Source organism: Neomonachus schauinslandi, chromosome 9, assembly GCF_002201575.2.
Source record: "Neomonachus schauinslandi chromosome 9, ASM220157v2, whole genome shotgun sequence".
NCBI lineage: Eukaryota > Metazoa > Chordata > Mammalia > Carnivora > Phocidae > Neomonachus > Neomonachus schauinslandi.
This window is the reverse complement of record NC_058411.1, coordinates 41,513,117-41,657,295: the sequence shown is the minus strand read 5'-3', so window position 1 is coordinate 41,657,295 and position 144,179 is coordinate 41,513,117. Positions and strand designations below refer to the sequence as shown.

At 36.6% G+C, this 144,179-nt stretch overlaps 2 protein-coding genes and 1 pseudogene across 3 annotated transcripts; 2 read left to right on the top strand and 1 right to left on the bottom strand.

The window, feature by feature from the left end:
* Nucleotides 1-52,744: 52,744 nt before the first annotated feature.
* EXOC5 (exocyst complex component 5) lies at nt 52,745-109,622 on the bottom strand. 2 transcript variants are annotated; one of them, XM_021701530.2, is made up of 18 exons: nt 109,368-109,622; nt 91,535-91,629; nt 90,776-90,923; nt 88,345-88,539; nt 84,544-84,608; nt 81,637-81,665; nt 80,312-80,421; nt 75,139-75,183; nt 74,891-75,031; nt 73,831-73,913; nt 72,587-72,796; nt 70,862-71,009; nt 63,533-63,641; nt 59,715-59,835; nt 58,642-58,728; nt 55,786-55,894; nt 55,388-55,603; nt 52,745-54,733 (listed from the first exon to the last, which is right to left on the bottom strand). In XM_021701530.2, exons 1-18 carry the CDS (start codon nt 109,392-109,394, stop codon nt 54,545-54,547), a joined length of 2,127 nt encoding a protein of 708 aa, XP_021557205.1. In that variant the 5' UTR covers nt 109,395-109,622; the 3' UTR covers nt 52,745-54,544. The 2 variants fall into 2 exon arrangements, with proteins under 2 accessions (XP_021557205.1, XP_021557206.1); XM_021701531.2 differs by lacking the exon at nt 75,139-75,183 and having other exon boundaries at nt 74,891-74,922; nt 80,383-80,421.
* A 30-nt stretch (nt 109,623-109,652) lies between these two features.
* AP5M1 (adaptor related protein complex 5 subunit mu 1) lies at nt 109,653-130,369 on the top strand. The gene is given in 9 exon segments (XM_021701532.1): nt 109,653-110,143; nt 114,315-114,678; nt 114,680-114,961; nt 120,765-120,992; nt 122,340-122,479; nt 123,360-123,445; nt 123,534-123,652; nt 126,679-126,775; nt 129,417-130,369. Coding segments are annotated over 9 exon segments (1,473 nt in total). The 5' UTR covers nt 109,653-110,069; the 3' UTR covers nt 129,500-130,369.
* A 9,094-nt stretch (nt 130,370-139,463) lies between these two features.
* On the top strand, nt 139,464-140,185 carry LOC110590706 (annotated as a pseudogene).
* The last annotated feature ends 3,994 nt before the right edge of the window (nt 140,186-144,179 follow it).

Below are 144,179 nucleotides of genomic sequence, written 5' to 3'. Positions count from 1 at the left end.
AGAATAAAGCGTTTCTAGTGTTTCTCTGCAGGGCAAATCTACTCTATATGAGACCCATACTGAGTGCCACAAAGATGTTGCCAAACGTCTAAATGAATTTTTCCCCTCCTCATTATTAATTGCTATACAGCATTGCTTTTAAAAAACCACCCCAGGCCCCAGTCGTGGGGAGGGACGAGCCCACGAAACAGCATTATTCTCCCAGCACATTCCAGTAATAGGGCCAAGTAGCAAAGGCATTTCTTTATTGTAAGGACCTCAGCAGTGCCGTAAAAGGCATCTTCCTGCTCTCCAATACTGCCATTAATATGTAAAAGCTTAAGCTTGCTAAAGGGATTATTGCACATCCTATCTGATGGTAAACTGGCATTGCAATGATTACATGTATCTTTTCGTCATTTTCTCGTAAAACATCTTAACTCTTGAACAGTATAACTGGCCTCTTACTAATGTTAATGATTAAATCAGCATAAATGTAATACACTGCTTTAAATGGAAGGCATGTTTGCAGTCTCCAGGGTTTTGAATGTATGCTTTACAGCATGGTCATTATATTCATCGTATATGTGTGTGCATGTGTGCACACAAACACATATGTACACACATATCTTGTGTGTAACAGATACATACTATGGGAACAGGAAGCACAAATTTCACAAGTGGGTCATCGAGTATGACAGTCAGTAGAGACACCCTTACTTCCAACCTTCATGGACCCATTTACTCTAGCTACTGGAGATCAAGTAGCATATACCAGCCGGTGGTTGGATACATCTACTACTCCCCAGAATACAGTGCTCCAACAGTACAAGAGATGGCGCCCAAGCCTTCGATAGGCTGTCCAACCATTTAAGCAGGCAGGCTACCACTGGGTGATAAAGTACTTGTAACCCTTTGGTCATGAGTCTATGAGTCACTGTTCTTTTTCTATTTTTATTTTTCTGTCAAAAAATGGGTTCCGTGGCCTGAGGCAATTCGTGGGAGCTACAGTGTTGATGGATCAGATGGTAATGCTAGAAGCACTGCAAACAGGCAAGTATGTGTTGTATCCGAAGTATGTGTTGACTCCAGTAAGATGAACTGCTGCCCCCTCCCAGGTGTCAGGGGTTAGATGTGGTTGAACGACCACCATGTGGCTTCTCTGAGGAATGGTGGCAGGCTGAAGGTTCAGCGTCCACCTCTGCAGCTAGTGGGTTGGACTTAGCAGTAGCAGACGCTAGCTCAGACTTAATGAGCGCGACTCACATGGTGTTGGGCCATGTACAGCCTCAATCCTTTCTACTATGATCACTACATCCATGGGTCATTCAGCAACCATCAGGATGGCTAAGGAGAAAGGCTGATTAATATCCACAGGATGGGTCAAACTCTTCACTTGTTTGTGAAGAGCCTCTTCTGTGGAGGTCCGTCACAAGAGACTCAAGGGTACACATGCTTTGTGGCACTCCTGCAGGCTTTCTACTTACGTCTTCCCCAGCCTTCCTTGTCGCCAGTCTCCCAGTTCTCTTCCTTCTAGACCCCCTCACCAATCAGTCAAACTATTTGCCACGACCCAGGAGCCCATGTACATACCATGTATATTCATCAAACCTCTTCTACCTCCACACGGAATGGACACAATGTACTTAGGAGGCCATACCTAGTACTCATCATCCCCTTCCTCCACTACCGATGTTCAATTTCTGCCGGTGTAGGTGGCTTGTCTGGTGGGAAAATCCAGACTCTCATCCCTAAGGGACGTGAGTCCCTGGTTATCATGGCCTTCTCAGGCCATAGTCCTGCACTTGTCCACTGATTGTTAAAACTGGACATGGAAGCACCAGAGACACACCAGTGGGTATACTGAACATCAACCATATTCTTCCCTGACCCCATTGTGCAGCAGCAGCCCTGCCTGCTCCTGGTAATTAACCATCTCATAGTGCCCTGCAAGTCAGACCTCCCTTGGCACCACTCCGAGCTTGTTGCTAGTTGTGGTAATTGTACGTACCTTGTTTCTGATGTATAAAGACTGCTAACTATAATCCCTCTTTGTTCTCAGAGAGCCTAGTTCTATAACAGCATCTCTGCCACCATCCCTGACCTAAGCTGGGGAAGAGGACAGCCACCAATAAGCTGCTCAGTGATGCTGGTGCCCCTTGCCTTCCCGCAGAATGGAGAATATATTTGGCTGGTAGCAGTTTTTAGATTTAAGTAGTATTTCCATCTTCGCATGCCCAGTTCTTTGTGCCTTTTGATCCTTTCCTCTACCACCTGCCATTGCCATGCCAGTTCTGGTACTTCTCCACTTAGTGTGGCCATCACTTTTTTCCAAGCTTCTAGAAGCATTCCCAGCACTATATCAGCACAGTCTCTGGGGTCCTTTGTGGTCTATTAAATCTTATTTCACAAGAGATTACTTCCATTTCAAACTCTCCCTTACTTAATTGTATGTTCTACTCTCCTGAGTCAGCAACTCCAGCAATCAGTCCCAAGCATACTACCTTGGCCATAACTCCTTCTGTGTTTCGTCTCTCCTCCTTACTCAGCCTCGCATATCCCCAGTCAGTCTATGCTGAGATTATTGGTCTGGTTATTAGGAGGGGAGGTGGAGTGCAGGGAGGGAGGTAAGAGGGAGATAGCATGGTCTTTCAAGGCACTTGCATGAGTCAAGTCTTCTGCATGTTCTCCAGTCAAGGGGTTCCACTGTATTCTGACAAGGAGGAAGACCCCCTTCTGTAGGCTTGCTAGCTTCAGGGAATTTGGGAGTTCCATTTTCAAACATAGATTCCTAGACAGCTCAATCCCAAATCACAGGGTCCACTCTGACCTTGGTGTGAAGTTCCACTACCTTTATGCTTAAGTCCTGACCCTGGTCCTCCATCTGTCTACACTTTGGCTGTAAGACATTAGGGTCTACTTAAATGTAAACAAGCTGGCCCTTGAGCTTCTGTGTTTTGCTTCAAATTGGTTATTAATCACTGGAGCCTGACCTTTTCCTCTCTTCACCTTATCAGTGGCTCCCAACAATAGCCACACAATTCTGTTGTCATAGAACCATTTCTCCCATGCCTCTTACACAATAGAGACACTGCACAAGACAGTGCGTCCCCTTCCACTGGTCTCCCATCCCAATTTACTGCCGGTGGAAGTTCCAACAATTGCACTGTGACCGCATGCTAGGGGCTAGCCATACTACCTACTACCGGTGACAGAGTTATTACTTGTTGGCTGGTGAGCATCCAGCTCCAGAATCTGCATATTTTAGAGTCTGGTTCCTAGGACACTTGTGGCACCAACGATCTTAGATTGGGTTCCCTGGAAACCCCAGGGAATGGGCATAACCTTGGGTGAGGCATTTCCCCAAATTAGACACATCTCTGAGCTGTTAGCCAACGAAATGGCCCGCGGCAGGACGCACAGGTCCTGGACAAGGGCCCTGGGTAGAGCACCACGGCATCCACTATGGACGGTTTAAAGTTTCCACCTGATCTCTGCTGTTTCCCAACCCCACCAACCCCACGTGATAGTAAGGGAGCCCATTTCCAAGGCAGTATACCCCTCACTGAACTCAGCGTGGCTATATAATACAGCCACTGCCAAGCTTATCAAGGATGTGAGTGCCTCCCTCACCAATGAATCTCTTATTGCTAAAATGAAGACAGTGTCAGTTAGGCTCTCTCAGGGAATATAGTCAGGTGACCGGTTGTGAATTTATACATCGTAAGTATATCTTAAAATTTGCACATCCTTGAGCCTTCTGACCCCTTCCTCTGTACCAAGGAACTTCTGCATCTCCACTTTGTTTCAGAAACCATTTTCAAATCCAGATGTTAAGGAATGATCCCAGCAAACTCTTAGACTAGCTTTACAAGTACTCGACATAGTATTAAATCCCAAGTCACAGGATAGAATACCTGTATCAATGAATTTAGTCTTCTATTACGCCCCCTCGTCTAAAACCCTCTAGATCTTTTCTACAAGTGTTCTCCCCTTTCCTGAGAGTACCTAAGAGCCAGATCTTACTATTCCTTTGCAGATCTTGTAGAAGCTGAGCTAATAGAAAATTTATCAAGCCAAGGAATCAGTCGTGGAAAACTGAGGCAAGAGCATGGTCACTGGAATTGGGAACAAAGTGGAGAGTTCGTGACAAGAGAAGGTAGAAGTGGGAACTGAAGTTAGCCAGATTTACCATTCAGGGGAGGAAACACCTAAAATATGTCACCACCTTGAGATGACCTTCTTTCAGTGCTCGCAAAAGCTCACTTCAGTGAATGTTCTCATTAGCCTCATCCACCGCCTCCCCCCCGCTGTGTCTTTTCAGCTATATCCCTGAGCAGAAGTCCATTTAGCGTAAATCAAATATGACATTAGAGCTGGTATAGCAGCAAGAATGATTTCAGATGCTTGGCTAGAGTTCCTTCATCTCCCCCAACTCAGAAGTGAATTGGTTTCCAAGTCAACAAATGGACTGAGCCTAGAGGTGGGTGGCTTAGGGACAGAGAGGCATTATATAGAATGCTTAAAGACCTGGCATGGGAAATAAGATAGAGCCTCCATTTACTTCTCAGCGACTCTACTTAGCACTTGGGTACTTTTGAAGTTATGGAGCTTGCTAAGTTTCAGTTACCCACTCATTTGTAAATTGGGGATGATAATAGCCATCTCAGTGTGTTTCAGTGAGGACTAAGTAAAATGTTACATGTGGAGTACTTAGAATCATGCCCAATGCATAACCAGTACTCGATAAGTGGCAGCAGTGGTAGCTATTGTTCTTACCATTAGGGATGAAGACAAAGGAGTTGGGGAGCAGAGAACCAAGCTGTTAATTATAAATACTGCCAAGAAAATGGTAATCTCTGGTCAGTGCAACAGGGGAACCCACAGGCCAATGCCTGGGGAGGTTGGGGAGAGTTATAAATGCCCTGGGGACCTGGGCGACCTCAACAGTCCCCTAGCAGATGACAGAGCATGGCAGCAGAGCGGTGTGCACAACATAACCACAAAGCAGATGTCAGGAGTCCCAGAAAGAACAACTTACATGCCATGAACACTGCTTTCTATAAATTTAAAAATATATGCAAAATTGGCAGGGAAGGGACAGGTGAGTTAGGTAGTTGCATACATGGTGGGATTGTAAATTGATATAATCCATTGGAAAGCAGTCGAGTAATCTATTAACAGTCATAAAATGCTCATGACCCAATAATCCACTTCTGAGAATGTAACCTAAGAAAATATTTCCAAATACGGAAAGATCTCTATATGTCAAAATTAATTCTGTCATATATCATATCGTTTATAGTAGCAAAACATCAGAAGAAAACTAAATGTTCAACATAAAGAAATAGTTATGTAAATATTCATACCAATTACATGAAATATTATGCATCCACTTAATATATGTATCAAGTATTTGTAATAACATTAAAATAAAATTTTCATGTTAAATAAAAAATAGAATATAAAATGGGTGTGTATATTATGAGGATGAGTATATAAAAAAGAAACAAAAGTTTTAGTAAGAAAAACTACTGAAAGGAAAGTCCACATGTCCTATGAACCTTCTCTCTAAGGCCACTAGATACATGGCTAACAAAAGGATGCAGGTGAAGATCTTGATGTCCTAAAATCGGAATGGGAAACAGGTCTCTCCTTTTGCCCCAACACCAAAGGCAGGGTAGTGGCTGCATACAGAACTGTCTTAGAAAGGATTCTAAAGCCCTGGGTCTGGCTCAACTAGAAAGAGGATCAAGATTGATTGATAATGTCTGCCATGGGCAAATTTGAGGACAGTGGTAGAAATTGTTCAGAATATTTGACATCCTTGGGTATGATTCCTCTTTCAGATAATAACTACAGCATAAGAAATTTGGGTTACCAAGTGAGGTTGTTGCGGAGGAGATTCCTCCACTGAGAAGACAGTAGAAGCATATGACCATTCAGGAGAGAAGGCTCATTCTAACCCTGAGAATCATGAATTGAAATATTTTAGGCCCTCATGGGGTTAGCGAGGGAGAAGTTTTGGTGGAACTCGGAGAATTAAGGAGGTTTCAGAGCCCCTCAAAAATCACAACAGCTTACGTGATAGACTTGGCCCACAGGCTATCCAAACAGAACACCATGATTCTGGATTCTTCACTTGGCCCATCATCCTAAAAAGTAGATAAAAGCAATTTCACACGACAGTTCTGAAGAAGCAATTTGCTTGTAAAGATCATGCCTGGAGTCTATCAAATTGCATGTGTATTTGTATATCAGGTTTCACTGCCTCCTGACCAGGCAGTAATCAGTGTGTACACTTGACCCAACCTGAGAGTCTCTGAATGTAAGATGGGGAGCCCTCCAGCATCCCTCAAATTACTCACATCATTGATATTCTCACCACTCTAGTCAGTATCAAGTTACTCAATTGAGTATAAATTTTTCCCTCTAAGTTCAGTCAAAGGTTAACTTCTTCAAAGGAAACTGTCAAAGCCTGACATCATGTTTGGTTTGCACTAAACATACAAACGTGCTCCCCTCACTAAGTCTTCGGGTCATGCTGGAAATCAACACACATTTGAGTTCTGAGCAAAAGCGGGCCTGTGGTAGTGTGCTTGGGAAGCGAGGCTCACCCCAGCAGGTAAAACACAACAAACAATGTGGCTTAAAATAATTAGTTCCCATGCTGAGCGATCCATACAGTGTTTTCCTACACCAGGTGCTTGAAGCTTTCTTTTAGATTTAAAAAAAAAAAAATGGACTGAAGGGCATTTAGTCTTGAGATACAGGTTGAAAAAGAAGGCTGGAGGGGCACCTGGGTGGCTCTGTTGGTTAAACGACTGCCTTTGGCTCAGGTCATGATCCTGGAGTCCCAGGATCGAGTCCCGCATCCGGCTCCCTGCTCGGCAGGGAGTCTGTTTCTCCCTCTGACCCTCCCCCCTCTCATGTGCTCTCTCTCTCATTCTCTCTCTGTCAAATAAATAAATAAAATCTTAAAAAAAAAAAAAAAGAAGGCTGGAATTTTCTGGCATATTATAAAGCCGAGCTGAGAAAAGCAAAAGCTGGCCTCTAGCTCTCAGACACACCAAAAGGCCGTATGAAGCCAAAAATTTTCTGTGAATAATTAAGTTTCACTCCATCTGGATGTCTTTTAGTGGTCTAACCATTTCAGCTGAAAATTTTCTTTTATTTCCCAGTGCTCTCCAGTTGAGAAAGCTTGTTGTGATCTTTGTTACTACAACCAGTGTTTGTTTTGGTACTAAGGACAAATAAAGTTTTGGCAAAAACTTCCCCAGGCCAGGAGCTCTTGGGGAATGTTAGCTTTTGCCCATTGAGCTTATTTGCCAGAAACATTTGGATGAACAGGACAGCCAAACCAGCCAGCAGTATTTTTGCCTCATGACTGATTTTAACCAAAAGCTGTCAGGACCAAACACACTCAGAATTAGAACATGAAGTGCAAATACACCTGGAGAATTGTAACGACCGAAATATACCTCAGGTTTCTAGAAGATACTTATTGTCAGGGCAATGATGTAAGTTAAATTTCAGGTTCCCCGTGAAAACAAAGTCTCAAGGCCCTTTTTGCTTTTACTGTTTACAAAGTAGGCATCTCTGATGGCAAGGAGTGCTGTTCCTTGATGCGTCCCAACCTAGGTCTATTTTATGACTATGTTGAGAATTGCTAGCTTCCAAACATGCTTATTATCCAGAAAAAGAATTAAACTAGGTCATGCTTAATTTAATAGAGTTTAGGAGTCCTGATGCCCATTCAGTTAATTAATATTGGAAAAAGAGTCCAAATATCAGCCATTTCTAAAAGCTCTTCAGCATGATGAACAGAGAAAGATAAGCATTTCATTAGTCCAGTGACCACTTGCATCTAGTTTTTTGACAGGTAAGCAATTCCAAATGCCATTACAAGGGCATTCTTGGAATATGGTTCCCAGCTGTCATAAATAGAAATGGCTCTCATGGCTTGTTTTTATTCTAATAACTTAATTCAAATAGATTCCTATTGAATTGACTGCATTTTCATATATGAAAATATTTAGCAACAATTACGCATCAGATAAATTTCTTGTACTGCCTTACTACTCAGAGGTTAAAGTATTTAGAATTTCACGTACTAAAACTTGCTCTTGTGGAACTCCTTCTATGATAACAGAAAATCTCAACGAACTTGGAGTAATGGAGCACATTTAAGCTCATACTCCATTCTAATCCATCTGATGCTTGGTTCTAGTTGATTGCCTCCCACAACAAGAGTTTCTAGTTTTAGAATGCTTCCACTCTGAGCAGCATGATACGCCCTTCTAAAAATAACCTATTCCATGTTGGAGAGTTGTAGCTTTAAAAAAATTTTTTTATGTACATTAAGAGTGCCTGGGTGGCTCAGTCGGTTAAGTGTCTGCCTTTGGCCCAGGTCATGATCCCAGGGTCCTGGGATCGAGTCCAACATCGGGCTCTCTGCTCAGCGGGGAGCCATGCTTCTCCCTCTCCCTCTGCCCCTCCATCATGGTCTCTCTCTCTCTCATGCTCTCTCTCTCCAATAAATAAATCAAATCTTTAAAATTTTTTCTTTTACATACATTAAATCCAAACCTTCTTCCTTATAATTTCCATCAATTCCTCTATGCACTGTCTTCTGGAATCACACTGAAATTCCCCTTTCCCAGGATGATCATCCACAGTATCTTTCCTCATAGTTTCTCTTTTCAAGACCCCCTACTCCCATACCTCTCTTTCAGTTCAAACCCCAGCTTCCCTACCCCCTTAGCTGGCTGACCTTGGTAGGAGAGCTGGTGTCATTTTAAGTAACAGATTGCTTATCAGTTTTTTCAAGTGGGAACCGTAATACCAACAACTTGCAGGATAGTCATTAAGGACTAAATAAAGTATCAAATGCAGTATATGCCCAATAAATGTTGATTTTCCCTTCCCATCTTCAAGTGAGTCACCCATAACCAAATGAGATGAGATACAGTGTTTGGGGTGCTGTCTTTCTATTCCCGTCACAGATCAATGCCTTCACTGAGGGCTGGTGTTTTCTGAGCTGTGTCACACTGATGACAATGTTGTGTGTTAGGGACCAACTGGTGTCCCTCCAAAGTTCATGTTAAAGTCCTCACCCCTAGTGTGACTATGTTTGTAGAGGTCACTAAGGATAAATGAGGTCATGGGGGCCCTGATGGGATAGGATTGGTATCTTTATGAGGAGAGGAAAAGAGAGTAGCTCTTTCTCTCTGTGCCTCAGAGAAAAGTGATGTGAGGCTGCAGCGAAAAGGTGGACATCTGCGAGCCGGCAAGAGAAGCCCCACCGGAAACTGAGTTGGCTGTTATCTTGATGGTGGACTTCTAGCCTCTAAAGCTGTGAGAAAAATAAATGTCGGTCATTGAAGCCACCCACTCTGAGGTGTTTTGTGATGGCAGCCTCAGCAGACTAATAGAGGTCATCTGTTGTCAATCCAAATGTCTACATTTTCCCCCTTCATATGAGGCTGTGAAGCCATGTCTACTTAACAAACCCGAAGCATCATGAGAGACAGAGAGATGGAGAGACTTGCTCTTTGTGAAGGCAAGTGCTCAACACCACCTTTTAAAGCTTCATGAATAACTCTTTCAGTCAAATGTAACAGAATCTTACCCAGTGTCTGTGTCAGCTTATCTGGTTATAGTTGGCAGAATGACACAATTATGAAAATTTGGAATCGTATTGGCTCATCTCTAGGCTTCTGAAACCTCTTTAACGCTTCCTCTTTTTTTTGTTTCTCTCAAGAATAATAATAATAGCAACCACTGCTAAGCATCATGTTAAGTGTTTTGGGTGGATTAACTGACTTAATCTTTTTGTGCCTCAGTTTTCTCACCTATAAAATGTGGATGATAATAATAATCCCTGTCTTATAAGGTTGCTATACAGATTAAGTCACTTAGCCAAAGTCACATAACTAATAAGTGGGAGAGGCCAGATGCCAGCTTGTTATAGGACCTTGAGCAAGTTACTTGACCTCTTTGTGCCTCAGTCTCCTTATCTATAAAATGAAGACAAGAACAGTACCTACCACATAGGGCAAGTACGAGGATTAAATTACTTAATACGTGTGAAGTGCTTAGAGTGTGCACTCTGACCTATAAATTGCCAAATTCGGGCCTGGCTCAAGGCCTAGGCTAGAACCATCAGCTACCTGAGGGCAGGGAACTTTTTGTCTTATTCACTGCTCTTTTCCCTGCTCCCGGTGTGTTACCTGACACGCAACAGTCATTCCCTGGATGTTTGTTCAATTAGTCAAAGGCAGGTACCAAGTAGTTAAAAGCTGTAGAAGAAAGGTTACAAATAGGAAAACAGAAACTGAGAAGGGGCTTGACATTCCTTTTATCTCCACCTAATATGCCTCCAGATTTCTCATTTCTTATGTTCTCTCTATGGGCCAAAGGGTGTTTCTGAGAAATCCCTCCCTCACTGGAGAAGGACAGTAAGTGGCCCAGCTGTGTACTCCATGCCTTCCCCAAAACTCCTTTCAATGTCCAACCACACTGCAGTCTTCCCTGTTGAGCTGCAAGTGCTGTGAGGACTGGGGTCTTACTCGTTCTGCTTACCCATGGGTCTCCAGGACTCTGCCCATAGAAGTTGCTCAATAAATAGTTGTGAAAGAAAGAAATGAGAGAAGGTGGGAGAGGCCAGGATGAGGAAGGAACCTAGAGAGAGAAGGGAAGGAGGGAAATAATACAGGGACTCTGGGAAGTTCTGTCCAGGAGGAAGTATGCTCTGGTGGGAAAAACAAGGCAAGGAATGATGTAAGAACAGAACAGTTGGTATGTAATTCATCTAGGCTGAGAGACTTGAATTATTGTAAACAGCTACCTGTTCTTTGATATTCACCTCAGTATCATGGGTTTAAGTTCATCATTGCCAATGTTTGATCTCCTTTTCAACCTGATAATGATCGTGTTCCCTGATTCTAGAGAGAGCCAAAAATGCACATGTAGCCTGAAGACTAATGATGCAACACGGTGTCAACTCTGCTCTCCAAGAGGAAAGCCCTAGAGGAGTGCAGAGGTGGAGAGGATGGTTATACACTCAGGAAGTCAAGAGAGTCTCCATGTAGGAGGATGGAAAAGACAGCCCGAGGATTGGCAATGACGGAGAGTGAACAAAGATGAGGACACAGGGACCTCAATGGTCAGCCTCCCAGAGGATAACACCCAAGGACAGCTTGATGATTATGAAAATGAGATAAGGACGTTAAGCATGGCTAACACTGGGCATTACTTTGAGCCAGAAATTGTGCTCAGTGCTTAATGATATATTAACTTCTATTGATATATACTATAACTATATGCAGGTATGTATGTGTATATGTACCTTTTACAAGAGGAGCTGTATCATGGAGGGTGAGCTAATTTGCCTACAATCACTCAGTGTATATGTGGCAGAACCAGGGTATGAGGATATGAGGATACGGACCAGGACCCAGTCTGGCAGACAAAGGAGTACAAATATTGTCCCAGAAGAGTGCAGACCCTGAAGCCAGTTATGTTACAGAATATAAAACTAGAAACTTTAAGGTCTCAGAGATTATACTGGGAAGGTGGGAGGACCAGGAAGAGTTGCTTCCAGAAAATAAGGATGAAGGAATGGATGAAAGGGATGAACGATTCTTGAGTGTCCGTCCATCTGACTTCTCACCCCATGTTCCTTCCACTAAATTCTGACACGGAGACAGAACTACTTGCTAGAAGCCCCCTCCTTCTTTCTAGGTTGGAGGAATTACTCAATTGTATACCCATTTGTCTAGAGAAAGAAAGTAACACAAAGGAAGTAGTGTACAGTTGAGGAGCCACCCAGAGGCGCTATCCTATCACCTTGCTCAGCAGTGACACACTGCCTCGAATGTGTGTCATGAGCAGTTGTTGGTTCTAGAGCACTCTTAATGAACATCCCAATGTTAGTCTCCATTTCAGCTTCAGCTTCCTGGGGAACCCCACCTTTGTTGCAGGATCTGATCAGATCATCTTTAGAGAAGAGATGATCCAGTGGCTCCTCCACCCATCCACCCCCATTATATCTCAGAAATATATCCGTGCATTTCTAAAGCATGTTCCAGAAGAAATATTTGAGAGCTGGGGGGAAACCTAATCGTTAGCTTATCTCAGAAATATATCTCGCTTCCCTTTATTTCCATATCTCTGGTTCTCGCACCTTTTCATCCTATTGCACTGTGAGTTGCTCAAGGGTAGGGCCATCTCTCATACATCTTGTACCAACAGTGTCCTGGAGAGATCATACGTGCTCAATACCAGACTTAATACCTGTCTCTTCTTTTCACTGCCATGAATCCCAAATGCGTTCATGTCTTATTCCTGCCACTGCCAAAAGTGTCTTGTAAATTACATGCTAAAGTGGTTTGGGGAGGAATTGTATGATAATCATTTATGTAAACCTTTAATCACTAGACCCAGACTTTCTATACCACTGGCTTAGAGATCTTGGGATAGCGATTAGGTGTAGTGGTGAATAGTGGCCCTAAACAGATAGGCCATCGTTAAAATTCCCAGAACCTGTGATTGTTACCTTATTTGGAAAAAGGATCTTTGCAGATAATAATAAAGTTAAATGTCTCGAGATGAGACCATCCTGGATTACCAGGGTGAGCCCTAAATCCAATGACAAGTGTCCTCATAAGAGACAAAAGGGAAGATATAGAGAGACAGAAGAGAAGGAGGTGATGTGATCACTCCCATGATGTGATCATGGGAGCAGAGTGATTCAGCTATAAGCCAAGGAATGCCTGGAGCCACACAAAGCTGGAAAAGGCAAGAGATGCAATCTCCTCATAATGTTTCAAGGAAGTGCTGCTCTTGATTTCAGACTCCTGGCCTCTGGAACTATGAGAGAATCAATTTCTGTTGCTGTATGCAACCAAGCTTTGTGGTAATTGGTTACAGCAGCCTAGAAAACTAATACATCGGGTCTGAAAAATGCCACAGGGTGTTGGGACTTGGAATCCTACTCTAGCAACGACCAGCCACCACTTCGCGTCTCCCCCTTTGCAGATGATGGCAGCCGCGTGTTCCTAGGTCACTGAGAACATACACTAAATCTGCCTCAGTGGCTGTAGGGCCCGTGGGCCAGCATTGGCCAACCCAGGGCCTGAAGACAGGCTGGAGCCCCCACACACTCCAGAAGAGGGAAAGAAAGCCTCATTTGGGTGACTTTCCTAACATTTGGAATTGATCATTCAACTGCTCAACAAAACCCCAAACCCAAACAAAAAAACTTCAAGAAAAGGCAGGACTATTTGGATAGTGGATCATAAGCCTTGTTGGAACAGAAAGGAATTTTTTAGCAATCACAGACCAACCTTTATTTTAGAGGAGAGAAGCGAGGCGGCAATGTCTTGGTGGCCCATGGCCTCGTATGGAGTCCGCAGTGTGACGTGGAGTTCAGGCGCCAGAAGTCTAGCCCGGCATTCTTCCACCGCATGGTACTCATGCAGACACTTGCAACAGCTCTCTGTTTGGTTGTCTTAACATTTCTAAATTACCGAACAGGATTGCTTATCCGTGTATTTCAAATGATCTATGCAAAGGTAAAATATCCATCTTAATTTCGGAACGAGCTGTGTTTGGGACAGATATTTAGAATTCCAAACCAGGTTGCATCCTGGCGACATTCAGCTAGATGGAAACAGAAGCAAACAAACAAAAGGAAGGCTTTGGAACTGACCTCCGAGCTGCAGGGGGGAAAATGTCTTTGAGGCAGTTAGCCCCAGCAAGGAAGGGCCGTGGTGAAGCAGCGTGTCTACACCCTACACATACATATTCAGACTCTTTGTCAAAAAAGCTCAGTGCTGGAGCATTTCAATTAACAAAGTGGGATGGTTTACCTGATAAAATGCTCCCTGTGTGAGTGTAATTACATATTTATACCCCACAGAGATTTTTTAATTTCTGTTTGGTTTGTTTGCCTTGAAAGTGTTTGTCACTGGAAGTGTTCTTGATGTGCAATTTTAAAGCAGTATTGACCAACTGTGTGGCTTGTTTTCATTTTAGATTCATTACAGTTTGAAGATGATGATTTTCCCCCTGTCTACACACAATATTGATACTTGCACAAGAAGACAATGCATCAAGGAAGAGGAAAAGCATTAAAGGAATACTGTCAAGTACCTGTCTTCTTGTTCTCTCCTAGTAATTCTCTTTTTTTAACCCACCCGAGGCTACTAATTGTATCTAGATGCTTGACAATATGTTTCTTTCTTTGCAAGTTTCCTTGTTTCTGTCTTCTGTTCATAAAGTTTTTCCTTCATCCCTCTCCACCATCCCCATCCATAGAGCAAATAAAGCTGAAAGAATGGAGTTCCTTTCTGTGGTTCTCTGCCCCTCCCTTTCCTTATGAATACACAGACACGTAGATATGGATTGCCAATTAATTGGGGTTGCTTTCATTCCATCACTAATCAGCAGAGCCCCTGCTATGTCCTGGGTACCCCTGGTAGGCTTTGGGTATACAGAGATAAGTCTTAGTCCCAGATCTCATGGATCTATGTGCTCACAGAGAAGCCAGGTGTGGAGAGAAGCAATTACAGCCTCGTATAGCAAGTGCTGTAACCAAGGTATGCACGAAATACAGTGGTGGCTTCGTGGACCTAGAAATTAATTCTGCCCAAGGCAGGCTTCATGGAGGAGGAGGTGGCTCTTAAGAGATCACCCCACAGACATGAGAGCTTACCAATTGCTCAGACCAGTGATAAAGCCCTGAAGAAGACCAACATGGTCCTTGAATTCATTCTCCTGGGAGGGAGCAGACATTAAGGAAGAGAACAAACAAAGAAGATAATTGCAGATTGTGATAAGTGCTGTGTAGGGAATAATGATGGAGACATAGGGAAGGAAGCTCCTTTACATGGGCTGGTAAGGGAAGGCCTCTTTGAGGCAGTGTTTGAGTTAAGACCTGAAGGAGGAAGGATGGCAAGGAGCTATTCACATGCAAATCCAAGGGAAGAGCAAGTACCAGGCCCAGGAAGAGGCTGGAACAAGCAAGAAGCATTGAGGAGGTAGGTCTTGTGGGTACAGCAAGGTGGACAAAGTGAGGGGCTTAGTTGGAACCAGGTCCCAGAGGGCCATCAAGCCCATGGTAAATGTTAGGATTTTATTCCCAGAAATAGAGATCAAAACCATGATGAGATATCACCTCACACTTATGAGAATGGCTATCACCAAAAAGACAAGGGATAACAAGTGTTGGCGAGGATGTGGAGGAAAGGGAACCCTTGTACGGGGTGGGTGGGAATGCAAATTGGTGCAGCCACTGTGGAAAAGACAGTACTTGGTACCACTGAATGCCCAGCACTGAAGCAGTATGGACCACTGAGTCCAAGACGCATGCCCCCAGTAGCTTTACTGCTTGTCAGCTGAACCTGGCATCCAACCCCACCCCCAAGCTGCAGGATTTTATTCCAGACATGTTCTGAGCGGCTGCTGGAACTCCCACGTTGGTCTGCTCGGTAGTTTCTTTCAGCTGCCTCCTTCCTATTTTCTTTGCCCTTTGTTTATTTCGAATGATTTTTATAATGATTCATAGCACTTCACTTGCCCTTTGGCTGCGATGCTGAACACGTGACTCAGATATTACGGCCAATTACACTATCTTTTGGACCTGACCATACTGACCGTATGAGACACAAAGCAGCACCAACTGGAATCTTTTTTTTTTTTTTTAAGATTTATTTATTTGAGAGAGAGAAAGAGAGCGAGTGGGGAGAGGGGCAGAGGGAGAGGGAAAGAGAGAATCTCTAGTGACTCCCTGCTGAGTGTGGAGCTCAACTCAGGACACGATCCCCATGATCCTGAGATCACGACCCAAACTGAAATTAAAAGTTAGACGCCCAACCGACTGAGCCACCCAGGCACCCCAGGACCAACTGGAAGCTTGCCTTAGGAACTGATGGGTGAGCCCTGAAAGAAATAAAGGCTCTCTTCCTTGTAGATCATGAAATGCAAAACTATGGAATTAAGGTTGCTAGTAGACTTCTTTTCCTCCACATGGTCAGAATTTCTGGGCAGCAGGAAAGAATGAGACCAAAAAACAAAAAGAAGAAGAAATGCACAAGTTAAGAGACAAGAGAGACCAGAACAGGACTCATCGTTGAGGTCCTAGATCCAGCAATGCCTACCTTCCAGGTAATATGAGCAGATTTTTTTGTGTAATCTAATTGAAGTTGGAATTATTTTTATTGCTACCAAAGAGTTGTTAATCAGCTGCTCTCCCTGGCTTCATCCTGCTCTGAGAATCTAGAACAGAAGCAGTTTGCTCATAGGCAGAGAGCATCAGTGGGAAATTTGGAGGTCAGGTTTCAACTGTAGCTGAGAGCCAGGGAGACAAACTCCACACAGAATTATGTCAATTCAGTTTTTGTATTAGGTCTCTGAATTTCTGGCATTCTATATTCACAGGATAGCCTCTTTCATCATATCCAGGAGAGCCACATGCAACAGTGCATCCAGGAGACTCCATTTGCTGGCTACTCAGAATATTTGGGCTCTGAGTCACTTCTTAGGATGTCACCATTAAATGCAAGAGTATCAACTGTTTTGAAATAGTTGTGCCAGCTCATAGTAGAGGCTCACTCTCTGGGAGCCACTATATTGAGATTCTGCCACTGACTCTCATTGCAATCTTGAATAAATTACCCTCCGCTGTATGCCCCTTATTCCCATAACTTTCCTAAACTGTTTTTTTTTTAAACTTTTAATTTCCCTTCAAATACAGTGAACATGCCATTTGATGTTCCAATAAGCTCACACTGGATACTATGGAGTCAAGTTGAAGATTTCCTCACTATTCATTGTTTACAGACATAAAAATAATCAACAGAATAAAAACATATGCCAAAGAGGAGAGAACTTTGCTTTGGGGTGTATTGTGAACCAGACAAGGGGTTCATCACATCTTTATACAATGGCCTCAAGATTTAGTTTGAATTTAGATGCTGAGGACTCCTATAGGGTAAGGCCCACTCATATATGAACACTGAAACACAATCTGCTATTTTCCTACTGGTATGCAGGCTATGATGTCATTTTAAATAGTGGTGTGTGAAGTTCAAATGCTTGAGATGTTTGCTGTATAAATCAATAATAATAATAATTGCATATTTATCCACTAGGCTACCTGGAATATAGTCATGTTATTTTACTCAGCATTCAAGGAAATGCAGGGTTTTCATTTTCTCTCTCTTTTTGGAAGGAAGCATACTGCTGAGACTATTAAGGAAAATGCAAATCTCCTGGCTGTTTGGGAAGGCTCCAAAAGAGTGAAAGTGAGCAGTTGTTACCAGCAGTGTTTGGTTGAAAATGTAAAATCTTTGTCTTTAAAAATGTTTGTTTAACTGAGGAGAGTTTACACAGCTTGTAGAGAATTATAGTGGAAGAAATTACATTTCGCTTCTACCATCATCAGTTTTCTCCACCTCCCAATTGTCCCCCATTGTAGTCTGCTCGGGCATTAGTGATGCTTCAAATGATCAAAGAAATGATCAGAAAGAAATAAAAATACACACAGAACAGTTCTTAGTAAGGTGGGAAAGAATGGATGTAGTTCAAAATGGGAATTTGCATCCCTCCACACACATTCAGATTAATTTCTTCTAAAATGAATTTGTCGATCAGATGTATATTCTGCTTTCTCCCTGCCCATGGCTAATGAACAAGCAGAGAACATTTAGAAAGTTCCTAAAACCACTGGCCCTTTGGCAAGTACAGAACTCTGGACCCTGTAAATGCTCAGTAAATATTTGTTCACTAAATTTTTAAAAGGGAATACTTACCTAAATTAGTGATCAATTAGTGATTAATAATCAATTAATGGATTTATTTAAGTTCTTTTTGGAAAAAAACTCTACTTGAAGCGGAGGTAAGGTAATGAATGTCTAGGTTTCTTTGTAACATTTTCCCCCCCAGACTTTCAGCCAACCCTAGATAGGGACACCACAAGTAGATGCCAATTAATAATGGGTGAGCCAGAATGTAACAGAATGGCCCCTCTGTTCTGAGTTCCTAGAGTCTAGTCATGATACTCTCATTAACACTCTCTTCCTCTCATATTAATATAGAAGCCATAAATCCCAGGAAAGTGTATCTACTCCTTATCGTACTGAGATGATAATATGTCCAAAGGAAAGATACAAAAATACCACAGCGGTCTGTCAAATTACAGTTTATAAGGCCTCTGTTGGTTCCTAAACCGGACCATGGGATTCATGTGGGGAAGTATTTTTAAAAAGCTCATGATTCATGTCTTCTGCCCATTTCTTGATTGGATTATTTGTTCTTTGGGTGATGAGTATAAGTTCTTTATAGATTTTGAATACTAGCCCTTTATCTGATATGTCATTTGCAAATATCTTCTCCCATTCTGTGGGTTGTCTTTTGGTTTTGTTGACTGTTTCTTTTGCTGTGCAAAAGCTTTTTATCTTGATGAAATCCCAAAAGTTCATTTTTGCCCTTGCTTCCTTTGCCCTTGGCGATGTTTCTAGGAAGAAGTTGCTGCAGCTGAGGTCGAAGAGGTTGCTGCCTGTGTTCTCCTTTAGGATTTTGATGGATTCCTGTCTCACATTGAGGTCTTTCAACCATTTGGAGTCTATGCACTACTGTGTATTTACCCCAAAGATACAAATGTAGGGATCCAAAGGGGTACGTGCACCCCGATGTTTATAGCAGCAATGTCCACAATAGCCAAACTGTGGAAAGAGCCAAGACGTCCATCGACAGAAGAATGGATAAAGAAGATGTGGTATATATAATGGAATATTATGCAGCCATCAAAAGGAATGAGATCTTGCCATTTGCAACGACGTGAATGGACCTGGAGGGTGTTATGCTGAGCGAAATAAGTCAGTCAGAGAAAGACATGTATCATATGACCTCACTGATATGAGGAATTTTTAATCTCAGGAAACAAACTGAGGGTTGCTGGACTGGGGGTGGGTGGGAGGGATGGGGTGGCTGGGTGATAGACATTGGGGAGTGCTATGGTGAGCACTGTGAATTGTGTAAGACTGATGAATCACAGACCTGTACCTCTGAAACAAGTAATACATTATATGTCTAAAAAAAAAGTAGGAAGGGAAAAATGAAGGGGGGGAAATCGGAGGGGGAGACAAACCATGAGAGACTATGGACTCTGAGAAACAAACTGAGGGTTCTAGAGGGGAGGGCGGTGGGGGGATGGGTTAGCCTGGTGATGGGTATTAAAGAGGGCACGTTGTGCATGGAGCACTGGGTGTTATGCACAAACAATGCATCATGGAACACTACATCAAAAACTAATGATGTGATGTATGGTGATTAACATAACAATAAATTTTTTTTTTTAAAAAAGCTCATGATTCTTGGGCCCACCCTAAAAAAAAAAAAATCTGAGTATGGGTGACAGCTGGGGATCTAATTTTTTTTAAAACTTCTTTTCTTGAGATCGGCCACATCTGGGATCTATTTCTTCACATTTCGACAGTGGGGTCCCTAAGAAGCATCCCAGCACAGGCAACATTTAGATGGGAGATACGGGTGTCTTCGAAGTATACATTTGTTTTCCTGTAAAGTAGATGCTTAGCCAACTGAGAGCCTGATGACAAGATTCTAGATTTCTTTTACTTGACATTGATGGCTCTGCAATGGCCGGGAAAACAACTGAGTTGTTTTGAAATAAGCACCTTTCTACTCTATCAAGGTCAAACCTTTTACTTGATGTACTTAACTAACCATGTAAAATATTACATCAGCAAGCCTACGAGGCACTTAGAGATATATTCACATTTGCATAATGTCCTCTGTAAGTTAGTCTTTGGTCCTTAAGGGTGTTTAGAATAACTGCATGCAAGAATATACTTAATCCAATCTCATTTTAGCTTTTGCTCTTTTAAGATTTCAAAATTAATAAATCCTCCTGATACTCCAAATTACCATGAGCTTTTATAAGCATAACTTTGTAACTTTAACCCATTTATGAACATACCCCACAGGCAAATGTACTAATGAATAAGAAATAACATTAGAAGTTTAAAAGATGGTCTCTTTATGAAGTAATGTAAGAAAATCCTGTTAGCTGGATCAAGTACAAAAGTGCGATTTCTTAAAAAATAGAAAATCCGTCACAAAATTACATGTAATTACAATAACCAAAGGATAGAAAGTAAGGATAGTTGAAGTACCATGCATTATTTAACTTAGTACATGTTATCGCTTGCTTGCATATGGATGAAAGCAGGAAGAAAGGAACTGACACACTCTCTGCCTGTGGCTACAGAAATCGTGGTATTTGCACCTGACTTCCCGGAATGTGAATTCTTGACCAAAGCTATCAACACACCTGACAGGTAGGCTGTGCTTCCAGCTTCTTCCGTCATTACCTGCCAGCCCCTCTCTGCCTTTACGCCCTTCTCGCTGCCTGCCTCCTTGTAAGGTTACACTACAGAGTAAAGCCCGGCCCAGGTGTCTCCTTCAGAACCAAAAGAAATGCAAAAATCAGCTTGATCAACAAAGGAGACTTCTCCATTGGCAGGGCAACAAAATTAGAAGCCACACATAGTCATGATAGGCTTGCTTACAAGTGAACTGTCAGCTTTCAAACCATCTTGTAGTGATTTTGTTCACTACAAAAATACCATAACTATATTGCCGAAAGGCCTATGACACATACCTCTAGTTTACTGATGAGGACATCCAGACACAGAGGGGACAAATCACTTCCCGATGTCACACAGTCAGTCCCTGCCCAAGCAGAAAATAGAATTTAGATTTGCCGAGATTCCAGTCTCCTATGGTTTACTGCAATGATATCCAAAAAGAGGATGAAGTGTTACCATAAAGAATTCAAAAGGAATATTGTGAAGAGCAAGAAATGATATTATTAGATATGCTAATTACAGAGCGGATATCCAGCCTGTGGACTTTCAAGGGGTTTTGTAAAAAAAAAAAAAAAAAAAAGTCTTGTGACAGAATAGAATATCTAGAGTATTATCTGTGGCTGAGATCGCCAGGAGCAGTCCAGCACCAGGAAAGATGGAGAAAGAGGGATCCGGGGGATGGGTCCAAACTGGAAAAGTGGAGGCTGACTTTTGCAGGCCATTCCTGGAACACTCTCTAACATTGCTGACAACCTTCCTGGAAAGCACTTTGGCAATCAAAAGGTTGTATCCTTTATGTTTAAGTAAAACTGAAACATGGATAAAAATGTATGTTGAAAAGGTAACTGCAGACTTGTTTATATGGTGAAAAATTAGGAATAGCTTAAATATCCAGCAACTGGAAAGTAGTTAAGTAAATGATGGTAATTTCATGGGATAAAACATTTAATGTCATGGGCAGGTGCTTTCTCTATAAAATTGAGTAGAAAAAAAACTGATTCAATAAGATGATCTCCAATGAACTACATTAAAATGTTAATAGTGATTTTATCTCTGAATGGTAGGGCTATGATGGGGTTTAGTTTCTTGCCATTTTTGGTAATTTCCAAATTCTCTAGAATAAGCATCTTACTTTTATAATCAGAAACACAATGAACTTTTAAAAATTGACACACTGCGTTCTTTTACTCTGTTGATGGAAAGATAGATTAGAACAGTTAATAAAACTAAATTCATTTTAAAAATTAAATATGAAGTTTAGCTTTATCTAAAAACTTTTGCTTTAAAGCACTGAAATTCACTATTTGTATTTTGCCTTTAACTTTAAAAATAAATTTAAATATTTTAGAAGAAAATAACTCTTGAAAATATATTGAGAAGTAATTTTAATTTTTCAAATTAATTTTAATTTTTCAATGTTTACTTCTGTTTTAATTCACATTTTTGCTAAAAATATACTCAAATTTCATACACGTAAATACAATTACATTTTATTTTCTAACTCTTTAGGTCACCCCTGTTGGTAGAATACAAATTGAGTGAAAATCTTGATTACAGCAACATATTTGGTGATTTTGCTAAAATGAAGTAAACAAAATAAATTTTACTAAATACGTACAAAACAACTTATGAAGTATGTATATTTTTAATTTGTCACTCATCTAAACATTGCCAGCCCATTAACAATACACCCAGCCATATGCAATTATAATTAAATTCAGTTGTCTTTGACATTTTGCCAACTCTCAGTCACATATACACCAAAGCTTTACTCATATTATTGTGTCATTATGAAGGTATTATTTGTCCAGGCAAAAGGGATCATATCTTATTCAATAATTTGTAGGCTCAAATTTTCATAACTTCTAAGTGTTTTAGACAGAGGGTATGTGGACCACTATTATTTTACTCTTGCCCTGGGTCCCTCAAATGACAGGAGCAATCTTGGATTCCAGACACATTAAAAAGGAAGATCTAAAATCAGATAAGGGGAACAAAGGAAATGGAGAAGGTAAGGATAACAAAGATTGTGAATCTGGTGGTCACATCAATGAAAAGAGGGAAGTTGGAGAGGGTAACTTGAATCCACCTGTCCTGTGAAAAAGCATGGTGAGCATGAGTAGTTGCAATCAGTCATAAACCTAAAGTCATAAACCGAGTAACTACAAATTCAGGATCAGTACTATCAGTCAGGAATAATGGGAGGATGACCTTGGCATCATCTCTGGGAGGACATGACTTGTATAGCAGTCTCTGATGGGCCATGACGCCATGACTGGAGTGAACAGACGCTCTGTTGAGTGGAATCAGATTCAGGTATGTCTACTATGGACAATTCCAGAGTGGTTCTCTAACTGAGATTTCAGCAACATTGGCATGGTTCCGAATTCCTGAATCACACCAGGGGTTTGCTTAGGAGCAAGTTTTATTAAACAAAATCTCTAGATCTTTTCTGTTAGTGTTCTCTGAAAATCACTTCCTTTGCTTTTACGCAGCCTATACATCTGGGGAGTGTCTTACATTATGTGGACTCAGTTGACCTCATCTTCATGTTCCTTACATTTTGTATGAAGGCTACATTTTTCTCTGAGGCTGCCTGACACTTTAGAAAAAGAGAAGTAACTGCTGTCTACCTGGCCTCAGGGCTATGACTTGACAGGTCACTTTTTCTTTCTCATCACATTCCCCACCCAGGTGGTCACAGCCAATGCCAATAGGGGCTGCACGCTGACTGTTTGCACTGCCTCAGTCCTGCTGGTCTGACTGACCTCAGTCTCCTCTGGCTTTGTCCTACATGAGGCAGGTTTTGACTATATCCATATGGTCCTTGCAGATTTGAGTGGAGAAAGAAGAGAATCTCAGCAAAAAACCAGGAGGAAGACAACCGTCACCCAAAGAGATAACTTAGCTTTGTTCCTTCCTTTCAGACCCTTCTCTCCCCATCTTACCCTCAACCACCACCATACAAATCTTTAGAAATCTCCCAGGGACAAAGTAATGCTTTCTGCTACTCTGACTCACACAGGGCAGTCTTCCAATATTTTTTAACATTTTAATAGACTGTCCTTTTTATTATATGAGGTTAAGATATAATATGCCCAGCCTTAATTCACACTCAATTTATGTTGTTTTGAAAATCCAGTTCAAGTCACTGAATCATTTCTGGGATAAGTTTTATTAATGTGAGCATTTTCAGTCTCCACCCCCACTCTCCCACCCATCCACACACACACCTATCCCACCCTCACCAGCTAAAAGATTGTTGTCCACTTCTTCCCACTCTTGCACCCTCTAAAGCATATTTTGGACTTTGCCAAACCAGTTTGGGCTCTTTGTGACACACAATTTGGTGAATGAATAGATGGAAAAAGGACTCAAAGGAAAGAAGAGAGTGGGGAAAGAATCTTGCTAGCAGGGCTGCTTCCCTTGCTTTCCTTTGTTGTAAAAAAAAAAAAATCTAGGGGATGGGAAAAGCTGAATTTTTTTTTTAAAGAAGCATGAATGGTTTCATTGGTCCACACAGTAAAGAACAGAGAAAACACTGCAGTATGAGGTGTCTAGAAATTATTTCTAGGGTAAACGTGGTAAGTGAGAGTCTCTAGAACTGCCACAGGGTACGGAAGGAGTGAGAAGGGGCAGGGAATTTTTGTCAGAGTGGAATATGAAATATACCTCCTAAACTGTTCTTTAAGTAATTGAAGTAAGAATTAGAATTCCTTTAATTTCTTGTGGTTGCTGGGCTTCTCAAGAATATAACTCCTCACAGAGATTGGGCTACTTCAGCTTTAGTTAATATTTAAGTCCCATAATTATATAAGCCTCTCGTTGGAAAGGTATTATCAACTCCTTTTCACATTCCACAGGGTTATGGCTCTCTAAATGGAAGGAAGAACAGGGGCAAAGGCACAGAAATATGTTTAGGCAACAATGAACATTCCAGTTGTTGTAGAGATGACTCCTCAACACCTCAGATGAACTTAACATTTCCCATTGACATGCTTTCCTTCTTTTTCCCTCTTAGGAATCTTTCAAAACCAGCTTCAGATGTTTATTTTCTTACTTTTCCAGGAAGAAAGACAGAATTTCAAAATAATGGCCTATTTCTACCTGAAAAATTTACTACAGGAGGACTTGCTATATTCCTTAGACTGGTAGTAGGTCTACAAATGTTATTTGTGGTAGGTCATTAGAGCTAAACATTACTTATTTTAGCAGTTTTCTGGTGTGTGTGTGTGTGTATGTTTCACAATAAAAAGACTAAAAATTATTAAAAGCATCTCTTTTGTACAAATACAGACTGTGAAAGCAGGGCCTCACGATCCTTCTGACCTCTATTTAAAAAAAAAACAAAACGCATTTCTTTCTGCTGTGCTGGTCACTAATAATTGAAACTCAAAATGCTGGAAAAAATGAGAGTACCTTTACTCCCTTTGATAATCTGAGAGTTGGGAAACCTCTCCTAAAATTGGAATATCTACATTTTCACATTCACTTTCTTACCAGTTGAGAATATCAGAAAAAGATTGACTCATTTTAAAACTATTCATCACATGTTTAAAATTTAGGAGGGGCGCCTGGGTGGCTCAGTTGGTTAGGCGACTGCCTTCGGCTCAGGTCATGATCCTGGAGTCCCGGGATCGAGTCCCGAATTGGGCTCCCTGCTCAGCGGGGAATCTGCTTCTCCCTCTGACCCTCCTCCCTCTCATGCTCTGTCTCTCATTCTCTCTCTCACAAATAAATAAAATCTTAAAAAAATAAAATAAAATAAAATTTAGGAAAATCTTGGAAACATTTTAGCAAATATTACCCAGCCCCATTTTTGTCACTTTACTATTGAAATGCATATATATTTAAACTTAATAAGGTGATCTAGATATTTGCTTATAACTCCACCATGTTTATTATCAAGAAGTGTGGATTTCCATCTGTCAGAGTTTGAAATCAAATTCCAAAACAGGGAGCCTAACTCTGAATAAGAACCCATGGAAATTATTAAGACCCATTTTCATGAGGATATAATCCAACTCTAGAAGCAGCCACAGTTTATGCCAGATTTGGGGATAAAATCCCTTTTGGTCTGTGAGGAGGGTTGAAATTTTAATCAACTATTTTCTAGCTCATAGAATCCCATATGGTGTTGGGTCATTTTGAACATGGGAATACTTCGACATTGTGTACCACTTTTGTTTCTTCCCTAAAGGAAAGCCACAACACCCTCTATCTGAAGAGCTGGGTGGAAGCTACTCCCAAGAGCCCGTTGATATCTGCTGGCAAAGCCACCCGAGCAAGTCATGCGTGAATAGTTTCCTTGCTAATGTTTTGGCATGTCATGATTATGCACTGCTAAGTCTTTGTCAGGAATAGACCTGTTGCCAATGTTTGTTGTTCATGCCTGTTGTTATTAATTTTCTCTCTTCCCCTCCCCTATAGCAATCATGCTCTGTTGTAAATGGTAAGAAGAACAAGCAAGAAAGCTGAATGTTGCTGTCCTTCCCATTGGCTGGCAAGAGCAAAAGGAGATGAGATGTAAGAGAAGGAGAAAGGAGTGTGTCAGTGTCAAAAAAGGAGGTTCATTGGTATGAATTCCTGAGTCTAAAGAGTTGTACTCTACTTTGGCCATTGAAATCACTGGGGATGATTTGAAAAGACTCATGTCTGGACTCCTCCCCCATAACTTAATGTGTCTGGAGATAGACCTAAGTATTAGGGTCATTTACTTATAAGTTCATGAAATGATGCTGATGTGAAGTCAAGGTTGAGAACCTCTGCTCTAGACTCAATGGGCCATCATTGTGAGGATCAGCTCTTTACTCATTTCTTATCTTCCATTCAGACTTGTTGAATTGTACCCTCTCAGTTATCATGGGACCATGTTACATTGGAGCCATCCAGGACCTGCAAGATCAGCTAGTCTTGCCCTCGCTTTTGAGGCAGCAATAAAGTGACAGAAAGAGCACTGGACCTAGGTCCCAGGGCTAGACTGTTCTGTTCATAGTTAAATGAACTATGACAAATCATAAACAAGTCATGGCATCTCTCTGGGTCTCCTTTTTCTAAGATACTGTACTTTGGGAAATTCAGTGACCATTATGAATATACCTAACTCAGTATCAGGCATATATGGTAATGCATAGTTTCTCAGTAAATACTTCTTTCTTTGTTTCAGTTTTTATATATAATAAGGGCACTGGATCCCAAAAGGATAAAGTAATTGCTCAGAGCTCTTTCTATTATATCTGAGGCCATTAGCAGTTTTCTTGTTTGGGTGTAGGTTTTTTACAGTTGGGTCAATTGTAACTCTATCCGCTGGTAACCTCTCATCCCCTTCCCCTAGCAACATACACGTATATTCATAAATGTGGTTCAAGAGGATCTACAATCCAGGAGCAAACAGATATGTTAATGCTGCCTCAGGATTTCTGGGGCTTGGACTGTTTACCAAATCTCAGCTCTGAAAATGTTCCACTTTGGAGACCCAGACAATCTATCTACATCTCCTCTGCTGTCTCCTCCGTCGACAAAATGGAAAAATTCCACCAGAGATTAATTCTTGTCTGCATGGCACTTTTTAAAAGATTAAAATGCACTACATAAAAAAAGTAAAGCATTAACCATAGGGAGGAAAAGGAAAATCACCAAGGGAAGAGGTAATAACAAGTGAATCAACCAGAAGGGAAGCCTTCGCTAAAAATGAGCTACACGATTGATATAAACTTAAATTTCCTGTCTTGATCCCTGGAGTATCTGTAGTTTGCCTGATTGAGACTTAACTAAAATCGAATTTCCAGGCAAAGCTGCTGTGTTTATATAATGTTTATATAATGCAGGCCCATTTTTTAAATTAGTAAAATTCAAGGTAACTTAATTTTTAAGTGAGCATGGGGGCACTTTTTATCTCTCTCTCTCTCTCCCTGTTTCTGTGTCCCTGTCTCTTTCTTTCTCTGTCATGTGTTGATCCTCCTATTCAAACATGTCACAATTGACGGTGTTTTAAGTTGTGCAATAGTGCAGCTAAATATCTACCTGTGAAAGAAGCTTTTTCCCTACTGACAAATGTGCTTAGGGGCCATCAAATATTTTGAAAACAGAGAATATCATCAAGTACAATATACACTTTTGTCTCTTACTACCACTCAAAGAGATTCCAAAGTTCCCCCAAATGTATCTTATTTGGTCAAATATGTGCTAAATCAGGTAAATGTTTTTTAGGAAACTGCAAAATCAGCTAGGAGATATTCTTTACTTGATTTTGTAAAGCTTATCTTTCCTGAAATGTCTTCACTATCACCTGGGACAACTACATTTCACATTTTCATCAAGGTGTAAGCCTAACTTCTTTCAAGAAATCCTTGTTGCTACAACCTACACTGGAATAACTCCTCTCCAAGTTTGTAAAATAAAAGAAAAACAACTTTTTTAAACATTAAAAGGCAAATTTGAATATGATAAAAGTAATGATTGGCTGCCATTGCCCACCTAGCATTGTCCTCAAAGGTGCTGAAGGGTGGGAAGACAGGCTGCTTGAAAGGGAAAAAGGAACTTATGCAGGTACCCCTATCAGGAAGCAGGGAAACCAAGGTTGGTCTCCATGTCCTCAATTTCCCTGGATCGAGCTAATGAGATGGGTGCCAACTATTTGGGAGATTCCTGGAATCACTACCTCTTTTCTGGAAGTCCCGTCAACCTCAAGGCCCAGAATCATTCCACATCTATCCAAGCTGGAGTGGACAACTGCCACCAGGTGGCACCAAACTGGGGCCAGGACCAGGGCGGATTTAGATGGCACAGACCCCTAGAAGTCCCAGATGGCTAGTTGGGCAACCTTACTCTGGTCATTTCATTAATTTTGCAATATGATGCCAGGTTTTAAGCAAGTGAATTTTTTGGACCATACATCTCATCTTTTGGACCATACATGGCTAGAGTTTTGCTCTACTTACTATTCTACTCAATTTTATGTAGTGTCACTATTGAGTTTTTATGTTCCACTCCCAGCCAAATTCCAAGTTCACTAAGAAGAGAAATCATGTTTTCCATAGTTCTTATGTACCTCACAGTTTCTGGTGTGGTATGGATGAAGGGTAAAGATTCAACAACTACCAGTTTTATTGCACCACTGAAGCTTTAGTACAGTATGAATTGTCTCAATATAGATTTCTTTAACTGCCTGGATAGAACTGTCTACCATAGATGCTCCAACCCCAAATACATCCCCACATGCTCAGGAGGCTCTGGCACTTGACTCTACAATCGGCCAGCCTTTCAGAACGCAAGCAGTTCATTCCTTTATCAGAGAGGTAAACAAAGGAGCAAAGCACCTTTCTTCAAAATATCTTTGTGATTCCATTGCTCAGTTATTAACACAACTTACTACTTTTTCTGATTTTCTAGTTTTGTACACAGCTACTTATAAAACCTCTATTTTTCCTATCTATGCTAAGTGATTGAGGAAATTAGAAAACACACACACACACACAGTGTGTCCTTCTCAGGAGGAGTCACCAGCACAAAAGTCTGGAATGTGCTTGGCTTTGCACCCATCACAGCAAGGCATTAGAAATATTGGATTTAGTGTTGTGCATCCACAGATATAAAATTAGGCCGACAGAAGTCTGGATCTGGGCCTCGCTCCATACTGCTAACTTGTAGAGCACTGGTGGCCAAAAGGGTTTGGAACGGTTGTCTCACTACAGATGCTGCCATTCATTTCTGTGGGAACAGGACCACTTACATCTAATTACAGTTTCTGCTTAAATTAACAGGACAGATATGACAGCAAAAACTTCTTCAGACTAACTGGTGGGGAGACCTTTAGCTGACACAGTTTATGAAGTAGTTGGCTTACAGCAAAGTAATGTCAATTTTTAAAAGTAATTTAGAATTCATATGATTCCATCCAGCAATTTGTGGCGGCCAGAGAAAAGTATGTGGGGTGGGGGGTGGGGGCAGCAGAGGAGGCATAGCCGGAGCATATGCTATTTTAGAAAGAAGAATAGATTATCTTACAGCATCAACAATTTTAGACAGATGAGGTTATTTTACACAGTACCATTACACAGCTCATAAGTGGTGGTGCTGATGTCTGAACGCTGACAGTTGAACTTCAGAACCCTTGTTTTTAACCTTGACTACCTCCAAGGATAGCTAAAGCCCTAAGTCATGCTGAAAATGCTACTAACAAAAAAATTACGGGAGATTTTGTGCTGGATTGGTGACAGTTTTACTAGCCTTCATTCTGGTCAGTCTACTTTATGCTGTGAGATCCAAGGTGAATTGTTCCTTCAGGACCCTACAAATCCCTAGAATGAGTCACTAAGTAAGCCCCCAAGTTCATTCACTGTAAAAACTGGCCTCCAACTAGCAAAGGGCCAGGCTGCCCTTGAGAGGAGATGTCCCAGCAGATGCCCAGGGTTCACAGAATTTGCCTCCAAACTGTCCTCTTCACTATTCTACACCACCTTTTAGTGTGCTAAACCTCTCCTATGCATCTACCTAACCTGCCAATTCCAGTCTTTGTCTTGATGACCTGGGGTGTGATTACCAATCCCTTTACCATCCCTTTGATCAAACAACTTGGCAAACAATCACTTTGGCAGGGGGCAGCGTTAGAGACACAGATATCCATGCTCGGCCCCCATGGACAGCTCTCATCTGGAATAGACCAACCCTGGAATCACTAACAGACATTTGGTGGATCTGGGATGATTGTTTCACTTGGAGTCCAGAGAAGGACCAAGGAGAGATCTAGTCTAATTCTTTGTGAAAGCAGCTACTAAAAATAAAGTTTGAAAAAGTTGTTGTAGGGTTTCACAGCATACTAGATATAAGTTTGAATATATTAGATACATAGATATAAGATATATGAATATATATATGCAAACACGCCCATATATATTTTCCTGAGAAATATACCTCACTTAAAAGTTGTATTTTAAAATAAAGCACTTAAATTAAGTTCTCTTAATTCCTGATGAGAGGACAAAAAGTTCTGGAGCCTTAATCATAAGAGTCAGAACCATAAATCTGCTTGCCTACAATTCGCTGATTTTTAAATATTTATCTGATATAATTTCCTACAGTTCAGAATAACAAATTTATTCCAAGAAGTTCCTAGATCAGAGGTCATCAAACCACAGTCCCTGGGCCAAAATCTAGCCCACTGTCTGTGTTTGTAAATAAACTTTTATTGGGACATAGTCATACTCATTTGTTTACAGACTGTCTACACTACTTTCTCACTAAAATGGCTGAACTGAATACCTGCAACAGAGATTGTATGACTCACTAAAGGAAAAATTCTGTTTCCTTTTCTACTCATAACACTCTGACACTAAATGTGTGGGTATTTTTCCCCATACCAACCAATCCTCCAACACTCCAGATACTACCTGGGTGTCCCACAATTCAATTCTGATACTAACTACCCAGATTAGTGCAGACCCCCAAGTTAGGGGCTTAGCCCCTCAAGACTTCCCCCACTTGAGATGCCAGTCACAAGTCTCAGATTATTACCTGTGCCTCTGACCAACAGGTTATAACCCCCTCAGGTTCAATAATTTGCTATAATGGCTCACAGAACTCAGAGAAACACTTAGGCTTTACTAGTTTATTATGAAGGATACAGGTGAACAGCCAGATGAAAACATATATAGAGCAAGGTCTGGAAGTGTCCCCAAGTAAAGGAGCATCTGTCCTCATGGAATTGGGGTACACTGCCCTCTCAGTATGTGCATGTGTTCACCCCAGAAGCTCTCCAACTCCTGTGGTTTAGAGCTTTTTATGGAGGTTGCATCATGTAGGCATGATGGATTATTAACTCAGTCTCCAGCCCCAGAGGATGGGGTGGTGGAGTCGCTGAAAGTTTCAAGCTTCTAAACATGGGCTGGTCTTTCTGGTGGTCAGCACCCACCCTGAAGCTATCTGGGGGGTCCCAGCCACTAGTCCTCTCATTAGCATACAAAAAGACCCTCTTACCACTCCAGGAATTCCGAAGGTCCTAGAAGCTCTTGTGTCAGGAACCTGAGTCAAAGGCCAAATATTAGAACAAAAGATGCTCCTAGCACCACATCACTCAGGAAATGACAAAGGTTTTAGGAGCTCTGTGCCAGAAACCTGCACAAAGATCAAATATAGTATTACACCACACATGTAATACCTGAGAAATTGACTATCTGGCCTTTTACAGGAAGTTTGCTGACCCTCTGTCCTAGATAAATAATATGGGAGAGCTTATATGAATAGCTTGCAACATAGATTTTATCATCAAAAAGGAGCCTTTTGGTATGTCTATGCTAAGACTAATAAAAACGCCACATCTGATGTCCAGAATTCAGGACAGACTGTTCCAAATAGCTGATTTTTTAATTCATATATTTCACAGTCAAATCATTGAAAAACTCAAACTTGAACTTAAACATCAAGACATTTTTGCCAGTTACTTTCTCCAGGGGGTACTCAAGTTATAAAATAAAATCATCGTTCTTTATTCACATAGTCTCAGACTAGCAAGAGTACATATTTGCCTGGTTGATTTAAATAATGAAGAATAACTGGAAAAGAGCAACTCAGAGGGTTAATATAAAATTTAGAGGTAAAGAGAAAAGAGTTGGAGAAAGAAATAGTGATAAAAATTTATTTCTCCATAGAGAAAAAAAATACCGCTTCCAACTAATTTAAATAATTATTCATTTAAATAACACTTGATTGTAATAATGAGATAGATCTGTAAGTTAGTGGTTTCTGCCCCTCCAAAATCTCTTCTAGCCACAGAAAATAATTCTAAAACATTCATAATGAACAAAGTGAAACATGCTTTTACCTGTGAACTTGAGGATGAAAAAGAGGGCTTCCCAAGACCATACTGTATTGATGTTGAAGAAAGCAGAGCCTGGGAAGTGAATGAAGCATGTGCTGGGCTCATGACTATGAATAAAACCATCTCCAAACCCTTGGGCACATGCATAAAAATTTGTCCTCTTTGAATCTGATTCTTATTTTGTTCATTCTACTACCTTTTCCAAAGGTGCTTCTGTTTTGTTGATGCAAGGCCATTGTTTAGATTACCCTTTTGGCTGAGGGAAAGGAGAATAAAGTTTGCAGCGTCTCTGCTATATAACTGACCTTGCTTTAAGTAGAGGTGAAAAAGGATTTGGGCTGGAAATCACAAGCAGTGATTTGGGGCTCATCTCCAATGCTCTCTCATGTGATCTCAGGCCATTTGCCTATTCTGTGCCTAGGTTCCTCATCCGAAAAATGTAGATCACGAAAGAGGCCCCAACCTACCAGAATGCAAAGCTGCAGGAATAAAATGAGGTAGAAGGTAGAGAATAATTCTCTAAAAGTTAAAGTTTTAATAAAAATTAGCCTTTTCTCCCAAAGGTATGTTAGGCATATTTTAAACTCAATTTATCAAACACAGATTGAATATTTTCTAACCTTGAGTGTGCTGATAGTCTTAATACAGAAAACCCTAATTAGTTTGGATGTACCAAGATTAGCAATTGACTTCTGTCTTCCTCCAGCCCTCATTCTCAAATTCTAACCTTCGGTGGGGAGGGTGTGAAGCTTTAGGGGAAAACACTGGGAAGCAGAGCAGCAGAGCATGGAGCCCCATAATCCCGTATCTTCCCAGCCCAATCTCCCACTATTAGACCAATGCAACAGAAGTAATTATCTGAGAGCTTTTTGGAACTGCTGTCATTGTCTTGTCAGTCCCAGACAGCCACAAGACCCAGAATTACCCCCACTGAAATATAAGCCAGGGTGAAAAATAGCCACAGGTGGTGCCAACCAAAGTTTGGAAAAGGATAGATTTGAATTGTTCATTTTCACCCAGTACCCAGAAGCTAGCTGAACACAACTGCCCTGGCCATTTACTTGTAATGCTGTCACTCATATTTCAGCCAATTTATTTTTTCGGCGCCCACTTGTCACATTACGATAAATAGTGATGACAAAAAAATCAACTTAAAATGGGGTGAAAGCCAAAGATCACTAGCTCTCTTCTGAAGTATTTGGTGGTGAGAAAATGAAAAAATCTAGCATATGGGCTTTACTGATAAAGCTTTGGTGAAGAGCTCATTGCTACCCAGTAGAATCCTGAGTTCATGACCAAATGAAGAGGGGCTCTTGTTTAGTAGGGGACCTTTCTCATTGAATCTTAGAGTTGAAGAGCAGTCGGAAACCACCTTTGAATTTTTAGTTACTTGACCGTCTCTTTCCCTTATCAATTAGAACTGCAAAACAACCTAGGGCTCAAGACCAAAAACAAGGCAAGGAAACTATTTTTCCCATGGCTTCCTAATGTGACTACTCAGATATTAATATCATAATGGCAATCATAGGCAAAACAAGAAAATATTCATTATTGGCATTTGGTAAAAAGTGCCATTTTACACTGATTTCCAGCACATTTTGAAAGCAGAAACTGACACAGAACCCACTTAGAGAGTATGACCAACAGTCTCAGATAGCCACTCCAGTGGGTAAAGAAAAAGTGATAGAAACGGAAATTTTAGCCTTCAGCACACTGGTACTATCCTCCTTCAGGCCACCAATATGCGTTATGATCAAAGGAAGGGCAATTTAAATTTGTTGGGCAGAATTTTTTTCCCCTAGCCTATGGGCAAGGCTGTTTTTTTTTTGCTTGACCCTCTCTAGTCCTAAAACTATTTATGGTCAGATATTACCAAACGTGTGAAGAGCCACAGAACAAAATTACGTTTCTTTTAACCAAGGGTAGGGGAAATAAGTTAATTTCATGCTATTTCTTGAGGTCAGATAACAAAATGCACATTTACCCAGGCAGAAAAATCATAGGCCTTTCTTCCCAAAATTGTTAGGGCTGAAAGTAAAAGCAGCTGAACCCAGGAAGTTGACGAATCGAAGATCTGAGAGTGCAGCAGCTGGATGCAGAGCCCAGTGGCAGCCAGTCGAGCTGCTTCCAGAGCACAGGGCCATTGATAATGGCTCTTTCACTGGGTGACTACCATGAGGGGACCTAAGAGAAGCCCCTCAAGATCATCACGTCTACTTCTAATGTACCCAGGAGAGAACACAGGTGTCACATCATCCTAGGTAGCTGATTTCTAGACCAGTGGTTCTCAAACTTCAGTGAGTATCAGAATCACTGGCAGGGTAGGAGGGGGGGAAGGGGGGTGGGAGGTGGGTTGCTTATTAAAACACAGACTTTAGGGGCGCCTGGGTGGCTCAGTTGGTTAAGCATCTGCCTTAGGGTCAGGTCATGATCCCAGGGTCCTGGGATTGAGCCCCGCATCGGGCTCCCTGCTCGGCGGGAAGCCTGCTTCTTCCTCTCCCACTCCCCCTGCTTGTGTTCCCTCTCTCGCTGCGTCTCTCTTTCTGTCAAATAAATAAATAAAATCTTTAAGAAAAAAAAAATCATCTCCAACTGATTCTATATTGCCGGGGTTGAGAACCACTATATATACATAAATGGAAAGGTTTATTATATAAGCCTTTCTGGAGATTTGTATTTTATATAATATTTTCAGGGAGGCCCTGAGATTAATGCAGAGTAGGAGGAGAATTAGAGGAAGAGGAGAAGACCCCTGTGTTGAAATCACTCCCTGTATCCCATGGTTGTCATCTCACTAGTGAGCTTTGTGGGACTTGTCGTTGGAGGGTCCTTCAAATGTGTATTTGGTTTAGTTTCGTTCTATCTTATGGCTTGCCTCTCAAGCACACCACCCTTTGACTGGTGTTCATGTTGCCTGGACTCAGAGCCCCTTCATTTATCTCTATTTTTCTTCCATGCTGTCAGATTATTTTCTTTTGTAGGCTTGATTCAAATACCTGCCCATGATTTCCAGCATTCGGCTAGAGTAAGGGGCCCCAGTTTATTTAACATGGTAAATGCTGCGGCAATGGTCCTCAGGTCTTTCTGTAAAGAGAAAAATGAAAGCTGGCTGTCACTTTCTGGACAAGTCTCATGGGGTGGCAATTTGGTAGAAAGCAGGTCTGTTTCTCAGCTTTGTGGGCTCTGAACCACAGTTTTATGATTGCACCTGAGAGTGATCAGGCCTTCAAAAGGTGGCTCATACTAATTTACCACACAAGTCATAATCCCAATGGACTCATTTTTTTAGATATTTCCAACCTTGTCTAAGGTTGGTAAATGGACTACTCCCATTGTCCAGGCTATGCCTTAGCTTAGAAAATTTAATTAAGGTCAAGGGCTTTATTAGTGAGAATAAAGGTAAAGCAAAAGTACACAATAAAGCAGTGCCTCCACAATGCACTTCCTGAGATTCCATCTGGAAATCCTAGAAAACATTTTAGCCATACCCACTGCCTCTTTTTCTCCTTGTCTTTGAAATAGAGACTTGCTTTCTGAAAGTCAAGACTTCGGGAGTGGCAGAAGGATCGGTACAAGAGGATACATCTGTTGAGGGATATTGCCAAAAAGAATTAGTCACTCAATGTCTGATATAGTCTCTCCAACCAGACCAGTGGTTCTCAGTCTTCTGCACATTAGAATCATTTGGGAGCTTTAAAAAATCCCGATACCTAAGCCATACTCTAGACCAATTAGATCAGTGTCTGTAGGGGTGGGAACCCAGGACATCAACATATATCAACATATTAGGGGTTCTAAATATACTATAGAAACGTGTCTCCAGTGAACTCAGGTTATTTTTTTTAAACTCCCCCAGAAAAGTCATGTTTGTGAACCACTGAACTAGGTTAAACCAGTTGCATATCCACAGTCAGATTCCCTTCTTCCTTAGACAAGGTTGGAAATAACCCCCTACTTCCCTTTTGTCTGCCATCCTGTTTAGGAGAGTTCAGGGTAAGGAAAGTTTATATTTATATGGCAGACACTGTAGAGGCCTTTACATATGTTGTCTCATAAGTTCTGAATGTAAACTGCACATTCTAATCCCCAGGGCTGAGATTCCTAAAAACGCATGTCAGCCATAGCCCTCCCCAGGTCTCCTTAAGCAGAAACTCTGAGATTGGGTGCTGGAAATCTGAAGATTTTTCAAACTCCCCAAATGAGCTGATTCAAAGCCAAGGTTGAGAGAATCACTGAGCCACATAGATCACCTAGATCTTTTGGTACTTGTCATAATATCAATCTTTATACAAAACAGATTATGGGGTGGCCCAACCAGAAAACCACCTGCGGTACCAATATATCAGAAGTGTCAAAAATACCACAGACTATATTGCCAGTGAACTCAGGTCTCTTACCTACTTACCTCCTAACATATAGGGCAAAATGCAACATGGTTCCATTTCTACTGAAGTAGATGATCTTCCAGAAGAAATTAAAAGGAAGAAAGGGAAAGGAAAGGAGAGGAGAGAAGAGAGGAGGGGAGGGTGGGGCAGGGCAGGGGAGAGGAAGGGAGGGTGGGGCAGGGCAGGGGAGAAGAGGGGAGGGGAGGGGAGAGGAGAGAGGAGACAAATGAAAAGAAAAAGGAATAGGAAAGAAAGCATTCTTGCCAGTATTGACCCACATCACTAAACAGATGTTGAACAAGTATTTTTTGACAGCCACAGTCCTCACATAGATCAATCCAGCCCTAATTTCATATCAGATTTTCACTGATGCTATTTGGGTTGGTTGTTTCCAGGTAGACCATATGATAAAATAACAAAGCCAATAATGCTGCCATTTATTGAGCATTTACTACACTTCTGGTGTTAAATCTTACTATAACAGGGAGAGCACCCATTCACTCATTTATTCATTCACTCAACAAGTATTGACTGCCTGTAGCAGAAAAAGGCAGTATCTGATAATGGTGAGCACACAGGCTTTGGGATGACACAGCTTGAACTTGAGTCCCTGCCCTGTGAGCTGCTGGTCCTATGCCTTTGGACAAGTGATTTACTCCTTCCAATCAGAGTTTCCTCCTATGTGCAATAAGGATAATGTCACCATAAACAAGCAACTCATTAAGATACTGAACACAATGTCTAACTCTTCAGTAAGAGTAATAAGCATCGGAGACTGTTATTATTGCTACTATGGGTATGAACTGCACTGCTAGTCTAAGAGCTAGACACCTTTATCTCATGAGCAAATTCACCCATCCATTTGTTTATTCATCTAGTTAGTAATTCAATCAGTCAACAAATCATTCTTTAATGCTGTGCTAGGCTGTGGGAGCTCACAGGAAAGGAAACAGACAATAAATAAATAGTGATGAGAGCTGCAGGGGAGGTGTGTGTGTGAAGGCTTCCTGGCAGTGTGGAGGGAGGGGCCGGCAACCTCGCGGAGGGCAGCAGGCATCAGTTTCATGGCTAAGGAGATATCAGAGCAGCTTCTCCTAGGAAATGTGCGGCTAGTGATGTGAGGGTGGGAGTTAGGGAGGTGAAGAGGATGCCAGGCAGAAGGAAAGCCATGTTGACAAGAGAGGTTTCTGGGATGATGGCCATTGATCACTGACCAGAAAGGAAGGTCCTTGACTTTTCCCTGGATTTGGCATTCTGAGAGGCTGGGATTTGATTTTTGAGCCTGTAGACTTACGTTTACCTACTATACTTCTCAGAAAATCCTCATTGAGATTGGATGAGTTACCTATGCAATTCTTATGAATAAATTGAGCAAAGCTGTAGGCAAGTTAATGTTTTCAGAAAATTTTTGCAATCACTCAATCATTTACTGGCAAGAAACCTCAAGACCAAGGGCAAAAAGGAAATTTGGGTTTAATAACTGTTTGCAGTGGATATTCCAATATGATTTTCATACAATTTTTCTATCACTTGGATTTATTTTATTAAGCCTTTAAATATCAAACACATGATTCTGCAGTAAAAACAGGCTTTTGAAATGTTAACAAAAAGAAGTATTATCAACATTCACTTATTAGGTTAGAATATATTCTAAACACAAAGGATCCCATCACTGGGGTTTCTATGGGAAGAAAGCTCTGCTGATGCAGCCATAAAACACAGACCAAACCTGTAGCACTTTGTGTCACTCAGCCCCACACCAGAGGCTGCAAGACACCCTTTCTGAATTCTGCACACTCCCAGCAGCCAGGATGTCTCCCGGGAAGTGTATTTTAGCCCTTAAATCTGGATCTTTGCAGCACAAGGAAAAAAAATGATGACTATACACGAGAGTGACGGTCTCTGAAAACCAGGATGGAAGGCAATATTTACTTTCTTTTTATACTTTTCTGTACTTTGCATTTTTTTTGGTAATGAATGGGTTTATTTCTTAACATTTTCCCCCAAGTCATAATTTAAAATACAGGTTTTGCCCTAAAACACAGGTAAAACACTAAATCAACTTGGGCTTCACATATAGTTCCCTCTCACTTCTTATGAGCTCATTTTGCTTTGTTTAAGGCAACTGTGACAGAGACATTAATGCTAGGACTTAAATGCCTTGATGAAAATTGCTCTGTTGTCACGGTTGTAAAATTCACCTAACTTTCATTCTTGTGCATTTTCTTTCCTTAGTTATATTTTGGTTTGGAGTTTATAATTTAATTAATTATATTTTAATAATGTGTGTTTATTTTTTTATTTTTTAAAGATTTTATTTATTTGCGAGAGAGAGAATGAGAGACAGAGAGCATGAGAGGCAGGAGGGTCAGAGGGAGAAGCAGACCCCCCGCCGAGCAGGGAGCCCGACGCGGGACTTGATCCCGGGACTCCAGGATCAGGACCTGAGCCGAAGGCAGTCGCTTAACCAACTGAGCCACCCAGGCGCCCCAATAATGTGTGCTTTAAAATCAATTTATTATCACAACTGATAAAACAATAGGAATTTAATAGAACATGGATACATTCCTTGCAAAGGCTTTGTTGGAAAATAGGAGCTGGAAGCTTGGAGGTAATTCCTAAAATTTCTCCCAAGAACTTACAGAAAATTGCACGAAGCCCATAATGACAACATTTTTACCGTTTGTAAATACCAATGGCTAATATTATAAGAATTGAATCGGGATTAATATAATCTTACAGACTGCTTCTTTTCTCAAGAAATTAAATTATAAGGGAAAAACGTCATCTCCTGGTCATAGTCTTACACAGCAAGAAACATTTTAATTGTAAATGTGCCTTTCAGAGCCTTTAAATTTCAAAAAGAGGAGGAGGAGGACGGATCCTGTGTGATTACTAATCTGTAAATAGAGTACCAGGCCAGAAATCAATTCTGAAATGCGGCATCAATTGCACATGCTTCCACTTGGTTTTAGTTGAATAAAAGCCCTACTAGATACGCAAATAACATCAAACTTGCCAGATTACAGAGAGGCCCCTCATACTCCAAATCATGATTGTCAATCATCACCCAGGATTAAGGGATATATTTTAAAAACCTAAAAGCTAGCGCTTCCTTTTAACTTCTGCCTACTGCGCGTTTTGGATTATCGCCCAGAAATAGTATTACTTGAAACAAGACTGCCTCCCTCCTACCATCTATGAGAAGTGCATTGTTACCATCTGCTGTTGTCTATTTGGAATAAAACTCAGCAAGGCACCAGCTTAATGTTCAGAGCCCTTCAGCAGAATATGCTGGTGTTTAGAATGCAGTTTCACATTTAAATGGAGCTGGTTTTCAGTTTAGTCAGTGTTTTCTCAATGTTGCAATCCTCCCCACCAGAAAGAAGCAAATTAGTCTAGGAACTAAGACGGCCACAACATATTTACATTGTAAAGTGGAAACTTTAAACCCTGCAGCGACCAGTGAAGCTTTACTTGTAAACTCTCCAGGTTTATTCAGGTGAATAATTTTCCCATTTTTGTATTTTCTCATTAGCATTACCTGCTGCAGACATTCATATTACTTTCACTATTAGAAAATACTCTTTTAAAAGGCATGTGTTCTTGATGAATAATACCCAAAAGATGTAATCATCAAAGCGTCTTAAATATATATATATATATATATATACACACATATATATATAATGTAATACATATATAAACATATATATTAGGGAATCTTTAAAAAAAGAGTTATAAGAGGTCTAAAAAAACCAACAGATTCTGTGAATTTGTATGAAACAGATGTGCAAATAATCTCTCTAAAGAAATACACAGTAAACTGATAACCATTTTCTTCAGTTAGAGGTGGGGAAAGACTGAGAGTCTGGAGTGGGAAAGACATTTACTTGTCTATATTATTTTGTGCTTTTTATTTTAACATGTAAATGTATTAAACATTTTTTATTAATAACCAAGAATGTGATTATTTTAAATGGTAAAAAAAGAAAAAAATACATATCCTGGTTCTTTAAATATAAAACAAAATCACATTTCAGGACTAATCTTATCAAAAAATAACCTTTTAATAAGATTATTAAAACAAAGTGTTAATTTATGAAAAGTTCAGCATTCTATTAAATTGCTAACAAAACACTGAATTACAACCCAACAGGTTGCTTCATTGAATTCATTCATCTACTCCTGGCAAGGACATGCCAAATTTGAACTTAATTAATATTCCTTCTCCTGGTTTCCATAGTTTCTTTTTAAACATGAGTACCAGCAGAAACTGGCAGTAACTTTACCCATATTCTCAATAATAACCCCCCCTGGCTGTCAATATGTATAAAAAGGAAAATTTTTTTATACCCAGAAGAGCCTCCATTTTCATGTCTTTTGTTTAAAAATATGCTGGTAACATTTCTTTCTCTCTCTTTCTCATTTTGTGCATGCAGTTTGACATACTTAACTCTTATCCTGCCTGTGGTTCACACAATGCTCAGCTGAAAAATAAATGCTAAGAGTGGTGTTGCCATTCTGGGTCCGAACAACAGCCTCCCATTCTACCTTCCCATAACTGCAAAATTGCAGCGGTCTATGAAACTGGGGCCTGACAATTAAGTGTTCTGGTAGAAATCACTAGATATGGCTTGAAATTTATCTGGGTGCAGAAGGTTCTTTTATTTCTATTCTAACACCTGAATGAAGATCTCCTTAGCCACTGTAAACAAAGAAATATGAATTGGTGAGAAACTATACCTATACAAATAAATGGCATATGGGTCCACTAAAGTGGGTCATTTGAGCACAGCTAATTCACCGTATTCCACACAATTTCTCTAAGGCTAGGTATTTTCCTATAGCCCCAAGTGGAAAGAAGCAGTCTCAGACCTAGTCTTGGACCTCCTCTCTCTGCCTCATCTTCTCTTGGATCCATGCTCGTCCTGGCTGGGCTGATTGCCTTCTGTGAATCAAAATGTCTCCAGCAGTATGCTGCCGGGCTGTTGCAGTCTGTCAAATACCTCTGGGTCCACTTAATTTTAGTCTAGACTGTCCACCTCTTTCTGCTAGGATGCTGTTATTTTTCAGATTTTGCTCTTATTTTTCATCTAGCTGCTCCATCTCCGTTTATTTGCATGCTCTACACTGCTGGTGAAGATACTTCTGCTGATTAAATGGGTCTGTTGTGGTTTACAATAAGATGTATAGCCTTATTGATCTGGGAGGAGTTCCATTTTCCCTGGTTTGCAAGAATCAAGCCTGGACCACACATCGCATCAGCCACTGTGGTCCCTGCTTGTGCTGCTTTTTGCATTCAGTCCTCATTGACCACTGGTGTCAACGATACATTTGTAGACTCCACCCAAGAGGCCATGGGGTTATTGACCTCTCTAGCTACATCTCTTTGGTCTTACTGACAACCATAGCTATCCCAACAAGTAACCACAGAGCAGTTTGTTCTCATGGCCAATACAGACCTTGTCTTGACCACTACTCTTTCAGACTCACTGATCTGTTTTCTCCTGAAAGGGATTATGCATCTAATTCCAATGAGTTTCAGAATAAACTTGCAAGCAAAGGACAGCTAGGAATACATGCCAATAAACATGTTTCTAGTTGTATGTTTCTCCAAAATTTTCTCCCTTCTTCTATGATTATAAGTAAAAGGACAAAACACTGGATTTTTTAAAGAGTTTATTTACTTAGTTAAGTAATCTCTACACCCAACATGGGGCTTGAACTCACAACCCCGAGATCAAGAGTTGCATACTCCCCCAACTGAGCCAGCCAGGTGCCCCCAAATGGTAGATTTTTAATATGAAAAAGATGTGCCTTGTATTGAAACTGCTGTTCTCCCAGAAGAGTCCTAGGAATAAGTTCAAATACAATTTAAATAAATTAAAAAAGAAATGTGCTGACCCTAAATAGAAAATACCTATATAATATCACAGGACATAAAACCAGATAGAAAAGCATACCATCCTCTTGAATGGAAAGAACTTAATATTTTAAAAATACCAATTCTCCCTAAATTAGTATGCCAATATACTGCAGTTTCAAGTAGAATCTCAACAGACATAAAAATTGTCCTCTGCTTATACACATACTCCGTTGTCCCATCAGACTTCATTTGAGAAGCATAAGTTCAAATATAAAATCAAAAATTTCAAGATGTCAGCAGAACATCAATCCAAGGGCATCCCTTCTGAGCATGGGCCATGTGCAACTGCAGATCACACACATACAAAGCTAACCCTGCCATCCTGACCTCCATATTTAAAATGGAAACTCTTCCCTGCCAAGTCTTCTTTTTCCCTATATCCTGATCTATTTTCTCCCCTAAAGCACTTATCACCTTCTAATGTATTTTAGAATTTACTTATTAATTATATTGATTGAAAAAAATTATATTGATTGGCTTCTGCTGCTAGAATGTAAGTTCAACAACAAATGGGGTTTTATTCACTGATACATCCCATGTGCCTAAAACAGTGCCTAGCGTATAGTAGGTGTTCAGTAAATATTTGACTTGAATGAATGATAAAATAAATCAAGTGCTAATAGGGCCTCTATCCTAGGCTAATAAAACTCTATGAGGTAGAGTTTTGTGGTGATTCCTCACTAGAAATGTGTTTTGTTAAACTTCTGAATTTTGGGCACCCTTCCACAAAAAGCAACGGAGACCCTGGGACTTCTCCACTCATACACTTGTATTGCTGCTCATTTGCAAATTTGTTAATTGGGTAAAAGTATCCTTAAAATGGGCCTTACGTGTCTTTACTGCCTGTCTTGGAATCTGGACCATGGACCAGGCTTTGGGTCTGGCCTAGCCCAACATTTAGGCAACATTATCAACTGGCCAATGAATTCTTACCCACTGGCTTAAGTAAGAAAGGAAAGGCTCACTCTCCCAACTCTTCATGTTAATTTAGGTATTTCCAACCTCTGCTCATGCTATGAAGGGCCATATTAATGTTCAATCTGCATATTGAAGTATGAAAAATATTAATTTAAGGGTAAGAACAAGTTTGAAAAGTTATACCAATCAAAATCCATGGCTTGATTATTAACAGAGTTGAACTCTGAGCAGGATTATTGGGATTTTTCACTTTTTCAGTGTTGTGATTCATTTGTTTTATAAATGATGTAGCTTTTGGGGGTTGCTGGATAGTTTGGATTCCTGGAGAAGATAAACCCATTATAATCTCAGGTGGATATACCCTTTGGGGGAAATTATCCAAGATAAACTCTTCACCAGTTGATCTTGAAGAAACATGTGAGGTCATCAGAAGTCTAAATCCAGATGTTATAATCTGAGTAGCTGATTTTCTCAGAAATATAACATGGTAGAGTTAAGAGTTATGGGCACCAATGTCTCACTGCTATGTTCAATTGTTGCTCTACCTTTCCCTACCTGGGTAAATTTGCACTGGGTTTCTCTATGCCTTGACTCTTTCATCTATAAAATGATGACAGTATTAGCAGCTATTCACAGAGTTTTTGTGTAGATTGGATGTAAAATCATTAAAATAACATCTGGCACAAAGTAAATGCTTCATGAGTGTTAGCTATCATCATTAGTTTTGTTTAATAGCTGAATGTGGTTGGTGTTGGCTGTGCTGGGCTCCTGAAACATTGGGAAAATGCTTTCCTATATGTAGATTTAGGTAGATGACTCTCAGTGCTCCTGCGTGGTGGTATTAAAATGAACTGACTTGGGCTTTGAGAAATCCACTCTACTGTAACTGACCTTCTAGACCCTCTCTCAATCATTTTAAAGCAGAAAAATGAAAGGGCCTTGGAATTAGGAGTGTGGGAGGGGGACAGAAAGAACTTCTCTGGGTCTGGATTTGGAGAATGAAAGTTCTTGGAGAGTTTTTTGATGGACATTAAATTGGCCTCAACATCTGGGAGCCTGATAGAAACTCCACAGGGTCCCTGATATTGAATTTGGGGCTCATGAACCTCAGAAAAATCACGGCCAATGGCAGAGTAAATCACTTTTGGAGCTGTTCTTTGGTTATCCCCCAAGCATGCAGTAAAGCTTTATTAACACTACAACTTTAGGTTTGGGGGGAATTGAAGGTGTTGTGTTGGAATCGTTAGAATTTCAGTATTTTTTAAAAATTGACCTTCTGTAGACCAAGCCAGGAAAGCAGCACACTACACTATACTTCTGGTTATACTACACTGTATATTTCTGTAATGTTTGGAGTATTTATAGTATACACACATTATTTTAGAAATGAGAATAGAGAAAAAATATATATACACAGGTCTTAACCACCTATATGAAGGAAATACTATGGTAAGCCTTATCTTTTGAAGTCAGATGATGTTAATTATAGAACATGTAAATGATCCAATCATAGGAAGTCATCTATATACTTCCCAATTTAAACTTTCTAAAGGACTGACTTCGATGGGGAGGGAGGGAGACAGGTGTCATTCCATTTGAGTCTACCCAATATATCTATACACTAAAATGCTAAGAAAACTTTTTTTTTGCCTAAAGTAAAAAACAAAAACTCAACGACTATACAATCATCAAATATTATTATTCAGATTTCAAAATCATTCCATGTTTCAAAGCCAATGGAATTTTTTTATTCTGCTACAACTTCCAGTATTTCTGAAAAAATAGATTAAAAAGTTTAAATTTTTTATATGACCTTAACCAAGTTCTCCTGGTGAAAGAATAGATGTTCTAGCACTCTTTGACTTTCCCTCTAAACCTATTTTTGCTAATGTATATGATATTATACATTATTGTGTAAACTGATAATGTTAACATTCACCAAGATACATAAGCTAAGAATCTTGGAATCATCTTTGATTCCTTCTCTTCCTTGCCCTCCACATGCAATAAGCAACAATAGATAGGTCCTATTGGTTTAATCTTCCAAGTGTTTCCTGAATTCATCACCTCCTCTTCATTCCTGTGCTACTCCCCTAGTTCAGGCCTTCACCTTCCAGGTTAAAGCAAGTAACCTCATTTCTGCTCTCTTCTCCCCTCTCATCCACGGCATACGTTCCTATCAGTCATCTTTTTAGAGCTGTTCATGTCATTTACCTGCTTATTCATCAATGGTTGGTTCTGTCATCTTCATGATAAAGCAACAATTAGCACAACATTTAAGATTCTTAATAAGCTAACCCTGACCCAAGTATTCCACCTTTACTTGCCTTTTTTTGATAGATTACACAGTGGGAACTTTATTCACAGTCTTCCCATTCAATGAATATACCAATGACTTGTGTGCTACACCCCTGAAAGTGTGAGCCACTTCTATCTGGAATGCCCCATCCCCTGAAATGTTCCTTGCCTTTTAAGGCTCAATTGAAATGTAACCTTCTTTTGGGGAATCTTTTTAGAGGTAATAAAACAAAGTGGTTAAACAACTGGCTCTGGGAGTTTATGGGTACAGTTTGAATTCTGACTCTATTACTTTTTAGATACATAACCTTGGTCAAGTTATCGAACTTCTCTGTGCCTCAGTTCCCTCATTTGTAACATGGGGATAATAATAGTATCTACCTTGCAGTGTGAGAATTAAGTGAAAGAACAAATGTACTTATTAGCAAGGTGCTTGCTTTTGTAGGTATTTAATAAATAGTAATTTGAGAAGCTTTAATTACCTCCTCACCCCCTACCAGCCCACAAATTTGAAAACAGTTCCTCTGAGCTTTTGTAGCACCTGGTTCCATGCTACTATTACCGTACTTATTACAGAGCACTATGATTGGTTGCATACATTCTCTCACTAGGCTAGACTCTTGAGGGAAGGATCTTTTTATCTTAATATCCTTATCTTCTAATGCAGTACCTGGCAAAAACAGAATTTCAATGTTTATCAAATGAAGAATGAATGAATGAAGTGACCCCTCGGAGGATTGGAAACTCCTTTAAAAAGCTCATAGAAATCAGTGCGAATGAAAAACAATCACAAATATCTCTTCTCCCCACTTTACAACATTTGCACAAGGTCACAGAATTAGTAAGTGACAAAGCCAAGATGCACATCTGCCATTTGTCTGATCAAGAGCCTTAGCTATTAATCACAATGGTATTTGGTCATTGCATGCTGGTAGCATTAGGGGAGGAGGTGACTCTCACATATTCTCAGTTGGGCTCAGAGGTGACTTGTTGAGCTAATCTATTTCTGACATCACTATAAGCTCTTAATAGAATGCCTGCATCTTCTTGCATTTAGAATTAAAGAATTTTGGTAATCATAGAGACCTAACAAGGAAACTGAGAGTTGAGTAATTTGTCCATGCACAGACTCCTGTTTCACATGCAGTTCATTATAACATGTATTAAATTCATCCCAGATATTGACCCTTTTCTCACATAAAGTCTATCTTACTTAACATATATATTTTTTGGCCTGCTAAATGACAACTGTATGATCATTTTCCCTCTGAATTTTATTAGTAAAAATATCCTATTGGTATTCAGTCATCAATGGTCAAATTTGCATTCACACAATCAGTTTCTCTGATGTACTCTTATTAATTAGTAACTACTCACAGTAGGGAAAAAAAAAACATATGACATGCACTTCAAATTTAATTCCTTCAAAATGAAAAGTGCCATGTTTTGGTATAAACATTTTAACCGTTCTCAATTTGACTTTACTAATTTGCTCACCACAGTAAAAGAAAACACACCAAAATATAATTGTTTCTGAGTGATAAAATTATGAGTAATTTTTATTTAGATTTTTTACATGTTTTCTGTAATGACCACTATCATTCCCCTTTGTCCTAAAGCCAAAGGTTTGGTGGTTGAATGGGGTGAGGAAACCCTCCAGAGTGGGAGAGGAGAGAAACCCAATATGGGGTACTGGAGCTCAAGTGGAGTGAGAAGGGTGTCACATAGGAGAGGGAGTGTATGTGTATGTGTGGGTAAGTTAAAAAAAAATATGTGTGTGTGTATAAACATACATAAAACCCCCTAGCACTGTCCACTGAGAGGGAGTAGTGACAGTGAAATCTCAGCCATGATAAGCTCATCTCATGCACAAATCATGGCTTCTAAATACCAAGTCCCACTAAATGGTAGAGAAATGGCTGATTCTAGGGCTGGGGCAAGGCAAGTACAAGATGAGTTTGAGAATCCTGTGTGCCTAAAAGTAAGGAAGTGCTTTAAAAAATGATGGCAACATATCAAAAGGGCATAGGAGCCAACGTGAAGGGGCTTGCACTGGCTAAATGTGGAACAATTTGAGATTCAAAATAAACAACAGATTATAATCCATTGACTGGAAAACCATGAATTCATATTGGTATCAATAAATTGAAAATTTGATTAGCAGGATATATACATAGCTTCAACTACATCCTCCAAAAAATACTTAAAAGAAAAAAACAGTAACTTTATAGTGGAGAAGCCTGATAGGTAAACAAGTGATCAAAATGAACATCATCAGAAATGGGGCAAAATGAAATTGTGCACTACCTAACAGAATGCAATGAGAACAGACAGTTAGAATCTAATCATAAGGAAACAGGTAAATCCAAATTTAAAGACATTTTGCAAAATAACTGGCCTGTAATCTTACAAAAGTCGAGGGTAGCAGAAGTCAAGGAAAGGCTGAGGAACTGTTCCAGAGTGAAAGAAACAAGAGATACTGCAACCTAAGGCAACATGTGATTTTGAACTGTATCTTTATACAACATTATTGGGATAATTAATGAAAATTGGATAGGGTCTGAAGGAGTAATATGTATTAATTTCCTAATTTTGACGGTTGTATTATGGTTACATGGGAAAACTCTTTCTTTGTGGAAATATAAAAGTACTGTAGGGTGATAGGGCATCATGACAGCAACTTACTCTCAAAGCGGAAAAATTTTATTTGTACAGTATTTACAACCTTTCTTTAAGTTTGAAATTGTTTCAAAATTTTTTCTTTAAAAAGCAGAATGCAGAAAACTAATCAATAGATTATTCTTAAAGAGCTGATAAAGTAATTCAATGAGATATATAACTCCAAAAACATAATTTTAATGATGAACTTTGTCCAATTCCTGTGTCCACTGTGAACATACAAGTTCTTCAAAACTGTCTTAGTTTTATGTCATTAACTGACCCAGAAATTTTTCACATGACTTTCACAATCTTATTTAAACACACATACACACACACAAACACACATTCTTCCTATTAGTTAGGACAGTGATATGTTCATAGGTGCTGTTCAGTAGAGAGAAACTATGTGAGTTCTATTTTTAAAATCAAACAAAAATGTAGCTATTATTATAAAAATAACTTCTCCCCCTTGTGGCAAAAAAGGAAAGTACATTTCACTGGAGACTCCTAATACAGAGGCACTTAGTATTACTCCTTATAAAGTATTTTCACATAATTTCATGTGAATCCTCTAAATAGCACACAGCATTTGCAAACAATATACTTAGAGGTAGTTTCACAGTTCTCTTTAGGTCAGCACTGTCCAGATTCCACTTAGATAATATTCTCTATAGCAAAAAGCTGCAGATTTGAAAGAACTGCCACAACAAAATACCAGAGTTCAAAGGAACCAAATTTACCCACAGTATAAAAGATTAAAATGATAGGCAGGTAAAAAGTGATGGTCTCACTTAAAGGTACCTGCTTATTTAAGATTACAGGGACATCAAGAAGGCTTCCTACCTCTCCAAGTTTAATCTAAAAAATTTGAAAGTCCACCACTGGAGATTAATTCCTTGGAGTTGGTTCCATTCAATCTTCAGACTTAGTACGAAGATACTCTGGAAGGGATAAGACATTTTCCTTCATTTAAGATTGCTAATAGTGAAAATAAAAGGAAGTCACTCATCTGAGCTGTAACTAAATGAAAGTTAACTTACTCATTGCAGATTCCTAGCCCTATTCTTAACCCTCCACACTTCTTCCTATTAAGTAACCAGTCACTGATAATTCTATGTTTTACTGACCTTCCCATGATTATAAAGTAATTTAAGTGGTTCTTCAAAGTAAACTTAATTCCAGTTTCAGACTTTTAAATTAAAAGTGGCTCAGTTGGATACTGTTTCTTCAACATAGTAATATAAATATTAGTATCTTGGCTAAAATGCATTATTGACAATTTTAATACATGTTGCACAGTACATATTAATATAGAAAAATACATGTTATCAGCAGCATAATGTTGACTATGTTCTAATCCATTCCACCTGCTCAAATATTAGTGCAAATAATTATATATTTGTAATGCATCATTGCTGTCTAGCACAAATCTATGCCTTCTGAATAAATGACTTTCCTCTGAGGTTGTTTGCTGTTTGGAGTATGATGTGATATATTCATATTTAAATTGGCTTTGTACGATGAGGCAGACTGCAACCATCTAAAACACTTAGAAAATGAACAAGTATGGTTAATTACTTTTCCCTCCCCCTAAAAGTGATATTTATCACAAGAACTGAAGTTTACTGTTACCACCCAAATAATAGTGTTGATGTACACAGGGCCAAGTTTTAAAAAATATCAATCTTGTTAAGCCCAGGGTTATCAGCCTAACTGCTCCAAATCATCAATTAAAATTCTTACACTCTAATGTGTCAGGTTTCTCTCCCATATACACTTGAGGAGTTGTTTCTCCCCTAAATTTGGAAAGAGAAAGGATTGATCAGTGGTAAGAATAAAAGAGTTAAGGCAATTTTTAGAAGATTAAACATGCAATTTTTGATTACATGAAAATGGCTATCTATTGCTAATACACTGAGTACGTTTTCCCTATATTTTCACTCCAACATTAGTCATTTAAAAACTACCAAATGCATTAAATAATTAACAGAATTGGCAAACTTATGACATTAAAATAGTCTGTTTTTGAAGGCAGAAAGACTGATTTCCTCATATTTTCCAAGCTAGAGTTGTCATTTACTTCTGTTATAAAATGATACAAAATTATTAAGCATAGTACTATAATTATGTAAAATAATACTCACTAAAGAGAACTTTTTGATAGAACGATTTCTATTAAATACAAACAATATTAAATTAAAATTTCATGACCACTTATAAAATTTTAAAAACCAAATTTAAAAAGTATGATTATACACTGGGCACATTAAAAAATCCAACAGTAAATTAGATACTGATCCTGTGTATCAACTTCATAGTCTAAACATTACAGTGAGAACCAAACATTGGATGAGAAGAGAATTAGATTAAGCAAAAACTAATGAGCCTATCAAAACAAAGGACCTATTTAAACGTTAAACAAGGAGACTGTACAGAACATGAACAGTGAGTGAGAAAGACTTAAGTTTCAATCTGAGCCTTTTATTAGCTATAGACCTTGAGTAGGTCTACTTAACGTTTTTGTGGCTTAGATGTTTCATCTGTCAAATGAAGGTAACAGTACCCAACTCCTAAGGCTGCTTTGGAATCTAATGAGATCATGTATACAAATCAAATGATTAGCATAGTGCATGGGACTTGAGTAGATAAATGTAGCTATAATTATTTTTATTATGCATCAAAATTTAAAAATTGCTGTTTTTACTTTAGGTAGAATTATTTACTCTAAGAACATGGACTGGTCTTTTCCTCCAAAGTACACAATGTATTTTAGAACCGAGTTTCTCAAGCAGAGAGAAGTACTAAAGGAATTGAATATAGTTAAACTAATCGTATAAAAGCATAAAGTGCTTTTGATATCAAATTTTCCAAAAGAAATCGGAAGAATTCAGTACACTTCTAGGAAACATCTTACACTTCTGAGTCAGAGTAATATATGGGTAATATGCAGCATAATTTCATATTAAAAAAAATTAAATTCCCAGAGGTGAGCTTTTTAAGTCTACGACAAAGTATGCACTGAGTGAACTTTGTTTATTCTCATAAAACAGTTGTTCAAGCATGCCTTACTTAGCCACTACCTTATAAACATGACCACCTTAAAAGCTTTTGTGGCATTTCAGGAACCAAAATCTCTTTATCTGGGTACTTGTAAATATTCACCATCATAGATGAAATAAAGGCATTTTAGGGAAGCAGTAAATTCTCCACTTTGAGTCAATCTGGTAATTCAATTATTTCACCGTAAGTCAGAAGGCTGCTATTCAGATAGTGAAATATTTAAAGTGAAAGAGGAAAGAAAATCATTTAAATATATCATAAGTTAACATACTTAGCAGCCCTTTTTTAAAATGGGAAGGTGCTAGGGACTTGCAACCATGGTGATGCTCAAAATGAGGCTAAATACTTGTCTTGAAATAGTCAGATAGTCAACTATATCTAAAGATCCATCCAAGCGTTATTTAATAATTCTTCATAAGGACTATTTATCTACTCTGGTTGACTGTCATTTTCAATATCATAACTTACATATGTTAGACTTCCTTCTTAAACTTGTGTTCTGTATTTCACTTTCTGTACCATTTTATGCAAACATAATATACTCAAGTTGAAGAAAAATAATTTGCAGGGTTTTGGAGCCTATTTTCAACTTCAAAACATTACCTAAATATTGCCTGTTAGCTCATGTGGAACTGCAGAAAACTGTAAGATTCTCCTTATTCAATGTTGGCTAAAGTTACTAATATACAAAGTTCCATTATTGCTACCTAAAATTTTACCATGTGCACATGAAAAACATCTTACTTACTGATCATCTCTTTTGAGTCATAAATTGTGGACAAAATTTTATAGTGGCCACAAATATACAAAATATTTTAAAAACTGGAATACAAAGAATGCAAGTAATGCATAGGGGTTTATACAACAAATTTTTTTTTTCTTAGAGTAACATAATCAGTTTAGGTTAAATTTCTAATCTTAGTTATATTTTTCTCCAAAAAAAAGGAAGTGAGAAGACCTATGCTATAAAAAATAAAGAACATCTTGAAAACTTAAATAGAAATAATTTTTAAAATTAAGTACACATATCCTAAAGATGTAAAAATGGAGTGAAATAAAAAAACAATTGCAGGGAATTTGTTTATTAAACATTAATATTAACACTTCTAAGTTAAGTATTCACTTAAGAGTTTTCTTTGTCACTGCCTTGGTCAATGGACATAATGGAAAATATTGCACAAAACTCAAGCATGGAAATAATAATTAACAAAATATCTAAGCAACATGTATATGCTTTACATTTTAAAAATTAGTCCAAACAAAATAATTTGAAGCACTTCTCTGATTTGGAAGTCTTAAAATGTTCTCTCATGTTTTATTTAAGATTTTTTTTTCTTTTTTTTTTTTTTTTTTACAAATTGACACTGTGTACAAAGAGTTCAAATGGCCAGTAAAACTACTGCTTTAAAACTGTTGGCTTTCAGTAACAGAGGTATAATTTGAATTCACATCAGAGCTTTCTAAAATGGCAATAGTACAAGCATATGACTTTCTCTAGTATCCAAAATCTGTTCTGGCTTCCCTTGGCTAAGGAATAGAAAACTAGACAGCCTTCTAAAACTGCCACGATTTACTAAAATGCTTTGATAAAAGTTGGCATACTTTGTTTCTCTTCCTTACCTTGATAACACTGGGCTAAACAGAAAATGAAGAATATTCTGTCAATAGTAATTTAAACAGTAGCTAGCACTGGACCTGGAAATTTTGGTAAAATTGATGACCATTCAGAAACATAGTCTTAAAAGAAAAGTAGTTTGCCAAAATTAGGCCAAAAAGGCTACAAGGCTACATTAAAGGGAAAAAAATGCCAAGAATGAGCTGAACATTAAAGTTTATCTGTTCCTAGAAGATTATGAACACCACAAAGGAAGCTGAAACATTACATATAGATAAGAATGAATTCTTGCAGAGCAAGTTTATAGAAATTGTAGAGTAATAGCCTTTCTAAATTTCCACTTGATGTTTAAAATTTTATAAGTGATTTATTATGTCACCATATTAAGCCAAATCAATTAACTCCAATCAGTAAGAACTGCTTCAGAAATGCCTTGAAAAAGATGACAGAAACTATAGATTTGAAAAGCAACCAGTTTTTACAAAGCTCATCTCCAGACTTAGAATATATAATGCTATCTATCAATTCCTGATTCCCCTTAAAATGTATTACTTATGTTTAGCCATCCCATCTTATTCCAGTTTAGCATTAAGAAAGAAATCTTAAAGGACTGCATTGTTGCTAAACACTGTCAATATTTCTCATATTCACCATTTAGACTAAACCTCATTTTACTTCCCTTATAATATTAAAATAATGAATAAATGTGGTCCTTTAGTTAAGGTCCTCCACCTTAAGTGAAATATAAAATAAGGTAGACTTATTAATTTCTTGCTAGCATTGGCTTAAAATCTGTTTACGAAATAAGAAATAGTAAACTTTAAGTTTTTTTTACCCAGAAAGCAGATGTATTCTGATCCACTCCTAATATCTACATAAAACATTTCATCATTTTAGTTTAGTTTGTAACATTTTTCTTGGAATATTATTGTTGTACCTCAGGAAAAAAGCCAATTAACCAACTACAGAAATTATGCTCAATTATTAACCTTTTGAAAGAGGCAAAAGTTCTCTAGGAAAACCTAAAATAACTTGTTTAACAATTATCAAGTGCTGAAACGGTCATTAAAAATTGGTAAATAATAAATGCAGTTTTGCTGTATTTTACCATTAATGCAAAATAGGATGGTGAAATTTTCCAATAGAATATGTTAAAGAATGTCAACTGGAACACTGATAACATCTCATTTGTCTTCTGACACCAACATTTTCCAGGATGAAAACAGTGACATGTAGGTTCACAGAATTTGAAATTTAGAATTTGAAATTTATAAGTTCAAGAATGGAATTAAAATTCAACTTAGGGGGGAAAAGCAAAATATGGCTAGTAGTGTCCAAATTTCAAATAAAATCTCAAGGGTAAGTATGGCTGCTGTTTCTCCAAACAGTCATTTTTCCATAAAATGTTGGCTGTGTCATTAAGAAATCTCCTGTGCTTTCCATCAACCAAGGCCTGCTGAAGTACAACACGTTTCCCTTGTAAATGCAACCTCAGCTGAAATGTCGAGCAAGGCGGGCAGATCTATAGTCAGCACGAAGTTGTACAAAGGAGTGAAGAATGCTCTTGTCCAGATTAGCAAGTTGTTCTCCTGAGCAGACTTGCTTTAAATTATCTGGGGCAACTACCAGAAGATTGCAAAGTGCATGCAGAGTATCAAAGAGCTGTAATACCAGTGGAATCTGAATTGAAGTAAGAGGAGAAAAAAAAATAACATTGAAACAAAACAATTTCTAGTTTTACAATTAGTTTCTCATTTATATATTATTCTCATTTATATACTATTAAGACTTACTAATGTGGGAGAAATCAATATTAAAAATTGTAAAAGCTCCTGAAAGTGTCAAAACTCAAGTATTTCAGACATTACATAAACTTGATATAAACTTTTTAGGTGAAAAGGTCCATGTCAATTTCCTTCAATAGTAACAGTCATTTATACTTCTGTGGATTAGAATTAGTTACCATTAATTTAGCACTTTTCTTAAATAATTTAAACCTTAAGGAAAAGGGATTTCAGAGAGATGTACATGAAGAAAGAACATATTTTCCTGATGTGTGATATATACAGCATTAGTTATGAAAGTCAACAATGTCATTTGGACTGTCAAATTGAAATATGGTCTTGTCTAAAATACAGCACAGAGCAAAAATGTATTAAGACTGAAAATATGATTAGAACAATACTTTTTCAGTTAGGAAATGTTAGATCTGTCTCACTATAATATCAGCAAGTTTTAAACTTTTCGGTAGTGATTATAAGTCAGCATGCATTTTTAATGGTCTGACTTATGTTCTTGAGCCTATTTACAAGTTTTATATTTGTGAATACATACCTTGAAGTCTTTGGCACACTTCCTATATTCAGCTACATCACAAATTGCTAACATGCCACCCATACAACTGTAGGAATATTGTTGAAGATGCTCATAAATAAGTCGATGAAAACGTACTCCAAGTTCCATCAAAACTGTATCCACATTCTTCCCATCCATGGAATTTTTAATCTTTTCCACTTGCTTTCTTACATAAGCACAGACTTTAACACAGGCCTGTAAAATTTTTTCTACACTTATTACATAGAAATGTGTATCAGTTTAGCTAAGGAGAAAATACATATAGTGTCTCATTAATTTCTAAGTATAAAAGAAAAAAACTTAGAGCACAGTAAGATACACCAATGAAAATGTTAAGCATAGTAGATATTACTAGTATACTGAATTATTTTACTCACGTTAGTATACTGAATCAAAACATTGTTTTCATCCTCTGGCTTAAAATCTGTTTTCTTTTGTTCTGCAGCCAAGATATGCTTCATCTGTCCAATCATACAATTTAAGGTCCTAGAGAATTAAGAATACCATATATTTGACCCATTTATTTTAAATTTACTTTAATTTATATTATTTATACTATATTGAAATTATTTAATTTCAGAGCACCACAAAATTATTTACTATTGGTAGACTTTAGATTTTAGAAAAAATAAATTCTAGGTCTTGCTATCAATGAACTCTTGGTTTAATTAGCTTCCCGTTCTTGCCCAATACTTTATTTAAGGTAATCTTAAAACAGATTTTAGGGTAATTATAATTTAAGAGATGGATCAAACAACCTAAGCATAATAATGAATAAAGAAAAGGATAGAAGATTGGCAAAAGATAAATATATTAAGGGCTAGAGTTCCTGCTGAGGTCAGAAAGGTTATGGAATTGGAAGAACAGGAGGTTGTGAGCAATGAGTGGGATATTCAAGTTTCAAGTTTTTGTTATCAATGATAATGAGGTCTAGTAGGATATGAGAGTAGGTAGCTAAAATGAAGATGATGAAGAAAATGAATGGGTCACACACATGGAAGTAGAAATAACCTAAGATTTAAGTTTAAAAGAAAAACTGTAAGCCAGATGCCCAAATCCTCAATTAATGTAGGAGACTAACATAAATGATTGAGAGACAACAGGAATAGGAAAAGATGATGTGAGTTTCAAAGACAAAAGGGTTCCGACCTAACACCTATAGATGGATACTGGTCTGAAGATATCAGAGAAGAGATCAGGTAAATGCTCCGCTCACCTCTTGGCCCCATGGTACATGGGTAAAAAAATCAGAAGTTCACATTCATGAGACCACTACAGAATACTGTGCTTTCAATTAATCAACTAGTGCAAAGACTCTGAGATTAAGGCTTATACAGAATGACATTAAGAAGACACCAAGGAAATACATCTTTCCTATATCTCTGAAAGTTTAAGATATCCAACCTCCCTATGTCCCAAATATGATTTTCAGGTATTCTGAGGTAAAGCAAGAAGAAACAAATTAAGTTAATATGAGGGATTTAGGTTAGGAAAATACATACTTCTTGAAGTGATGATTATAATGTGTACAATATATCATACACATTATAATTATATTAAATGAAATTATATATGGTTCTCATATGGTCCTGACTAAAAACAAAAGGGAGAGACCAGTTTTAGGATTATTCTAAGCATATAATTCAGTAAATTAGTCTCAGTAATTAATTTTATAATACCCTATTTTTCCTAGTTTTATTCTTCAATTTTATTTTTCTTACCTTCATTATCATATACTCAGTAGTAATTCTTGATCTTAGTGAGAAGATAATTGGGAGGTGAGCTGCAAGTTTGATACTGATAAAGTAAAAATTTCTTAATTTTTTGTAAATTAGAGTAGATTCCAGGCTATCCTTATACAGCACTGAAACTAACCTGCATTCAAATATGCTTTCTTAAACAGAAGAGAAAGGAACAGAATTACAGTAAGTGAAAAAGATATGCCCAAATCTAGTAGCATGGGCTTTAGAATTTGAGTTCCAGCTCTACCACCATTAACTGTGTTATCTTAGCACATTACATAATTTCTTTAAGCCTCCATTTCCTCATCTGTAGAACAGAAACAGTATTTCCTACCTAATAAATAAAATAATACAGGTAAAGGTCCTTGCACTGTGCCTAGCACACACCAAATACTTGATAAGTGGTAACTATCATCATCATCAATATATGCCTACCACGTCATCTCAAGAAAAGAGACCCACTGCTCTACACTATTAACAGGTAATTAATTACAAAAAGTTACAAAAATTTTTGAATGCAGTCTGTATTCACTTAATGGAATTCACTTACAGAAAACAAGTATATTTATTTAAAGCATTTCAGATATAAGCCTAAAAATTCAAATGAAAATAAAATCCTCTATGTTACATATCATTTTTAAGGAGTCTGGAGAGAGAGAGGGAAAGAAAGAGGAGGAGGAGGAGAAAGTGGTGGCCTACAAAAATGGCTTTTCAATTGAATCTAGTTTAAAAGCATACCTAAACATACTGAAAACCTTTTCATGCTGCATTTATAATGGTGTTTTTACAATTTAAAAAATATGAGAGAAAAGGAGGGGCGACTGGCGCGCTCAGTCAGTGGAGAGTGTGACTCTTGGTATCAGGGTTGTGTTTGAGTCCCACATTGGTATCAGGGTTGTGTTTGGTATCAGGGTTGTGTGTGAGTCCCACTCTTGGTATCAGGGTTGTGTTTGAGTCCCACGTTGGTATCAGGTTGTGTTTGAGTCCCACTTTAAAATAAAAACTTTAGGGACGCCTGGGTGGCTCAGTCGGTTGGGCGTCTGCCTTTGGCTTGGGTCATGATCCCAGGGTCCTGGGATCAAGCAGGAAGCCTGCTTCTCCTTCTCCCTCTGCCCACTGCTCTGCCTACTTGTCCTCTCTCTCTCTCTGTCAAATAAATAAATAAATAATCTTTAAAAAAAAATAAAAATAAATTAAAAAATAAATAAATAAAATAAAGTCTTTAAAGGGGTGCCTGGGTGGTTCAGTTGGTTATACATCCGACTCTTGATTTCGGCTCAGGTCATGATCTCAGAGTCATAAGACTGAGCCCCGTGTCTGGCTCTGCGCTGAGCAGGGAGTCTGCTTGAGATTCTCTCTCTCTCTCCTGCTGCCCCTTCCCCCAGTGCTCTTTTTCTCCAAAATAAATAAATAAATCTTAAAAAAAAATCTTAAAAAGTAAATAAATTAAACATAAAAAATATAAGAGAAAAGGTAAAACTAACAACTTGCCTATCAATGCCAGTATCCAATTTCATCTCCATTTGTTCAATTATTTCTTTTTTCTTCTGAAGGCATTCAGATAACTTAGGAGAAGAGCTATTGAATGTTTAAAGGGGAAAAAAATCACATTAGTAGCCTTATAAAAGTTTTTCATACGCACATGTATATTGTCAGAAACATTTATACATACACATGTATTATTTTACTTTGCTCACAAATCCAAGAAGCACATAAGTAGTAATTACTATGCCCAATTCAATACTAGGAAATTATGTTGTATTACTATGCCTAATAGTCACACTAAGAAAAATTAACCAGTTAAACGAGAAGGAAGAGGAAGATTTAGATTTGTTACTTTCATCTAAGAGAAGATATCCCTTAAGAATATAAATATATGTGATTTTGCAATTTGGGGATTATTTGGTTTCCTTTTTAATTAGATATCTGTATTAAAAGTAAAACAAAAACAAACACCAAAGGATATCACCAGAGTCTTAAGAATATAATAAATTATACTAATTAAAATTTGGAGACTAAGAGCCAATCCAGCTGTATTTAGCTTTCCTATATTAAACAAATTTGACAATCATATTTGCCTTCTGAATGCCATCTAAATGTCAAAAACACCTAAACTATTAAGGAATCTGCAACCCTAATAGTTATGTGAATTCTGTGCTATGTGGCATTACAGCTCTTAAAATAGTACATTTCCTTTTAAAGTGTGATTCAGGGATCACAAGTGATCTTTATCTTTGAGACTGTTTTTGAATTAATTTCTTGGCATATCAATGTGTACAATAAAATGTTTAAAATTTTATCTTTTATTTTTCCTCTTTTTAAAAAGTATTTTTCCTTTTTAATAACAGTATACATACAATTTTATAAGGCATGTTCACGTATATTCTACCTTATTTAATCCTCACGTACTTTAAAAGTTCACATAAATTGAGATATAAACCAAATCTTATTTAATGCCTTATTAAAATCTGTCCTATTAATCTTATAAAATTTTTGTTGTGTATCTTTATACATAGAGCATTATAATAGTCACTGAAATACCAAAAAAAATCAATTTGACTAACCTTATTAGTGGCATAAGGTGATCATTAAACTGCTTGTCAAAAAGATGAAAAATAGTATTGGCCTGTTGCACAACATCCAAAAAATAGAGATTTGCATTCCTAGAATCTGAAGAAGGAATTCCTAAAATTGGAAGGCATGTACATATTAGAATCATACTTGAAGAAATTCATCTTGGCAACAGAAAAAAGAACACGGTATCATGAATAAAAGTCACTGCTATTTTAATAAATTAGCAATGATTTTTGTGGACAGAAGAGTAAAATTAAGTTTAATAACTTAATAAAATGAATAAAATTTTTACATGAAAATTTTCACCATCTACTCAGTCTTCATTATTTGCTGAGATAAACCAAAAATTAAATCAATAAATGAATCATCTTGGACTGTATCTTCTTTCCTTTCCCACTCTCATGTCCAGTGGTTCCACATGAGCCATGCATACACTTCCACCATTTTTCTTATAACAAGGCCTCATTATCTCTGGTAACAGTTAAAATAATTTTTTATTAGTTTCCTGGGTTCAAATCACTTTATCTTTTCTGCTATATATTGTTGCCAGAGTAACATACTTAAACTTACACATTTCACTCATCTTGCTCTCCATTATTTCCTCAAAAATATTCAAAGTCTCCTCACTGTCTAAAATTCATGGCATTCAAGCAACTCAACATGCTGACTCCAAAAAAGAGAGCTGACCTATCCAGACTTCAGTTTCCTCTTTTTTGTAGAAGGGCAGTCCATTCTAACCTTAGATGTTTGTGTTTCTAGCTAAAATTAAAAGGTATAATGGGCTAGGGAAAATATTCACATATGAGAAAATAAAATTAATACCTAGAATTCTTTATAGGATGATGATTTTTTTCAAAGTTTTAAAAATGAAAGCAAAGGTGTTTCATTTTCCCATAAAAGACAAAATCACCAACTGGTAAGAAAATTAAAGGCTCCAACACAAACTTACAAAAGAAAAAAATAAAGTCAATACACATGTGGAAAATCCTTACTATTAATCAAAGTTATTAAAATTAAGGTAATATTTATGTATATTTTTAACCACTAAATTAAAGTTTTTAAAAGAATATTCAATGTTATGCAGAAGAACTGGTACATGCAACAGCAGTGTAAATTAGGGCAAAAAAAAACCCTTTTGGAAAAGGCTTTATGTATAGAAATTTTAAAAATTGGTAACACACTTTGTGGGTTTTTTTTGGTTTTTTGTTTTTTTTTAAAGTAAACTCTAGCCCCAGTATGGGGGGCGAACTCATAACCTAGAGATCAGGAGTTGCATGTTCTACCAACTGAGCCAGGCAGGTGTCTCTGGTAACATACTTTGCTCTATACTTTGCTCTGCTAACTTCACCCCTGGGATTTCATATAGAGAAAATAATTCAAAATAAGGAAAACACTTTAAGCTCTACAATGTTCACTGCAGCATTATTTATATTACTAAACTGCTGGAAAAAACCCAGTATGTCTAGTAAGAGGGGATAGTTAATTTTATTTAACTTTATAATATATATGCATGACAAAATTTTATACTATCATTAGAAATAATAGCAGTAAGTGCTAACTGAATGGCTGCAGGGAAGAAAATTTATGAATTATAAGAGACATTTTCATCCTACCAGTAAATTTTCTAAGTCCTTCCAAATTGTGAATACAGCTACTAAAATGAAGATGCTAGATTTCCATATGAGCTAAATAATAAATCCTTCATACCATATGGATTCAAATTCTTGTTACTTTTTCTCATTATCTTCTTTAATCTTCTTAATATCTTTGAGGTATTATCATCCCAATACAAATTGCCACATTTAGTCATTTGCAAATGGCAAATGTTAAATACCTGATCTCAAGAGTTTGCTGTAATTGGGGTGCCTGGCTGGCTCAGTCAGAAGAGCATGCGACTCTTGATCTTGGGGTCATGAGTTTGAGCCCCACACTGGGTATTGAGATTACTTAAGAAAATAAATTAATAAACTTAAAAAAAAAAAAAAAAGAGTCTACTGTAATTAAGTTAAAAAAAAGCAGGATACAAATGCTTTTAATCTGTCCTGAGAGCAAATCTACAATCATGAGAGCAAATTAAAAAATGGGTAAGAATAAATCAAGTTTACTGAATTATGGTAATTTTGCTTCAGTGTTAAAAAACTAAAAAATGATGTGATATACAGTCAATAAACATTTTTGAGCATCTGCTATGTGCTTTCTAAGTACTAGAGAATAATGGTGAATAAGACAGATAAGATTCCTAGCCAAAAGAGCATATATGCTGTTCTCTTAAAATACTCTTTCTCCAAATACTCCATTTACTCTTTCACTCCATTCAGCTCTCTAGTTCATATAATTCCTCAGAGAGGCATTCCCTAATCAACCTCTCTAAAAAAAGTCCTCTGCTCCTGAATTCCCCCATCCTACCTCCCCAACACTTCTCACTATCTTACTCAATTTTATTTTTCTTCATTGTACTTTCTAGTCATTTGTCTATCTTATCCCTAGGAATGAAAGCTCTGTGAGTGTAAGAGTAGGCATTTAAAAGTGAATGAATTCTGGTAAGTGGAGGCAGACATTAACAGATGAAAATTTCACTGTGATAAGTGCTATGAAAAACATTAATTCAGTGATGAAGTAATGAATAACTAGGCTGGGAGTAGAGGGCTATCTTAGAGTAATCCACAAAAGCCTCTTTAAGAAGGTGACATCTTAGTTAACTGAGATCAGAGGCTGAAAAGTCAGGCATGAGAAATGCTACAGGAAAAGGGATTGGGGGATGGGGGAAAGCCTGAGTGAGGAAAAAAAGAATGAAGGCTAGAGTGGCTGATGGCTAAGGTAGTGAGAGGAAGTACAATATGAGAAGTGGATGAATACATAACAGGAAGACAGATCAAAAGCCATGCTTTTGTAAAGTTTGTTATTGTTTTTCCCCTAAAATTAATAGGAAGTCCCTAAAAGGTCTTAAACAAGGAAATAATAATCAAACTGTTATGTGGAGTCAGTAATGTGGAGAGGTTGAGAATGTTTACAGAAAGGCCAGTAAGGAATGGATAAAGATGATGGTATTTAAATTAGGGTGGCATTAGTAGAGCTTGAGAAAAGGAGATGAATTTGAGTTATGTTTGGAAGTATAGGATTTGCTAACAGACTAGCTATCAGGTTTGATGGAAAGGAAGAAATATGGCAACTCCTATGTTTGGGGCCTGAGCAACTAGTAAATAGTAATGCCTTTTAAGGACATGGGAAAGAATGGGAGTAGAACAAGCTTAAATGGAAGATAAAGAGTTTCGGTAGGGATATGTTAAATTTGAGATGCACACTGAACAGGTGGAAAGTTCAAAGAGGGAACTACATTAATGCGATTGGAATGTAGGGAAGAAATCATTATTATCCTATTAATACCAGTAAACCTGAAAGACCAAAAGCAAAAGAAAAATTTTAATATGAATCTATTCCTTTCCAGGCTTATTTTGGAATATTTTCCCTTCTAAACTTTACATTACTCAACTGCTTCAACCAGAATTGCTGTCACCTTCAGTTCTGCTCCTTTGACATTTTATAACTTGTAGCATTGTACCACATTCTGCCATACACTGTAGTGACTTATGTAGCTTGCCCTGCCCTGTTTGATGTAAGCAATATGAGAGAACTCTGTGTAACTTTCTGCGCCTGACAAACTCTTGCATTATAGATGCTCAAAAAGCATTATTCATTGCATTGAACTGAATTTGATATAAAGAGTTGCATATATACAAAACATTATGCATACAGTTAATCAAGCATGATCAAAGGAATTTAACACAAAATATAACACAAATATACTTACCAGCAAGTCCTGTTTCCAAAGCATAATCAATATGCTCAATACATAAAAATTCCACAAGAATGGTAAAAATTCTAAAGGCATTCCTTGGTAAATCAGAAGGATCAGAGAGCTTTAAAAACAAAAACCAAATACATCACTCCTAAAGTCTATCTTTAAAAAAAGGGCTTTTTTTTTTTTTTTAAGCAATCAACTTTGTATACAATGTACCCAGTATTCAGGTATCAAAATGCTAACTTATGCCTCTTCCTCTCCACCCCCAAAGCCTCTCTCACATACATAGACATATAGTTACAATGCTTCATATTTATCCACAATTCTCCTGGCTTAGACTAGATCAATATTTTTCTCACCTGGATTGCAATCCATTAGTGGATTGCGACAAGAAAGAAAGAGGGAAGAGAAGAGAGAATCAATAGTAAATAAAGTATAATGTACATGTTAAAACCACATATAGTTTTATGAAATACACATACACACAAAAACATCATACACATATGCATACATATAACAAAGATCCACTGGACTGCTATGTAAAATCCATTTCTTATAGGTTGTGGTCAAAGAAGTTTCAGAGCCACCAACTTTAACAAAAGCTATTCTAGCAAAACTCAGAATAAAAAGGATTCTCTATTCTTCTGGGGGGTGGGAATGGGGAAATCGATAACAAATGCACTATAAAATATGACAGGCTCAAATCCCAGCTTCATCACTTCCTCTTTGAGTAAACCCTTAAGATATTATTTAACCCCACCAGGCCTCAATTTCTTCATCTGTAAGGTGGGAATAATATTAACAGTACTTACATCCTAGTCCTGAGGTGAGAATAAAATATAAAAATGCACATAAAGTATTTTTAGCACAATGTATGGCACACAGTAAACTTACAATAATAAATGTTCATTTTGCTGTTGATATTGCTGATGATTACTCAGAAGAATTATTAGTAATTATGGTGAGAAAATGAAATCTCTCTTTAAAAAGTTAGAAAACTACCTCTCAACATCTTATCATTGCTTTCTGTATTATTTATCAACTGATTGTTGCCACTTCGTAGTCTATTCATTTACCTTTCTCAGAGCAATGCTTATTATCTGATATAAAGAGCTGGGAGCTGAAGTACATAACCCCTTTAAAAACCCTATTATAAATACTGATTTGGTATTACTCAATTCCCTTCCTGATCTTCTTAATACCACCTCAAAGTTTACTCTTCACTAGTCGCTCTACCACAACCTTTACCTCCCTTCTTTGCTCACTGATCCTCAACAGAAGCCCTTAACAAGCAATAAAGAATAAACTTTTCACCCTCCTCCTGTTTACATTCATATATCCATGCATAATTGATAGAAGAGGTAGACAGGCAGAATTGATAGGCAGACAGAAGATGTAAACAACCCTGTCAATCAACTGGACCTGACATTTATAGAATACTCCATCTAACAACATCAGGATATACACTTCTTTTTTCAAGTATACACAAAACATTTACAAAGATGGATCATATCCTGGACTAAAACAAGTCTCAACAAATTTAAAACAGATTCACATCATACAAAGTATGTCCTCTAACCACAACAGGATCAAATTTGAATCAATAACAGAAAGAACTAAAAAATACCCCAATATCTGACAACTAAAACACTTCTAAATCACTCTTGGGCCAAAAGAAATCAAAAGGGAAATTTAGAAGTATTTGAACTGAATGAAAATAAATACAACATATCAAAATTTGTGGTATGCAGCTAAAGCTTACCTTAGAGAGAAATTTATAAGACTAAATGTTTATATTAGAGAAGAATGGTCTCAAATCAATGACCTCAGTTCCCACCTTACAAAACTAAACAAAGAAGGGCAAATGAAACCCAACCAAGCAGCAGAAAGTAATAAAGAGTGGAAACTGATGAAACACAAAACAAAAGAATAGAGAAAAATCAATGATACCAAAAGGTGATTCTTTGGGAAAATCAATAAAACTGATAAACCTCTAGCCAGACTGATCAGGGAAAAAATATACAAATTACTGATATCAAGAATGAAAAGGTGACATCACTATAGATTCTACAGATATTACAAGGATAATAAGGAAATATCATGAACAACTTAATCCCAATAAATTCAAACATTTATGTGAAATATACAAATCCTTAAAGACATGAACTACCAAAGCTCAATTAAAAAGAAATAGGTACCTTAAATAGTTCTAAATCTATTAAAGAAGTTGGATTTGTAGTTAAAAACCCTCACAACGAAAACCGCAGGCCCAAATTATTTCACTGGTAAATTCAAGCAAACATTTAAGGAAGAAATAATATCAATTTTACACAAACTCTTCCAGAAAATTAAAGAGGAAGAAATATTTTCCAACTCATTCTACAAGGCCAACATTACCCTGATAACCAAAACTAGACGAAGACATTGTGTGAAAAAAATATATGTATAAGTCAATATCCCTCATGAACACAAACACAAAAATTCTAAACAAAAGTTCAGCAAACCTAATCCAACAAAATATACACAGGATAATACCTGATAACTAAGGGGAGTTTATCAAAGGAATGCAAGGTTAACATTTGGAAATCAATGTAACTCAGCATACTAACATAATAAAAAGAAAGCATTTGACAAAATCCAACACCTAATCTTATAAAAACTCAGAAAACTAAAAATAAAAGCATTTCCTCAATCTGGTAAGGAGCATCTGTGAAAAACCTATAATTAATATCATACTTAATGGTGAAAGACTCAATGCTTTATTCTTAAGATCAAGAATAATACAAGGTATTTGCTCTCACCACTTCCATTCATCATTGTACTGGAGATTCTGAGCAATGCAATAATGCAAGAGAACCAAATAATAGGTTCCTATACTAGAAAGAAATAAGTAAAATTGACTTATTGGCAGACTCCATGATAGACTATTTAGAAAATCCTTTGGAATCTACAAAAAAAAAAGCGCTACTAGAACTAATAAGTTTGGTTAAGTTGCAGGTATAAAGTCAACATATAAAAATCAACTGTTCTTCTATATACTGACAACAGAGTATCAAAAATATAAATTAAAAAATACCACTTGCATTACATTAAAATAGCACAAAAATGTTAAATACTCAGGGATAAACCTTGTGTGCTAAAAAATTACAAAACTTTGGTAAGGAAAATTAAAGAAAACTTAAATAAATGGACAGATATACTTTTTCTTTTTTTTTTTTTAAGATCTTATTTATTTATTTGAGAGAGAGAGTGAGAGAGAACATGAGAGGGGAGAGGGTCAGAGGGAGAAGCAGACTCCCCGCTGAGCAGGGAGCCCGATATGGGACTTGATCCTAGGACTCCAGGATCATGACCTGAGCTGAAGGCAGTTGCTTAACCAACTGAGCCACCCAGGCGCCACTGGACAGATTGACTTATTGGCAGACTCCATGATAGACTGAACACTCAATATTATTAAGATGTCACTTCTCCACAAACAGAACTATAGATTCAATGCAATCAAAACCCCAAACTTTTTTTCCCCAGAGACTGACAAACTGGTTATAAGACATATAAGGATGCAAAATAATTTATATGAAAATATTAGGGGACTGACACTACCTAATTCAAGACTTAATAATTACAGTGATCAAGACAGTGTAGTATTGGCACAAAGACAAATAGGTCGATGGAACAGAATAGAGTCCAGAAACAGATCCACATATAAATTGTCAAGCAGTTTTCGACAAAGGTTCCAAAGTAATTGAGTGGAGAAAGGATAGTCTTTCCAATAAATAACACTTAAACAACTGGATACCTAAATGCAAAAAACTGAACTTTGATCCATACACCATAAGACGTGTATAAATTAACTCAAAACTGATCATAGACCTAAATGTAAAACTAAAACCCTAATAAGATATCACTACACACCGTTAGGCTGTCAAAAAATAAAAAGACTGATCATGGGGCGCCTGGGTGGCTCAGTTGTTAAGCATCTGCCTTAGGGTCAGGTCATGATCCCAAGGTCCTGGGATTGAGTCCTGCATCGGGCTCCCTGCTCCGCAGGAGGCCTGCTTCTCCCTCTCCCCCTACTTGTGTTCCCTCTCTCGCTGTGTCTCTGTCAAATAAATAAATAAAATCTTAAAAAAAAAAAAAAAGGATTGATCATACCAAATGTTGGAGATCATGGGGAGCAAATGAAACTTTTACACATTGCTGGCAGGAATGGCAAATGAAACAACCTTGGAAAACAGTCTGGCAGTTTCTTTAAAAGAAATACCATATGAATCAGCCATATTGCTACTAAGTATATACCCAAGAGAAATGAAAGCATATGTCTGCATAAAGACATATACATGAATGTTCACAGCAACTTCATTCATAATAGTCAAACACTGAAATCAATCTAAATGTCTATCAATAGTTAAGCAGACATACTGTGGTATATTCATGCAAGGAAATACTACTCTGCAATAGAAAGGAGCATACTAATACACACAACAACATGGATGAATTTCTAAATAATCATGCTGAGTGAAAGAAGCCTGAAACACATGTACATATTATAACATACCATATACTATTTATAAAAACTAGAAAACTGATGAACCTCTTAAAGACATCCTATTTAGCTTTCAAGACTCAGTCCTCAAATGTCGCCTTCTTTTTGAAAGCAAATCTATAGTGACATAAAGCTGATCAGTGGTTCTCTGAGGATAGAAGTGAAGGGAGAGGAAAGGGGGATTATAAAAGGACAAAAGGAAACTTTTTGAGGTGATGGATCAGTTCATTATCCTGACTGAAGTTATAGCTTCAGAAATGTAGACATAACTTACCAAAGTTATCAAACTGTGCAGTTTAAATATATGCAGTTTACAGAATGTCAAAGGTATCTCAAAGTTATTTTTTTAAAAAGGAAAAAAGCACCAATCTGCTCATTACACTGCCCTTTTTAAATAATCCTTTAAAGTTTGCATCATCTACAAGGTCAAGTCTAAATTTCTATCCATGGTGTACAAAGAGTTTCTGTTTACCTTTGCAATTTCCTTTCTCATTACTCTCCCATGTACATTTTTATTTCAAGCATTTTATGCTGCACATCTGATCTTTGTGTATTACTTTTTACATGTACTATTCTCTGCAAGAATCACCTTCTTGAAGATATCCTATGTAGCTTTAAGACTCAGGCTTAAAAAGTCCCCTTCTTTTTGAAACCTTTTCAAATAAATACTCTTCCTCAATTCTTTAACCAGGCAGAGCTGGTTGCACCGTCTTTGGTCCCAGCAGGGTATACCTATTTTGCACTGATTATTTATATGTCTACCTCCTTTCTCCACACTATTCAAAAGTAATATATATGTCTTATTTTTATATCCTCAGTGCCTAACATAGCAGGTGGTACAAAGTAAACACATGTTTCTTGGATTAGATTGTGCTGAACTTCAACTGAATTTCTATCTTGTAACTTTCCAGACAAAAGGTCAGGACACTGAGCTAGTTACTATGATTCAAACAACATAATGTTGACTGCTTCAGGTTCAATGATCTTTAAAAATATTTTAACACATTTCCAGCATTCAGAAAACTAGAGATAATAATTTACCAAATATACCCATCACCCACCCACATATGTCGTATCTTTTTTTTTTTTAAGATTTTATTTACCCATTTGACCGAGAGAGACACAGCGAGAGAGGGAACACAAGCAGGGGCAGTGGGAGAGGGAGAAGCAGGCTTCCCGCCGAGCAGGGAGCCCGATGTGGGGCTCAATCCCAGGACCCTGGGATCATGACCTGAGCCGAAGGCAGACGCTTAACGACTGAACCACCCAGGTGCCCCCAGATGTGTCATATCTTAACATTTTTTCCAAATGTACTTCAGATTTTTTTTCTTTTTTGGGGGGGGAAGGGGAGTCCTACATATGGATGAAGTCCCTTAGGTACTCCTCCCTCATGGCAAACACTACCCTGAATCTATCATGCTTATGCTTGTGCATATCCCTAAACAATATAAGGGTATTCTTTTACTTTTTAAAACTTTATATAGTGGCATTATACTGAATATATCTTTTCCCCATTTTGTTCTTTTCACTCAACACTGTATTTTTGAGATTTTTTTTGTTGATACATGTTGATACTCTAGTCATTTAAATTGTTGTACAGTATTCTAGTGTATGAACAATGTCAATTTATCAATTCTCTTTTCGAGGCACACTTAATTTGCTTCTAATTTTTCACCATGATAAACAATGCTGCTATGATGTTAGACATGGCATGTAGACCTGTGAGTTTCTCTAATGAATTCCGAGTTACTATGCGAAGTAACTATACCAATTTTTACTTCCATTGGTAGTGTAAGAAAATTTATATTGCTCCACATCCTTACTATCATCAGACTTAATTTTTGCAGACTGAGACAGTATTTTCCCATTTTAAGTTTCATTTTCCTATTAGTGAGACTGAATATCTTATTGGTAATTTACATTTTCTGTATTTGTTTACATGTTTAGTGGTCGAGCCAGGTTTTGAGTCCACCTCTGGCCGACTCCAGAGACCTCACTCTTGGCTATCACATATAATGGAGTCAGATGATAGTTTCTTTATTTACTGAGAACCCACTATGTGCGTTTATTAGTCTTTGTTTTCTATTGATTTATATTTATATGTATAATTTATACTGATTTACTGTCTATCAATATAAAATAGACATATATATCAATACAAATAAAAAAATTAAGACTGCCTCAACTCTCAGTTCCACTGCTTAAGAAGTATGTATCTCAGTTTCTTCATCTGTAAAATGGAATAAAAACCTCACAAGATTGTTACAATGATTAAATGAGCTGATGTATACCTAAAGTGCTTTGGAACATAGTATATGCTATACAATTATTTGCCACTATTATTTGTTTTACATAATCTTCTGCTAGTAATACTGGTTACAAATACCTTCTTGCAGACTGTGATTTAGCTGTTTCCTTTGTTAAAGTGCATTTGTTGGAAAGAAATTCTAAATTTTAATGGAGTCAACTTTTCCTTTGATATCTCGGTTCTTAAGACATCCTTCTTTCCCTAATGCTCTATTTCTTTATGAGATGGCTCTAAACCTCCCTTTCATATCTTGATTTAATATATTGTACAGAAGAAAAATTTGGTATATTCAACTTTTGAAATTATATTAAAATACACTTCTAAATAATTTTAAAATAATTCTGTTCTCCAAAACAAAACCTCTATAATTTTTTATTACAAAAAATAGTTGTTCCTAACCAGAGAGCAGATTTATATCTTACTATAAACAAGGCAAAGATTAAAAAACACAACCATATAAATAAAATAAATTTATAACTACTCTTACCCTATGACATCTTTCAAAGGCTTGTTTGGTTTCTTGTAAAAGATTAACCACCACTTCTTGAGATAGGAAAGTTTCCCCATGAGTATCGATACTTGGCCCCAATGGTAAGTTGGTACGTTGTCTAATTCTCTCTTTCAAATCCTGAATACTAATGCATCATAAAAACAAATGAAAAGAGAACACTTTACTATACACAGATTTCAATTTCAAGTACTCTTCAACTTAAGTTGTATATATCAACAGAGAAAAATGGACTAATTGCCAGACATAAAAGTTCTAATTCCAATAATTAGTTCTGTAAAGTGAAATAAGCTTTAATCTCTAAACATAAGATTTTCAACTGAAAAATGAGTATACTTGGAGTTGTGACCTTTAAAGTCTCTTTCAGCTCTATAATTCTGACTCAATAGCCAAAAATTTCTTGTTTGGTTTCCTTATGAAGTGGACTATTCCAAATAAGTTAATATAACTAAATGATCCTGCTTAAAATAAACTTTAAAAATTTAGTGCTTTTTAAATATATCTAACCATTTGAGCATATTGCACATTTCTTTATCATTATTAAACAAGATATATTAAACATAATTTAGCTTTTCTTAATGACTGAGGGTTACTTTGAACATTTACTTTATGGTGGTATGTTTAGAAGGTTGGATTTCTTTTGCTCCTAGAATACCTAGCTCTAGACCACTATGAACTTTTTTTTTAAAAAAAGATTTTATTTTTGGGGCGCCTGGGTGGCTCAGTTGGTTAGGCATCTGCCTTTGGCTCAGGTCATGATCTCAGAGTCCCGGGATCAAGTCCTGCACCAGGCTACCTGCTCAGTGGGGAGCCTGCTTCTCCCTCCTCCCTCTGATCCTCTCCCTGCTCATGCTCTCTCTCATTCTCTTGCTCTCAAATAAACAAAATCTTTAAAGATTTTATTTTTTTTAATTAATCTCTACCCCAACATGGGGCTTGAACTTACAATCCTGACATCAAGAGTTGCATACTCCATTGACTGAGCCAGCCACACACCCCAAACTATTTTTTTTTTTAATTCTCATGATTGTTCTTTAGTTTTTCTCTTCCCTTACTTGCTGCTGCCTTTCAGATGTCACTTCTTATTCCTAATTATAACCTCTCCCTGATCACTATTTAGTATATAAAAAACTGGGAAACAAGAAACTGATTTGAGTGTACTCTGTACTCTAATTATATGGCTCTGCATAAGTCATTCTGCTTCATTCTAGAATCAAATTGGTCCCAGACAGTTGAGATCTGGATAACAGATGCCACCAATCCTATAGCAAATCATTTTCTTCTAGTATGTGAATAATCACAGGTTTTAAGGTATTAATTAAATAATTTTATGCCCAAGTATTAAAAAGCTCAGGATACCTAAACTGTAAACTATTTGCTATTTTTTCCCACACCTGTAACAACAAAAAATGATGTGCTTCCTAGTTAATAACCTGGAATAATTTACTCAGTGTGGGGGAAAAAAAAAAAGGAGACTATAGAACTCTTTATAGTGCTGGTATTCTGCTTTACATTTTAATTACATTATGTTAGGTCATTTCAACATGTGGTTCAAGAGACAGGATTTGATCAATGGTCTAAATAAGCTGGGTTAAATGAGTTCTTCACAGAAAATTCATTGTCAATATTTGACAACTTTGTCCAAATATAATAAAGGTCTTAAAATCTTTAGTTTTAACTACAACATTTAACAGAAACACTCACCCTCCTGTGCCAATGGATCTCTTTTGATGGTTTTTTGAGTCATAATAGCGCTGTAGGATCATAGCACTTCTGCTTTTCAAATATCCAGTCTCCACCTCAATATAGTTCTCCAAATAGGAAATGAAAATGGATTTGATAAGCTTCGACAAGAAAGTCTGTTTATCAGTACCTAAGTTAAACTCCATCAACTTGCTGGAAAGGTTTGTGGTTCTTTTCATGGAAAAGGGGGAAAAAAATTAATGTATATTTTAGGTACAGTGACAATACTAAGGAATATATATTTTTACAATGTGATTTTAATAACTTATGTTAAACCACCATTTCTTAAACCTTGGAAGGCACTTAGGATACAGAGAGCAGCTGCATAGGGCTATATATAAAGTAGAATGGATATTACAAACAACATTGTGGCTTAGAAAACTGACTAGGGATAATCTCCTAGGGATGACTTAGGAGAAGAAACCAAGGCAACCAACCAGTCTAGAAATGGCAACAGTGGCAGAATGACTTCAATATGTTCTAATGCCATTCATGACATGGTACCCACGTCAGAATACTGAGAGATCTACTTTCCGTTCATTCTCTTTTGTCTTTGTCCATGTGGACTTTCCTCTAATTTTCTGTTTCACATTATTAAAGATAGGCTCACAATAAATGTTGTTGGGATGGACTTCCTGATTATGGTTACTTTTGAAAACCCTCCTCTCAAAATGATGTCACTGATGAACAACAATAGGACTGGGAAAAAAAACTCCCTAAGCAGCTTCTGATACGATATTTCCAAATGTTACACTTGTATTTACAAAGCCCAAGGCAAATTTTTATATCAGACTTAAGGCTGAAACTGTCATTTGTTAAGAATTTGTGACTTTCTCAATTTCTAAAGTTTTAACTGCCAGATAAATGTCATTATACTATGTCTTAGAGAAAAAAATTAAAGAATAGTGAACTAGCTTACAATTAAAACCAGAAACAAAATTCTTGAGTCTTAACGTAAAAAAAGTTACATTAAAGTACATGACTATACAGCATAATATCAAATTCCTTAAGTTAACATGCTAAGAATACTGCTCTTTGTACAACAGTAGTCTATATAACCAAGCATTTAATGCTAAAAGGTATACTACTATCTACAAACTATTACTCAAAAAAAAAAAAATACTTCATTTTCTATTAAAAAAAAAAAAAGGAAAGAAAATCTGAGATGTTACTATTTTCCTATTTTCTACTAATTAAAAGCATACCTTGTATATAAATCATAGAGATTTTTGAGATACTGCTCTGCATCAGACTTCCTACATTCTTCTAACTGGTCTTTCACAAAACTCTGAGAAAAAAGTCAACATTTTATCAATTAAGTAAATATTAAATTATATATTTTTCTCTAAAATTATTCCACATTCTTGAATTGTTCTGATTAAAATACAATGGAAAAGGCAATGCATAGAAAATATACCAATATAAAAAAAATAAGAACACAGGTTTTTAATTTTTAATGCTTCTCATATTTACCTGTTCATCTATAGCACTCTTAGGAATAAGTATTAAGAATTTCAAGATTTCTTTTGAAACTGGCCTATCTTGCCTCATAAAGTACATTTAAAAAACAAAACCTGAGGCTACACTGATATAGTCAATTCCTTAAGAAATAGCATTTCCCAAACTGTGGCCTGGGTAACCCTAGTGTCCCTTGAGACATTAACAGGCATTACTCTAAAATTTTAGACTCCTGTTTTCAGAGAATCACAATACGTATTAGTGCTGTTAAAGGATATTAAGAGTCCTGAATTGTGTTTTAAAAACAAACACTTCTTTAATGTTGCTTAATCCGGTAGTAAACACAGTTTAGGAAATGTTGCTTTAATGTACAGTGCTATGGGAGTCAAGGTTGTAAATTAAATTACTGTGTTTTTTCTTTTCATGTTAGTACATATTATAAAAAATTCTATAGATTGCACTTGTAATTCTTACCCAATTTCACAAATGCCATCTATTGGTCAAAGTGAGGACCCAATAAAAATAAAAATCTGAGGTTTCCCCTCTACAACCTGTTATAACTACTATTGCTGCTGGAATAAATTTCAAACGTGCTCTGATGATACTCAGTGATTATGATTAGCACCTTTTTTCTTGATGAACAATATTTTTTACAAAAGCATGATACTGTCATTCCTTTCCCCTTCACTGAATAGATTACTATCCCAAAGGGCATTACATGAATAAACTAAATTTTTAAGAAACTTTTAAAACAGAGGAAAAAAATCACATATTGCCTTAAGAACTATTTAGTCAGTTTAAAATTACCTGTAGTTTGACTTCAAATACATTTTGAATAAGTTTAGCCAGTACTGTTTCTGGATTGCTAAAGATATCTCCAACTTGTTTGTTCACTCGTTGGCAGAGTATCTCTGCATCTTCAAATATATCATTTCTCAAGTAAGCACCCTAAACACAGGCATTTTACATAGTGAATATATAATTTTTAAATGGTTTTAAAAACACAAATTAGCATAAAATAAAATAAAATCCAATAAAGTATACTATTATGTTACCTCCTGGCACTGCTTTATATAAACATCAACACAATGGGAATAACCCTACGAAGAAGAAAGAAATACATCATCACAGTTCTGGTTTAACAACAGTAATTATAACAGTAATAATCTCAATAAAAAAGTTCTTATATGTAATAAAGCTATGTCTATGTGACACAGACATAGCTATATATATATATTCATTAGATATAAAGCTATATCTAATGAATCACCAATAGTAATAGTTATTGGACTTAAATAAAATTAATAGTAGAAAACTAATAATATAGTATTTCTCCCAGTTGCTTTCTATGAAATTGATCACCTGGTTCATATCCTTGCAGGACTTTAGAATGAAAGAAGAACCCTGAGGTATGACTTCTGTGCAGTCATTTTGCCCTATGATCACCTAGCCATCTCCTTCAACTCTAAATCATGTATTTGTGTGCATGCTCCCACACACACACAGATTCACAATCTTGAAAAAAGGCTTATATATATATATACATACATAAGTATACGTATGTATATACATGTATACACATGTATGTATTTCCTTCTTTACTCTCTTGAATTCAAAGCATTTGTGTTCCCCTGCAAGAATCTGAATAGAGCTGTACTTAACTGGCATTCTGGAAATTTACTTTTAAAATTCAATCTATTTTAGCAGAACATATTTAAAAAATAATTTGTCATATTAAGCTCTCTTTAATGATTTGTATTAACAAATCATACATAAAAACAAGTAAGCAATGCAAAGTATACAATCATCTTAAAAGCCATTCTTAATACTCATGCAGATATTTTACTTAAATGAAAAGTCTAAAAAATAACTTCTATTTCCCTACTCAGATACAAATACAAAGAAACAGGTTTTTTATATATATTTTTGTGTGTATTTGTTCTTTTTTTCTTTTAGATTTTATTTAAATTAGTTAACATATATCATATTACTGGTTTCAGTGGTAGAAATTTAGTGATTCATCACTTGCATGTAACACCCAGTGCTCATTACAACAAGTGCCCTCCTTAATGCCCATCGCCCATTAACCCATCCCCCTCCCCTCCAGCAACCCTGTTTGATCCCTATACTTAAGAGTTACTTGGGGTGTCTAGGGGGTCAGTCGGTTAAGGATATGCCTTCAGCTCAAGTCATAATCCCAGAGTCCTGGGATCAAGCCCGATGTTGGGGGTCCCTGCTCAGTGGGGAGCCTGCTTCTCCCTCTCCCTCTGCAGCTCTCCACTTGTGCGCTCTCTGTCAAATAAATAAAATCTAAAAAAAAAAGTTTCTTACGGTTTGCCTCCCTCTGTTTTTATCTTATTTTTCCTTCCCTTCCCCTATGTTCATCTGTTTTGTTCCTTAAATTCCACATGAGTGAAATCATATGGTATTTGTCTTTTTCTGCCTGACTTATTTTGCTTAGCATAATACACTCTAGTTCCAACCACATCACTGCAAATGACAAGGTTTCATTCTTTTTGATGCCTGAATAATACTCCATTGTATATATACACCATACACCACATCTTTGATCCATTCATCAGTCGATGACATCTGGGCTCTTTCCATATTTTGGCTATTGTGGACATTGTTGCTATCAACCTCGAGATGCACGTGCCCCTTTGAGTCAGTGTTTTTGTATTCTTTGGGTAAATACCTAGTAGTGCAATTGCTCAATCATAGGGTAGTTCTATTTTTAACTTTCTGAGGAACCTCCATACCGTTTCCAGAGTGGCTGCACCCGTGTGCATTCCCACCAACGGTGTCCCTTTCTCCACATCCTCACCAACATCTGTTGTTTCCTGACTTGTTAATCTTAGCCATTCTAACTGGTTTGAAGCGGTATCTCATTGTGGTTTTGATTTGTATTTCCCTGATGCCCAGTGATGTGGAGCATTTTTCATGTGTCTCCTAGCCATTTGTATGTTTTCTCTGGAGAAATGTCTGTTCATGTCTTCTGCCCATTTCTTGACTGGATTTTTTGGGGGGTTTTTTTGGTGTTGAGTTTGGTAAGTTCTTTACAGATTTTGGATACTAGCCCTTTATAAGATATGTCATTTGCAAATATCTTCTCCCATTCCATTCATTGCCTTTTTTTTTTTTTTTTTAAGATTTTGTTTATTTATTTGACAGAGAGAGAGAGAGACAGTGAGAGCAGGAACACAAGCAGGGGGAGTGGGAGAGGGAGAAGCAGGCCTCCTGCCAAGCAGGGAGCCCGATGCGGGACTCGATCCCAGGACCCTGGGATCATGACCTGAGCCGAAGGCAGACGCTCAACGACTGAGCCACCCAGGCGCCCTCCATTCATTGCCTTTTAGTTTTGTTGACTGTTTCCTTTGCTGTGCAGAAGCTTATCTTGACGTCCCAATAGTTCATTTTTGTTTTTATTTCCCTTGCCTCTGGAGACGTATTTAATAAGAAGTTGCTGCGTCTGAGGTCAAGGAGATTGCTGCCTGTGTTCTCCTCTAGGATTTTGATGGATTCCTGTCTCACATTTAGGTCTTTCATCCATTTTGAATTTTTTTGTGTATGGTGTAAGAAAGTGGTCCAGTTTCATTCTTCTGCATGTGGCTGTCCAATTTTCCCAACACCATTTGTTGAAGAGACTGTCTTTTTTCCACTGGATATTCTTTCCTGTTTTGTCAAAGATTAGTTGACCACAGAGTTGTAGGTCCATTTCTGGGTTCTCTATTCTGTTCCACTGATCTATGTGTTTCTGTGTCAGTAGCAGACTGTCTTGATGATGACAGCTTTGTAATACAGCTTGTGATGCCACCAGCTTTGGTTTTCTTTTTCAACATTCCTTTGGCTATTTGGGGTCTTTTCTGGTTTCATACAAATTTTAGGATTGTTTGTTCCAGCTCTGTGAAAAATGCTGGTGTTATTTTGATAGGGATTGCACTGAATGTGCAGATTGCTTTGGGTAGTACAGACATTTTAACAATGCTTATTCTTCCAAACCATGAGCATAGAATGTTTTTCCATTTCTTTGTGTCTTCCTCAATTTTTTTCACAAGTGTTCTATAGTTTTCAGAGTACAGATCTTTTACCTCTTTGGTTGGATTGTTCCTAGGTATCTTATGGTTCTAGGTGCAATTGTAAATAGCATCGATTCCTTAACTTCTCTTTTTGCTGCTTCATTACTGGTGTATAGAAATGCAATAGACTTCTTTGCAGTTTTATTTCCTGTGACATTGCTGTATTTCTGTATCAGCTGTAGCAGTTTTTTGGAGGAGTCTTTTCAGGTTTTCTACAGAGTATCGTGTCATCTGTGAAGTGTGAGCCTGACTTCTTCCTTGCTGATTTGGATGCTTTTTTTTGTTGTTGTCTGATTGCAGAGGCTAGGACTTCTAGTACTATGTTCAACAGCAGTGGTGAAAGTGCACATCCCTGTCGTGTTCCTGACCTTAGGGGAGAAGTTCTCAGTTTTTCCCCATTGAGGATGATTGTAGCTGTGGGTCTTTTATATATGGCCTTTATTATGTTTAGGTATGTTCCATCTATTCCTACTTTCTTGAGGGTTTTGTCAAGAAAAGATGCTGTATTTTGTCAAATGCTTTTTCTCCATCTATTGAGAAGATCATATGGCTCTTATCCTTTCTTTTATTAATGTGGTGTATCACAATGATTGATTTGCAGATATTGAACCACCCCTATAGCCCAGGAATAAATCCCACTTGGTGGTGGTGAATAATCCTTATAATGGACTATTGTATTCTATTAGCTAGTATCATTCTTGTTGAGAATTTCTACATCCACATTCACCAGGGATATTGGTCTGTAATTCTCCTTTTTAGTGGGGGTCTTTGTCTGGTTTTGGGATCAAGGTAATGCTGGCCTCACAGAATAGGTTTGGAAGTTTTCCTTCCATTTTTATTTTTTGGAACAGTTTCAGAAGAATAGCTATTTATTCTTCTTTAAATGTTGGAGAATTATCCTGGAAGCCATCTGGCCCTGGACTCATTTGTTGGGAGATTTTTAACTACGGATTCAATTTCTTTGCTGTTTATGGGTCTATTCAGGTTTTCAGTTTCTTCATGTTTTAGTTTTAGTAGTTTATATGTTTCCAGGAATTTATCCATTTCTTCCAGATTGCCAAATTTGTTGGCATATAATAGCTCATAATATTCTCTTACAATTGTATTTCTATCGTTTTTTCGTTGTGATCTCTCCTCGTTCATTCATGATTTTATTTATTTGGGTCCTTTCTCTTTTCTTTTTGATAAGTCTGGCTAGGGGTTTATCAATTTTGTTAATTCTTTCAAAGAACCAGCTCCTAGTTTTGTTGATCTGTTCTACTGTTTTTTTTTTTTTTTACTTCTATATCATTTATTTCTGCTCTAATCCTTATTATTTCCCTTCTCCTGTTGGAGTTAGCCTTCATTTGCTGTTCTTTTTTCAGTTCCTTTAGGTGTAAAGTTAGGTTGTGTATTTGAGACTTTTCTTGCTTCTTGAGGAAGGCCTGTATAGCTATATACTTCCCTCCTAGGACCACTTTTGCTGCATCCCAAAGGTTTTGGACTGTCATGTTTTCATTTTCATTTGCTTCCATGTATTTTTTTAATTCTTCAATTTCCTGGTTGACCCATTCATTCTTTAGTAGGATGTTCTTTACCTTCCATGTATTTGTTTTCTTGTGGTTGACTTTGGTTTCATAGCATCGTGGTCTGAAACTAAGCAAACCCTATTTCTTTAAGTACCTTCTTTGTAGAAATACAATGCCATACAGGGATTCTTTCCCTAATTCAAATTCCCAGAAGACAATATTCCTTTGTATTACCACCTGAGATCCTCTGAATTTAATTTAAATCTTTTACTAGTTACATTCCATCTACTCTCTCGTTCCTACATCCTACCAGATATTTAAGGCTAAATCTTCTTGCTTATGACCTATTTCGTAACATGTTTGACTGAAAAAATAATTTAAAAAACAAGAAGATAGTATGATTTTTCTATGTCAACCTATATAAAAATTAACTGATAAAATATTAATATTATTGAATATAAAATATTAAATACCTAAAATTTAACATTTATGTAGATGTGAAATGTATATTCAAATTGTTCAAAACAATAAAAATTATTACTGTGATAGTCACACAACTATAATAAAATCAGAGACTATCCTATATAGAATTTACATAATCTCTACAATATTGAAAACTAAACTTCATTTTTATTACTATTTACCTTAAAATGAAGCAAAACTGCTGCTACTTCTCTCATTCTGGAGATTTCACCTCTCCTTTGAGCACTAGTAAACTCCTGAATCAGTTGGCATTCTAAATCATGATATTTACCTAAACATAAAAAGAAAGTCATTCATCTACAATGAGACATTCAAGGTATCCAAGTTATTTACAAACATATGAATTATTTACAAATATAATGACTATGGATCTAGCTTTCTTTTTAAAGACTTACAAATACAATATTAGATTACAGGCAATGAATCTAGCCCTTATAATATACTATGATATATAAATCTATATTTTCAAGACAAGAAAATCTTCCCAACCAGTAAACAGCTGAACCCCCGTGGTCTGATTACCATTTACCACTGTTACTTAAAAAAGCAGATGACTTGGATAAACCTCTAGATGTCATTTCTGATAGTAAGAGATAGGAAAAAATCTTAAACCTAAAGCTACAGAAAGGGTGAAGGGGACTATAAAACTCCTTACTAGAGATCAGATGTCTTTACCATGAACAATGGTGGATTCAACACCAAATCTCACCTTAAGATAATATATGGTGTCTGATTCACTACATTATTGAGGCTACTAATGTTCTGAATGAAAACCTGACTTTAGACTAATCTATAGTAATCAAAAACAGTGCCAGGAAGTCCAACTATCTATGTCATTATGATAACACTTCTGGGAAAACAGGTGGCTCTTTGAACTTTCTATGCAGTGGCATCCCAAACGTGACTCAGGTTACCATGGGGGCCTGCAAATATAGTGGCTTTTCCAGAGACCTAGACTGACCTATTTAAAATATAATCCAAAGATTGGAAAGAATAAAACTAATCATGTAAGGAGTCATATAGGTACCAAAATGCTCATATGAGCTTGGCTTTTAAGAAAAAGAACCTATTTTAGAAATACATGTATGGATATAAAACAATCTCCAAGATGTATCATTAAATTAAAAACACATGGTATATGCTAGCCAATTATTTTAAAATAACTGGGGAGAGTAGAACTAAATTCTCTCTATATATAGATATAGATACATATAGATATAGATGTGGGTGTGTGTATATATATGTGTGATTTATGTCCTATGCTTATATATCCAGAGCATACTCTAGAAGAATACCCAAGAAACTGGTAATGACTGTTTCAAGGAAGAGGAATCAAACTCAGGGATGGGGTGGGAGGATGACATTGTTCCCACTATCTCTCCTTTTACTATTTTTTTTCTTTTACATAAGTATTTTTATCATCTATTAAAAACTAATACTATTTTAAATACTTTTAAATACTATTTAAATACTATTAAAAACTTACTTGCAATTTTGGATTTTACTTCTGAAAACCTGAAAGATAAGAATTAATGATAAGATTCATTAGTAGTGACAAATGTACCATAGTAATCTAAGATGTTAATAAAAGGGGAAAAAGAGTCTGGGGGGGTATAAGGGAACCCTTTGTACTAAAGGTAATCATAAGAAAGGAAGGAAGGAAAGAAGAGAGGGAGGGAGGGAGGGAAGAAAAAAAAAGAAAGAGAAGAAAGGAAAGAAAGGAAGAAAGCCAGCCAGCCAGAAGGGAAAGAGTACTGACAATAAGCAGGCCAGGTAACAAAACTGAATTTGGACAATTCAGATGGGGTAGCTGGTTTTCATTTATGAAATTCACATTGAATAACAATAACTTCTTAAAGAGGGAGAAGTTCTATATGAGGCACTGACAACTCTACCAGCCCCAACACTGAGCTGTTGTCTCAACACATTCACTAACATTTTAAATTCCTTGATACTTGTCTATTTGCCCCTTCTGTTGGGATTTTTTCTTTTTTTTTTTTTAAAGATTTTTATTTTTATTTATTTGAGACAGAGAGAATGAGAGACAGAGCATGAGAGGGAAGAGGGTCAGAGGGAGAAGCAGACTCCCCGCCGAACAGGGAGCCCGATGCGGGACTCGATCCAGGGACTCCAGGATCATGACCTGAGCCGAAGGCAGTCGCTCAACCAACTGAGCCACCCAGGCGCCCTGTTGGGATTTTTTCATACAAAATTCCATTACTGTTATTTAAACGAAAAAGAATGATAAAATAAGTATATGAAAAATAAAAGAGAAGTCATAAAAAGGACCCAGCAACGCTTACATACTAATCATTCAATCTTTGCAAATTCAGAAACTAAAATATCACATACTACCATACACTAGAAATTTTTAATATCTTAAATATCAAAGAAGAAAGTACATCACGGAAAATTAATGTTGAGAGATCCTATGCAATCAGTTTGGAGAGAGGAAGGTGGCTGGCAAAAGAGATGGCATAGACAGATAAAGAAGGTAATAAAAACTTAGAGAGTTATACAAAATTGATGTATCAACGTGATGGTGGATTAGAGAGTGCATGTAAGGCCATATGATCTTTCTGAAAAAATTAAATCTAATTAGGATATATATTCAATTCCAAGGCTCAGTAGAGAGGCTAAAACAAAACTGTAAGAGATGTATGTAACTGAGAAGTGAAAGAAGATGCGTATATGTAGAATAGGATGGAGAGATTATCCAATAATTATCAAGCACCTATTGTGAGCCACACATTTTACCCACTTAAGTAAATGGTCCAACTCTGAAATGAGATAAAGAGAGGTTTTTCTGGTGACTTTAAAAATCATTACTCATGAAGCACCTGGCTGGCTCAGTCACTATGGCATGAAGCTCTTGATCTCTGGGTTGGGAGTTCAAGCCCCATGTTGGGTGTAGAGATTACTTAAATAAACTTTAAAAATCAATCAATCAATCAAGGAGATGGGTATGATAGTTCTTGGTGAGGATAAAGCAATATACTAAAATATTTATATTTTGAAGATCCCATTTCTTTTCTAATTTATTTCCAAGTATATATATATATATTTTAAAGATTTTATTTATTTATTTGAGAGAGAGTGAGCAGTAGAGGGGGCAGAGGGAGAAGCAGACTCCCTGCCAAGCAGGGAGCCTGACACGGGCTCAATCCTGGGACCCTGGGATCATGACCTGAGCCGAAGGCAGACACTTAACTGACTGAGCCACCCAGGCACCCCTCAAAGTATATTTTAACACAAATTATGAGCTAAATCTCTTCAATAAATTGCAGTAATATAACAAAAGATTTTTTCCCATTTAACTATGTTTTAATGACCTAATGCTTCTTTATAAAACATATGAGAATATCTTTCTGACCTTAGTAAAATACTATTTTAATAAATAAAACAGAACTATTCATTTAAAAAATCATGATTCACAGTGCTGGGAAAATATGAGATTATTATTAGCAATCGCTAAATGACATGGCCATCACTGCTAATCCTATATGATGATTCAGAGTTGGGATAAAATAAGATATATTTTGGGGGTAAGGAATTCATTCTCACCCTACATTTGTATCACAAGCTTTAAGTATAGCAATACATTTATATTCTACCTGTACCCAAGAATCCCCAAGTACTGCCAAAAGTAGTAACAGATATATTGTCTGTTACATGAAGACTTATTTTTTTCACACATTCATATGAGGAAACTACTACTACCAAGATTTTATTAAAAAGTCTGACATTCTATGGACTAAAGGAAATCATGAAAAAAAATCTCCTTCTCCATAAAGTTTCTTTTAAAATGAAACCATTAATACCTGACTTAGCAATGGCCCTAGGGCCTTGCATCTAAAGCAAGGTTTCTTAACCTGATGTCCCTAGGGAGGAGTCTGTGGATAGGCTAAGAGTCTAAACTTCCATGAAGTTGCAAATAATAATCTGTGTATCTGAGTTATTTGAAGAAACTTTATAGCTTTCATCAGCTTTTCAAAGGTGTCTAAAACCCCAAAAGTTTAAGAATTCTCATCTAGATATAAGAAAAAACAGCTGAATGACCCAATGTTTAAATTTTCCCTGTCCTCTCCCACCTAGGTGGTTATCAAAGTCCAAAAAATGAAAATTCAAAGTATCACGTTAGTAAATTTCAAAATTCTCCTTCAGCAATTTCTTTTCAGAAGAAAGATAAAGGATTGAAAGTATTTCAAGGTATATCATTAAATGTAGGTATTAAGAGACCATATTTTTTCAATTAACTATTATATACTATGAGTTGTACAAAGGGGGTACTCAATAAATTCTTGTTGAATAAGCAAAACCATACAGGGAAAAATACAACTTTATCTATAAATTATAGCACATATCCAAATTAGGTCTTGAGAAATAAACTTGCCTGTCAAAAGGTAACTCCTGGGCAATTAGGTGCAACTTCTGAATGATGTCTGCTGCTTCCTTTATCTATTCAAAAAAAATTGAAAGCAATAATTTTAAAAAAAGCCCTTATGTATATCAAAAATATTTTTATACTTGAAAATAGCCCACAGACCCTCACTCCAACAATTTTCTTTTAAAATCCACAAAAATAAAACCTTTCGAGCAACAGAAAGGCATTTGGGATATCACTAATAATTAGTCAATAAAACATAAACATCTGTCTTTCTGATATTGAAATTCTGTGGTTTTATAATACCACAGTCCCTTCCCAATGAAACCTGCAGATCAAATTTACTTGGAAAAAATTCAAGTCATTGCTTGCTGAAAAGTAGTGTCTCTTCTGGTTTATGTACCCAAAAAAGACAAATAAGATATTATGAAAATAATTCAGATTATATTGCTGCATATATCTCACTTTAAGCTACATGCATAAAACAATAAAAACACCTGTCATTTAATAAATATATTTATAAAACTTGTTCTAAAAGCAAAGATAGAATTTAATATGAAGTCTCCTGAATGAAATATGGTACAAAAACGTGTGTACTTAAGTTGTAAAACTAAAGGACTAAGGTCAAGGGTCTAAAGTTCTTAAAATGCAAATATGTGACTGCGCTTACTAACGTGTAGGGGAGTTATATAATATTCACTTTCTTTAAATGTCACGTAAGTACTGAGATTTATTTTGTCATACTTCAGTAATTGATTTTATAATCATTCACTTTCTTTTACCTAAAAAATAAAGAGACTCTTAAAAACATGAAGGAAGAGCTAAAAACATTACTATAGATCTTTCTAACTATGTACTCATGTGAAGTCTGGCAAGCAACAGTGGATAACAGCAGGGCCAAAGAAAGGATAGCACTGTTGTCAAACAATAGCGAATATAGCATTTCGGTTTCCATTATCTCTTCTCTCCTAGTCAGCATGTCACTGTCATTTTCAGTTATCACTCACTCAATCCTGCTGCACATGGGCACAGGTACTACTGCAGTATCACTTTTCACCATGCCATTTAGTTGGACTGGCAATATCCATCCTTTTCTCCTCACCAATATCCCCTTCAGAAAAGACTTGCCTGGTCCACAGACAGTTCTGTTTCCATCAGGAATGTGTTCTTATCTTTTAAGAGATGGAAGTCCCCATTGTATGCTGTTTGCAAACTTTGCTTAAATGTAGTGGAAATAGAGTAACAAATAACACTTGATTTTACTGAACTTCTATAGGTAATTATTTTCTAAAAATCATTTAAAGCACAACAGTTCTTACAGTCATCCATCAGTTAAAATGTACTATAACAGTAAGTACAGAAATTGCCAAATCCACAATCTAATCTAATTTGCTTACATGTAGAGTGAGGTGAGAGACCGCCCATGCTAACAGTGTTAAAGATAATCAGAGTCATCAGGCATTATCTACATGAAGCACAATAAGGTGTGATTCTAGGGACAGAAACAACTAACATATTTTGTAAGAACAGAGGTAAGAGGAAATATATAATATGGACATAAAATAGGTCTTTTCTAGGGAAGAAAATTAAAAGATTCTGAAAAACAAAGATTAAAAAAACAAAAATGACTATGGAGCAGGAAGATGTGTGGATATCTTATCCCATTTCAGTTCCTTCCACAATCATACACTTCCCTAGCTATGTGGGTGATCTGGCTCTTCTTTCCTTTGGGAAGGTAGAAATTGAGAAAGCCAGAAGTTTATCTGATAATTAGCAATCTAATACCATATATGAGTTCCTAAGTGTAATTAACTGCAATAGTACCAAGCCAAAAATAATGATTCACTATTAGCAAACAGTAACCCAAAACTTATGGAAGACATGAGAGAAAAACAAGACGATTGGGGGGAAAAAAGGAATAAAATATAAGAGAAAGGGAACACAGGGCACCTGGGTGGCTCAGTCTGTTGCGTGTCCGACTTAGTTTTGGCTCAGATCATGATCTCAGCATCATCAGATCGAGCCCCACATTGGGCTCCTCACTCTGCGCTCAGTAGGGAGTCTGCTTGAGATTCTCTGCTTCTCCCTCTGCCCCTCCCCCCCCAACATGTGTGCACACTCTCTCTTTCTCTCTCCCAAACAACTAAATCTTAAAAAAACAAAGGAACACAAAATGAAAGAAAATGGAATATAGAGAAGAGTGAAGCAAAGGAGAAGAGGAATTCACTTAAAAGCTGTTAGTCTATACTTGCACCTCAAAAATTACAGATAGCTAAGTGACCAAGTGAATGAACTAGCAATATGAAGACTTTTTCTTTCAATTAAAACCTCAAAACTTAAGAGGTAACAATAATACCAAGAACTATACAACTACCTGAGGATAATTGAAATGTTTAAAAAAAGTGTAAAGAACTTAATTTCATGATATAAAATATTGCAAGCAATAAAAAATTGGATTAAAAATATGTATGATCAGTTATATATTCTTTCCCTAGATCCTAAATGGCTGCCTTGAGCTGCATTCAAATAAACAGGACAACCCACATTGGATATAATATCTGCATTTGGTTTATAACAGCATAAATAGATTACATAATCCTACAGGTATAATCCAAGGTAATTCAAGTTATAAATGTTAAATTATATAATTTTTCATATTTAAAACATATTTATAATATGCATATATACTTTTATATTATAAATATATGTTTATATTTAGTAAACATAAAAATATCCTGAAAAAGTTCATTGTTCAAGCATTGGGGTGTGTGTCTATATGTATGTATATTTACTCTTATGCTTAAAAATCACATAAATCTAATAAAAGCTAGATATTGCCACTGTTTAACAAGTGTTTAAATATGATAATCTTAATGTTACTCTGTCAATTCAACTTTATAATATAAATATAATTGCTTAAACTCATTATTTAAAATACTATCTTTTCCTTAGAGGAATTATGTATATGTAACTGTTTTTTTCAAAGTTCTCTAAAAATTATAAATTCTATAAGCCTATACAGTTCCCACTCACAAAAATGTGTTGCTTAATTCAATGTAAACTTTAACAATACATAACTTTTAACTTTCCACTATCAAAAATATTCCATGGAGTAAACTCGGAATAATTCAGGGAGACTGTATTTATATATTAGTGGACAATGTTACCATATGCATATACTACCTATACGAATGTCTTTTTTTTTTGTGCATTTTGATTTTTCCCCCCTGGGAGGAAGAAAGTCAGCTAAATAGCCTCCTTTCAAGATTGGAGAACAGCCAATACCATGTACCAGTATTAAGTGACTAATGCAAAGAAAAGGATTAACATAAACAATTCAGATTTTTCAATTCTCTTTAGTCCAAACTATGCTTGAATTCTTTATAAGCACTCTTTTTCAAGTAATAGAAATTAGAAGCTCTGAATTCCTTTTGCAGAAAGATACTTCTGCCTATCAGTGATTTAGGTCAGACTACATCCTCACCCAATGGAATATAACTATTAAATTTTGTTAATATTAAAAGTCAACAATGGAAAAGAAATACTTATTAACACAGTTACCTCAGCATTTTCACATATAATTTCATAAACAAAAATTCCAGACAATCCTGCAATTAAAAATCTGAATATATAAACTCCATCAGTAATCTGCAGGCAAGTATACTAAACACACTTCAGAACAATAAAAAGTTTTAATAAGTCAGCTACTTGGTGATTTGAAAGTAATAACTGGAAAGTAATAAATGTAGTTCATAATTTGGGCATTGTTATTAATGATGCAGGTGCTTTTATCCTTCTGACAGTACTCACCTTTTCAGAATTTGTAAAAACGTCAGATTTCAATTCTCCATCTAGAAACTCATTAAAGTATTTCATCAATTTCTGAGCCTCTACTGCCCGTTGTCTAGGTGTGTTTACCCCTTCCAACTGGTCTCCAAGGTGACAGACCTTGGTTGCTACGTAGCTGATGTGCTCATCTAGTTCTTGGAAATGTTGGAAGGCAACCTGGGAAAAATGCGCATAAGCATAAAATACAATCAGAGAACCCAGTTTATAGGTGAATTTGTATCAAAACTAGACCACCAATCTCATCTCTACTCTCTAACTTAGGTAACTAAAGATAACATAGAAGTTATATGTGAGCTAAACTAGAGAAACAATTTATGCCCATTAGCACTGCATGATCTGAAAACTTTTTAACAAAGTTGCACACTTTTATGCCTTTAACTATTAAAGTAATATTTTATCATGAACATTTGTTAAGCAATAAAATAGTATCCTGTTTAACAATATTCCCAGTATAATTTAGTCCTAAACAATGATTCTGAAATCAATGAACTAAGTATCAAAGGGACCAGTGATAGGAACAATTTGCTTGCTACTGAGTCAAAAATGTCAGAAATAAAAGGCACTAATTAAAAAGAGCATTTAACATTTATTTTTAAATATCTGAAGAGCAATAAAATAAGGTAAGATGGGGGGCCTGGGTGGCTCAGTTGGTTAAGCGACTGCCTTCGGCTCAGGTCATGATCCTGGAGTCCCTGGATCGAGTCCCGCATCGGGCTCCCTGCTCGGCAGGGAGCCTGCTTCTGCCTCTGACCCTCCCCCCTCTCATGTGCTCTCTCTCTCTCTCATTCTCTCTGTCTCAAATAAATAAATAAAATCTTAAAAAAAAAAAAAAATGTAATTAAAAAAAAAAAAGAAATAAGGTAAGATGGTTCTTGCCCAGTTTTGAAAACATAAAAGACTATAACAATTATTCAACTGAAGCAAAGGTACAATACTTCCTAATATATTCTTCCCTTTTTTCCAGAGTACACAGATTATCCTGTGGTTTTTGAAAATTATGTATAATGAATGCCTTAGAATTGCCAATAACGGGGCGCCTGGGTGGCTCAGTTGGTTAAGCGACTGCCTTTGGCTCAGGTCATGATCCTGGAGTCCCTGGATCGAGTCCCGCATCGGGCTCCCTGCTTGGCAGGGAGTCTGCTTCTCCCTCTGACCCTCCCCCCTCTCATGTGCTTGCTCTCTCTCATTCTCTCTCAAATAAATAAATAAATAAAATCTAAAAAAAAAAAAAAAAAAGAATTGCCAATAACACAATTGCTGATAATTCAGTATAGTATGGCACTTTTGTTCTAACTTTAAGTTAAGAGGTGAGGGAGGAGGGAGCTGCAAATATTCACTAAGGACTTCCTCTGTGCCACTGTTCTAAGCATATTACATGTATTTACTTATTTAATCCTTATAACAACCTAATTTATAGATGGAAAAAACTGAGGCACAGGGAAGTTAACTTGTTTGAGATTATATAGCTAGTAAGTGGCAGAACAGACTATCTCCAAAGCTTGTTAGATTAACTATTAATACTATTATTATTACCAAGAGAAAACTGCATTATAAGTATTTGGAATCTATCACTTTGACTACTTAAAAACACATTTTCTATCTTACGTAAATTACTGACTTTATTAAGTATTTTTTCACAGCCATATGTACTTAAGTGAAGGAAATCAAATAAATAAAATTTGAGCAGAAATCAGTTTGCTAATGCCTAACACTAAGAACAGCCCCTGGGAGGCAGCAATGCTGAACAGGACTCCATCAACTATACTTACAAAGGGCAATCAAGTCCCAGATCAGGCCCAGGCTGTAAAAGGGTTTCACAGGTTCCAGATTCAGTTTAGGATTTAAGAATGGCTTAGAAGTTTGGCCTACTTATCCCAGGGGTGGGCTACTGATTTTACTCCAAAATGGACTGAGGAAGAATTCTGTATCCACTCTCCCCATAGTTATACTACAGTTCTCACACAGGTATATACCCCATGACTTCTGTAAAACTTCCAAGATTAGGGAAAAATCTGATCCAGGCAACAGCTGTTCTGGTATTACTCTGTTTTATGCTTAATGAGAATACAAATGACTACCTAACTATCCAAGCTAATCATGAGCCCCTAAAAATGCAGGTCTGCTACAGTGTCATTCTTCAAAGTTTGCCCACTGTGATTATACTGGATACCACTCCAACCTAAGAAGGGAGTGCCGTGATCCCAAACCACTGATCAACAGCAAGTCAGTGCTAAGAGTGCCTGATAACAATTCATTGACATTTTTCCCCAGGGATGGGAACAGTTGAGAAACCTCAACGGGTTACTATTATTTGACTAGAGTTTTTTAAGAACTTAATGGTGGAAGGAAATAAAGATAACCTGTGTAAACTATTGATAGCTTAACTGCTTACCTGATTGCTTTTCTGGAGCTCTTGCACCTTCTTGGCAAATTCCTTGGCTTCTTTCTGACACTGCTGCTCTAGTTTCTCTACTTTCCTTTGAATCCTTTCATCCATTATCTGTAGTTCCTGAATATGATTTACAAATTCTTCTAATAACCTAATAGAGGAAAATCAGAATATGTATCAATCCATCTATGATTAATCATTAGGAACCGGCCAGTTCACTTGTAATAAAGTATCAATAAGCATTCCTTAAGGTAGGGATGATTATGTTAATTTTCTTGAGAGCATCTTAGGGATTATCTTTGACATGAATGAAAACCTCACCCAGAATATCTACTACCTTCCAGAATAGAAATCAATTTTATAGAAAATAGTCAAAAAGATAAAAAATATATATTTTTAACATATATGATATAAAAATTTTATACAATATATAAAAATAACAGTGTGCATTCCAGGGAACAGTGACTTTCTGTTCCTTTAATTTACAACTATACTTAAAACAACATATTCAACATGTTTTTATTTTAGAGATATAACCAACCTTTTCTAGTATATTACTAATTGGAGAAAATATTAAATTCTTACAACACAATAAAATCCCCTCACACCAGTTAAAGTCCTTCTCTAAAATAAAAGAAATATAAAAGAAAATAAACCCCAGGCTGTAAAAGGGTTTTGGAAAGAATTTCAATAGTCACCTTTATTCCAAACACAAATTTGTATTAGATTGGATCTATGGGGAAAAAAACATTTTTACTTCACCTTTTGGGATCAAAAGCTTCAGGACCCCCTCTAGAGCCTCCTCCTGGGGTTCTCCACACAAGTCGTTCAATATACTCATCTGCCACAAAAGGCTCCTAGTTTACAAAATAAATGTTCTTTAAAAAAGTTTCATAGAAGATATCTTAATGTTACTTGCAAAAATGAAGCAGGTTTTACTATGTGAGAGCTTAAAATGGAATTAAATTACCATTTAAACACATTATTATTAAAATATACAAGGTTATTAATTTTAAAAAATCAAATTAATAAAAATTAGGATATTAAAATATTAGAACAGTATTATGACTAGATAGAACATCCCATTGGGAAAATGAGCAAAGGACACAATTTATAGAAGACATACAACAGGAAACATATGTGGCCTCACTAACAATCAAATAAGGTCAAATTATCACTTTTTTTTAACCTCGAACACACTGACAAAGTGGTTTTTTGGTAATTATAATATGCAATACAGGAGAGGGTAAACTGAAATTCAGATACTCATTTTTGTTAGAAACATTAACAGGTACAGTATTTTTGGAGGACAACAAGTAACAATTTGATAACATAAACAGTATTATGAATGCTCATACCCTTTAATCCAGTAATTCTACTTTTATTTTAATTTTTTTTTAAGATTTTATTTATTTATTTGACAGAGAGAGACAGAGAGAGAGAGGGAACGCAAGCAGGGGGAGTGGGAGAGGGAGAAGCAGGCTTCCCGCAGAGCAGGGAGCCCGATGTGGGACTCGATCCCAGGACCCTGGGACAATGACCTGAGCCAAAGGCAGATGCTTAACGACTGAGCCACCCAGGCACCCCAGTAATTCTACTTTTAAAATTCTATGGGAAAAGCAGATATGAACACAATTTTTGCAGAATGTTCACTGAGTGTTATGTATGATACCTAAAAATTGTTTACATAAATATTCAATAAAATAATTATTGAAAAATTATGACAAACTTACAGGATGAAAACTATGTACTTATTAAAATCATGCTGAAAAAAATTAAATGCAATGAGAAAAAATGTTCACAAAAAAGCAGGATACAATTTTCTAAGTTTTCTCAGGAAAAAAGCATTAATTATGAAAAAAAAAGAATATTAGAGAAGACCCAATCAAGAAACTAAACATTCAAATATTAACCATCAGCTGACAATGAATTTTTTAAACTAATACACACTAATTTACATATTTTTCATACTACCTTCTTTCATGCCAATGGGTATCATATATTGCCGCCCTCTTAGCATGTAACTTAAACTAGTAGCATTTGCTGGTGATTCCAGTTTGAATTCTAGTATCTGCAAAATTTTCCATTTGTTAATCATATTTTAAAAACATATTTTCATTGATAAACATTCACTGAACAATAAAATTTCCAGTGCTAAGCACTCCGTTAGGCTTTGGAATAAAAAGATATATTAAAAAACTGTAACCTCAAGAAACTCACAGCCTAATAGGGGAAAAATTATAAATAAAGAATGCAATCGTATGTGATAAGTAAAATTAAGAATGTGTGCAAACTTTAATATTAATACTGCTAAGTTGTTACCTCAACAGGTAGCTGGGCAACAGAAATGCGGTATTTAGTAATTCAGCAAATTTTGCTGAGCAACTGCTATGTGCTGGGCATAGTAGTAGGCACTAAGAATATAGATGTTAATTCAATAGACAGGGTTCCTGCAAGGCCTCATAGAAATGATCTTCTAGGTAAGGAGGCCAACATTAAACAAGTACAGACATAACTAGTTACAACTGTGATAAATGTAAGCGAAAGAAAAGTCCTGGATCTAAGACTATACAACAGGAACAGACATGATAGGAAGATAGAAAGGGTAGAAGACTGGCAAGAAGTAGGCATTACATCAGGCAAACTTTCTGAGGACCAACACTTAAACTGAGACTAGAATAAAGAAGAAAAATCAGCCAGACAATAATGGAACAAATATTCTTCCCGACCATCAGGGAAAGAGTAGATAGAACTTAGCCTATTAGGGGAACTGAGCAGATGGACTAGATGACAAGGACCACATCTGGAGGAACATGAGAGGTGACAATTAAGGCCAACAGATAATAATCTTGTTCTTTTTTATCATCACCACCACCACCACCACACTGGTACTTGAGAGAATCATTCACCAGTCTGATGTGAGAGGAGGAATGAGAGGATGAATTTCAGTCAGACTAAGAATAACCATCACAATAAGAACAGGAATATGTACCAACAAAAATAACATCTCACATAAACACTTTACACGTATTACCTCATTTACTACTCTCTTCATAAGACCTGTAAGGAAGGTCCTATTTTACCCCCCACTTTACGATGAGGAAACAAAGGTTAAGAGAGGTTAATTACGTAACCAAGGTAACACAAGCTGAGCTGAGATTTAAATCATTCTGTTCTATTGCTATGTAAAACTGAATGGCAACTATGGGAAACTACAAGTAGTTCCTTGTACCTAAAGTTAGATGGTAAGGATAATAGGTGAAGCTAAAAAGGTAAAAACTGCCACACGAAGGCATATGCACATCACTGATCATGTCTTTTAAAATTTCTACTTATATTTATAAACATTCTAATTAAATGACCAACCAATAATTTTATCAGACAACTGACACACTGTCACATGCCTATCTGTAGATAGAATCCAATATCAACTTTCAAACTGGTTCATATTTTATAAGAAAACCATATAACCTTTATGACTGTTAATATCACTAATTGCTAAAAGAAAAAAATTAACATCGAGCAGTAACACAAAACAATATAAATAGGTATTAAAAAATTTTTAAAGACTTTACATTTTACCTATAAAAGTCTCTTTTATAGTAGTCAAATAACTGAAAAATAGCAGTCATATTAATCCAGTTTCTCTAAGATTTCCATTATAGGAAAGCTATCTGATTAGATGAAGGCATAGAAATAAACAAGATTGTTAGCTACTTAAAAAAAAAAAAGTCAGTTTATCCATGTGCTAACATGTTTGAGAATTAAGTCCTAAGGATAATTTAGATATCCTGCAAAGGAAAAATACTGGCCCTCTGAAATATAATTAACTCATTTAGCAAACATATCATCATTTAAATAATCATACCTCTTCTCTAATTCATTTCTGTTGAAACAAAAGTTTTATGTATGTCTAACAATTCTTAATTTACATATATAAATGGGGAAACATTGACTCAAGATAAAGGAATTTATGTTTAGAGCTACTTAGAACTTCAGAAACTGAGCTACTTAGAAACTTAAAATCTGACAAGCATATGAAATACTCCTAAATAATGATGAAATGTTGACAAAAGCTAATTTTTATCTTTACATACTTAATCTCATTTAATACTTACAAGTCTATGAGGTAGGTTTTATCAATATTGATTCATTTTATACCTATGCAATTGTGTGATACAAAAAAGTTATTTAATCCAAGGTCACACAGATTCATCTGATTTCTGAGGTCCAAATTTTCACTTCTGGTAAAATCCAGAGCTTTTTCTTTAAAAGAGGCTAAATTAATTTAGGAAATAGTTCTTCCAAAGTCCACAATACTCCCATAAATAACTTTACATAGTAATCATGTTCCTTTTCCCTGTCATTTTTTACACATGCATACCTATGTAAATACTTAATAATCATAGTTCTCATGTGTTATTAATTTCACTTATTATTCAGTAGTTGCAATTTTCAACTAAATTTCATTGAAATTTACACTGTTCATTAATTTCCATGTAACAGTTTTACTAAATGATGTATGTCCAAAAATTTATACATCAACACAGGTATTACTGACATGGTAAAAAATAAGCATTTTTTTCATATGAAATATTTCAATTTTCTCAAAATACAATATTCCTTCATTCAACAAATATTCATGGAGAGCCTACTACATGTTACTGACTATTCTACAAAAGTCAGTAAACAAGGCAGGAGAAAAATCTCTGCCCCTATGGATGTCATGACAGGGAGTGAGAGACAAACGAACAGATACATGATAAATAAGAACTATGAAGAAAACTAAAGAGGATACAGAGTGATGGATTAAAGTATTTATTTTGGTAGAAGTGATCGGGCACGGCCTCTCTAAGAAAATATATTTTGAACGCAGCTAAGGCATAAGCCACGTAGGAAAGCAATGCTCCAAGTACAGAAAACAAACTTAGTATGTGAGCAATGACAAGAGGCCAGTGTGACTAGAGCAAAGGGGAGAATAATTGTAGATGAGGTACAAAAGAGGTGGTGAGAGTCCAGAGCTTGTATCAAGGTCCTGTAGGATGTACTATGATATACTTCCAGCTATTTATTGAAGAAAAGGCCAGGTTCCTGAAAGGGAGGACTCTGCAATATGCTAGCAAATATATGCAGTAATGATTCTACTATTCCTTCCTCCCCCCTCCCCAAAGAGCTATGACCATTTACTTGAGTAACTGTGCATTAGGGAAAGGGGAACACTCAAACATTTTGAGGTCTGTTATATACAAGGTCCCAGGTGATACTGATACTTGATTGACTCCAAGTATCATGGATTCAAGAGAGTGAGGACATATGGGAACCAAGTAATAAACCAAATTCCTAGCCAAGATCCAATGGATCCATCAGCCCAACTACTGGCCATTTCCCCAGTCTGCAAACATGTAACAGTGACAGACACACTTGATGGTGGATGTAACTCCCATATTGGGTCCTTGGTCTATAGAGTAAGAGCTTTTATAGTGGGGAAGTCCAAGAAGTCTCTGAAATTGCCTCTACTCAATGTAGTAAATCAAGTGGAATGGCAAAATTTGGTGCCACTCTTAAAGCTCTAAAACAAGGATCAGCAATTTTTTTCTTAAGGAGCCAGACAATAAGTATTTCAGGCCTATAAGCCATATAGTCTTTTTTTTACAACCATTCAACTCTGTAGCCATAGTACAAATGTAGCCATAGACAATAAGTAAACAAAAGGGCATGGCTGTATATCAATAAAACTTTAAAAACCGGCATCTACCCCATGGGCTATAAGTTGCCAACCCCTTATTTAAAGAATGCTGGAGTTATGTTCCCCATAATTTTCTTATTTAATTCATTAGTCTGGTCCTATAGAAACCAGACAAATCCTGGAAGGTGATTATCTCAAAATCAACCAAAAAGTAGCCCATTCCATCTGTCATGCCAGATGTAGTATCTCCCAGCCTCATGGTATATGGCCAATGATTTGGCAAATACGTTATTTTCTATCCCTATTAAAAAAGAGGATCAGACAATTCGGTCACATAGAACTGACAATGGTACACATTTACAGTTTTGCTTCAAGACCATTTGAACTCTCCTACCAAATCTGATCCAGTTACTGTCCAAGCTCAGTATCTAGCCTAACAGTAACAGAGACCAACTCTGAGCCCCTGAAACAGCCACATCCTTCAAGTAGACTAACCAACCACGTGGTGGCAAGTTGATTACATTAGTTCTTTTCCATTCTAGATGAGTGATTCATTCTGACAGGAATAGAAACATTTGAGTTGGGTATGCCTCTCCTCAGAGGGAGTGTTGTTTCTGTGGCACTGGATCCCACATATCACATCAGCCCAAAGGACCCATTTTACAGCAAAGGAGGTGACCATGGATCTACTGGTCATATCACAAACTACACCACCCAGAAGCTACTAGTCCATAGAGCACTGGAACAGCCTGCTGAAGGCACAGCTGAAGTGTCAGTTCAGAGACAATAACTATAAAGATGGAGCCCTATTTTCCAAGATGCAGTATATATCTGAATTTAAAACCTTTATATGATGCTGTGTTCCCACAGGAAAAACATGAGTCTGAGAACAAAGCACAAAGGCAGAAGTGATCCTGCTTATGATGACTCTCAATTTGTGCTTGCTATTCCTACAATTTCGGGATCTAGAGGGTTAAAGGTCTTGATCCCCAAAGGCAAAGATCTCTTCACCTGGGAATAAAATAAGAGTCCCATTAAACTATAACTACAAGTGCTGCCTGGGCACTTTGGCTGCTAATATCCAGTGGGTAAAAGCAAGAAGAGGAGTGACCATTTTTTTGGCAGAGGCAACTGAATCTAATCAGGAGGTAGGGCTGCTATTATGTAATAGGTGCAGGAACAATATTTGTGACACACAGATCTCTTAATGGAGATCTCTTGGAACTCTTTTGACCAATTCTGAAAATACACAAACAAGCATAGCAACCCTGGCCTAAGAAGGGTATGGTAACCAGTAAAGCCACCAAGAGTAGCAGAGGCATTAGCTGAAGGTAAGGGGGTATCAGAATGGAGAATAGAGAAAGGAAACAGAGACTAGAGAAATGAGTATCAGTTGCAACCTGAAACCAGCCACAATAGTGGGAGCCATAGTTCATGCCACTAACCTTCTAATTTTCCTCCCAATTGGAATGCCAGAGGAGCTGCTTCCCAAATGTATATGAAAAAGTGGAGTCTTGTGGCACAGGAGTGGTCTGTGGTGGACACAGTGATATGTCATCCAGATCTCCCTTCAAGAAGGGTCTTGTTCTAGCTGCCAGCAGTGCTGTGCTATCAACAGAGAGGCTTTGGCTGGCAGTATTTTCAGGCATCACCTCAGCTGCAGAGAACCAATTCACTCAATGTCATACCTTTCCCAGTGTGATCTATCAATACCTAAGATAGGGATATAAAGGCCTGACAACTTTGGTCCAAAGCAGGACAACTCTGACACTTCATTTTTGTTCCAGAACTCCCCACTGGGGCCAATAACACTGTCAGTGGGCCAGCATCGTAGCTCTATTTCTCCATAGGCCCAATCTTGCATTCTTACCCTGCCCCTTCACAGACATTCACCCCAAGGGTACCTCCTAGTTAATATTCTACACACTAAACGCTGTCTCAAAGTCTGCTTTTCAGAGAACTCAACCTGCAACACTGCAGTAGTTGAGAGATAATGGTTCAAACCAAAGTGACAGTGGTTAAGGTGCTATGGAATCATCAGGTTCATGACATTTTAAAGGATGTATTCATACAAATTGCTGGATTGGATGTGGGGAGAAATTTAAAAAGGAAATCATGATTAGTCATGGAGAATTGCAGCCTGAACAACTGTGTGAATGGTGGGTGGTGTCATTTACCGAGACTGGAAAGAGATGGAAAGAGGGAGTGAGGAAACAAGTTCTGCTTTGCATATGACCTGTTGTGGATATCTATTCGATATATAGTAAGTGAAAATGTAGAGCACATAATCAGAAAAACAAGTTTGTATTACAGGGAAGAAACTAGAGCTAGATATAAAATCAGAGTTATTTAAAACCTCATAACTAGATGACATCTAGGAAAGAGAAGAGCATGTCAACAACATTCAGATAGATGGAGGAAAAGGATCCAACAAAAGAGACAAAGCAGGAGGGACTAGTAGAAGAGGGAGGAAAAACCAGGAGAACAGTGTCCTGGACGCAAAGTACAAGTTTTACCCTCTAAGGCAATCAAATTATCACAAGAGTTTAAGATAAATCAGCTACTCCTCTCAATGGAATGAAAGTTCCAAAAAAGCAAAAAGCAAAACAAAACAAAACCCTTTCTGCTTATAAAACCAAATAAATCCCAATAATTTGCTCTCCAATACTTAACCTTGCTGCAAAGGCATTTACAATAAGATAGCCAAACTAACAGATTCTAAGACTTCCAACTGACCAAGTCACCCCAAAGGATTCTCAAAGGTACCTGTAAACAATTCCCCAAAAAATCTTTTAGAATTTCATAAACCTGGCAAAGTTATATCCTTACCTTCTATTTTACTACAGTAACAAAAAAGCAAAAATTGCCCCAACAAAAACAAAAACCTCAGAAGTATGCAATATAGACTAAAATACTATCATATTAAGTTTCACTTTACATAATTGATTATTGTGTCAGTCTGTTAAAATGATTTTGTATTTTTTACAAATGCTACCGATTATAAGGAAAATATGGGGTTTGTGGTAATTTCTATTAAAAATAAGACATCAAGCCCTTGGACAGGAACATAAATCCCTAATTTAACATTGTTTCTTTGACAAAACTAAACTTTTATATTTTCTTATAGCCTCTTTCCCAAAAATAGATCCAATGCAATGTGTTACAACCACCCACAAACTAAAAAAAACTAATATTTTCCCTTAGCCTAGGTAAAAAAATAAGGCTCAGAGGATTTCAGAAAGAAGTATTTCTGGGTCCTATGAAACCAACTAACCCACGAGTTCACAAGTACTACCTATAATGTATTTTTCTTAAATTTATTGTGCATACCACTGCCAAACTAATCTTTAAAACACTGCTTTCTTTTAGTCAGAAACTTCCCTATGCAATTCTTAAATTATCAAGTTCACACTCTTATGTCTACCCTTTAAGGTTCTCATCTTACACGTCCTACCCAATTTCTTTTACCCCCAAAATGAACAGCCACAATACCATCAGCCTATTACAGTCTTCTCTTCACCTCCATGCTACTTCTGCTTCCTTACCTGTGGCCAGGTAACTCATCCCACAAGGATACTCTTTCTCTTCCAACAATCCAAACACCTTTATATATTTACTCCAGCTCAATTCCTATTTACGCCTTGAAGAGTTCCTTCCCTACATGACCTCCCCTGATTTTTTCACTCTTAAACCCCTACAAGGCTTAAAAATTCAAATCTCAACACAGAACAATATACTAGTCATTTCTGTCATTTATTGTTTTATAATAACTTCTTTAAGTTTCCCTCTTCTCCACACTTAAATTGAAACCAAGGGTATCATCTGTCATACACTTCTCTTGCTTTCCAACTGTGGTCAACAGAATAATGTTGAGCACCACAGATACAGAGTAAGTCAAAACACTTGCTAGTTGGGGCCATGGCCAAATCCCCTGCAGGGGATCTTGAAAAATCAAGCCTTGATCCATATATCCAAAACCAAAAAGCCAGTACAAAAGGCAGTACTACCACCCACACTCCAAAAATAAAGAACAAGCATTCCCAATTTTGGAAAATTCAAAATTTTAATAAAAACCAAATATGAACCTTATGCAATTCTGGCACTGGAACTAAACAAATTTTATTACATTTAGCCTCTTCTTTTTAATCTCATTTGATTTAGTTTTCACGAGACCATGTGTTTTATGGGGGATTAATAGATGAACTACATTTAATGAGTATTGATTTTTTTCTTTAAAGTACTATAAACTCTTTCATTTTGTGTCAGGCTGGCAAAGTGGAAAAGTAGGAAGATAAAGCATATTAAGACCCTTAAAAGCAACTAAGGCAAACTTTGCAAAACTAAGTTTGAAAACTACTTGCAACATTATGAGATGAATAGTTTTACTTTTTTAAAGTCAATTTTAACATTCGATCTTCAAGGGGATGCCAGCTCTTTAAACTATGATAAAATTAGCCAATTAAACAATTCTATCATATTAGAATTGTTTTGAAGATGATCAAATGGTGGTACTTTAAAATTTTATGAAATATTTTAGATTCTCTTATGCAAAATCTCTCTTCAGAATAGAATATATCTCACTTCTGACAATAAAGTAATATTTGATTTCTATGCCCCAAAGAAAAGGTAACAGAATGTTATAGTATTTTTTTTTATACCAGTCTCAAAAGAACCACAGGATTAGGTTTAAAAATTGCAAAGCTAGAGGGGTGCCTGGGTGGCTCAGTAGTTTAAAGTGTCTGACTCTTGATTTCAGCTCAGGTCATAGATCTCAGGGTCTTGGATCAAGCCCCACCTCCGACTCTGTGCTCAGCATGGAGCCTGCTTGTCCCTCTCCTTCTGCTCCGCCCCCCACTCATTCTCTCTTCTCTCTCTCTCTAAAATAAATAAAATCTTTAAAAAAAATTTTAAAGCTAGAATAGTCATTAAATATCATCTTACTCTAGTCCCTTCATCTCATTTTTATACCTAAGTAACTGAAGCAATGAAATTTAAGTCTTGTCAAGGTATTAAACCAGTATTCTAACCAGAGATTTTTCCACTCTATTATGGTGTCTTTTAAAATTCTACAAACACCAGCAAAATTATCACCTAAAGTATCTAAAAAATCTTACATTAGCATTTCAAATCAAATTAAATATATTTACAAATTTACACATTAAATATATTTACACACACTTAACAAATACCTCTGGGATCAAATTAAGCAAATGGATCCAAGGAATCGTTCACTTTAAAAAAAAAAATATTACCGATTTATTCAATTTAGAAAGAGAGCACAAGTGGGGGGTGGGGGGGGGCAAAGGGAGAGGGAGAGCAAGAATCCCAAGCAGACTCCCTGCTAAGCGCAGGGAGTCCTGATTTCCTGAGATGAAATCAAGAGTTGGATGCTCAATCCACTGAGCTACGCAGGCGCCCTGGAGTCATTCACTTTTTTGATTCATTATATCTTTAGTAAGCAAAGATGTATATATATGATAAAGTTAACTACATCATTATTACTATTTTATATATATTTTATTACTATTTTCGTATTTCAATTCCAAGGAAAGAAAATAGCATCAGAAAAGTTAGCACACATTTTAAAAATACCGTATATATATAAGCTTTTAAACTATACACCACTCAACTCCTGAGCACACCAGGGACTCAATATTTTACACTAATTATACACACACAGTCAATAAATGATCCTCAACTTAAAGACTTTTTCATTTCAAAAGTTAAATGCCAGGTTGGTTTGACTAGAGAATTCAGACTACAAAATACTTAAATGTAAGCCCATTACTCTTTAAGCATCTGCCTCTACCTCTACCACTCTAATGAGAGTGGTAATCTTGGTGTGGAGTTGATCAACCCCTGTTCCAATCATTTATTGCTACATAATAACCACTCCAATAAATTAGTGGCTTAAAAATAAGAATGATGATTACTTTGTTCACAAATCTGCTGTTTGGGCAGGGCTCAGCAGGGAAATCTCATCTCTGTTCCATGTCATATCTGCTGAAGCAGTTCAACCTGGGGCTAGAAGACCTATTTTCAAGCTAACAAGTTATGTTGACTATAGGCTGGGAGTTCAGTCAGCGGAAAGCCTGGATTCTCCCAATTGGCTATGTAGCACAGTTGCTGGGCTCTAAGAGGGGGAATCAAAAGAAGGTCAAGCATATCACCTTTTATGACCTAACCTTGGAAATCACATAAGCAACACTTCTGATACAGTTATAAGCCTGCCTAGATTCAAGAAGGGAGCATGGGCCCTATCTCTCTATGGGAGGAGTGTCAACATCACATTATAGGATAGCAGATCTGTAGCCATCCTGAAAAACACACCCTTCCACAGCGCCTTTTTGTAATTCTCTCCTACTGTAATCTCCTACCTCTATGATTATTTCCTGTTAGGCTCCTTTGAAGGCTTTTTCTCCCTGACCTATTCTCAATCTAGTCCTCCTCTCAATCCCCTTACCAATATTAATTTTAAAAAGCTACTACTCTTCTATGGCATTCTTCCAAGCAGTTTAAATTTATCAACTCATATAATCTTTGAAATAACCCTCTAAGGTAGGTATTGTTACTATCCCCATTTTATAGATAAGAAAAGAGGTACGAGAAGATTAGGTAACTTGTCAAAGATCACAAAATAGTAAGGGACAAAGCTGAGAGATGTCATCCATTCCTAGGTCTAAACTGCCACCCATAATGGATAACAATTCCCATGATAATTTGTATCTCTAGCTGGGGTCTTTTTCTGAGTTACTAATTCATATTTCTCACTGCCTTCTGGACTTCTTCAAAATTTAAAATAGAGTTTTTTAAAAATGAATACATTATTCCTTCCCCCTGAAAGGGTCCTTCCTATTTTCTCCATCACAGTTAATGAATTACCTACTTTTTCAACTTCAAAAATTTGGAATTAACTCCTCAGTAACCAAATTCTTTTGATTCTTCTTCAAAATGTCTTACCAAATTTCTTGTCTTCTCTGTCCCCACTGAGCTAGGTCAGAATTTCACCTGCCTAGATTAATCAATCAACAGACAATTCTGGACTACCTACTAAATGACAAGAACTATGCCAGGTAGGGTACACCCTCTATATTCCCAACTATCAATCTCTTCCCCATCGAAAGCCATTCTTCACAGTAACGTTAAAATTATCTGCCTCTCCACCCCTCCCTCAAAAAGTCACGTCAGCTCCCATAAGCATAGCCTTAAAGCCCTCTCGAAGATTCCCCCAAACTGCCTCTGTGGGCTCTATGAACCACCACTCCACATGCCTAAAACATGCATACACAGACCCTATCTCTTCTCAGTATTTCCCGAATACACCTCATCTTAAAAATTAGTCACTTCTCGGGTGCCTGGGTGGCTCAGTTGGTTAAGCGACTGCCTTCGGCTCAGGTCATGATCCTGGAGTCCCGGGATCGAGTCCCACATCAGGCTCCCCACTCAGCGGGGAGTCTGCTTCTCCCTCTGACCCTTCCCCCTCTCATGCTCGCTCGCTCTCTCATTCTCTCTCTCTCAGATAAATAAAATCTTAAAAAAAAAAAAAATTAGTCACTTCTGTCTCTGCCTTGGAATGCCCTTCTCCTGCTTGAAAAGTTTCTACTCATCTATCAATATCCAATTTATATGTCATTACTTTACGAAACCTTTCCTAATTATCCCAGGAAGAGATTCTGTACTCGTACTACACTGTATTATCTGTTAACATATGTCTCCCTATGATACCATAATAAGAAATGTATATTTTATTTTAAGAAATATATATTCTAGTCTTTGTACTCAGCTCCTAAGACCTTTGTTTTTTCCTAAGTGATAAATGTGCTAGGCACATCTTTTGTTCTAATATTTGGTCTTTGACCCTGGTTCCTGACACAGAGCTCCTAAAGCCCTTGTAATTTCCTAAGTGATGTGGTTGATAGGAACATCTTTTTTTTTTTTTTAAGATTTTATTTATTTATTTGACAGAGAGAGACAGAGCGAGAGAGGGAACACAGGCAGGGGGAGTGGGAGAGGGAGAAGCAGGCTTTCCGCCGAGCAGGGAGCCCGATGTGGGGCTCGATCCCAGGACCCTGGGATTATGACCTGAGCCGAAGGCAGACGCTTAACGACTGAGCCACCCAGGCACCCCTGATAGGAACATCTTATGTGGAGCTCCTAAATCTTGTAATTTCCTGGGTGACAGAAGTGTCTTTTATTCTACTGAGGCAACAGGGCTCCTGGATGGGGCTAGTCACCAGAAAGATCAAGCATGATTAGAAGTCCCTCTACTCCTGAGTTAACTAAGTTAATAACTGATTATTCCTATGTGATGAAGCCTCCATAAAAATCCCTAAAGTATGGGGTCCAGAGAACTTCCAGGTTGCTGAATACATCAAGGTGCTGGAAGGGTGGTATACCCAGGGAGGGCTTGAAAGTACTACACTCTTTCCCCCATACCTTGCCCTAGGCATCTCTTCCATCTGGTTGTTCCTGAGTCATATCCCTTTATAATAAACCAGTAATCTAGTTGGTAAATTGTTTTCCTGAGTTCTGTTAGCTGTTCGAGCAAATTATCAAACCTGAGGAGGGGGTCATGAGAACTCTTATTTTTAGCTAGTCTGTCAGAAGCACAGGTGACAACCTGGACTGCAACTAGTATCTGAAGTGGGGGCATACTTGTGGTACTGAGCCCTCAACTTGTGGGATCTGATGCTAACTCCAGGTAGACAGCGTAAGAATTGAAATGAATTGTAGAACATCCAGTCAGTGTCTGCTGGAAAACTGAACTGAAATGTTGTAGGTAAAATCCCCACACATCTGGTGTCAGAAATGAAGTACTGAGACTAGTCGTAGTGCTGAGAGAAAGAGTTGTTTTCCTTTCACTTCGCCAACTAGGTGTTTAACTTAAACTGTCTTTTAACTCCAGTACTTGAGATGACTTCTGCCCTAGTACTCAATAAATGTTTGCTGAATGAACACATTTTCTCAAATGCACGATAATTAATTAATTGGTAGCCAGGTTCCACACACAATTATCTAACAGCTAATATGGCTAAAACAAGCAGCATTTCAGCAAAAAGAAGGTAAAGGGGGTGGTCCACATTTATATATCTCATGTTCATTACTATATATTTAGTTAGTTAATTGAACGAGAGATCTTTTTTCAGTAACTCTGTTTAAATACTTTTGTAACTTAGTTTGAAAATCCAAGAAACATAAATGTTATTTGTGTGCAAAAATGTGTTCTTGGCTATTTAAATTCTAATCTGGAGGTCAAACAACCATTGTTACCATAGTCAAATTACCTGACCTCAAATACAATTATCAAAGCACCTCCATTTACAGGAAAGAAAACACTTAAATTCCTAATCCTGGCATTTAGGACCTCCACAATTAAACTCCAATTTACCTCACATGCCATTCCTCTTCTTCATGCATGCTATACTCCAGCCAAAGTGGAACTCTTCCCTTGCCTCAAGGATCTACACTTACTTCCCTTTATGTCTTGGATTTTATTGTCTGCTTTATTAGAAAGTCCCTCCATCCAGTTGCACAAATTCAAATCTAACAGATCCTTAATATATCATTCAAATACCCCTTCCTATTCCTTTCCCACTTCTAGAGGTAATCTTTCCATTCTCTCAACTCCTATAGCACTTTATCTTTGACACCATTTATAACTTTATTTCAAGTGTACACAGTTATACATCTTTATTCTCTTCCCACGTTAATAATAAGGGCAGGTTCTATATTAACTCAACACTGTCCAAAGTACATTGGAATTCACAAAATTAACAAGCAGTAGAAAATATAACAGTCTCATGGTCAACTAGTTTGGGAAATAAACTTCTCAGAACCTTTAATATACTAAGGTATGTTGTAACTGTCTAACAAAACAAAGTATGCCCATTTCCAAAACTTATTTGGCCTCTAAACCATTTTGGGTTTTCTGCAGCACATTTCATAGTATTACTATTTCTATGGCATGCCTTTGAGACATGCAGCCTCATTAATCTTGGCACCTTATCTTGAACTTAATAGGTATTCAACAAATATTTGTTGAATGAATGGGTAATTGACCCTGGTTAACAAAGAACTCTACCACAAAGGCAGCCTGCCCAAAAAGAAGACTCCAAGAATGACAGAAGAGAAAAATAGCAAGTGAGAGAGGAGTACAATGTCCTCAGTAGTGCAGTAAGAGAAGAGAGGAATACTTGTGACAACAGAGGAATTTACTACCCCAGCCACTTTTTATATGCCGGGAACTAACCTAAACCATGTAGGAATGCCTGTTTACAACATCCATCCTGAGGTAATCATTTAGAATCACTGGAGATAGAATCTTTCAGAAAATTTGTCAACAAGGGTTGAAACTATGAAGGTATTCTTGTCAATTTCGAGGATATACACTATTAAAGTAACTGAATCATCTATTACTAAAGCATTTCTGACAACTGAAGAAATATCCTGGAGTTTGATTTTGTTGTATGAAGGTGTTTGTTATAAAAGGAAGTCTCATAGGATCAACAATAAGATTTTAAAAGAAGTAGAGTTAACACGAAATTTTCATGGATTCAAAGCATAATTTTGTATTGATTTAACCTCTTTTTCAATGTGGAAATGAAAGCAGAATTCAACTTAATCGTGCATTAAGACCAGGATGTATAAAAACAAAATATCCTGACTACATCCTGACCTCTGTTTCCTACAGTTCTCCAGCTGTGACTAAGAAAGGGAAGAGAAAAAGACACTCCCTGATATGTCCTACAATCTAGATCCTATGGTAGTAGCAACAGGAAATGGCAGTGATGACTGAGGTTTGTTTTTTGTTTGCCTCCTCACTCTAAAGCAAAGACAAACTTTTCACTTAGGGATGAAAACTTATCCAAGAATAGAGTCCACTGGGGGCTGAAAAGATAAATACATTTCTTAATTGTAACTATTAACATTTAATTATAACTTTTAACGTAACAGGCTTTTAATTTTGATGAAGCAACAAGAGCAGGTCACATGAATTAAGATCTATAAGCATGTTTAAGGTTGCCCTATGAACCCTCTGGCCACAGGACTGGTCTGTCTCTGTCATCACTGATCAGTTAAGTGAATATTACTAGCTGTACATAACAAGTCACTCAGCTAAACTAAACCCTAATTTGGTTCAACTACTTTACTAAACAGCATGACCCTAGAAAGCAAATACATATTTACTTCTAAAAAAATAAATACATAGATATAGATATAGATATACATGTATATATATCTACCTTCTCTCCCCTTTACCCTGGGGGGAAGGGGGGCAGAAATCAAATATATTTTCAATTAAGTTAGGTGGACTCATGTGGTCAAACATTTAAAGAAAAATAGACATAATATGGTCTTAGATACAACTGGGAATGTCAAGCAGGATTCATTAAATCACAGGTTAATGCCTTATGAACCATGTAAGAAAATAGTAAGTTTTCTATTAATAGTTGGCTGGTCATGTATTCATTTAGCAAATTAAAGATTTCAACTTCATAAAGTTTTCTACCTTTATAAGATGTGAAAGATAAAACAAGGAACGACCGAACTATTTAGTATCTTGCCCAGAAACACGCAGTAAAAGCTTTCAACAATCTCCCTGCTCCTGCATCAATCAATAAAGAGACGGCACAATTTTGGAATTAGAGAAGTTAATGCAATATACCTCCCAACACTTACATCTGAGAACATACAATTAATATTTCCAAATTCCTTCTTGTAATTATAATCCTTCGCTCACAAATTACTATTTGATTATTAGTTATTGTAACAATGGTGTATGTTATTCCTCTCAATAAAAAGCATTATCTATCCAAGAGCTGACAGGAACCCCAAATATAGTAACAGTTACAAATGAAAAGTTCCCAATTGTTGTAAAAACTGTGGCATTCAAATTTTAAGCCAAAAAAACTGCTCACTCTGAAGCAGAAAAAGAATCCAATCTTCCCTCGCGGAGAAATTCTCTAATGTCAACTGCAGTCTTCTCAATTATTACTTACACTTTTGCTATTCAATTTGAAACACAAGCACACACAAAAAGGGTCTTTGCTTCCTTTTTCTTTACATCTGTTTTCATTTCTTTCACAAAAAGAGATCCTTCATAGGTTTCATTGTTTGGTGGTCCAATTAGAATTTTCCTATTCTATTTATCTCAAACATCATAGCTTCTTCTTACACTGAATTTCACTAAATTAAATTTTAAGTTTTAGAGAGTGAAAATGCTCCAGGAAACACGTTTGAATGCTCATTGTCTCAGGAGCTAAGGATTCTCTAGCTTGCCTTTACGTGGTTTTAAAATACATTTAAATTCCTTGAGACCCGAACGTGAATGTTAATTTCTAGTTTCGCCTCCCCCTTCAGTCTCAAGGGCTAAGTAGGCCTTTTATTGTCCTTAAAAAAACACTTCAGCCTTTTCGAATGTAAAGGAAAACTGGCCACTTGTAACGTTTACTAACGGAATAATTTTAATTACTCAACCGCAAGAAGCCCCCAGTCGTCCCAATCTCAGGTGGTCCCCTTAGAATATTACTCGAGGATCCAAGCGACGAGACGGGGCTCGCCCAACCTGAGGCTGCTGGCTCCTCTCTCCGCGCCCTGAGTCAGCCTTTCCCACTTCTCATCCCGAGTACATCTTCCAACCCCTAAACCTCCGAAGCTCCTCTCCAGCCTGCGGACAAAACCAACCCTCCTCCTTTCGGACTCCAGGTTCCCTTCCCTGCTCACCTCCCCACCCGCATCCCCAAGCCACCCCTCCCCCATTTCACGCTCCGCCCGCGCCGCCACCGGAGCCGCCACCCCACCCCTCGCCTTTCGCACCTTTCCTCCCCCGGCTGCGTCCGCTCCTCCGCCCGCCCACCTCGCTGTCCGCACCCCGGGCCTGCCACTCCCCGAAGAGCCGCCGGGACTCACCTCGAAGAGCTCGGCCGTCGTAGCCATCCCGGCCGGCTGAGAGGCTCGCCTCGCACTGGAAGCCGTCTCCTCTTCACATGCTGCGCCTCAGCGGCGCCGCGCACAGATCTCCGCTCGGCTCGCCAGCTCTGGCTCCGGGCCGCCGCGGGATCCCCCACTCCCCACAGAGCCCAAGCGGGGCGGGAGGGCGGCCATGAAGCGAAGCCGCAGACGCCTGTCAGCTGCCTCCCGGCGCCGCCCGCGCCGCTCCCATTGTCACCGCCTCGTACGCCGGAAGTGGAGCTGCGCGCGCGGGGTTGGCTGTCGGGAGGGGCCGTAGAGGGAAGCCTGCAGCCGGTGAACCGCAGAGAGGCTCGTCGCTGGGGCGAGCGAGGAACCATGATCCTTGCGGGCCACCGTCCCGGAAGTGGCCCTTAGAGGAAGAAAGTACTGGGGTTCCTGGGGAGGAATGCTTCTCGGCATTCTAGGTGAGGATTCACAGAACTTTTGTGGCATGTGTTGACAGGAGGGACTCAGAGGTTTTAGTCACTCCACCTGAAGGAGCCAGCGTCTCTGCTGAGCCCAACCTGTTTGTGGTGGGACAGAAGGTGGCTCAGGTTGGGTGAGCCTCGGATCTTCTGGTAGGAGCCCCTCTGAGAAAGCTGGTCTGCGTCCTTTTTCCGTGACGACCTTAGGGATGAGTTGATGCTTTAGTGGCTTGTCATGGCCCAGCGGGCAGTGTGGCTCATAAGCCACGAGCCGGGAACTCCACTTTGTGGCACCGTCAGATTCTCCAGGTAAATGCAGTTCGAATTCTCAGGGGTGATGGATCGGAGGGATTGATAATGTACTGTAGTTTGGGGATGTGTCTTTGTCCGCCGCCTTGGGCTAGTTACTTAACTTCTGTTTCATCTGTTTAATGGAAATTTTAACACCACTACTTAATAGTATTGTGAGAATAAAACGTGTTGATGTTTGGCACATATTATTATGTGTTTTTCAATATTAGTATTACTGTAATAAAAATTAACTTCACCTGCTTGGGATTGAGATGGAGATGACCAAAGGAAAGGAAAGGAAACTTATTGAGCACTGAACGTGTTTCAGATTTTTCTACTTTCGTTAATAAAGATCATTCAAGGACATTTTAGCTCATTCTTCAGGAAAATCTTCGCTGAGCAGTAAAAGACTGTTATTTTCATATTATGTTTCATTCTTAGAAACTTTCAGGTGGATTACTTTAAAGTTCCTCATTGTTGAAGAAAATTGGAAAAGTACAAAAAATAAAATCGTATTCACTTTTTCTTAGATTGTGTAGGCTGATCTGGCTCCACTTTTAGAATATGCCACATTCTATCAAAATAGCTCTGTGGTGAGAATTATACAATAACTCATGGTAAAATGTAAGTGGCAGTCTGTAATCTGTATCACCTTTTATTCTTGGTGGCTATTGACAGTTCTTTCTTGCCAACATATTTATTCTTCCCTGAGGAAAGCTCTGTAGGGAGGTAGCATAGCTCTGCATTGAGATTGAGACAGATAAAGATGAGTGTGATTTTAAATGAAAGTGGTTGGCAATGTGGATATGAAAAATTCCCTCTTCACAACCTAAACATTTTTTGTTACTGAGGGTATCAGAGTTAAAGTTTGCCATTTTCTCCCAGGATACCTGGCTTGCTTTGTTGTTGTTGTACCTTAAGTAAGGAGTTTAATAATATTTAATATGGTTCAGGAGCCTCATTGGTTGGTCCAAAGTACTTATATATTCCTTTGAGTATCTTTATTTCTGCCATTCTCCTCCTCCTCACAGGTAACTCTTACATGTTTGTTGCTATCCCTTTATTTTGTGTTTGTTGGTGCATTTTTCAAATTACACAATTAAGTGTGCTATAGACTTCATTTTCTTATATTTGCCAGACTTCTCAGCACTATTTTTAAGAAACATCCATGTTACTTTGTGTTCATCCAGAGCAGCGCTGTCCGGTAGAATTTTCTGCAATGATGGGCATGAGAAATGTCCTAAATCTATGCTGTTTAATATTGTGCCACTAACCACATGTAGCTATTGTGCTTTTGAAATGTAACTATTATAACTGAGGAACTCAGTCTTGTTTAATTTTAAGTTTAAATAGTCACCTGTGGCTAGTGGCTCCTGTTTTGGACAGTGCAGATCTAAACCATTGCTCTTTTGTACTCTATGGTTTACATCCTCTATGTTTTGCCTGTCCCCTTCCCCCAGTGATGATAATCCCAGGTTGCCTCCAACTCAGCCATCAAAATGGTGATGCAGTAGGTATCCTCAAAAGGCTCATAGGGCCTATCTATGCTGATTTTGACTGAATATTGCGAAATAATTAGCTCTTCAGAATACTTTCTCCAGTCTCACTCTTCTCATCAGCAGTGAGCAAATGTTCCTATATCTCCATTCTTTCCTAACATTTATTCTACTTCTTGTCAATATTGCTATAAAGGATATCTTATTTTCATTTGCATTTCTCTGTGTAGCAGTGATTCTTAGCCCTTTGGATTTCCTTTTCTGTGGATTGCTTGTACATATCCTTGTCCATTTTATCTTTGAGAGTTGCTATTTGTCTGTTTGTTTTCATGTTAATTTTCTCCTGAAAATTAATTCATTGTGTATTCTTGTGTATTCATCGTATATTCTCGATACTAGGCCTTTGTCATTTTTAGCTACTACAGATATTTTCTCTCATTTTGTCATTTTTAACTTTATATATCACTTGATTAAACAAACCACTAATTTTATTACAGTCAGAGTAGTACTTTGGGGGTTTTGTTGAGGTCATACTCTACCCTTATTTTCCAAAGCCATCTTCTTACATTATCGTCTCTTAACTTTATCATTTTATCTGTCATGTTTAGGTCTTTAATCCATCTTCAGATGTCATGTTAATAGAGGAATCCATTATATTTTTCTCTATAGTGTGGGCCAGTTTTCCTGTATGTTAAATGTATTTTTTTGGTATATATATATATTTTTTTTCATTGATTTGTGGGACTATTGATAGTTGATTATGTTTCTCTTATAAATATTGGTCTGTTTCAGTTCTATTACTTTATTTGCCTATTCTTGGACCAGTACCATACTGTATTTATATCTGTGACTTTGTAACTTATCTTAATACCTTACAGAGATAAGATTTTTTTTACTGCTTATAAAAATAAGTTCCTTGAAGAACTCATTGTTGCTTTCAGATTTTTTTTTTTTCTCATTGTACTCAGGATATTTCAGAAGAAAAATTCAGATATGTTTGGGTGGGTTTTTCAGTATCTCTGTGGAGGCAGCAAGTTGGGTTCAAATAATTCATCTGTCACTTATTAATTCTGCATCATTAAAGAAATTAGTTTTATTATTTTCCATTTTCTGAGCTCTTGGGCCTGGTGTAAGGGCTAAGCATACATACCCTGGCATATTACCCACATATATGCCAAAGGTTAATGGCCATCATTTAAGATTTTTAAAAGCAGATGGTCATTCCTGTATGTAATTACGTTTTCCCAAAACAAAACTTGGTTTAGATTCAGATTTAGAAGTTTGCTGTCCAGATATATAGTAATAGTATCAGCTTCAGTATGGCTTACTTTGTTATTGTACCCCATAATTGTAGGGCCAGGGTTTGAGTGCTATTTTAGAAAAGGTCTAGAATAAATCTAAAATGATAGGTTGAGTCATCCAATAAAAATATTTATTGAGCACATACAAGGTATTGTGTACAGTCCCAGATTAACTTCTTATCTTTACATCCAATATTGAGATTCTTACACTTAAGAAGGACTTTAATTATCCTCTAGATAACCAAAGGGTAAAACACTGGGATGGAGTTTAGTCCACAGTTCTCAACTGTTCTTATCCAGAGACCCAGAGAAAGAAATGGCATTCAGCTGCTAAGCCATTACTGGAGGGCTAGCTAAATCTTCTCCTTTCTCAATCAAAAAAGTACATCAGAATGTGAGTGATAACTAATATAGAGATAACTTTGAATACATTCCTATTTTTCTTTTTAAAAATTATTAGTAAACATCAATATCTTATTAGGGATATTAATGAAAAAAAATTATTTTGGCCAGGTGTGTTTTTGCTTCTTGATGAGAATTGCTGATACATTTAGATACCCCTTTATTGTACAAATAAGAAAATAGACTTAGGGAAGTTAGGTGACTTACACAGAAGTTAATACTAATAAATGACTTTGTTCTGGACATTAGAGTGGAGAGAAAAGGAATAGGGAAAGTACATCTTTTTTTTAAACTAAGAAAATGTGACATAACATTTCGTAAATGAGTAAAAGCATCTTACTCAGATTTTATTTCTATTACCTCATAATATCTTTCAGGGCCATAGAGATAAACATTTTTATTACTAAAGCATTCTTACATTTTAAGGAGTTGGCAAGAAGACTCAGGATACTTGTTATTCACTATTAACTGAGTAGAATAGAACATTCCTTTTACATTTGTATCATCTCAGCTAGTGAATCCAAAATTATGGCAGGTTAAATTGAACCACTTCTTTGATTCTGCTCTACTAAGATGGAATCAGAAAAGAAAAAAAAGGCCTTAGTAGATGCCTAAAAAGTGTCCCAAGTATACATTCCTGGCCTACCAAGCAGGAATCTGAGTGACCAAGAAACTAGAATTTTGAATTAGAACCATGTACTTTACCTATTTAAAAAATTAACTAAATTGAGCTATTTTCAGTAATAAATAATGACATTATAATTTGAGATAATATACCAAGTATACAACAGTTAGTTACTACAGTAGAAATTTAACGTGTGATACATTGTTTTGGTTGTGGATTTTGTGGGTGTATGTATTATTGTGTGTTTTGTTGTTATTGTTAGTCTTGTGTTTTGGGTTTGTTTTTGTTTTGGGGGTTTTTTGGATTTTTCTACTTTTATTTTCCTTGGAAGAACCATTTATAATATTTTTGTTTCCATAATTCAGACGGTATCCAACTGTTGAAAAACGAGCCAAAGTCTTCAATGGAACAAGTTATGTGCCTATTCCTGAAGATGGTCCCTTTCTTAAAGCACTGTTTTTTGAACTTAGATTATTGGATGATGATAAGGACTTCGTAGAAAGTCGTGATAGCTGTTCACACATCAATAAAACATCTGTCTATGGACTCCTAGTAGGAGGTGGAGAACTCTGGCCAGTTGTTGCTTTTCTGAAGAATAACATGATATATGCTTGTGTTCCACTAGTTGAACAAACTTTATCCCCTCGTCCACCATTAATTAGCATTAGTGGAATTTCACAAAGCTTTGAACTTCTTTTTGGGATACAGGATTTTCTTCACTTGGGTCAAAAAAAATGAAACTGAGTTAAACACAAAATTGAACCAACTGCCTGATTTGCTTCTACAAGCTTGTCCATTTGGAACTTTGTTAGATGCCAACTTACAGAATTCATTGGATAGTATTAATTTTGCTTCTGTGACACATCCACAAAAACAGCCGGCCTGGAAAGTTGGAACATACAAAGGAAAACCACAAGTTTCTATTTCTATCACTGAAAAGGTAAAATCCATGCAATATGATAAACAGGATATAGCAGATACATGGCAGGTTGTTGGAGCTGTCACTTGCAAGGTGAGATTTTCTCTGATACTTGTTTTATCATACCATTGAACACCTATGGAGAAAAGTAAAATTTTCTAACTTTATTTTACATTGTTATATGACATTCTTGATTTTTATCATAAACAGCAGTCATTAAATGTGTGAAATTTTGCAACATTACCTTTTTGTATTCCTTATGAATTGAATTTTTTTAAAAGATTTTATTTATTTAAGAGAGAGAGTGCACAAGCTGGAGGGAGAGGCAGAGGGAGAGGGAGAAGCGGACTCCCCGATAAGCAGGGAGCCCGATGCGGGGCTGGATCTCAGGACCCTAGGATCGTGACCTGAGCCAAAGGCAGACGCCCAACCGACTGAGCCCCTTATGAATTGTATTAGTTATATATGGCTGCATACTGAATTGTTCCATTATCCCCAAAATAAACATTTATTATCGTCATTGTTCTGTGGGTTAAGACTTCAGGAACAGCTTAGCTAGGAACTTCTAGTGTGGAGTCATGAGATCACAGTCAAAGCAGCTGGAACTATAGTTACCTGAGGGTTTGATTGGGGCTGAAAAATCTACTTGCAAGGTGGCTCACTCACATGGATAGCAAATTGGTGCTGGTTGCTGGTGGGAGGGCTCAGTTCTTTTCCATGTGGACTTCTCAGTAGTCTAAGAATATCCTCACAACTTGGTGACTGGTTTCCTATGGATCAAATGATGAGAGAGAAAGAAAGAGAAGGCACAGGTAGAAGCTATTCTTTTTATTACCTCAGCTGAGGACAGATGACATCACTTTTACCACTTTTTGTTCATTAGAAACAGGTCACTAAGCCCACTCCACATTCAAGGGGACTAGAATTAGGCTTCACCTTTTGAAAAGAGTAAAAGAATTTGTGAAAATATTTTAAAACCATCATATTTGATATTTTCCATTTCCTCTAGAAGGATGAAATTGACAAATCTTTGAATTAATATCTAAAACCATTTTGAAGGGCTCTTACATTATTTTTAAAAGTTTGTAGGTTAATATAGTGTTCTCTGGTTTCAGGATAGAAAATAGGAAACGGCAATAGGAGTAACAATATAATTAGTAGTGAGGAGTGCCATTTTGAATAATGATCAAAAATTAAAGCCTTCCATAATTTCTGCAAGTACATATCAATAATACTTTTATATGTCCTTATTTTTCTGATATCCTTTATTCTCTGCACTTATGAATATAAACTTTTTAATAAAAATGTTGAGTGGCTATGTACAAATGCTCTAGATAAAAGTAGATTTCAAGAACAGAAAATTAGAACAGTCCTGGCAGACAAATTGGGTCTTTCTTTTCCTTTTAACCTTAAAGTAACTTAAGAGTTTATGTGTCTATTTTAAACTCACTTCTATCATGATCAAAAATACATTCCAGTTATTAACTTATTAGAAATAACTATTATAAATGATGGGGCACCTGGGTGGCTTAGGTGGCTAAGTATCCAACTTTTGATTTTGGCTCAGGTCGTGATCTTAGGGTTGTGAGATCGAGGCCCGTGTCAGCTCTGCACTGGGCATAGAGCCTGTTTAAGATTCTCTCTCTCCCTCATCTGTCCACCCCACCCCCAGTAAAAAAAAAACAAAAAAAACTATTACAAATGGCTCTAAAATTGAGGTGTGTATGGATTATGTCATTCACAAATCTTAAAGTAGTTGAACCCTTCTTTCTCATAAGTCTGTGAAATAAAAGGAAAATTCACCATTTTTGTTTTTCCCTTCTGTGGCAATAAATAGGGAATATGTTATATATAAATTTGCTACTAATTAATATCGTGGTGTTTAAATATCTCAGCTCATTGATAGGCTGACTGACCCTAGTTTATTGCTCATGGGAATTTTGGATTGGTTTCTATACAAATTATCATGATGGAGAACTTTCTTCTTTAAAAAACTTTCTTCTAAAAATAAAAAGAATGGGGGTGTGCCATAATCCATGCACTAAATGTTTCTTTAAGCTTGTATGTAAATAGTACATCTGTTAGCCAAACATTTTTTTTAAAGTTCTTCAGGAGGTTAGTATTTAAAGTTTTATTATGAAGCCTATTATAAATGGAAATAATTATCTTCATTTAATCTTAGTCCTAGTAGAAAACCTGGTAAACCAAAAGCCAGTGGACTGAAGTTCTAGTCCTCATTCCACCACTAATTCTTTGGTGTCTTTGGAAAAGTCATAATTTTTACAATCGTTTCTCATTTTTAAAATCAGGTAAGTTCCTAGGTCCCTTCTGTTTTCCCTTCACCTAGTTAAAAGTGAGATTTACATATGCCAGATTGGCTTAAAGGGTAGTACCCAGGTTTCATCTAGAATGACTGTCCTCATTCTATAGTAAATGACTGATGATCTGGTATTTTAAATCACTAGGTAGCAGATAATCCATTGGTGGCTTCCGTAATGGTTGCAATTTTCCAATCCCTCTAAGAATCTTAGACTGATTTAATAAGCATAAACTGAATATTTAAATATTATAATAGTATTTGCTATTAATATTTGCTCATTTTATTATCTCCATAAATATCTGTCAAAAAACAACTTTTTTTGTTCTTTCTAGTTCACATATAGAGTGAAGTTGCAGATAGTTTGAAACTCAAAACATTAAAATATTTTTTTCATGACTGCATAGTAATTTATTTACTTTTTAAAATTTTTTTAAATTTTATTTTATTATGGTATGTTAATCACCATACAAAACACTAAAATATTTTTAAGTTTTGTGGTAAGGTTATTGGACATCTTTATTTTCAAATGTGATAGACATTATTGTAACTGTTACCAAAAAATCTTTATGAGGTACTACTACCTGGTACTGTTCATAATGCCTGCCGGCTAAGTGTTTACATTGTATAGCAGATATATTCTTGAATTCACACATATGTCAAGCAGTAGATAAAACATAAGAAAGTGAATCATGTCACATTGGAATGGAAAACAAAGGTAGGGTACACAGTTAGAGAAAGATGCCCATTCAGTAAACATTTTTTTGAGTGTCTCTTGTATATAGCAATGTGCTAGGCACTAGAAATACAAAGAAAAATATAACAGTTCTTGCTTTCAAAGAACTTAAAGCTTCAAGAGGGAAACAAACAGGGCACAGACAAATATCTATAGGGGGTGAGCAGTTATTGCATGATGCGGACTATGTATATGATAGTAGAACTACCTGCTTGCATTTGCAGCTAAGCATTATACCTGCTAAATTCTATTAACTCTTAAAATATTTGTTCAAAATGGTGTTGGGAAAATTGGATAGCCACATGCAGAAGAATGAAACTGGACCATTTCCTTACACCACACACAAAAATAGACTCCAAATGGTTGAAAGACCTCAATGTGAGACAGGAGTCCATCAAAATCCTAAAGGAGAACACAGGCAGCAACCTCTTTGACCTCAGCCAAAGCAACTTCTTCCTAGAAACATCTCCAAAGGCAAGGGAAGCAAGGGCAAAAATGAACTATTGGGACTTCATCAAGATAAAAAGCTTTTGCAAAGCAAAGGAAACAGTCAACAAAACCAAAAGACAACCGACAGAATGGGAGAAGATATTTGCAAATGACATATCAGATAAAGGGCTAGTATCCAAAATCTATAAAGAACTCATCAAACTCAACACCCAAAGAACAAAGAATCCAATCAAGAAATGGGCAGAAGACATGAACAGACATTTTTCCAAAGAAGACATCCAAATGGCCAATAGACACATGAAAAAGTGCTCAATATTGCTCGGCATCAGGGAAATCCAAATCAAAACCTCAATGAGATACCACCTCACACCAGTCGGAATGGCTAAAATTAACAAGTCAGGAAACGACAGATGTTGGCGGGGATGCAGAGAAAGGGGAACCCTCCTACACTGTTGGTGGGAATGCAAGCTGGTGAAGCCATTCTGGAAAACAGTATGGAGGTTCCTCAAAAAGTTGAAAATAGAGCTACCATATGATCCAGCAATTGCACTACTGGGTATTTACCCCAAAGATACAAAAGTAGGGATCTGAAAGGGTACATGCACCCCGATGTTTATAGCAGCAATGTCCACAATAGCCAAACTGTGGAAAGAGCCAAGATGTCCATTGACAGATGAATGGATAAAGAAGATGTGGTATATATATACAATGGAATATTATGCAGCCATCAAAAGGAATGAGATCTTGCCATTTGCAACGATGTGGATGGAACTGGAGGGTATTATGTTGAGTGAAATAAGTCAAACAGAGAAAGACATGTATCATATGATCTCACTGATATGAGGAATTCTTAATCTCAGGAAACAAACTGAGGGTTGCTGGAGTGGGGGGTGGGGTGGGAGGGATGGGGTGACTGGGTGATAGACACTGGGGAGGGTATGTGCTCTGGTAAGCGCTGTGAATTGTGCAAGACTGTTGAATCTCAGATCTGTACCTCTGAAACAAATAATGCAATATATGTTAAGAAAAAAAAAAAAAGAAGAAGAAGAAGGTAGCAGGAGGGGAAGAATGAAGCGGGGGAAATCGGAGGGGTAGACGAACCATGAGAGACGATGGACTCTGAAAAACAAACTGAGGGTTCTAGAGGGGAGGGGGGTGGGAGGATGGGTTAGCCTGGTGGTGGGTATTGAGGAGGGCACATTCTGCATGGAGCACTGGGTGTTATGCATAAACAATGAATCATGGAACACTTCATCTAAAACTAATGATGTAATGTATGGGGATTAACATAAGAATAAAAAAATATATATTCAAAAAAATATATATATATTTGTTCAGATCTACCAAACAAAACACATCAATAAGCCTTCTATGGCCCAATTGGCTAGTTTTAATTGGGTGCTTTAATAGAGGTAAATGTCAAGTTAGAGTTGAGGTAGAAAGGAAGAGCCTTTTTACCATGAACACACAAGTAAGGTGTATCATTCTGGTTGGGTCAGAAAAAGAGCCATTACAAGGGTTTTGGGAGTAAAGGTATTTAATATAGGATTTAGGGCTTACTAAAAATAACAGTTAGTTTAAAACTTTATGAAAGTGTGAAAAATAATTTTGAATTCTGTGAAGCTCATACCAGGTGTAAGAGGAGTTGAGAGAATAAAAATTATGATCTTCTGGCTGCAGCCTTCCAGAAACAGTCACTAATGACTTTAGTCTGGAGAAGCCAGAATTCACAGATAAGTCTGAGATGCCACCATGTCTATCTGTTACAGCCTCAAAGCAGAAATTCATGGAAAGTTCTGAAAAGTGCTGCATCTGGCCACCACATCCTTAAAGCAGGAGCTGAGAGGTCTGTGAAGCTGTCATATCCAGCTTCCATAACCTTCCAAGAATACTGGCTTCCCAGTTGCAGGGTAGAAAATGATTAAAGAGGTAGATGGGAGCCAAACAATGAAAGGCTTAAAAGTCATGCAAAACTGAGGGGAAACTATTGAAAGATCTTGAGCATGGATACCATATATTTAGAATTCTGTTGGTTCCAGAAGATGGATTGATTAGAGGAAGGCGAATCTAGATGCATTTAGAGGGCTGTGACAAAAATTGTAGGGGCCTGTACCAGTGTGTTTGCAATAGGAATGGAGAGATGTCAGTGGACTTAAAATAGCTTTTTAAGGGTTTAGATGTAAGCAGAGGGCTCTAAGAAGTCTCTCCTAGTTCCTGCTTGGTATCTGAGAGTATAACAGAACCACTAACCCGAACACAGAAAGCAAGAATAATACCTTGAAATAAAAATGAGTTAAGTTACGGGAAATGACTCAGATAAATTTAGAAAAGCCTCACCCAGAAGATGTATGCCTCTAAGATCTTGGTAATATCTGTTTCTGTTTCCATTACAGTGTGACTTAGAAGGAATCATGCCAAATGTTACCATCAGCTTGAGTCTCCCCACCAACGGGTCTCCACTTCAGGATATTCTAGTTCATCCTTGTGTGACTTCTCTTGACTCTGCTATTCTGACTTCTAGTAGCATTGATGCAATGGATGATTCTGCATTTAGTGGACCTTACAAATTTCCATTCACTCCTCCTTTAGAGTCATTCAACTTATGCTACTATACTTCGCAGGTAAACAACCTTGGAAAAGTTGGGACTTTGCTAATCTTCATATTTATGAATTCTGTTGTAAGCAAATCATTCATACTTTTGGCCCACATGAGAACTTTTCATTATTAACCAGATAGTAATTGATGAATGAAGATGAAGATTCAGGTCTTTGAATAAGATACTTCTTCTCTCTGGTGTCTGTAATAGCATTGAATGGTTTTCAAAGTCATGGGATCTTTTTTTTTAATGTTCCCTAATAAGGACTCCATGGTCATAGGATAGATCCTGATATAACTTAGTCATGGTTTGAATTATAACATAAAATTCCTGTAATCCCAGGCAACTGGGGTGACAAATACATAATATTATTTATAGATATTGTTTGTTGAATAACTGTTGTGTCAGACATTGTCCTAGGCACTTTACATGTTTTTTCTCCAGTACTTTTAAAACCCTTAATATAGGTATTACTGGCCCCATTCTACAGATGAGGAGAGTCTCAGAGAAGTTAAATGACATGCCTAAGGCCTTATAACTAATAAGTAACAGAGTCTGGATTGAACCCAGATCTTCCACACTCCAAAACCCAACTTCCTTTTTACTATACCATTTGTCTTTTGTCCTAATTATGAATCAATAGTTTAGAAAACCTACTCAAGCTACCTTACATAAAGGGAATTTATTTTGATAATATAAGAGGCAATCTGAGCGTCATTCAAGGATAAAAAGTAGACCCAGCCTGTACTGGGAATAGAACCAGAAAATCAAAATTAAAATCACCCTGTACTAAGTGTCTATACTGTCTGTCTCATCTCTCAGTTTTCTCTTCCAGCTGGCTTTCTCTGCTTCCACATGACCTATAACTCTAAAACCTTATGCTACATAAGTAGAGTCTATTTATTACTTCAAATGTACGGGAAAGAGTGATTGGCTTACTTCAGCCTACAGATAGTTTCTCCTTCAATTAGTTACTGATAACCAGTTGAGTAAGCTACTGCTGAGCTAGGGGGTGGGGGAGTCACAAAATACACATAGGGAACTGTGAGCAGGGCATCAGTGAACATTATGTCTAGTGCACATCTTATGTTGCAGGTCATAGAGAACCTGGAGGAGGGGAACCTGGATGAGCAAGCAAGGAAGAACAATGTATTGCAAACCTTTGTAAGGCACCTTTCTTATCTCTGGAAACAGAGAAGGAAAAATCCCTGCCTTTAGAACGATAATGGCTCCCTCATCTATAATCAAAACAGTGTAGAGTAATCTACACATAATAACTACATTACTACAGGCCTTTTTCTCAATCATCATTGGTATTTTAGACCCATTAACCTGAGAATTATACAAAAATTTGTTTATGTTTGTTTCCAGGTCCCAGTCCCACCAATTTTGGGTTTTTATCAAATGAAAGAGGAAGAAATACAAGTAAAAATAACAGTTAACTTAAAACTTCATGAAAGTGTGAAAAATAATTTTGAATTCTGTGAAGCTCGTATACCTTTTTATAATAGGTAAGAATAAAACAACCTGGTACCATGATTTCTGCCTTTCTTAGTACATTCCCATTGCCCTACAGTAAATTATTTATCTTTGTTTTTTTACCTTATTTTTAAGATCTAAAAACTTTATTCAAATGAATGCTGATTCTGAACCAAAATTCAGTCATAAAAATAATCTCTTTACCTTTAAATGTGTCTTCATTTCTCTAGTTAAACTTACTAGTCAATACAGGAAGGCATGTGATGTAATGAGCACTGGGTATTATATAAGACTGATGAAACACAGACCTGTACCTGAAACCAATAATACATTATATGTCAATTAATTGAATTTAAATTTAAAAATGTTAATAAATAAATAAACTTACTAGTAAATACAAACTTAAGCCGATGTAACTTCTTTAGGGATTATTTCACTACTAGCTTTATTTCTAGCAATTTCTCTGTGCTCTACATAGAAGTCAAACCCAACTATCAGCTACCTGGTGAATTAAGCCAATGGTAACATAAGATTACTTCCTCAACAGTTCTGCTTTTAAATTTGTTCTGCAGCATAGTTCTTTTCATAGGATGCCTAAAGATACAGTGAAATTATAGTTTTAATGTTATGTCATTCCATATGACTGTATTAATATGTTCTTTATGATTTTATAGTTGTCTTCAGAATTAATAATGAAATGTCTGTCATCACCAAAAATATTTATTGTGGTTTTGGTGTTTTTTGATATATAATATTTATTATTTGTTCTACTTTATTCTGCAAACTTCAATATATAAATCTGCTTTTATGCTGTCCTTCTATTAAGTAACACTAGCTGGATTTGACTTAGATCTCTTTAAACTCTTCTATGATCATTTTTTTCTTTCTATTTTGTCCTTTTCTTTTTTAAAGAGGTCCAGTCACACATGTGGAATACAAAGTTAGTTTTGGCCAGCTTGAAGTATTTCGAGAGAGAAGCTTATTGATCTGGATTATTGGTGAGCTTTTATTTATTGACTTTTTTAATTCATTTGTTGTAGAATCTACTTACTTTAAAATAGCTAACTGGTACGTTTGTGTTTTTAGGACAGAAGTTCCCCAAATCAATGGAAATTAGTCTTTCTGGAACAGTCACTTTTGGAGCCAAGAGTCATGAGAAGCAGCCATTTGATGAGATTTGCATTGGAGGTACAGCATATTTAAAGGTAAATACATTTATATGGCTCACTACATTAGAAACCCTTCCTTTGTTTTTAAATTGCGTATATCTAATTGATTTTTAATGTATTCTAGCCATTTTTTGTGGGAGAACTTCTTGTCTGTGCTAAGTCTCTTTAGATTTTTGTGAGATTTCTTTTTGTTTAGTATTAGTCACTTTCTGTTTCATTTAATACTTAAAAAATTTTTAAGGTGAAACAGTTAAGTATAACCTTAACACATCAAAGTAACCAAGTTCTATTTCCCAGCTCTTAGTTACCACATTTAAGATTCCTATACAAAAACTATAAGATGTAGCCCTTGCCCTCTAGAAATTTTCCACTGATGCATGTCAGTAATTGATCAGTGCTAACTGCTTTTGGTATTTGAAGGAAACAGTGAGCATTTCTGACCAGAGTGGTCAAGGAAAGCTTTGCAGTAGAGATGGGAGTTTAAGCAAAACTCTGAGGCCCAGATAAGCATGAAAATGAAATTTTGAAGATTGACCAACATTTATATAGGTAAATAAATGACTTAATCAAAGGAATGAAGGATGACAAGGCACACTTAGGAACCAGTGCTAGAAATAGTAGTAACACATCAGGCTGGATAAGTGATTTAGGTCTAGATTGTAGCTTTGGAGGGTTTGCATTCTGACTTTTATTCCTTTGTTAGAAAATGTTTTTAGTTTTATATAGATCTTTCAGAAAACAATACTTTATGAAGATCAATCTGGAATGGATGTGAGAAGGTGAGTAGGAAAAAAATAGTAAAACTTGATTCCCGATGAAAGGTAGTAAGTTAATGATGCTGAGTGTCACAGAAAGAAAGAAAGACTCCTGGAGAAGCTGTGATAAAGGTAAAGCATTCGTCACTAATTAAATATAGAAACAAAAAATAGTTTTAAGTCCAAGATTTAAAAACATTTTTAAAAAAATGTAGCTTCAATCAGACTTGAAGCTCCAAGAGGGCAGAGACCATATGAGTGTCATTCATTCATTATTTTTATCACCAACATCTAGTTCATTACCTACCACATAAATATTTGATGAAGGATGAATATACTTAAAGTACTAATATGGAGAAAGTTGGGAGGAAGTGGTATACATATCATGTATATTGCTGGTGATAGCAACGTATCCCAATGTAAGTGTCTAGTAGGTAGCTGAAAACCTAGAGCTAGATTCTCAAGAGAGAATTCAGCAGTATATAAGGATTCAGGAGTTACCTTGTGGAGAAAAAAATCATTGAGGCAGTGGAAGTGAGTAAGATCAGAAAAAAAGAAAGTAAGTAGATGATTTAGAAGACCCAGTGAGAGGAATTGAAGGGATGATCAGAAAAGTAGCAGGAAAACCTAAATAGAATGGTAGAGAAATCAGAGAGATTGAAATCTATGTAATAACAGTTAGAAGAAATGGTAGTGAAGTCAGAAGTGCAGGGACACCTGGGTGGCTCAGTCCCTTAAGCGTCTGCCTTCAGCTTGGGTCATGATCCCAGGGTCCTGGGATCTAGTCCCACATCGGGCTCCTTGCTCAGCAAGGAGTCTGCTTCTCCTTCTGCCTTTGCCACTCCCCCTGCTTGTGCTCTCTTTCCCTCTTTCTCTGACAAATAAATAAAATCTTAAAAAAAAAAAAAGTACACTAGTGATACTCATTTCTTCTATCTTGGCTTCGGCTATATCCACAGCTTTGTTTCAAGGATTGTTATAAAAATTCCTACTTCCGGATACTTTTTAGAAAAAATATGGGATGTTACTACACTATAGGTCTTGCAGAGGTAGGGATTCTGACTTTTTTTATTCATTACCATCACCTACTCAGTTATAATCTCATTGCAAGCATGTAATACATATTTGTGTTCACTGAATAGATTTATTTTTATAATATTTAGTTATATGGAAATCAATCTTATTATAACTTCCAGAATCCAGAATTATACCAAACAAGCAAGCAGAAGCCCTTTACAATTAGAGATAATATAAGTTGCAATAGGAAAAAACATGCTTAAAAGATCACAAAATTTACATTCTATGTATGTGGCCCAGTTAATTTGGCAATCAAAAGGAGAAAGTTAGGAAGTAGGAGAAATTTGCAGGGATGGGAGATAGAAGAAGAAGTGTAGAAAAGATAACAGGATATTGCAAAATCAGGAGCTTTTAACAGCAAATATGAGAACCACAGCAGAAGGACACTGGAGCTCACTTGATAAGACACAGACCTTTGATAGTTCATGTGAATATCACTATGACTCAGGCACCCCACCACTATGCCTTCAGAGAAAGTACTAATAATGGCCCTTTCTACAATAGCACAGTATAATAATTGGCATTTATACTGATGATGCCACATTATCAATTAAATCCAGAAATACGGATTACATTTTAGAAAGGTTTCATAGGTGAGAGAAAGGATGATTTCTAAGCTTAGTTCTAGAAAAATTGAATTTTAGTTTTCTGGAGAATTAAGCAGAACATCTCATTCCCTCCAAACATGAGATAAACTGTTTCACTTTTAGTAATTGTATTCTTGTGTTTTGCTAGAAAGTGTATACATTTCTGCCTGTAAAAGAATTATGATCTGAAATATATCACAATCATATAGCCTTAGAGATAGAAGAGAATATGCAGAATACCAGACACCCTAAGGGAAGAAGCACCAGTTTTTGTTGTCAGTGGAGTCTGAGTTCACATGCCAGCTCTGCTACTTAAATTCTGGGATGCTAGTTGCTCCCATCTCTGAACCTCAGTGCCCTAATTTGTAAAATAGGGATGCTTTGCAACATAGATTACAGTCCATATTAGTGAAGTATCTGGTGGGTGTTAAGCACTTCCTAATGACAACATTACAAAGAAATGGTCCTAATGCAAAGGGGGAAAGGTGTATGTGTGTATGTATGCACGAGAGCACACCACACACATTTTTATTTTGTGAACTATGTGAAGTGAATCGCTAAAATTGTGTCAAGGGAAAAAAATGTGACCATCGCTTTTATCAAATAATCACCTCAATTTGGTGTATTTCTCTTCTTTTTCTAGCTTCATTTTAAGATCTTAGATTATACACTCACTGGTTGTTATGCGGATCAGCATTCAGTTCAAGTTTTTGCATCAGGAAAACCAAAAATAAGTACACGTAAGTTGTACAGATGCAAACTAACTTGAGGGAATTAAAATGGTGCTATACAATTACTACCTAAGACAAAATTAAAATGTAATAGAGATCAGAGAATAATCCTACTTTATAAAAATTCTGACCTGATCCTATCCTGTGTAACAGTATGTGTACTTTACATTGGCCTCTGCCTTCTCTTGTTTATAAAATGGTCTGGGTGAGCAAGAATTGGTATAGAGGTGGGCTTTAGTATAAAGTTGGATTTGTTTTGCTCTGGTTATAATATACTTTTTTATTCAGAAGTTGTTCCTCGACAAGGGTTTGAGTCTGGCTCAGACATTTTATTAGCTGTATAAATTTGGACAAGTTAGTAAACTTCTCAAAGTTTTCGTTTCCTCATCTATAAAAGTGGAAATAATAGTACTGTTTATCTCGGGATTGTTACGAGATTTAGATAAAATTATATTGACCAAGTGCCTAGCATGATGCTTAGCATGTAGCATGGATTCAATAAATGTTAGATGTGATTATTATTTAAAATTTTAAATATTTTTAGCAAATGCTATAGTCAATGAGCATTATTTAGTGCCCTCTCCATTTTATAAGTAGGAGGGCAATAGAAAGAAGGTTTCCAGCCTTCGGTGAGTTTATTGGTTGTCAGTAAACATATATACTGTATATGAAAACACAGGGAGACAAAATAATTTATAAATGAATTCAAAATTATTTAATTCAGATCAAATATTTATAGTAGCATAGAACAGAAAAGTAACTAGAATGAGTTTAAAAGTTAGCTAAACATAAGCAGAACTCTTAAGTTTTATTTATTTAAGTAATCTCTACACCCAATGTGGGGCTCAAACTCATGACCCCAAGATCTTCTGACTGAGCCCAGATGCCCCTAGGTAAATATTTCTTAAACTAAGGATTAGGATCCCCAAAATAGGTAGGATAAGACAGGACTTTGTACATGAAAGTTTCAAAAGGATTACAGAACTCAGAACTACAGAATTCTAGGCGATTACTTGTGAATGGCAGTAATAAATTCCATGTAATGTAATCAGAATAAGTCATAATTCTTTACCTCCTTAGGATTTCCCTATGTTTTCTCAGGCATCGTTTTTTGGTTGTATTTTAAAGAAATGTATATACATGGAAGAGTCTTCAAGATGCATTTTTTTATTGAAGGCATGATATAGTTATATCAGTTTAGACAAACCATGCTAAATGCAAATATTTTGGATTCTATCTATGGGATACTGAATGCAAACAGACCAATATTTTAGACTGTATGGGAGATATGTTTTCTCTTTAGGTAATGTCTAAATATTTTAAGTATCTTATTAATATTAACTAAACATATTGTAGCAATTCTCAAAGCATAATACAGGATGGGGTGGTTCAGTAATGTACCTGCTTAATGTAAAATATTACTATATTTTAATATAAATTAATATAAAATATTAATATATTGAATAAAAGAGGTCATCTTATAATGCATCATTATGACCAGTCTTTTATTTCCTTCCTGTTAGTTTCAGAACACGACTACCACTTTGTGCAACTAAGACCTTTATTTTGCCATCATCTTGACAATACAATTTATTTTCAACATATACAACTTAGTTCTGAAAATATTAATGCCAATAATAATGTTAATTTAAATAATAATAGCTAACATTTATTGCTTACCGTGTGCCAGGCACAGTTCTAAGTATTTTACGTGTGTTAACTCATTAATCCTCGCAACACCCTATGTGAGAATTGCTATCTCCATTTTACAGATGAGGATGCTGATGGAACAGAGGGATTAGGGTCACGTAGCTAATAAATGGCAGGACTGGGAATCAAACCAAGCAGTCTGGGTCTGGAGCCAGTATGTTGTGTTGCTTTTCAATGTTTACTAGGTTCTCAGACTGAAGAAATAAATAAATAAATAACAAGGTAATACATCTTACCTCTGTCTTTTTCATTATGAAGAAAGGCATGAAGAAGAAAGGTAGAAAAGGCAGAATTAGATATTCACTAATGTGTGTAATAATCAGAATTTACATGGGTCTAGCTCCAAATGAGCATTATTAGCTCAAATTTACATATCAGAAAACTTTAGTTCAAAGAGGTTGTCATTTGTCCAAAGCTATAAAGCTATTAAAACAGAAAACTTAAATTTGATCAGAACTTTAAGAAACCATTGAAGCAACTTTTTAAAAGTATTACTAGAAAGTGGAATGTTTATTTCTCTCTCTAAAACTTGGAATGGGTAAAGAACAGCAAGATCAGGATAAGGACCATGGTGAAGAGAGGTCACATAATTGGAAACCAATAAAAAGTTTTAAATTTTTTTTGTAGTTGATGTCATGGTCCATAAGAAACAGAATTTAAGGAAATCATGAGAAAAATTGATAGAAGTGGAATAAATGAGGGATATTGGCATAAATTTGGCATAAACAAGCTCAAAGATAGATTTAAATATTTAATAAACCCATTTTTTAAAGTTGTAAAAATTACAATGCCTTGATAAAGTGAAATTAAAATAAGTATTTCAAAGTGTTGCCTTTCTTGAAATCATTGTGTTCCACATTTTTAAAATATGACTGCTCTCTCATTGAATTTTTGTTAATGTAATACAGTCTTATCATTTATTTCTTTTTTTTTTTTATAGACCGGAAACTAATTTCTTCTGACTATTACATCTGGAATTCTAAAGCTCCTGCGCCAATAACATATGGATCATTATTACTGTAATTATCTCATACTTAAATAGGATTTATATAATGGTAACATAAATTAAATCATTAGTCTTTTATTTTTAATGTGTGTGCATATAACCTATGAATGAAAAAAGTCATTGATTTAATTATAAAAATGCTCCTGTTTAATGTTTTTAGCCTGACATAGTTTGAAAGAACATTTTAAAGACTAATATTTCCTATTTTGTTACCCTTTGATCTTACTCAAATATGATTCAGAGCAGAAAACAGTAGTGATTCACTTTAGGCTTATTTTAAACTAGTCCTGGGTCACCCTACCATATATACTTTCCTGTTCCTGTGGCAGACATGGCTAATCAGTTGTAGCCTTCTTTCTCCACTGAGCCTTCCTGGATATGGGCTCAGGCTCCTTCTCATTGCAGAGCTGCAAACAGCCACTCCTGATGGATTGTAGATTAAAAGATGGATGTGCAAGATAAAAAACTCTGCTCTTTCAAACCTGAGTAGTAAGATCCTGGTACAATGTATTGTTATAGAATACCAGAAACCACTGTAAATCTCTTGGGGAAAAAAAAAATAACCAGTCAATGAAAACAAAGGAATGTTGTTTAAATAGTAACCTGTTCTTAATCAGAACTTTCTTATTGACTAATAAAGAATCTGAATAATTCTATTTAAGGTGTTTGTTTATCTCTGTTCTAGAGTTACTTTTCAGGTAAGCTTATTAATCTGCCACAATAACATTTTGCTCAGGATGTCAGTCAGCATACTAAGAGGGGTGGGATACCTTTAGAAAATGAGCCTAGTGTTTTGTGATCACTTAATGCCTGCAGCCAAATTTTTTTAAAGATAAATTTAGGTATAATACTGTTTTTCATGTTTATTATATGAAAATTCTTCATGAATTCAGTGAAAATTCAAAAGCTGTTCTGTGGGTAGAGAGTATTAATCTTATTTCAGTGTCGTGTAGCCGCTTTCCTTTAAATTTATCACTCCTGCTTTCTTACTAGCATTCTCTTGATTTCTTCAGGAACCACCCTGTCATACTTTTTATTCTCTGTCTTTACAAATTATATGTCTCATTCTGTTTTCAAAGCAGTTCCTTGTCAAGTTGGACTTTAAGTGGCCATTCAAGAAAAGATGAAATCTCAAGATCCTCAAAAGTTAATCTATGTCAAGTTTCTTTTTATGGAACAGAATTAGAAGCGTTATAAAAAATATGCATTACAGATTAATATTCAATTAAATTATCTCTTCGTTTCTATTTTTTTAATCAGTCTCCTAAGGAAAAGCTTAGAAAAATCTTCTAACTCCTTGAAAGAGAGCTATGATAGTTTGAAGGGAGAGTGCATATAAATTTAGGATTTGAAATATGGCTTTTTAATTAAGGTCAATCTCACTCGTTATAAATTCTCATTTTCTGTAAGGCATTATCATGGCAGAATGCTCTATGTTCAAAATTATCCTAAGTAACAAAGAAAATAGAATAACTGCCTGACCAGGACTTTAACTTATTATTCTGGCTTAATCATAGATAATGAGTAGTTAAAATTTTCCTTTTGGAAGAAGAAAAAAAACATTTCGCTTAAGTTATTTGATCTCTCTTAAACTCAAGGAAAGCTTAACGTTTAACTTATGTTAATATTAATGGAGCCATTTGGACATCTTGATTGTATAAATGTTGAGTAAAGTACACTAAGATAGGCAAGAGGCATTTATCTAGTAAGTACATAGATATCCAGTATAATAATCCCCTAAACTTTCTTTCTAAGCAATCAGAAAAACCAGTGAATCTTTGATTTGACATTTCTAGAAGCCTGAGGAAAATCAAGGGAATACTGGACAAGTGTAGGGCGAAGGGGAACCTGATGCCATCTGTTGCCATTCCATTCTAACATAACACTACAGAACTAAAACCAACTCATGTTTTCATCCTGTTGAGATCAGCTGGGCACACTGTGATGCTTTTGATTTTGTCTAGAAACCTGTCACTTCAGGATAATTTCTGAAGACAAAGTCTGTTTCCCGTTTGGTAGGTGACCTGTTTAATGTTTTCCCTGTGTCTGGGAACTCCTTAGTGTAATTAGCGACCTTTGAACTCCACAACTAATCCTGAGCTATTTTGTATTCCTTACTCATCTTTAAGGCTGGACCTTTCTTTTCTTCAGAGTCCGCTGCCACAATTAAAGAAGAAACAGCTGCATTTCAAAGGGATTCCGATTCCAGAAGCTTAATCGTGATTGACATGTTCTTATTCTAAGCTATAAGACACTCTAAGAGTCCTTTCTTGGGTTAAAACTTCAATCATTTTCTAAAAAATTATCTATGGATTTTATTCATTTTCTTTGATAACTATTCTTTGCATTTTTTAACTTGAAAGATGCTTTGCATTTGTGGTGAATATGAGCATCTACTTCCAGTGAAAGATTTGGATGGTGTCAGACATACTCTAGATGCAAAATTGCTAAATTCCCTTTTAGTGCCAAAATACGATTATGAAATCTGATGTCTATCATAAGGGTAATTATTCTTCAGTAGACCCAAAAGGTACAAAAAGTGTTAAATTTCTGAAAATGTACTCTAAAAAAAGTAGTTCATGATTTTCGTAAAACCCTTCTTCATTTTTTACTGAACAATATTTTTAAAACTTTATAAAGCTGGCAATACTCTTATAGTGTAAGGTAATTAATACCCTTACAGCGGTGGGCACTTTTTATTTTTCCTTTTTAAATTATTGATTCTAATGTCAGGTTTGAAGTAAATAGCCTTATCAGGAATTCTTAAGAAAATTATTTGTGTAAAAAGTTTTTTTTTTTTTATTAAACAATAGTCTGTCTCATAAACTTTATTTTTTTCACAACAACTCAGTATTTCTGAGTTAAAATTATTGTGGTTTTTATACATTGTATGATTTAAGGTCTTTCAAAGCACAATTTTATACCCAGTAACAACTAATATTTTTCTTTTATTTTTTTATTATAGTATTTCACACTGCTTTAGAGACATTCATAGACTCCTGTACCACCCCTGAGAGGTAGGTAGGTCAAGTTATCATCCAGAGCCTCTGTGGGGACTGCTGCCATAGCAGAATGGTTGTTTCTAAGACAAAGGTCAGAAAAGGGATGTTAATAAACAGTCCTCAGGTTTAAGGGACTTTTTTAGGATTACATCTTAAATTCCAACAAATCAGATTTAGGAGTTACTGAAAGTGAAATTGATCCATCCCTCATCCAAACTTTGCAATACTTTCCTGTTCTGACATCATTTAGATAGTTAGCTGTATTATCAGATTAGAAACCATTGTACCCGGCTGCTGAAAGGAAAAGGAGGCAAAAAGCTAAACATGGGATGAATTCTGAACCTTTTAACCTGGCTGAAGTACGTTGGTCCCTGTTATGCAAATACCTTCAATCCTCTGCTAAGTTCAGTGGAAATAATTTTCTTGAATGACAGGTTTATTCAGCAAGGATTCAGTTGGTGATTAATCCCCCTTTGATCTAGGGTATTTCACTTAACTACCAGTTACCTCGTTCTGACAAAGTGCAACTGAGATTAGGGAGATCACTAGAACACTACCAGGGTGTGCGTTTATTCTCTCTAACCTTTTAAAGCAGGGGCCAAGAATGCAATTTATTTTCAGTATTTGAAGATGTAAAGTCCTGTCTGCTAAGTTAGAAAGTCAATTGAATACCAAATGAAGTTTATTTCTTACGTAATAGAACAAACATTTCTTTTTGCTTTGACTAACAATGCTTTTAGGAAATACAGACTTTGAAGAAAGAAGAAACAGAGACTACATTCTAAGTATATCTTCTAGTTTTGTTTCATGTACTAGAGTGTATACTTATTGGCTCTGAGATAAACCAAAAATCAAAGCAGTGGCTACAACTTAGATTGAGAAAATGCTTCTATTTTATTAAACTGCATGGTTTCTCCCCGCCCTCCCCCCATTAAAAAATGTCATGCTATGTGGTAAAGAAATCCAATGGGGAAAACATATTGTAATACACAATTATTCACCTTAAGACTTGCGGTTTCAAAGCTTTATTTGTTAACTTTGTCCTTCCTTGAGGAAAAAGGGCTTGTTATATTGCCACCATAAGAATAATCACATTCTTTTTCAGAATGATAGGGGTTTTTTCCATAAAGGTAAATGATGCCATTACAAAAATAATCCAAATTATTTTAAATTATCAAAATAATTACTTTCCACTGTATTGTTTACTATTTCTTCTGCCTTTTTCTCATTTAATTGGGTACCTCTTCTTCCATAACTGTAAAATTTAAGATACTTTATGGAATTTTATACAGTATTTTAAGAATAAATATTTTATGCTAGGTTTCCTAAAGAATTTGCTTTTAAAAACTATTAGCAACATCAGTGTCAATATTCATCTTCCAAGATACCAAATTTGGAGATTTATTCCTTAAGTATATTTCAAGATTGGCTCTTAAAAGAAGAAACATAATGATTTGTAACAAAAATAGTTTTAAAATATTAAATTATTGATTAATTTTATTATTACTGACAAGGCTTTTTTTTAATGCTTTATAATTGTTCATTATTCTATTAGCAGTTTAGAATACAAGTTACATATTTAGATAACTTTCCCACACATTTTTTTGTCTCAAACATTCTGTGATCCAATTTCTAAACTCAATGACTTGTACACATCTAATTCATGTTGGTGCCAAACCAGTCTCTCTAGTTTCAATTTAGTAACCAATCTATTTCTAAATACCTTCTGATAGCAAGTTACTTAACCAAAGCAAAATTGATGTGCCTGCTTGGGCAGCACATATACCAAAGCAAAATTGAGAAGCAGAAAAAGATTTAAGTTAGAAGAGCAGGATCCCCTGGCTATATTGCTAAGAAACTAGTATTTTTAATAATTAACTACTCTTCTGCAGTCAATATTTAGTTAATAAATGTTGCAATATATTTTGAAGTATGCCATCAGAAAGAATGTAGATTTAAACGTATATATACACATATGTGTGTATATTTGTGTAATATATATGTTAGTGTATCTGACTTGGTGGGTTGCCCTATGAAATGTTTGTGTATCATGTCAAAGGAAGAATATTTAAAGTCAGATAATCTTCTCTCCAAACATGTTTGTTAACAGTAATGGAGAGGTTCATTAAAATGAAGATTAACAGAGAACTCATGCAATTACTCTCAAAAATGGTTACAACACTTAGGAGCCAAAGCCTTTTCAACTACCTTCTAATTTTTTTCATCAACTGTTTTATGGAGATGATAATATTATTGTCTATGTATAGCCTGGAGCAGTCAGTGCCTTACCCATACTACTAGTTTACTCTGAGGTCCAGATTGATTTCTCTAGGCCCTGACTAATCTGTGTAATTGTTGGCAGTGTGGTGCTAATGTATGATGCATAGCATTTACGGATTGACAGGTACCCTGGGATGGAAACCACCTGCTGAATTGTTTTTTCCAGTAAGACATGTGGAAATTTGTATGTCTTAATAATCCATTAAACACTTGAAGTCAAACTGTATGTTTCCTTTAAATGTCTTCTTTTTAAATGATAGTTCTGTAAAAACAATATTGTTTAGTTAACATACTACTAATAATAAAAATAAAAATAAATCATAATTATTGCTCTTAAAATTTTTACTTTTTCTTTGAAAGGACTTGAGTGCCCTCTGCAGGCTATAAAGAGATAATTAATGACTGTATTTAAACCCTGTGATTTTTTTTTTTTTTTCCCTTTTAGAAGCATAGCCTGCATTAAGTGGGATCCATTTTATTTATATTGTTAGCTTCGTTAATTTGTCAGTGATTGAAGCAAGAATTCCTTTGTCAGTTTTATAGTTGTGTTTAGTGTGAAGAATATTACCATTGATTTTCCAAATCACTTAGTTGGGGCTCTTTAAATGTTGGAACCATACACACTGGAACTAATAATAAACATTCCCTCACAAAAAGGAGACCAGGAAAACATTTAGCTTTTTGAAATTTATTGGAGATGTAGGAAATAACTTGATTATTTCCCATTACATTTTTAGGGTATTATACATTTGATATAAAGCCTTTTTCAATATGCATCATGTAAAATTTTTAAATTATATACAAGTTCTATGTATTGATCTTGTTGATGAGTGATGATTGTGTTCAAGTTAAAAAAACAAGGCTTCTTAGAATGTCTTTAAAGAAAGAATTGAACAGATAATGGTTTGTTGTGTTATTATGTAGGTCTGCTAACTAGAAAGAGCATTTCTATTTGAAGAGCAAAAAGCAGAGGTTTCATTGAGTCCCTCATTTCAGTGTACCCATACTTTCTCAGCAGGTGTAGCAGTTCTGTTCCTAAAGGATTTAGGAGTTCATTTTGTATATAAACTATAGAACTGGAGTGCCAGTGGCACTTCTGATTCACTTAAAGCCGCCAGGGAAACTAAACATGAAGAGAACAAGGGGAATGACTGGGTCAAATTAATAGAAATAGATCTTTTTGCAAGCATCATAATGATGCTGATCATCAACCTTGAAAAGTAAATTAGAACAAGCAAATTGCTGTTGAAAAATTCTTTCAGCACTCTGCTGTTGCTACTCAGCTAGTCATGGCTCAGCCAGAGGCAAGGAAAAAATGCACTCAGTTTTGTATTAACAAAGGCAACATTATTAAAGTGAATGTTTGCATTGTGTTTATTGAAGTGTTCAAAGAATATTTGTTGCATCTTCAACCTGCTATTCTCCAGACTAGTATAGTGCATGAGTGATAGTAAAAATGAGTCATGTGTACATTTTAGAAAGATAACTGACATTTAACTTAAATGTTTCTGAACTATCTTCAAAATATTTAAGCATCAGGCTTCAATACTTTCTTTTTTGAAGGTTTTCATCTAAGAAATACATCCATAAAAAAAAAAAAAGACTCATTTGCTTGAATATACCTTCCAGTTACTTCCAAATGCTCGATGAAACTTTCCTCCCAGAAACAACAATGCATAGGGGATAATGGGCTGAAAACAATCAAAAAATGAAAACAGCTGTGAAATTGCTGAAGTGAGTGTGTAACAATACATAGTATGTGCAGCAGATACTGCTGAGAAACAGCATGATAACTGTGAGCACTTGTGTGAGCTACAGTTGTCTTGAACTACTTCATAAAAACCAAGTTGAGAATAGCCAAGACAGCCAATGATAACATGTCAGTCTTTCATTTAAAAATTTAAGAAGTATTATATGTACTGGTAAAATGGGAAAGTAATAATTAAAAGTTCAGAAAGAATTTTAGCTTTCACCTGTCTAAAATGAACAATTTAAATCACTTTTATATTTTAGAAGTAGGAAAAGTATAGTACTTAATGGGGATTAAAGTACCATATTTTGCTTGGTCTCTTAATAAGTGTTTATGAATGCAGTTCAGTATTCTGCAGTCTCTTATGCATTGAGTAGTTTTTGAAGAAACGTTTTCTTAGATTCACCAACAGGACAGGTTGTCAGTCTTCTACATTTCAGCCCAAAAATTTATCTATCACACTTAGCAAAGATTATTAGCCCATGCTGTAGGCTGTTGAGAACCTCTTAGCCAGATATTATTTACCACTTCTGTAGCATATATTTACAGAGTATTATGTTTTTATTACTTTGAAGTCCAGAAGGAATTGATAAAAATTACTTAAAAGTTATGAATTACTGTATAGAAGTTTATATTTAAAATGAATTTTATTTAACATTTTTCTAAGGAACTTGGTCCATAATCTTAAAAAAAAAAATTTTTTTTTTAAATAAAGTAAATACCAAGCCTCTAACTCTGCTTTTCTAAGGAAGTAACCAGGAAAAGTGGTTAGTAATGTGCATAGGTTAGTTAATAGTGGCAAGAGGACTTTTCAACTGATGGGGATATCAGTGGCTTCATGCCCATAATATGGATTTCCTTCTATTAAAAGAACATGCCATTTTATTTAATATTAAAGACCTAAACATAATTGAACATAAGGTATGACTTGAAATTAAAAACTGCTCAGTAATCTAGTTGAAATGGAGACCTTAATTTAGTTAATAAAAATTCAGTGTTAAACTTTATTGTATTGTACTCTTATTATATGCCACTCTAAAACTAGACACAGAGACAAAAAATAGTCTCTGATTTTGCATGGTGCCTTATGACTCCCACAATGTATTAGCACTGTAATATGGAAGACTACTTCTGCACATTCGTTAATACAGAAATTGTTCAAAGAAGTGATGGTTGAAGTTCCCAGGCAAACAAGACAGAAAGGCATCCCAAGGTCAACATCCTATCTGTGAGGTCCGACAAACAGAATTCCAGAAACCTGAACATCTAACATAGTAAGTGTATACATAGAATATTTTTTTGGTTCCAAATGTTTGAGATTTGAATAGATAAATATAATTTTTTTTTTCAAATCTTCACTTTTATTTTTCTTTTTATTAACATATAATGTATTATTTGTTTCAGGACTACAGGTCTGTGATTGATCAGTCTTACACAATTCACAGCACTCACCATAGCACATACCCTCCCCAATGTCCATCACCCAGCCACCCCATTAAATATAAATTTCTAAGGAAATTAATTATTGCTATATTTAATTTCCACCCTAGCATACAAATACAAAAGCACTTCTGCCTACTAAAATCTACATTCCTCCACTCTGTCTCCCCTTCCTTGATATTTTTGAATGCATATTCACATGTGCTAGTATGAGACTTGCCTCTGTATGATCAATGAATAAAATAGAATGATATATAAATAGGAATATAAAGAAAATATATAAGTGAAGAACTTACATAACTTGATAGGGTAATATTATATTTGATAAGCTAACATTTTCTCTAATTCACCTACAGTAGAACCTACACCTTTGGAATATATTCTTAGCCTTGTTTCATTTGAATATGTATACATGTATATAAGTAAGTAAAACAAGAGAAGTAAAAGCTTGAGCACTGGTCTCACTTACTAGTTTACAAATCTTTCCCGCACCTCCCACGCCAATATTTTGAACTTCTTGAGGACAATGACATTTATCATCCCATCTTTGTATTCCCAGTGCCACGAGAAACACAAAAGAAGCTTAGTCTTGATTCAGTGGAGTAGCAAAATGTTAAATATGTAATAAAGAAGATTGTCTTTGCACCTAAAACAAATCAATGATGTTTGAGTGGTTATGGTTTTGCATGTGTGTATAAAAAGTTCATTGTACAAACAGTGGTTCAGTCCACGTTCAGCACAGGTAATTTCTGCCCTGTGATTGCCATGTGTACCACCATTCAGAGATATTGTCACCATTTGTGACACTTCTTCAGGCATACTGTGCAGAGCTTTGGCTCAGCCCGTTAGACCAGCAACAGCTGAGGCCTGCAGTTGCTGCCCATCATAGGACACATTCTTTGCGGTTATGCTTCAGTGAACCTTAAAGCCCTTGGCACTCCCTTCTTAGAAATCCTTTCTGGAACTCCTTCTACAATGGCTTTGTGAATCCCCCACTATTCACCAGAGTTGATCCTGATTTTGTTCAATATAATGTGACCTGATGTGCTATGACTCCTCTCATCCCATAAAGCCACAGCTTTCAGTGATTCCCATATACTAATGAAATAGAGTCACCAGTATCCAAGAATTCCAAGTGATTATTTTGAACATATCCATTAACCACAAAGGCAGAGTGGTGTAGAGGAAATATACAATATTTGAAGTCATACACAGCTGATTTCAAAACCTGCCACTTACTAGCTGGGTGATCCTGGATAAATTACTTCTGTGATCTTCCCTTTCCTCCTAGCTTCATAGGGTTATTGCATTAAATGATACCAAGTTCTCCGCATAGGTGTTCAATCAGTGTTCTTTCCCTTCTAGATCAAAAGTTAAGAATGGCCTTTTCAAGTAACTTTCTCTGCCTATAATTAGTTATACCTTCAGATTATCAAAATTATATGAGTTGTCCGTTTGACTTTGGTGGGGGTTTTTTGTTTTTGTTCTTGTTTTTTTAAGTAAGCCCAACATGGGCTCACAACCTCAAGATCAAGAGTCACATGTTCTGCTCTTTTCTGGTTACTACGGATTGAGGAACCATGAGCAGCAAAGTCTCCCACAACACCCTGTACGAGGCGGTGCGGGAAGTCATGCACGGGAACCAGCACAAGCGCCGGAAGTTTTTGGAGATGGTGGAGCTGCAGATCAGCCAGAAGAACTATGACCCTCACAAGGACAAACTTCTCAGGCACCATCAGGCTTAAGTCCACTCCCTGCCCCAAGTTCTGCATATGTGTTTTGGGGAACCAGCAGCTCTGTGATGAGGCCAAGGCAGTGGATATTCCCCATATGGACATTGAGGTGCTGAAGAAACTCAACAAGAATAAAAAATGAGTTAAGAAGCTGGCCAAGAAGTATGATGCCTTTTTGGCTTCAGAATCTCTGATCAAGCAGATCCCGTGAATCCTGGGCCCAGGCCTGAATAAGGCTGGCAAGTTCCCTTCCTTGCTGACCCACAATGAGAACATGGTGGCCAAAGTGGATGAAGTGAAGTCCATCATCAAATTCCAGATAAAGAAGGTGCTGTGTCTTGCAGTGGCTGTTGGCCACTTGAAGATGACAGATGATGAGCTTGTGTACAACATCCCCTTAGCTGTCAATTTCCTAGTGTCATTGCTCAAGAAGAATTGGCAGAACGTCTGGGCTTTATCATCAAGAGCACCATGGGCAAGCCCCAGAACCCATACTAAGGCACAGTCTAATAAACCCTCCTGCTACCATTTAAAAAAAAAAGTCACAGTTCTACTGACTGAACCAGGTAGGTGTCCCTTTTTGGCTTGGGTTTTGAATGTTCAGCTATATGTTATATTGCAGGAATGACTACTCCACTGCTTGACTGGGTCCTTGAAATTAATAAAACTGCTGTAGAATTGAGTGAGTTTGTTTTATTTTTTTATTTTATTGTTTTATTTAAATTTTAGTTAATATACAGTGCAATATTGGTTTCTGGAGAAGAATTCAGTGATTCATCACTTATGTGGGTGTGTTTTATGAACTTTACTAAGGTTTAACAATTCGTCATTATTCATAGGAGGACATTCCCTCAAAATTCATATTATAAGATTTGAAAAAACAGTCATCTGTCAAAAGTGAGACTGAGTGAAAATAAAATCCATCCACAGGAACATTGAACAAATACAATAATAGCCCACAAACCTTTAATAGTGCTTGATTCTAGAAGGCTTTTCTGTATGTCGTCCAAGATGTAGTCTGTGCCATTCATAACTAATTGTTACATGTGAAAGTCATTCCTTCATAAGATGAACCACTGATTAAACCGGAGTCTGATGTCTGGTAAGGAAATGAATATATACAGAATATTCTGAAACACATTTATGTGACATACTGTACTAGGCTGTAGGGAAAAATGCGATGATTAAGAGCTTGCTTTCCCAGAATTTATAATCTAAAAGATATAAAACCTCTTGTATCTCTGGGGTTTTCTTGAAATACTTTTTCCTATAGAAGGAAAATGCTGATTTAGTTGACAACATAATTTTTTTAATGTCAAATTGCTTGATTTATTGATAAAACACTATTTGAGTTGTCAAATTTAAGTTCCTGGAAATCTGAAGTTACAGAACAAGGGCACTTAAATCTTAGAATGCTAAAAAGGGTTGAAAATAATTTGTTCTCTCCCCACAGAATGGGACATTTTGTTTTGTTTTGCTTTGTTTTACTGGCCCTTTTGCCCAAATTAGCTCTACTGAATACAATAGAAGCTAAGCTGCAGCTGCAGAGTTCTAATAATAGGTGGGCATATTCCTTCATCTTCCCCAGGTCTGAGTCTCGACCACAATGCCAAGCCTCTCTGATGTCTGAAATTGGAAAAGTGAATGGCAGGATAACATCGAGGCCTTTCAGACCCTCAGGGAACTCCCGCTGAAGACCACTCCCCACTTCCCAGTCCTGCATAGGAGGGTTCCGTAGGGATGCCCAGTTGGTGGCGCCTGAGAGCTTCCTAGGGGCTGCATGAACCCACAGCTACTAACAGGTTTTCTCTTTATGCTTCTATTTCTAGCAAACACACTGATTTTTACAATTTTAATAGTCATATAAAGTTTCCTCAAATTTAAATAAAAAATGAATGTATAACAGTTTTAACTACACTGGAATTAAAGTTAAATTTAAAAAATAAATTGAAAATGAACACATATAAAGAAAGATATTGAGTAAATAATAGTTCAGGTGGTATATGGTGAACAGAAAGATGGAAACGCAGATGAGTGCACAAAAATTATTTGGGGGTGTTTTGAATCAAAGTTTGACACTTAGGGAATCTAAAATAGGAATAACTCTTCATTATGCTACTCAAGATAGTTTTTCAGTAAAGTCCTCAGAGGGGCTAATAAGCAGTGCAGTCTGTGGAGAATATACTCTGGCTTTTGGGTTAGGCAGACACAGTTCAAATGCCATCTCTGCGTTAGTTAACCTTGGGCCCGGGGTCCTCATTTATAAGCTAGGAGTCTTACCTCATAAGATGGGTGTATGAATTAAATGGCATAGCACATAGAGAAAGTACATAGGTGATGCTCATTCATTCCTTTTGACTCACCCTCGAATAATGTCAGCTGTTTCTATTCATGACTTCTGAACTGGAAGTAGGTCACAATTATTTCCATTCCAATTTTTTTTTTTTGGTAATGTGCTAGCAAAATAGGAAAAACAGCATATTGAATTCCCACATTTACTGCAGCACAGAGAAGTTAAAAGTTTGTGTTAGTGGCAAAGTCAGATGTAGATTTTCATCTAGTTAAGCTAACCAGTCTCACTGCTTCTCCTTCTGTGCACACAGTAAATGAACTTACACACATAGACGTTCTTGTAACAGATAATTTTCTTCTCTGCTTTGGTAACTAAAAGCTAAGAGCTGAAATGTTAACCTTTATTTGACCTTTCTAGAGCTTTTTAAATATATTTTTGGTTATTATCTTATATTGTGTTCCTTTTATTATTCTCTATTTTCTCTTTGCTTCAGTGTACCTACTTTTTTTTTTAAGATTTTATTTATTTTATTTGACAGAGAGAATGAGAGAGAGAGCACATGAGAGGGGGGAGGGTCAGAGGGAGAAGCAGACTCCCTGCCGAGCAGGGAGCCCGATGCGGGACTCGATCCAGGGACTCCAGGATCATGACCTGAGCCGAAGGCAGTCGCTTAACCAACTGAGCCACCCAGGCGCCCACCTATTTTTTATTTTATTGTACTACCCTATCCTATTATATGGATCTTTATTAATTGATCTTTATTGTCACTATATCCTTTAATGTTGGTTTCCTCAAATCATTTTCAGAATAAGGTTAAGAATGGTTATATATGCAAAATAGTGTCATTAATCTGCCACTGATAATGTTCTAGGCAAAATTTAAGAGAAAAAGATTGGAGAGAATTTAATATGATCCTGAAACTGGTCATGTCAGACAGTTCCCTGGTGACTTATAACTTTAAGCACTTCATTCTTGCTAAAACACAGTGAACTTAGTTAATGCCACCAATCATTGCTTTACATCAAAAGCCATTAGAATCTGTTTGACTATCTTTTTTTAAATGAGACTCACTTCACTAACTCTACCAGCTTATGTATTCAAATACATACTGTCTTTCAAATTAGTCTCCTCTAGAGATGATTCTGGTGAATCCATCATAGCTAGAAAAATGAGGGGAATTTCTCTTTCCAAAAGCCTTCAAAGCTAATTTAGAAGCTACAGAAGAAAAATGAACTTTATGATTGCCTCTTCTCTTTAAATAAAACCCACTTTATCTAGCTTAATCAACTGTCTTATATTCATGGGACTCAATTTTTAAGAAATCAAATATTTGGAAGAATATGCCACATGATTTGAAGGCCGTTCACAAAGAAAAAGGAATTTCCAGAAAGTTTTGGTACTATGACAGACTCCATGGAATTAGTGTTTAGTTAAGCAGAGAGACTACTTTGAAGCTCTGTTGCAAGTTTGGGTGTTTCTAAATGCATCTCAGTAATAAGCACATCCCATACAGCATAATTTACATGTTTCTAGGAAGCCAAAATATTTTCAGTATCAGGATTTATTTGAGTTTTGTTTGATTAAAGCAGAAAAATAAATTTTTTAAATATAATAATTTGGGGGTCTTTATAGCAAAGATCTATTTTGACGGGAAAATTGCAGCAATTGAACCTGTAGTGTATAGGACTAGGACTGCGTAAAATGAAGGGAAAATAAAGGAGTACTTATGCATGTGTTTTCATATTCTAATTTGAATACTCTATCAAGAGAAACTAAAAATTATGTTTTATACATCATTCTCATTCTTATAACAATCTTGTGATTATTTGTATTTAATGTTAAATATTACCTGACATTTTTACTTCAATTATTTTTAGCTGTTCACGCACAAATGCAGTAAGGCTGACATAATTACCCCCTTTTAATTCACAAGAGACATGTATTTACCTATTTGTTACAAGGCTTTTCATGCTAGCATGCTGTTACTGTGACAAGACTACACATAGTAAGTAAAATAATATCATCTATTGCACAGCAACCTCAATAGCTGAATGTTAATTTAACCAGTAAAGACAAAGTAATTGCAATAATAAGAACTCCTTTCTTCTGATGAAGTTAAAAATGGAACTCAAATTGTACTTATATGGCTCATTGGCTTAGTGATCACTGGAAAAATCAACCATAGTGCAAAGCCTATTT

What these genes read in the sequence shown, in the direction of transcription:
- EXOC5 (XM_021701530.2), bottom strand. Translation starts at nt 109,394, where the DNA reads ATGGCTACGACGGCCGAGCTCTTCGAG. An exon ending in CACCTTATGCCACTAATAAG is followed by an intron (nt 58,729 to 59,714) that starts GTTAGTCAAATT and finishes AACATTCAATAG; the next exon opens with CTCTTCTCCTAAGTTATCTG. An exon ending in TTGGATACTGGCATTGATAG is followed by an intron (nt 55,895 to 58,641) that starts GCAAGTTGTTAG and finishes TTAATTCTCTAG; the next exon opens with GACCTTAAATTGTATGATTG.